This window comes from Python bivittatus, unplaced genomic scaffold (assembly GCF_059951505.1).
Source record: "Python bivittatus isolate LINGU-HERP-01145 unplaced genomic scaffold, Pbiv_v1 ctg000080_np1212, whole genome shotgun sequence".
In the NCBI taxonomy this organism is placed as follows: domain Eukaryota; kingdom Metazoa; phylum Chordata; class Lepidosauria; order Squamata; family Pythonidae; genus Python; species Python bivittatus.
The window spans coordinates 37,970,669-38,114,847 of NW_028277035.1; the positions used below are offsets into that span (position 1 = coordinate 37,970,669).

The 144,179-nt window shown below is 37.8% G+C and overlaps 1 protein-coding gene across 1 annotated transcript; it reads right to left on the reverse strand.

The window, feature by feature from the left end:
- Positions 1 to 16,611: 16,611 nt before the first annotated feature.
- GLRA1 (glycine receptor alpha 1) lies at positions 16,612 to 82,407 on the reverse strand. Its single transcript, XM_088134679.1, has 9 exons — positions 82,301 to 82,407; positions 56,760 to 56,890; positions 40,661 to 40,728; positions 29,497 to 29,720; positions 27,236 to 27,318; positions 26,438 to 26,575; positions 25,474 to 25,688; positions 23,382 to 23,528; positions 16,612 to 16,902 (listed from the first exon to the last, which is right to left on the reverse strand). Exons 1-9 carry the CDS (start codon positions 82,405 to 82,407, stop codon positions 16,612 to 16,614), a joined length of 1,404 nt encoding a protein of 467 aa, XP_087990805.1.
- Positions 82,408 to 144,179: the final 61,772 nt, after the last annotated feature.

Below are 144,179 nucleotides of genomic sequence, written 5' to 3' on the forward strand. Positions count from 1 at the left end.
TAAGGAAACAGTTGCTTTGCACTCTGAATCCGATATAGTAAAACACATCCTTAATGGAGCATTAAGGCCATACCAATGGACACATAAATACAAATTTCACATAGAAAAGACAGGGCAGTTCCTCACTCCTTAAAAAACAATGGGCAGAATCTCTTTCTCAAATACTGCATTTCACATTTTTGGAAGGTCTGTCAGCTGAGGAAATTCCTCCTAAAGTGCATGTCTTCAATATTCATACAATTGTAGCTTAAATGAAACTATTGGCATTTAAAAAAGAAAGCAAAACAAATCTTCCCCACTGGATGCGATTGATTGCTAATCCAACAGTAGTTATTATAAGAGACAAGGTTTCTAGTATCAACACGGCTGAGTCTCTGCTCAACTCTAACAAATTAAGCTTTTTTTTTTTTTAAGTTACTAAAGTCTGCTTTCCACACACCCAGTGCCACGGGAGCAGTCTGGGTGAGCATGTAAATATGGATAGATCAACTGCAGTATGGGTAGGCCAATTACATCATATACTTATGGATGGACCAATTACTCTGTCTAATAGTCATCTATGTAGAAAAGATCTACATAATGGTCTCAACCAATTCTGGACAGTTGTTGGTTTTGCAGTATGGCATCACTCATGGGGAAAGACTAGGTCCCATTTTACACGTGCAAGTGTGAAGGAGGCATATTGACAGTCAAACCAGACATTTGAAGATTGCCACAAGAGCAGTTGGCCTCCACTGGCTGCTTTCATGGTATCAGCCACAGCTTTTTTAGCCTCTATGACATAGGCACTAACAATGCAGAGCCATGTGCCACGAGTGTTTCTTCAGTAACACGTGCCCATTTTTAGCGATCAGTGCACTGGATTTGCTTTTTCATGGTTAAGATGAGTTATCTATGATCTAGACATTGGTGTTGTGAGTTGGTTAAATAAAATAAAATGTGGCATTTCAGCAACAATGTTGCCACTGAAAGATTTTTTCTATTATTTCCCACATTTAGCTAATTTTTACACGCAATGTTGTGTGACATATGCCTTGTCTTTTAATCTGAGTAGAAAAACAGCTTCTGGATGAATATTTATTCTCTTTCAAAGTACCCCCCCACCCCAATTTTCCCTCACTAAATACAGAAATAAAAATTGGCAAGAGCTACAACCAGGCTAAACATAGTAAAATAAACTCTTTCTGCAAGTCTGTTACACTGCTACACAGGACAGAGTAAATTAGATGGCTGAATTGAAAGTAATGGTGTTTGTTGTTCACCTGAAGAGGTTAAAACACAAGGTCAAACTCTATGGCTTCTTTGCAGGTGAGGAGAGGGTTTCCCAATCCCAGTGGATAATCTTAAAGTTGCCCTAAGACATTGTTCAACCAAGAGTGAGTTCCTTCAGTGTAGAAACTGAGAGCATCTTCTACCACCCTTAACTGCAACAGGCACACAAGATAGACCAGTGTTTTTCAAACTTAGGAACTTTAAGATGTGTAGTCTTCAATTCCCAGAATTCCCCAGCTAGCATGCTGGCTGGGCAATTCTGGGAGCTGAAGTCTACATACCTTAAAGTTCCAAGGTTTGAAAAACATTGAGATAGACAATATGGCACACACAATTCTGTTCTCCCCCTCTCCTCTTAGCATCTTCTACCTGAGCCAGCTCTGGAAGAAGGGTTTGATTTGCACAATAGTGGCATCAGGTTTCAATTATCTTTCCTGCTGCAGCTCTCTGCATGCCATGCTATGACAATCCCTAGGGCCTCTTAGTGTTCAGTGCCTTTAAAAATGACAAAGGGAGTTACAAGAAAGCCCCATTTTGCAATAACAGTTTCTTTTGGCTTTCAGCCTCCAACCTAGGATTAGCGGTCTTGTACAATGTCATTGAACTATGTTATTTAATGTGTTAGTGGTCTGTATTGCAGATTATATAATTTGGCATTTGTGGTACAGTTTCTGTGGATTTGAATTGAATCTAATTGAAGCCAGTGGAAATTCTATATCTTGCATAGTCAAATGCCATGGACTGCTGGGCTGTTTGGACCTTTCAGGGTTATACTATGTGCTCAACAATCCTTGAGTACTAAATTCTAACCTGCTGTATATTTTTGTTAGAATTCATTTATGCTTCATAATTTAATCTTTATCACGCCACAGTTTCTGGTGAATATTTTGGATATAGCTGCCAACAACAATTAAAATTTAGAGTAGAAAAAACAGACAAATCAGTTTCTCAAAATCTGGAAATGGGGGTCTAAAATTTTTGATCATCATATCCTTCATAAATTTCCTAGGAAACAATGAATCACTGAGGAAGTTTGTGTTTGCTACTATTCTAAATAAATGTCATTCACAGGTAGCCAGGATGATGCCAAAATAAGGAAAGATGTGTCATGAAAACATAACAGAAGTTCTACCCTTTCATACTGGCATGACGAAGTTGTATACAAATATGTAAGAGGCAGAGTTTGCATCACAATGTCACAACACACCTTCAATGTGGACAGCCCATGGAAGTGGGGTTTTAAAGCAGTGACTTGTTCTTCAAGCAATGGTTGTCTCAAACAAAGAACAACCCTGAAGATTTCTCCAGAAAGCTTTTCTGGGTCATAACTGAACAGAATAAGTATTGCATGCTGTTTCCTGACCTGAACGTACAGCAGAAAATATATATTTAAATCTAAATCAAACCATGAACCTCTTGACAGTGCAACTCTATGCTTATCTATTATGAGCTAAGTCTCACTAAATTCAGTGGTGGTTACTTCCAGACAAGTGAATAAAGGAATTCAATTGTAATTCCTTTTCATTTCAGGACAACTGGTAACTCAAATCAGATTGGATTGTCATTAGAAAATACACATAGAGGGCATCCATTCTGATGAGATTATACCCGCTTAGTGCCATCCATGTTCAATCTCCACAACATCCATGGGGCTTATTCAGGGTCTATTTTAATCTAATTGAGATGATCTGTAGCAGGCTAGAGTCTGATATATTGAAGGAATAAAAATTCAAGAAATTCTATAATGAAAACCAGAAATCAGCATCATGAAAATGTTGAATGTATGAACTAACAATTCAAAATAAAATTCCTTTGGCCCATTAGTAGCCACCCTGCTGAAAGAGAGAGCTGAATCTGAAGAAAGCCATTAAGCTCATGCTTTGATTCTTCATATAGCAAAAACAAGGCAGTTTTTGTAAGACACATTTCAGAGGTAAGTTTAAGCAGCAAGAAAATCCAATACCAACATATCTCATTGATGTCAGTATTATCAACTCTATGAAGCTACATAACAAAAAAATAAAAATTGGGAATAAAGTATTACTTGGATTGGAAAAGCAGGCATAACAGCTGGCACACCAGAAAGACGCATGTAGAAATGTATAACATCCTGTTGGATATAGAAGATCTAATAAAAGTTACGCATAAAAACAAATGGAGCAGCCTAGTACAGAATTTTGGAATTCATCAGTTCATCTTTAGTATATGATAGTGTTGAGGATCAAGAATTAATAAAAATGGACCAATGCTGTCATTATACTCAGCCAGGAGTAAATTTTATATGTGGTACTAATTCCTTTAAAAAATGGGAGAATATGAATGTACTGATAAATGCAGTATTGGGAGATATGCTTCTTATGGTTGTTCTAGTAATGCTGCAAGGGCATGTTAAAAATGAATACATTTAAAGCATCAGGAACAAGTATGTAACTTACTAACTACTGCATATAGCTAAAAGGTCCTTTAATTTAAATACGTGGCAGATTACACAGATGATTCAGCATATATTTAAATAAAGTAAAAGGGAGTTTTAATCTTCATGACTGCTGGACTCTATAACTGCATGGAGATGACATAGAATATCATCATTTATTAATTCATTTATTAAATAGCAAATAATGGAATAACATTAAAATAATTATAGAGAAGGGCTTTGCAGTTTTCTTTGGGTGTGTATAATAGGTAAAATGTATTTATTCAGTATCTATAAATAGCATTTTCTAACTGTTGACTCTTGGATTTACTTGTATATACTGAACACATATCGATTAACTAATTTATAAATGATCTTTATGTTACATTTAATTATGTTGTTATTTTGGTAATTCATGATATGGATAACAAAATAACAGATGGAGATGTTCAGTCGTACTAATACAGCGTTAATAATGAAGTCAGCATTAAAAAGAGAAAAAGCAGATGAAATTAAAACACCAAGCTGTATAATCATTTATAATAAAGAAATCATGAGTTTGGGAAAAAGAAGAAAAAATATTGGCCTCATAAACTTTCTTCATTCCTCTCAGTGACTATTTTTAGTTACACTCCAAGAAGGGCAAGTTTCCAGTTTAGATATTCAACACATACATCTAATAAATGTATTACTAAAATATACCAATCCTCGCCCCACATCCCTACCCTCAACATCCACACAATTTCCCTACTTATGTAATCAGATGCTGCTTTTGGTATGAGTATATCTGTCACCCCTTCAAGGTAGACCAAAGTCATGCAAGTTAATACTACTTTTATTATAAGGTTATAGTAATAGAACCTTGCAAGTCTGAACGTGCTTCCCCCCTCCCTCCCTCCCTTTATCTTTATGAGAACTAGGGACGGTCTTATCTGAGATGCTTACTCGGGTTACAGTTCTGGCCTCAGCCTCAGATTTCTTTTATCTGACAGTTGTCTTGGTTGTGGCTTGTCCTCCTGTTCCTCAAGGTTATTCCTTCTTCCCATTGCAATATCATCTTTTTGGTTAGACAAGTTAAATGTGACATGGAGAGATGAGACTCAGCTTCTTCTCCCCAGAAGAAACCAAAGAAAGAAGTTAATTTTAGTTTATGAATAATTCTGTTCTCTATGGCTTCTAGGTGCACGGTTGTCAGAGGGTGGGAAAAGGGACAGGAACTTTCCAGCTACACACACACAGTTGTTCTCTATTTACACTCTATTTAATATATACTGGGGCTTTAGCTTAACAAACCATACAGGCAATTTCAAATGGAGCTTTTTACAGTGTCTTAAAGTGTTTCACTCCCTCCCACAGCTTCTTGCTGTGCTTTTGCATCTTCTGGACTCTCTTCTCTCCTAGAGAGGAGAAGGGGAAGAGGGAGGAATAACTCTTTTCTGGGCTTCTTGGGTATCAGCACCTTCATCAAGCTGTCTTTGCTGACCTCTGGTCTGTTCTTCAAAAACTGTGGTCTTCTCCACCAGCTAGTTCACTCAGCAGGTCACTCTTTCAGGTCCTTCCTGCTCGTACTGGGTGACCATATTCTACACCATATTGCCAGTCCACATTGTACAAAAACAACTCCAGGAATGTCCAACAACCTCCTCTTCCATTACTTGAATGCTTCTCCCCTTTTATATGTATGCAGCTAGAAAGCAGGTGTTTTAATTAGGCATAAAGCTTCTCAGCAGCTATGGGACACCGAGCCTGATTTTGGCCCACAGAAAAAACCAAAACTTTTAATCTTGAGACCATTGCATCATCCCAGATCCATCAGGGCAACTCACCCTGTCACACACAGCCTTTTCTAAGATAAAGCTTGAGTGGTTGATTCAAGCTTTATATATGAATGCCCTCTGTTATTTACGTTGTCTTGTCTCTTTTGTGATTCTGGATTCTTCCTCACTCATTTCCAAAGTCAATTCCACAATTGAGCTGCAGACATTTTTTTTCCTGGGCTTCTTCCCTTGGACAAATGTCCAAGGAGAAGCAAATGTCAACCTGCTCCAAAAGTCCTTTTTCCCTTGGTATTGGGCTCTGCTTTTACACACGCTCCTTTTCTGCTGTATCTTAATTTCAGTTTACTATTTATGCCTAGGGAACTTTTCCCTTCCTCGCTCAGTCTCACTTGTTTGGATATATACCACTCCCCAAATCCCTTTCCTTTATTTTTGTAAATAAAACCTGCTATGTTTGCTTCTCTACTATCCCCTTTTGCTTGTTTGCTAATTGACATATTGGGAAATGCATGCCCACCTTCCTATCAAAAGGTAGATGAGATACACCTTGAAGTTGTGAGTTCAAATTCTTTCTTTTGCTGCACCAAATTACTTCTCTTTCTCATGCACTAAGAACCTAACGTGGGTCTGGATCCACTCCAAATCCCACCCCCCACTGCTACCGTATATTGAAGATGGGAAAAAGGAACAGGAATTTTCCAGACACGTGTATACAGTTCTTCTCTATTTTTACAGTATATTTAAAATATACAATGACCTTAGCTTAACAAACTGTACATATACAATTCTATATGGACAATTTCAAATGGAGCTTTCTACAATGTCTTATGTGTTTTGCTCCCTCCCTCCTTCACAAAGCTTCTTTCTGTGCTTTTACATCTTTTGTGCTCTCTTCTATCCTAGGGAGAGGAAGGGGAAGAGGGAGAAATAACTCTTTTCTAGGCCTCTTGGGTGTCAGCACCTTCATCAAGCTGTCTTTGCTGACCTCTGGTCTGTTTTTCAAAAACTGTGGTCTTCTCCACCAGCCGGTTCACTCAGCAGATCACTCTTTCAAGTCCTTCCTGCTTTTCACTGTCTGTGTGATGCTGAGCCTGATTTTCACACACACACACAGACACAACCTTTAACCTTGAGACCATTGTATCATTCCAAGTCCATTGGGGCAACTCGTCCTGTCCCAGTGACACCGGAGTCCTATCTTTGCATGTTAAGCTAAACTTTGCTAACCAAGCCATAGGGCAACTCATTGGTCTGTGAACAGTTACAATGTTTGAGTCTTGTGTGAAATACAAGCTGCAAGGAAGGTTCTGCAGGTTAGAACAAAATATGTTTCTCCTGAGAAAACTAACCTGGTTTTCTCCAAATGTTTGCTTATCCATGTATCAATTGTATGATCCTCTCGTGCTTAAAAAAAGAAGAAGAAGTAGTAGTGCAGACTGTTTAAGTCCCCAAGAAACACCATATGGAATCTTTTCTAAAAAAGACATTATTCTTGAGAAACATGACTGGCTTGAATATGGACTGAGTAAATTTCAGTCTTATCTCACCTTAAAGTGGAGATTTTTTTAGTATGAACAACCAAAAACCAAAGAGAATACAGTGCAGTATTCCATAGAGGAAGAGGTTTGTTCGTCATGTTTTGTTAAGACGTTTTTAGAAACAACAGCCATGTTCTCATCTATTTTGTTAACTACTTCTGTTCAGGCAGCAGCAGCCCTGGTGTCTTCTGATCAAATAAAGCACAGTTCTATTTCCATTCCTTTAAGGAAGCATATTAACAAGGCCTCCATAGAAAGCTAACAGAGCAACTTACTTTCTTGACAATTTCAAGGGCCATTATTGATGAAGTGATGACCAAATGTGGTATACAGTACAGTTTCACTGTTCCACCTAAATTCTTTTTGTTTGCTGTCAAAATGTTGGGTCTCCGTCTGTACTAAGGGTGCAAGCAATGAATTAGACACCTTTATTTAATGTGATTGGTTCTGGAAAATGTCAGTTTGATAGAAAGAAAGGTCCAAATAAATAAGACATTTAAATAGACTTAACTGAGTCTCAAATAGTTGTGTGAAGAATATTTAAGTGCATATTTGAGACATAAAATGTACCATCTTTGCTATTTTTCCTGTAGTTCTGTCCCTACATATAAGATGCTTTTAAACTGTAATTCTAGTAGCAAAATGTTCCAAAGCTTCCATGGAAATAGGAATGAAGCAAATCCAATGAGGGGGAATAAGAGTGACATGATAAGCCTTTCCGAGTATCCGTACTGATACTGATGCCCATGAAAGAGATGGAACCACTGCCCATTTATCCCCAAGTATTACATCACTTGTATCACTAAGCCATTGTTGAGGTGACATAAAGACTGCCCTTGTTACTATTATATTGGCATAACGATGGTTGGATGATTCCAGAAGATACCATAAATCATTTATGGGGATCCTGTTCGACTTCTCAAATTTGATGCCTTTGAAATGCTTTGGAATGTAAATCTTATCATTCCCAGCTTTGTAGTAAAAACAGATTTCAGTTTTCAAATTTTTTCCATTAACCTTGTCTGTCTTTCTAACAAGAAGGTCAAATTTGGCCTCCCTTTCCAATTCCTTAGGAAGTTGCTCAACATTCCTTAACAAAAAGGGCAGAAAAGACTCCAAAGGAGAACCAAAAAAAAAAAAAAAATCAATTGGCTAACAAAGAGTGATTGCATTCAAATGCTGAGTCTCTGTGCTCTGCCTTCTAAGTGTAGCTTGAGGGGGAAAATGCCTTGAGCAAACCTGATCAGGCTGGGATACAGACAATAATAGGCTAAGACAATCCAAAGAATTTATCTAAGCTAGGAGTGTTGGGCATCTCCAGTTATATAGCAGATTTATGTACTAAATGTGTGGTCTCATAAAAACAAGCTTCTTATGTTGTAATGATTGCTTGTACCTAACATGTGTTTCTGCCCTTTTTCATAAAAAAAAAAAAAAGTGCAAAAGAAAATTGGAGACTCTGATCTTCAAATCTGGATATTTGGAAGTGGAAATTAAATTGTAATGATTTGGTGATCTTCAATAAGGAATTGAAGTTACTCTAATGGATGAAGGTTTGCATGTAATTGCACATATGCATAATTTAAATATTTTATTTGTCCTGTTTGTCTTTCCCCCCCCCCTTCTCTTCTATTGAAATTAAAATTTGACCTCCTAGGGAAACCTTTGTCTTATGGTATGTAAAGTGCTATGTACATTCTAATTTATTTGGCTTTCCATCCTCACTGAAATATATCAGCTTGATTCCGTTTGCTTTCAAGTCTGAAATGGGGTTTACAACATGATCTTAACTTTAACAAAAATTGACAGAGAAACACAACACTTTATTCTGAGAGGTAATCTACTTTAAAAAATTACATTGGTACAATTACTAAATCCCTGGATTAAAAGGTCTTGGATATTATAAAGCATCCTGACATGCCAGTTTAAACAAAGGTAGAGAGGGAAATTCATGGGAAAGGAAAGTTTTCAAAAGAGCCAGAAGAATAATTATGAATGGTGGTTTGGATTAGGTTAAACAATCCTGTCTACACTTTGGATTAATCCCCACCAAACTCTAACTTTCTTGTGAGCGGACATGCTTGCCAATGAGTGTTACTGTTTTTAAGGGACATTGTTTAGACAATAATGTATATTGCTTCCCTTAGTTCAAACTGTGGCCTTGCTATTTTTGAAGGCTATCCTGTTCATTCTTGTGAAGTAGAACTCTGGATCTGTGCCAAAAAATTTGAAGGGACCACATGATAAAAATAGTAGAAGATGATAATAATATTGATGATGATGATGATGATGATGATGATGATGATGACGACAGGATCACCATCAGTCAATTGCAAAAGGCAGCTTTACTTGGAACAGGTTAGATTCTGCAACATTACCTTTAACACCATCCAACAACAACATCTGCCTATCCCAGGTCCTTGGGAAGGACTTGATAGGTGGATAAAAATGCCAAATCCAGTCTAAACATCTGACTGACTGTGCGATCAACAATAGTAATAATAATAATAATTTTTGTGGCCAGAAGACCCAAATATAGAAGACTATAGTATATAGTCCATCTTTCTGCACTGTGACTGGTACTTTATATGCCATAACCCTGCAGCAATCATATACGGTGTGTACACAAGATTCAGATCTAGTGATAGCCTAAATCCTTCCTAAATTATACAAATGTGGGGCAATCTGGACATCTGGACCACCACAGAAAAAGTCTACCTCTGAGCTCTTCCTTCTCAAATGTGCCAGAAGGAGCATCTCAGAGCATCATTTTTTGGACTGATCACCCAGGGCAGGCTGACTCTGGAGAAGATAATCCTGTTGGTAACCAAGCAGGGTTTATAGGTCAAACACAGTGGCAGCCAGTGTAGCAGTCACAGTCAGATTGTAACACTGCTGAAGCTGCATTCATTTGCTGGGGTGTGGACTGCTGCATTTCACACTAGTTGAAGCTTCTGGATAATCTTCCAAGAAAGCCCCAAGAACAGCATCTTGCAGTAATATAATCTCAAGGTAATGTGATCTGAGTTTACATTCAAATTATCTGGAGGGTACTAGACTGAGGAAGACTTATGTAAATCCTCCTGCTATTGGCACACCAATATTATTCGATGTATTCTTTTTTTTATTTTTAAAACCTACTTAGTATGGGGTGGGTAAGACTCCTTTCATTTTTAAGGCTAATTCACTTTAGCAGAGAGAAGTTCCTTCCTTCCTTCCTATCTTCCACTTGTACTGATGACTCCCTAATTGTTCCTTGAAATTTACAAATATAATAAAGCAGTTCAGTGAGGACAGGAAGGTCAATAAAAGAAAGGTCATGAAAAAAGAGTGAGCACACACAGAGAGACACACCATCTTTATGGGCTAGAGCCTTGTTATTAGTTATTCAGAACTGGTTCTGAAATGTGTACAAGAGGGTTTTATCAATTTTAAGCTCTTCAGAGTTTTTCCATGCAGGAACATAGGACAGAAATTCAGGCACTCCCTACTGACTTTGGAGTGAGTGCCTGATGTTAAGATGAAGAACCTATAAACAATCTGTGGCCTTGAGCAGTTTCCCATCTCTTTTCCTGATTCCCCAAATGATCACTGAACAGCTGGAGGGCAGAGAACAGATCTCTGATGCCCTGCTTTCAGCAGTGGAGAAATTGCAGCTCAGTAAAAATAGTTGGAGATAGGTATGTCCATGTGTGTGCATGTTAGAAATTTATATATCTGCACAGTAAATGAACATATATACATGTTGATGGCCAACTCACCAGACCAACCCAAGAGATTTCAAAAGATCACCTGCGCCCCAAACTCACGCCAGTTCCCAATGGCATAGGGAAGGGCTAATCCCAAGGAGTGATGCATGAAGAGCTGGCTCTAAGTGTCCTTCTACTCCATCATATCAGTTCAAGTTATTCAAATGACAGCTGGATCCAACTAGTCAGGCCTGGCAGAGTGCTTGACTTGAAAAACATTATAGAAGCAGTTCAGGGCAGTCTAAGTCCCCTGGGCCCTGGGAGGGGCTTGGCTCTGGCAGCTAGAGATACAAAAACACGCACCTTGAAAACTTATTTCCAAAAGAACTTGAACTGCTTCATTTGGAATATGATATGCCATAAACAGACAAATGTAAACACCACTAATAAGGGAGGGTGAAAGAACTTCCAGCCAAACAACAAATAATAATTAATAATAGCAGTATAATCATTTCTGTTCAGTACTGTTCTGATGGCTGGCAGATAAAAATAAATATTGCTATAATATTTCAAAATAATGATGTAGCTTCATAAATGAAGTGGGAATATGCTGATTCATTTCTGCGCTTTTTAATCCAGGTATTGTTTTAAATGCCCAAAGAATGTTTCTTTATACATTGCAGAGCATCTAATCCTGCTTCACAAAACAAAGAAGGATTATAGCTTTGGGACAGAAAAGGGAAAGTGTCCAAAAAAGCCATATCATATCAATAGTAAGCAAGCTGTAGCTTCCAATGAAATGAAAAAAAAAAAAAGTTCAATCACTAAACCAAGATCCCATGAAGATATTCCTCATTTTTGTTTGAAAAGATCACTGTATGATAGCCTAGTTATGTATACTATAAACTAAGAAATATTAAGGATGAACATTCACTCCCAGATCCTACACAATTCAGATAACAATTTGTTCCTAACAATTAAAACAATACTTGGGCTTAGTGCTTTTTATTAAAACCATGTGCCAGTTGTAACAGATGATTGATCTTGGAAGCAATGGCTTTGGTTAGCAGTCAAAAAACATTCCAGAAAGAATGTTCCATAACACTGTAACAGAACACTTAACAAATCACTTCTGTAATACTGTCAAGAAAACTGCATGATCACGTTCATGATGTCACCAGGGGTTTAGCTTGAATTGAAGGAAACTTCATTTACTTCAGGAACGTAGCTATTGTAGCAGAGCCTTCCCCACTGGCATTCTCCAGATGTTTGGGGACTTCAGATTCCAAAGGCTATACTGGCTGGGAATCCTAATTCTAGCACCTCTGGAAGGGATCCGAGGCTGGGGAAGGTTGCCTTTTGGAACATATCTTTTTCTCCCCATCTGCCAGTCCTGTGCAACAATCTTGCCTGTTACTGACCTGTTTTATTGAGACCAGTGGTGGCAAGTATCAGTGTTAACTGCTGCTGTCTTGGTGGAGGAATTAAGCTTAAACCCTGACTCTGATCCTTAGTTTCAGAGATTTCATATACATTTCTCTAGAGCACAGGATTTGGATGCAAACCTCAAAATGTTCATGAGATTGGAAAAAATGGTGCAATGATATAATCCTAATTAATGGGGAACAACCCTTGAGAGTCACAAAGAAAGTAGTAGACTTTAGATGGCTCTGCCTGATGAGTTTATCATAATCCAAGAACATTTGCCAAAGTGATGTTAAGAATGTCTTTTGATCTGTTATACATATGGAAAATTACATGCTGGTTTCATTAAAAAGGGCAATGGCTCATGGTAGATCATGGATCATAGATCCCTCTGGAAGCTATCATTTTGCAAAAAATGCAAAGCCAAAGAATAGCATTCAGCTATGTTGACACTAACTTAACTGCTTCTCTCCTCTAGATCCAGAAATCAACTTGGGGCGTGCAAACCTGTCCTAGCTAGTCTGAATTTAGAGCAGGCAAACAGCTGTGCAAGCCCTTATTTAATGGATCCTGGTCTGTAACATCTGTTCCAAAATTAATCCTGAGCCCATATAAGTAAAAAAAGAAAAAAAGCAGCAGCCAATGAACAGGGGTGGGGTGGGAGTAGAAGGGAAAGAGGAGAGATGATAGCTGTTCAGTCGCTCCTGTGCCACCCAGGGCAGGTAGGAGAATTCCTCCATCTGCTCTGTAACATCAAACAAGAACAAGATGCCGAGCGTGCTCCTGCTGAGCAGAGCATGCATTTGGCACAACAGTCCCCTTGGTGCTGCAGCAGGTTCAACAAGCAAGTTCAACCCAGTGGCAGCTGTGGGACTGAGACAAGGCACAGAATTATAGACTTTGGATTGGAACTGTGGTTCTGCTACAATGCTTTCAATTCCAAAGGGCTCATTGTGCATGTCTATCCATAGGCATGCTTTCTCTGGAAGCTTTACAACTGAAAAGGAAGGAAATCTCCCAGTGGAAGGACTTAGCACAAAAGACAAAGGTCTGCTAATGCGATTGCATTACTTTACAGTCTATCTCCATTGCCTTCTAAGGGCACATATATCACAGACATTTTAAAGCCATAATTCCCCACATCTTGGCCACCAACCCCCCAAAGTTTCAGCAATTTAAGCCTCAGCTGTTAATGATCTAAATTAGTTTTATCGTGCCAGTCCCACATTCCTGTGGCTTTGGGGTAAGAAGGTGCCAGTGGGTTTTTCTCAGCATATTTTGTGCCTTGTGCAAAAAAAAAAAAAGAAAAAAAAAAGGAAGTTAGCAAAAGTCTTTTAAGAATGTACAAAGTGCTTGCTAGTGCATAACTTCAACCAACCAACCAACCAACCTTAAAGAGGGAAAGGGGCTTTCATGATAAACACTGTAATTTCCAGACAACACATCTTATTTCCTAAATTTAGGAAAGTGACGCTTAAAGACTGCACTTAGGTTAGCAAGAATGGAAGACTGCAGCCGGTACATTTGTGTGTGCATGGATAGGTGGGTCGGTGTATTTACTAGCCAGACGCTGTTATGGGAAGTGACATTGAGCATTAGCAAGTGGAATTAGTGAATCCTTCCAACCAATTTCATTTTATGGCAAAGTTACTGGGATTTAAAACTGATATATCAAAACAGAAAGTGAGAGGTGTGATGGTTTAGGAAATAAGAATTTCCCCTTGACTGGAGTAGAAATTACATTTCTAGGTTGGGAACCTGAAATATAGGGGAGAAATACTTGGCTTTGTTTTTCTAATCTTATGGAACAGCATTCTATCTTATTCAACAATGCTGATCTTCCGACTATTATGCATGGGCCTCAGGCTACATGGGTAACTATGCTATACTGTGCTTGAGGGTTTATAAAGGAATCCTAAGTGTAAACAGTTTGGACCAAAAGGCATTGGTATAACTATTTGGAGCCTTAAGATTCTTGTCCCTGGAGATAAAGCTACAAGTGGAATTTGTTTAAACTTTCTGAATCTTCCTCCTGTCAATTTGTATCAGTCCTGACCAGAAAGTACCATTTTAGACAACAGCCTTTCTTTGTTAGAATTACAATTCTCAGTATTCCTAGTCAGCTTGGCTAATGCCTAGGAGTTCTAGAAATCAACAGATAAGATATCACCAGGTTAGGGAAGACTAATTAAATGGAGGTTATCAAAACTTTTATAAGTGTGCCTCCATAAGCCAGCTGGAAGTTCAGGTATATAATATATGGAAATACTTTTTTAATTAGAATAATTTCTTTAGAATCCTTGGTGCTGTCTGAGCTTGGTGCTCTCTGACCTAATAATTTCTTTCAAAACCCATAGATTGGCTGGGTTTTGCTGGCCGATAATTATGCAGTAGAAGGCGGGATTTATTTGCTTTATTACAGATGGCCACAATTCTGGAAATGCTTGGCACTGTAAATCGATTAAATCAAATGTTTTGTGAAAATCTTTACCCAAGATTTCTCTAAGACCTCCACAATTATGACAGCTGTGACAAACACTAGATTTAACTGAGGTTTTCTCTAGCAAACACAAAACATGGACACCGTTTATAATGTACATCTTAACTGAATCATATATAATTTATATTCCAGGCATATAAATCAGTGCTTAAAGGTGCAATATATAATTTATATTCCAAGCAAATAAATATGAGTTTAAAGGTGCATGTAAATCTAGAGATGTATAGACCCATCGGTATGTATCTATGGTGCCCTCACTTTATTTGCTATGGAAAAACAGTGGCGTAGCTTACAGAAGTTACACGTTGTTCAGCTGCCTTAACCTGGGAGACAGTAATGTGCTGATCTGGTCATGATGCTCTAGCATCTGAATACGGGCTGATTGTCTTTCTACTTGTTGACTCTCAATCTCCCTTTTTAAAAATAATTTTCTAAAGTGCAAATATTGGGAAATTACTTAGAGATATTCATATATATGCTACTTACACACACACACACACACACACACACACACACACTTCCTTCCTCTTTCTGCTCATCCATGCCCACCTGGAACATGAAGCATACTGCTACTATTAAGGGCTTCAATGACAGTTTCAACTTTTCCTGTGGAGCTGGTCAGTTCCCCAGTTCATGTAAACTTTGATGGCTGTTTCATCTCCTCTGCAATCAGATCAGTAGGGAGGAGAAAACACCCACAAATGCAAAAATGCAGAGGAGTTCAGAAAAATCTCATTTGTGTCTTCCTAGCCATGAAAGCTCATTGCAGCACCAAAGAGAATTACAAAAATATAGTTGGGCTAGCAGTCCCACTTGAATATTACTAATGCTATGAAATGTCAGAAAATAATGATTATCTTTTCTATCACTATATATATCATTCTGTCCCCTCCCCCTCCCCAGATTTTCTAATTAAAATTAATTTTCTGGTTTTTTTTCTATTTACATACACTCACATAATTTCTTCCTTTCACCTAATGTGCAGAAATAAATACCTTCCTTATGTGGGTTTAAGTTTAAAGCCTTAATTCTCATAGTAGCTACTTGTTTTTTGTTATTTCACTTGAAGAACTATGGCAAGATTCTTAAAAATTACTTATATTTTTGAAGTATTGTGTCATGATAGTGATCTTGGGAAATCCAACGTAAGTCAGTAGGAATGAGTTGTGATTAGCAATTTAACAGGTACAACCAACTTTTTACATTCTTCCCCATTTTTTGTCTTTTTAAAAAAAAGACTGTAGATCATAGTTTTAGATGTATGCCATGGAGTGATTTTAGCATTCTTATTTGCATCACTCTCCAAAGGAAGGGTTTTTTTAGTTGTAAAGTGACTGCTTTTCAATACGCAGCACTTCTCAGACTGTTCCCGTGGAGTATGATCTTTCTTTTAAAATCCCTCAAGACAACTCATTCCATCTTCAAACTATACATGAGCAGCATGAGGTCAGTTTACCATTATCTGCTTTCTTCTCTTTTTTGCTACTTTTCCTTTTCCTCTGGGGGCTTGCTTAGAATTGGTATGGCCTTATAGAGCAAGAGTTTGGTTTAAGCATAATCGCAATCCTCTTTTCACATGGAATCACGAATCATTCCATTGGCTTTAGAATCTAAGCTGTTAATAGGCTAAAAAAGGATTTCTTTTTTGTTTTTGCATTATAGTTAAGCATGAATATATATTTAATATATTACACTGCTTGGACTGCTGCCATAGCAATCCTAAACTTCCTTACACTGTAAAATAGCTTGCCTTTCTTACAATCTCCCCACCTCAAGGTTTTTGAAAGCTTTCTTCCCATTGCCCACCCACCCCCTAATATCCCTCAGTTCATATAATATTTTTAAAAGTCACCCACTTTTTAAAATAGATATTGCCACATTCTTAAATTCATGCATCACTGCATTGCTATTGCACATGGTGTGTATAGAGTAACCATTTATCTTGCCTTCGCAATCATCTCTCCAGCTGGACATCTGCATACGAACCCCCCCCCACTCATGGCTTGTGTACATCTTCCCTTCGGACAATCTTGTAGATGATCCAGTAGAAAATGTTGAAGATGAGGAAAGCCATGGGGAAGCCAATCCGTGAGATCTTGTCTATTTTCTTGGCTCGCTGGATGAAAAGCTTGCGCATCTCCTCAGGCGATTTGGAAGGGGGTGGTGCTGGGTTGGCTGTATTGTTGTTGTTGGCTCCTTTGACAGAGATGCCATCCTTGGCTTGCAGGCAGGCGGGTCCCATCCCATAGGCAGAAAAATTGAACCTGCCTTCTCCAGCGTCATCCTCCTGAAATATATTAAACATAGGGCTCTACTTAAAATAAGATATAGACAGTGCACCCTGGCTATAAGGCTCACTGCCAGGAACTGGGGACATACATCACCACAATGCCTTGTGCATAAGGGACAACCCTCCCTTGGAGAGATCAGCCTTATAGATGGGTGCAGTTGAACGCACAGATGCAAAGCAGGGGATTCATTTGTCACAAGAACCCTTCTATTTCCTTAACCAGATATCCCCTGTTTTGCTTCTGCCCCTCCTCCCCATCCAGACCTTCTTTATATTTGGCTTGCCCAGAAGGAGGGGGCTCCATGGAACTCTTCTAGTCAAAGTCATTCCATAAATACTGCTATAGAGTTGCATGGATTTTTAGCAGAAAGGCTCATTGTTTAAAAGATATCCATACCAGTGGTTAATTTAATGGTGAAACCATATTCCCTTCCCTTCAGGAGGTTCTTGGGGACTTCCTTTTCCATGTTGCTTTCCACAAGTCTAAAACTGGGTAAGGCAATTTTTGGGTGGCTAGTGAATGTGCTTAATTTTTTGAAGTTAAGGGGCAGAGGCCCCAGTGTTTGCAATAAAGAGATAAGATTGGCAGGGCCATATCATGCATGGAAGCAGGGCTGGGATTTGAACTTTTCCCCTGTTTTGGGGGGTCCATGGGTGTGCATTCCTTTTTTTCTTCTTCTCCAGAATGGTATTCAGAGTATTCTCTCTGGAGAAGTTTATAATGCCAGGAAAGTGGAAGGAAAGAGAGGAAGATGACTAGCAGCAAGGTGGATGGACTCAGTGACGGTGACAATTGGTGCACCATTGGAAGACCTGAAGGAAAAGGGTTGGGGAGAGATAGTTCTGGAGAAAATATATTTTTGTCATCAAGAGTTGACACTGTCTTGAGGACACCTAATCAATCAAAACTATTTTAGTTGCTACATCACCTTTTTTACTCATATTTTCTACCTCAAAACAGCAGGAAACTGTGACACCAGTTTTGAGCAATCTCACCAGCTGAAATTCAGAGGAACTCTGGGGGCCTCAGGCTGTCCTCCCCAGGTTTATAAGACTTAAGTTCATTGAATTGTATCAGAGGAGTTCTGTGAGGATGTGTGTGTGAGGGAAAGCAGCAATTCCTTACTAAATAGTGATTCAAGAAAAATCAACTAATAATAATTCCTAAAACTGTCAGGTAAACAATTATTACAGGAGAGTAAAGATGTAAATATAATTACCAGATGCTAGGAGTGAATAAGAGAGACTGCCCATATTACAAACCATAAGAACAATTCTGAACAGTTTCAAGATTTTGATGAAGTACAGATCATGAGAACACAGGAGGAGATACTCAACTGTACATAGACAATAGATTTAGTTCTCTTCCTCCTCCTCGTACTGATTTTTTTTTTAAAGTATTAAAATTATTCATGGATTTCTGCAATTTTTTCCAGATCCCAAAGGAGGCTCAAGAGTGAGGTATTATCTTTGTTTCACAGGTAGAGTTGCTGGGAAGGATCTATTTGCTAAATCCAAATAACATAGCCAAGTAAGCAGTGGGTTTGCGTTGGGCACTGGAAAGTATGCTTTATAAAGAATACTGAGCAACTCCAGCAGTTCCTACCTTAGATATAAGCCTCTATTTTCAAATAACAATAGCTACATGTTGGAATGTATACATATTAATATTCATGGATAAATATGATTTTTCCAAATTAAAGGTCTGAAGCAAGTCAGAATTAAAAGTGTTCTTATTTCTTAATGAACACGACCATCAGTTAACCCCTCCTGTAGACTTTACTTCTGAGCAATGTAGTCAGACTTTTATATATGGTTCTTTGAAGCTTTTCTTTGTAGAATATCTTTTAAGAATGGCCCTGCTTTTCATATTGCATAGTATGGATGAATTGTACAGCCACAAGTTTACAGCAAGGATGGATGGATGTTGTTGAGAGCACATTGGTAGCTTGAACAAATAATGCTGTATGAAGCTTTGAATAATCTAGCATCAGCTGCAAGGCATGGGGCTTACCTGAAAAACCCTGTCAGTTGTCTCAGAAGCAGATAGTTTGTGAACCCCTACCAGTATCCTGCTGGGCGCTTCCTGTTCCTCCTGGTGCTAGCACTCTCAAGAGCCAACAGCAAACTAATGAAACCTCTTTTTTATCTACCTGTTCTCTCCCTTTACACAGCTTCATGTCAACACAATGCAAGGGACTGTGGCTGATTTTTTCATACATTTGTTTCAACTGTCAAGTGTCTTAAAGATGGGATTCAAAGAGTTATTTGAGGCACATTCAAGTACTGGAACACAGACTGGTTTGGAAAGATCCCCAAATTTCAAAAAGTGATTTGTTATTCAGCAACAAAAGTTAAGACTCGGTAGTTACCCAGCATTGGTAGATACAAAAAGTTTTCTGAAATGTTCTCTTGGACATCTAATATTTTTGGTGCTTTTCAGGGTCCTATACTTGTTTCTGGTATATTTGAAGAAAATGTTATCAAAGTTATCATTCACATTTTCTACCATGTTTTGTACTCTCCCCAACCCTGTTGGCACTGAACATTCAAATACTAGGAAAGAAAATCACAATATTTAATATTTAAAGTATTCCCAGTTTCTAGGAACGGTTCCTTTGTTCTACCATTTCTCTTCTTAGGGAAATGGTGGAAAAGGAGAATTGATACTGAGAAACTGAGTAAAACATAAAAATTACAGCAGGAGACTTGTCGTCCTGAACTAATGTTCTACACTGTGTGACAGTTGTAGGAAACTTCTAGGTACTTTAATAGACCTGTGGAATATTTTTTCCTTTGAACTATTTCCATGCATGTATAATATGTATCCTCAATCAAAAGGAAGTCAGGAGTTCATGAAACTATTATTTCTTCAATTTTGTTATCAATCTAGAAAAAAATATTCCAATTTATTAAACGGGCACATTTAGATTATGGTGACTCAGGAAAATGTAGGTTATCAAATTATGAAGTGACTTTTGCTATTTTAATTTATGGAGAGATGAAGTGATGAAAATTGCCACTTCCTGAAAAGTGAAGTGGGGAGTTAAGAAAAGGGAGGGGAGGAGGCTTGGTGCTTTCCAAAAGGGGTTTTTCAAATGCATTGCCTGTCCTTCATATCATGTGAAATAAAACAAAATCCTTTGCTCTTGCCAGCAGGGGGCAGTAGCAGAAAACAAGAAATGTATATGGCATGGGATGGAAATCTGCATTATAACAGCATCAGAGCAAGACTTCCTAAACTTGTCACAGGCATAGTAGATGAACTCAGTGAAGCTCAAACCTTCTGGGTTGGGACTGTGGGGACAGTGTCACTGGGGACTATCAGTGCAACCCACTGTAACAATTAATTACCCCTCAATTTTCTAAGCTCCACTTGTGATGTTCTGCAAAGGAAAAATGATCTGGTAGTCCAGTTCAGTAGCTTCCTGCCCAGTCTTCCATTGCCAGCATTTATACTGGTTCAAGATGCAGGGCTTTTTCTGAGGAACAGCATGACCTGGCTCTGACAGCCTCAGCTAATCAGGGAGATACAGTATATGTGCTCTTGTAACAGCCTGCTGGTGAGCCTACACATTTCTCCAGGATTAGCCTGCCCAGAAAGTTCTCAGAAATGAAAAAGAAGAGGACCTCAAGAAGATATTGTCAAGTAACAGGGGTCTTCAGTGGAACCGTAAATTGTCCCCTGTAAAAGCCCTCCTTGGGAATTCCTGAATTCTTTCTGCTTGTCTTTTTTTTTTTTTTTTTTTTTGCTGTTCATAAACTTGTTTGGGGTGAGCTAATAGAGGTGTTGCCTTAGTATGAATTCTGGAAGTTGGGGTATTGAATTACATTGGATGGCAGCATTTCTCAAGAACGTGAGAGATGTTGCCTTATCAAAAATGGGTTGGACCCTTCATGGTTTCATTGAAGTTCCATGTTATTTTTTCAGCACCATCTTGAGGCATGCTGCTCCTTTTGCTTTTTGGCATTTGGTGTTCCTCTCTATTTTTTTATTCTGGGAAAAGGAAGAGATTGTATGAAAAAAGGAAAGGAGATGTTTCCAGCAAGGGTAAAAGAGAAAGCCATTTGCTTATTGGAATATTCGTTCTGGCTATTCTACATTTGTGTGCAGAATATGTGTGTGTTTGTGTATCCATCCTGAAACCATGGCTAAGGAGGCAATGAAGGCAAATAACAATTGGCAGTTCAAGATGGTGTTCAGACTGCTGAAGGTGCTGAAGCATTTGCTACAGAAGCCCAGTCTTCTTCACTGAAAGACAGTTGCCAATGGACTTTAGAAGAAGGAATGACTATAAAGCCAACTGTCTGGTAGATGACAATATCCCTCTGCCATGAAGATCACCTGAATCATTTCACAAAGCCTTCAGAGCAATTCACCTGGCCTCAATTTGGGCCAAGTACCCAACCCGTCCCTTTCCTTTATAACGTGTTCTCATCCTACTTGGTCATTGTTATTTATAGACTGGAGTCCCATGAACCTAGCTTGGCCTGAAGAAGACTTTAATACAGTATTCTCTTCCCTACAATTTTTAAATTTACATTTATGACTCACCTTTCCACAAACATATTCAATATGAATTACAGATTCAAAGGGCACACATTTTGTGTGTGCCTGTGTTATTCTCTAGTACCAGCATAATAGCCAAGTTACAAATGGAGAGCTGGATAACGCACTGTTGGTTGTAAATCTGTTTTGGAAGAGCTTTCTGCTGACATACTGGGGACTCCAATAAAGCAATGCTGCTTCTGCTCCATCCCACAGCTTATTATAGAATAGCTGATAAGCTGTAGGATGGCAACCTTAAATTTCTTCAGAAATGGTTTCTTCTGCTTATTCTGAAACTTATTTTCTATGCATGTTCAGTGAGAAATCACTTCTGAATAAACAGAATTTACTCCTATGCCAACATTACATTGCAGTTTCATTCTAATAATATTTTCCAGTAGAATACTAGAGGGCTGAAGTCTTTTTCCTGGGGCTAGCCAAAAATAAAGTATTAGTTTCTACATCTTCACAACCTTCCCTAGGGTTTCTTCAAGACTACATGACAGCTTTTTCCAAGCTTGGTGCCTTCCAGATTTGTGGTCTTCAACTCCTAAAATCTCTACCCTGTATGGTCATTGCTGAGAATTCTTGGTTTTGGAGCCCACACATCTGGATATACATCTGGGATGTGGAGGTATCACCTGATGATGAGAGAAGAAAGGAAGTGGCTGGTGACTTATGAAAGAAAAAAGAAAAGAAAAGAAATTAGCTCCTTTGGTCCCTAAAAACTTACAGGAATACTCTTGGGAGAAAAAGGATGTCTGCCATGACATTTAACTCCCCAAATTTTACTGAATAGAAACTTTCCTAGTCAGAAATCTTTTCTATCAACTAATGCTTGATCCTTTAAGCACAAGAGAGAAAGGCTTTAAGGAGAAAGAGTAAGAAGAAAAATATATCTTTCCCCCATTTCTCCTCTGAAACATTTTCTATTACCTCTCAAAAGCCCTGGTTAGACCAAACAAGACCACAACTGCCTATTCTATTCTGGCTGGAAAGGCAAGAAAGAGAAATGTTAGGACTAGGATTATGCTATAACATCTTGCTGCAGATCCCACCTAGTACATGTATCTCTTAAATATCATTTGCCATCATAAAGATTTTGGAATGGTCAGGTCCAGAAGTGGCACAGGGAGGAAAAGCTTTCCAGTGTCATCTTGCTCAGCTTCAAGTCAGTCACTGGCAAAATCCATTAATATAATGGGAAAAAAAATTAATGTAACAGGACATTTGATGTGTGAGATAGTAAGTTTCACCTACCTTTAGGATATATGAAACTGGCTCATCAGTGATGTGACTTGACAAGTGTCCTTGCTTCTCAACCAAGGAAAAAAGCAGCATGAACCATGAATGATGTCATAGTATATGGAGCAATGCATACACATGAATGAGACAACTTCCTTTTCAGAGATAGTTTCTTGAATTGGCAAAGTTAAGATATTTTGTTAAACTGGGAGAGCATGCTGAATGTCACAGGAGCAGCAGTTGAACTGGCCTCTTCTGAAACTTGCTTTTCCTCACCCAACTTCCTCTGTCCCCAGTACTGTATATTCTCAGCCATTAAGGGTGTTTATCTTTTATACAGTGAACAGTTTTAAAGAGTATCTGCTGACATCAGGGAGAAGTTTCATATTTGAAGAAGAGTGATGGATGTCTGTAAATATATGAGCATATTGACTGATTCTGTACTCAAGTGAATTATTTCACTGAGGCTTCCAAATACTTGCCAGCAGCAGCTTGTGAGAAGCAGATCTCTCTTCAAACATTATAGTATTCATCTTGAAGACTTATAGCTGACATGCTAAAATTATGTCTGCCAAATATAGTGGTCCCAGTATCCATTTTGATCAGGTGGCCTTGGGCTGCAACCCATCTATTTCAGCTGTGCTCCACATACAGTAGCTGGGTTGACTCGTATATTGCTTACCTTGTGGTGCCTCCTTTTTCTTCTGAACCTGAGTAGTTCTTTGTGCTGCCGGGACACAAAGTTAACAGCAGCATACTCCAGAAGGGCTGAGAACACAAACAGCAGGCACACAGCCATCCAGATGTCAATGGCTTTAACATAGGACACCTGAGGGAGGAAACCATATGCAGTTTCTTAGTAGTGTATAATTCAAATACTCTCTACCAAGATCAGCACAATACATCCCACATTCTCCAGCTGGTGTTTTTCAAAATGCACCACTCTGTCCTTGACAGAGTGACAAAGCATTGCCCTTTGATACAAACTCTCTACTGCCCTTTCCATATAATAACTAAACTTCAGTATGAGTCGTTGAAATAGTCATCTGTTGGCTGGATTTACACATATTGCTATGCCATAATATGGTGGTATATTTGCTGTTGGCTTTGTACGTTCAGAAACTCATCGTTAAAAATCCTGGTTTAGCATTATGTCTGAACACAGACATTGTATCTGTCATTTCACTGTCTCTGTTGAAACAACTAATAGCATATTCAAGACCAACAAATTCATGATTGCACAAGCTTTTGTGGTATACAGTCTGATTCATTACACAGTGATCCACATTTACACAATTCCTTCTTAACCATCATGACTAAATCCCGTTGGAGGAAAGTTCTGGATCACACCATATGATTACTGTTTGGAAGATTGTAAGCTCATTTTATATCCTCAGGTAGCAGCTCCTGGCTAACCCTATCTTGCTTTCAAAGCTAAGCAGGGTTGGGTTGGATGGGAGAGCTTCAGGACATACTAGGGCTGTAGGCTAGACTGGGAAGTAAAAAATCTTGGAAGAAGCGAATGGCAAACCATTTCATATTGTTGCCAAGAAAACTACATGGATATATCCATGAAGTTTCCAGGAGATGTGCTTGATTTAATTTGTTTGTAAACCACTTTGGGGAAGAGATCGGGGTGCTATTAGGTCAAAACATTTATAAATACATGACTGAACTGTAGGTTGACATCTAATGTAAAACTAAAAATGTTGATACTACAATAAGGCAGAGAGTTCTTATCAGAGTATTAAGATAATAGTCTCCTTAACAAAATGGTGGTTAAAAGTGAACATAAATCTGTCACTTTCCAGTGACAGTTCTGATTTTCCCCATCTGCTCCCTCATCTATGAAATAAATATTACACAATAATTGCATCCTGCCTCTCTGCCAAACAATAATATTTATGAGAACTTGCCAGTGAACTCAATTTAAGAAGAGAAAACTAGTACCATAACATGTTTGATGAATATCAATAAAATATTAATCCCTTCTAAACAACATGATTCATCAATGCAATTGTTCTAAAAGTGCAGTAAATAGATTGCATAATACAATTGAAATGGATATTCTAGTGTTTGAAAAAAATATTCCAATGTTCATAAAGCATAGTGATTGTATTTTCTAATTTCTCTTTTTCTGTATCTGTTTAAATTTTTTCCCCCTGTTTTTCCATCTGCTGTCACTCCCAAATAACCTGTACTTAGTACTAAAGGGAGCATGTCTTCAACTACAGGCATCTAAGGAGCACAAATGAAAATAAATAAACAAGCAACCAACAAATTGTGCTACATTTTTCTAATACTTACCTTTTTTTCTTTAGTTCTACCTCATACATAAATTACAGGTTTGAGGTGATGCAGAATGCTAGGACATTTCTGCTATTTTCCTACTGACATTTGTTCAAGTAAAGCTAAATGCCCATTATTAAGGGCCCTGAAATAAGTCTAGATGCAACTTCCAGTGAATTAAATATACATTTCAAAGCTTAAAAAGGAGAGAGATGCTCATAGGCTAGGTTTGGGCAGGGGATTGGGAACTTGATCACAAATGCCCTGAAAGCATTATCTAATGGTATTAGCAACATATGAAGTTTTAAAAAATCAGGTCAACTTGCCCATTAATATTTTCTACTTTAACTGGCAGTGGTTCTTCTAAGATTCCCAGTCTTTGCTATCATGTGCTCCCAAACCTTTGAATGGTTGATATCAATTTTCTGAACTACACCCCAACATAGAGGGTTCAACATTGGCTATTTATAAGGATAACTTGTTACCTTGGGCAAAGATGCTCGAGAACCAGAACTTTGTGTGGTCATTGTGAGCACGGTAGTGATACCCAGACCGACTCGGGCAGGTGCAGCATCCATGTTGATCCAGAAGGAGATCCAGGAAAGAATTACAATCAGCAGGCTGGGAATATACATCTGGATCAAGTAGTAACCCATCTGTCTCTCCAGATGGAAACGGGCTTCTATGCAGGTGAATTTCCCTAGGATTTACAGGAATCTTCATTAAAAAGTGAACCCTACGAGAGACCCACTATGGGCAAATTTCTTTCTTGGTAGAAGTCAATCCCCTTTGTGATTATCATGTTTTCGTAAGCCTGGGCACACATTCAGGTTTGTGTCACATATGACATTTCTGTGGGATCCATGATACCATGCATTAGTTCTGGGAAAGTTTGTTCTTTATTATTAAACAAGTTTAATTCTTTATTCTAAGTTCTTTTATTCTTTATAAAATAATATTTTTCCAGAAGGTACTTGGAATAATATGTATTTATATAACCGAGGTGAATAGATTGAGGGTGAGAAAACTGAACATTATAATCTAAGTATAATATAAGCCCAACAGAATGAAACAGAAAAATCTAAACTCCCATAGAATTCACATGGAAAAAAGGTAACCTGTTTAGAAGAAAAATTAGCTCTGTCATAACATATAACATAGTAACATATCAGCCTGCTGTGGCGATGCTGCAATAGAGCTATTGCTAGCTCTGTGGGAGATGGCTGGTTGAAAAGGCTGAATAAGAATCTTACTGTCTTGATGATTTCCATAGAGCAGTGTTGTCCAAACTTGGCCACTTTAAGATGAGTGGACTTCAACTCCCAGAATTCCCCAGCCAGCCATGCTGGCTGGGGAATTCTGGGAGTTGAAGTCCACTCATCTTAAAGTGGCCAAGTTTGGACAACACTGCCATAGAGAAATGCTTAATGTGGATCTGCCATTGCTAACCTGTGTTGTAATGTTTTGTGCAATAGCGCAAGTCCTTTTCTTCCTTCAGGATGAACTGAGGCAAGGTTAATCCGTCAGCAACCTGCACTGCTCCTTTCTCTTGCCACTCAAATATCAGATCATTCATTGTATAACCAACTGTGGAAGCCAAAAAACAGGAAAAAAAATCAGCGTGGATTGGAATGTATGGTCACTGCAGATCAATGGGTGACAAGATTAAGAGCAGAAGTACATACTAGTATAGAATGTTGTTTACTAAAATCATAAGCTACTGGTACTGTCTACTGTATTCATACGGCTGGACAGTCCACACTAAAATGGAAAAACTCAGCAACTCAGCAACTTGTTCTCTCCTGTACCTACCCAACATACAGAAGTGTATAACGTTTTCTAGGCCAAAGGACACACTTAGCTTTTCAGTAACATGCCAGAAGCCACAGTTCAAAGAATTGTGGATGAGGCCAAGATAAAACTAAAATTGATTTTGTTTAATGTTATAGTCATGCATTTAATAATTTCCTCCTTCTGTCATATTACAACTTGATAACGCCTTCTGGAAGTCTCAGAGGTTGTACTAAGGCTTTTGGGGAGAGGTCACATCTGGCCTTATCCCCCAGGGGTTGCACAGAAGACATAGTTGGTTCTGATACTTCTACTCTTTCTCTTTCCCTCCACTTTCTCTTTGGTAACTGAAGGATTTGGTTAGGAGCTGAAAATATGATGCAGCATGTGTGTGAGTATCCATACTTGCTCACATGTAGAGTGGCAACTTTTTAGAGGAGAAACTTCAAGACTCACAGCTCTCTAGTTGCATAATACATGTCTGGACATCCATAGGGAAGTTCTTTAGATCCATGGGGCAAGCCAGGGTCAGGGTGATTCTGTGAAGTGAAGAGAGAAGAGACTCAGTTCTAGACATTTCTAGCTGAGGAATAACAGGCCAGTGTTAGTGTTATGTTGAGATATGTAGGTCAATCTTAGGCCTAGTGAGAAAGGGAAATAAACTAATCTAGGTATACTAGTCTGATACTGAAAATATGGTTTGGTTCCATTTCATCTTCACTATTATCATTTCTTATGCTTCATGTTTATCTTCTCTTCCATAAATAAATATATACCAAAGTAGAATGGCCAGGAAGAATCTAAGCTAGAATAGCTGATCATGTATGACAGAAGGCTTTCAGCTACCAGATAATTAGAAAACAGTTACCATGGCTGAAAAGGGGAAAAGTCAATTTTCTATCACAACAGCACTATGCTCAATTCCTAGCTATGGCTTAACTTGTAAAAGGGTTGAAGTATCTCTACAAACTGGTTAACCCAGCTCTGTGTAAGATGCTATAGGTCCCCAATTCTTCTTCTTTCAAAAGGTGGGTGATATATGGCTGGGTTAACAGAAAATTTAGGGATAACTACTGACATGTTCTCTGCTAAATCTTTTAATTTGTCCACATTTCAACTAACACGAATCTCGCTTCACTGTATATTTTTCAGGTAGCATTAATATGAGAACACATACTGATGTGTTCCCTCTCACCTTTCTGAGTGAAACTATAAATAGAAGGTCACCTTAGGCAGCAGTAGCTTTAATAGCTATTTCTTGCTAGTTGGAAAACATTTCAAATGACTGTATAAATTAAAACTTTAAATTCCCAAAGCTCTGGGCTATGCGCTTTGGTGAATGCTATGCTGTTTGGTGTCTGATGTTTGAACCGAAGCTGACTCCTATTTTTTTTTCTTCTTAGAATTACAATATTGTTTATTTTGTTCCTTGGCCCCAGCAGGACACTTGCAACATGAGACAGTGGGAATGACCCCTTTGCATTGTGGGATTGTACCACCAGGCTTCAGCAAGTGGGAATTTGCAAACAGAACCCAAGTTCACAGTAAAGTGTTGGTGCGTTCTTCACTGCACTTAACAAGAAAAGTACATGTTCTTAATTGCATTCTTTCAGGAAAGGACAAAGTAAGGTTTGGAGGTGGCTAGAATGGATTATTTCTAAATTAAAATGAGTTCACTTACTGGAGTTCACATATTATAAATCTGAAATCCAATGACCCAGAAATTTCTATGTTGAGAAATGGTGGGGGGGAAAAGCCAGATCTATCTGGTTCTATTATGTGATTTGTCATTTCTTACTTAAAAAAAAATCTTCTCCTGAAAGCAAAGGAGAGTGAGCTTGAACATCTTTTAGACTGTAATATGCCAGGGAAGGAAGATCCATTTATGCATTCTCCAACTGTGCCAGAGAATTGTCAGAGAATTCTTTTTGTATGGGACAGAAATGGTGTTATGTCTGCCTTGCATGGCTGATTATTTCAGTAGTGCCATGTACTGAACTGTCAACTTATAAAGCAACAGGATATACCTGGAATTTTGTAATACTAAAGGCCTAATTAATCTGTACCTGATGAGTTTAAATATGGTTGCAAATCACTACATGGGGATATTTACATACAAGGGTAAATATCATTGAACCTAATAGTCCTTTTCTTTCTAAGTAGATATGCATGTGGCTGTGGGTTTTTTGTAAATATAAGAAGTATCTTGCAGGATCAGACCAATGCTGGTTCCATAGCTGATTTCTTTATAAAACTTCCAGCTGGTACAGGAAGGGGGGAGGGGTCATCAGTGTACAACTGTATCCAAGTCTGCCTAACTTTTAATACATATCCACAACTTTGTCCTATCGATTGCAGGGCACTTAATTAGACCAAACCACGACTGAGAAATAATTTGGAGCTGAGTGGTCTATTGGCTAAATGGGATTACTCTTTTATAAGGGAAGTAAAGAAGAATGCATTTTCGGTTTGCATATAAGCAGATACTCTAAGCTAGTCAAATCTTGATAACCTAATTATAATGAATTTTAGTTATCTGTATGTTACTCTATCCCTTTGCAATATATTTCAAAATAAATGTATTCAATCTTTTCTTCAGATATAAAAGTTGGCTAGTTTATGAAGGTTCATAAGGGACCATGAGCATCAAGCTTGATTCTACATCTTATTTTGGATAGGATAGACTGGACATTGTATTTAGAAAAGGAAACTGATACCTGATACTGTACAGGACGTTGCCATTTTTGGAGATCCGCAGAAGTTTATTATCTGTGGTGATCTCATGAAAGTGAGCCCCTTTCTCATTAGCAAAGAACAGATCTGGTTTCCAGATGGAATCCAACATGGATGGGTCCAAATCTAGGGCATCATCTGGATATTCATTGTATGCCAGCCTGGGATCATTCCATTGCTGCCTCAAGAAAATATTCACTCTGTAATCCTGCATTGAAGAAAGAAAAGCAAAAGGATTGGTGAATGCCCGAAGAAAGTTGTATGAAAAAGCTGTAATCCACAAAGCTCAGTGCAGCATGAAGGGTAGTGAAAGACTGCTTAGGGTGAATGAGCAACCCCCCACATATTAGGTCTTCAGGACCAATAGGCTCCTGCTCTTCTTCTGTGAGTTTCCCTGCTGGTGATATTTCACAGAGAACTATACTTATTTTTAACTCTGTAGCCAAGAGGTTTAGCCCAGGGGAAACTGCTGTATTCCACAACACCTGTGTCATGCAGAAGCGTTCAGGGGATTCTATGGCAAGCCAGTTCTGGGGTGCATCCAAGTGAAGAAAGCATTATTCAGGCTCATGTACTGATCACACTTCCTCTTTCAGGACTGTACTAATGAGAATGTGTTAAAGATGCATAATGGTGCTTGAAAGGACTATTTCATGCAATCCTTAAATATAATAAACCTTAAGTACAATCATTTCTAAAGATTTCTTTGAAGTGTGCAACTTTAAATTTCCTGTATAATTTTACATCTACACAACTTTATGAAATAGTTACCATTAATCCTACCTTTTCTATGGTCTAGACTTTCTACAATCAAGAAAAGGATAAGACACTGAAGAGGGAAATGACTGATTGCAGAACGAATTAGCTGCTCAAACAACTTTGAGAAAAGACTAGCATGGACAAGCACTGATCTGTCCCATGCTTTGAGAAAGCTAAATTCTTCTCCACCCAGCCAGGATTCCCTTTCTCACCACAGAAGTTCCTCTGCTTTGCCTGAAGTAAACAAAGCTTTCCCAGAGAACGTGAAGTTGAAAATTCTGACCTCCCTACAGCCTAATCAAAACTTAACTGGGCTTTTTGGGTGTTGACATTCGCCCTGGAGTTTTTCCAGTTCTACATCAGGCTGCTGATGATCCTGATGTTTTGACTGAATCCTCATTCTCTTTTCCACTTCTCCCTGTGAATTGCATCTGGTGCACAAATACAGGACAATCCAGTTCAGAGACACTGATTTGGCCAATACTATCCATGTATTTTGTTTAACTCACTGTTAATAATTATTTTAGACATGACTCCTGTTTGGAAGAAGACAAGTCCATGGCATTAACTTTTGGGAAACTGCCTCCTATGGATGAACTATTTACTCTGATTAACTATGGCTCTTTGTGTTTCAGATGAGGTCTTTTCCAGTTTTTAAAAATGAAAGGTAACAACAACAGCAAAAAGTAGAGGTATCAAAAACTCAGTGGAGGAAATTCTGCATATAAAACCTATGCTTTGTCCCTAAACCACTTCCCTTTCTGAAGATGTGTGAGCAGGAGCTTTAAGCTACATGGAACCTCCAAGTTCAGAGGTAGTATGTGACTGAATTTCAGTTGCCGGGAAGAAAATGGTGTGTGTGGGGTGTTTGGTTCTCAAAAGCATTATGTTGCATTTGATAGAAACATTTAGACACAGCCTGTCATCGCCTCTGTGGATCAGCTCCTGTCCAGTGTTAAAACAAAATGAGGACTCTGGTGATCAGAAGTTAGCTAGGAAGACCAGAGCCTTCCTGTGTGGTGTCTGGCAGTCGAATCTGATCCAGACGTGGAAGTACATGAGAACTTGTAAGGAAAGATCCGTTAGGAGCAGCAAGTCTAGTTAGGAGTCAGCTCTTGCCCCAGAATATTAGTTCCAAATTAACACTAGGGGCGTGTGGCTGGAGATTTTGATGGCGCAGGCAGAAAAGCTCACCTAGGTACAAATCTATGAACGTTTTGGTATATTACTGCTTGGAAATTGTTACTCAGTTCTTTGTCTTGACTTGATTTATGGCTGGCTCTCGGAAGACTATATTTTTTGTTTGTCGGCTGAGTTTAATCACCAGCAGCATAGCTTCCTGCACTGAAGCTTATTCATGCTGCTTTTTCTGGTTGTCAGATGAACAGCTACTATGGTCATCTACCTATGCCTCCTATCTGACTCTTCCTCTCTGTTTGCCAGTATAATCCAGATCTGAGCCTGATTTAGCCATGTAAAGTAGCAAATAGAGAGTTGTGGCACATTTGGATGACATAAGAATCATCCAACTTCTGCTTAGTCACAAAGATGCCTGATCACCCCATCTGGTCCTCCCCTTTGTTCCATGGCGTTGCTTCTCCAACGGCTGCTGTTGGCTTGTTTAAGATGCTACTAGAGAGCTCACTAGTTTATGGTGTTCTTCCATCCAGCAGCAAAACCAGACAGTGCTACAAATTTTATAGGCTTGTTCCATAATTTAATTGGAGCTTGTCTCACCAGCTCCACTGAGAATGATGTCTGCTTCATAATCTCATGTCTTTACAACTCCCTTGAGCATCTCCAAGCCAGGTGAAGCCATACCCTTTTTTCCTGGACAATGGGTGGCATCTTTGGCTTCCTTTGTCTGGCCAGGAACTCCCCTCTGCCATCTGTCCCTTTCCTCCTCAGCCTCAGAGGAGAAAAGAAGCAGGTGGCATTTAATAAACAAAAGAGGCAATAAAATCTCACAGTCCCTTCCTTCATTTGCATTTTTGATGGGCTTGAGGAATGCCAGGTCGTAAACCAATTTCACTGCCCTTGACCAAATTAATTGTTAGGATTAGGATTTATGTTTTTTATTTAGTGCGTCTCTTATTTGAGAGGACCTCAGACAGTGAATCAGAAGCTGATAACAAAGGAAAGGTGTGGACAGAAACAATGATATGTGTGCTCATTGCTAACTAATATAGAACCTGCTGATTCTTTTCTTTGTCTTCATGTAAGTCAATGGTCCTTGGAATTACTGCCTATTTGGGGAACATTTAACCTTAGTTTGTGGAGTACTAAATCAGATTGGGAAAGGGACCTTGAGACTGCTTAAGAAAAGAGTTCTCTAAGGCAGGCTTGGCAATGTTTCCCTACCCTGAAAAGAAGGAACAAGATGATAATGGGGTGGTAGGCATGAGAACTTGTTCCAGATATTTTCAGAATCTGTTTGCTTACCATTTGGCTGATATCAAGGCTTTAGCAATTGCAATAACAAGAGATGCGATACCGAACAAAGATGCTTCTAATCCAAACTAAGCTATGAACTTTTGCCTTCGGATTAACCGTAGAAGCGAAATAGCTGTACACATATACAATATAAAACCATCATGCTTTTTAAAAAGAACTCAGTCTTTTAAAGTAATGTCCACAGGGTGGATCTACATTAATATGGAAGGCAGATGCAAAGGTTCTTATTTCTGGGATGTATGCTTAAACTCAAGATGCAAATAATTTCATATTTAACATACATTTGGCATCTCTGATAGAAGTTCAGAGTCCTCATTTCACTCTGAACAATTTTGCAGTCCTAATGGCACTGCCTAACTTCTTCCTACTGATGGCTCCTCACCTCCTTTTGGACTTGAAAATACGGGCATGAACAAAATTGTACTCCTTGCTACTTATAAGGAGGGCCAAGCTCACCTTCCCATGTTCTTGTTAATTAACCATTTCTTCCTCCGGAAGCTATAATGTCTTTCAGAAAATGGTTCAGTTGCTCAAGGCAGCTAATAATGGGATCAGCCTTATGTACAACTGATCAGTCACACAAGTTAGAAGTCAGGAAAGAAAGATATGAGCAAAAAATTGGAAGGATTTGGAAAATAAAAGGGTCCTGAATCTCTGCAGACAACAGCTACCTGAACAAATCAAATAAATGGATCTCCACCATCCATGCCTTTTCTGTTTGTGAAAATCAGTGATGGCTGCAGTCAGTGAAGATCGATGTAATTGATCTAATGGCCTGAAAGCAAAATACTATTTTGCTTATTTAACTGCAAACGCTAAGATCTGGCAGGTGAGCCTTGTTTTTGTTCCGATTTCATGTGAGACATGAAATAAATGCATATAGGAAAAATGATGCCAGGGGAATCTGGACATAGGGCTCTTCTTTCTGGCCAAATTAAAGTGCTGTCCACCAGTTCTTGAGCCAGTAGAAAACTACCAGTACAAAATTTGCTGCTCCCACTGATAATCCCTATCCATTCTCAGACACAATGCTGACAAATGGTGCTGCCCTCATTTATAGTGTATAAGGCATACTAAAGACAAGGACTGGTGGATTCCTCTAGCTTTGTTTTCTTCTCTTCTTACCAAACCTCAACAGCTGGTGGGAAAAGATTCACCAATTACTTTTCTTAATGTGGGATGGGCTGGGAAGGTGATAGATGGCTAGACTGCTGTGTTTGGTTATTTGTTCAAATTTGCTGTGGAGAGTCCAAAGGGTTTTTGTCTCAGGGCAGCTGAGGCATGATCTGGTTCTGGAGGACATTGCAGTCATCTTGCACTGATGATGTTACCTAGTTGGGTAATGAAACATCTTCAAGCAAACAACCAAGAACTCCAGAGAAGTTGGAACTCAGAAAGCACCAAGAACTCCACAGTTCAATCATGAGTTACAGATATTCTCTTCTATTTGGATAGACAGAATGGTAGGTGAAGTGCATCAGCTTGTATCAATGGAAAAAGTTGTGTTGGGAAATGGGAGAAAAAGCTTCTTTCGGATCAAAATAGCTAAGGACAACTTAAGCTCCAATAGAAGAGAATATATGTAGCTCAGGGCTGCATTGTGGAGTCCCTGGGGTTCTCTGAGCTTGGTTGTTTTTTTTTGCAGACATTTTGTTAACTGGCTAGGAATATCTTCAGTGCTAGAAGGGAGTGGGGTTTGCTCTCTGTTTATATACAGTAGCTTGCCCTGTCAGTGTTGGTGGGGGTATTGTTTTCTCCTTGGTAGTTCCTCGATTCGGTTGTTGTTTACTGCTTGATTGTCCATCTGAGTTGGTAGTTCCTTGATTAGGGTATTATTTACTGCTTGATTGTTTGTCTGGTATTGATCATGGTGTTAATCCCTGCTTATCTGGGTGTTGATTGCTGGCGAGGAGGTATTCTGGTCTTCTTGTTTCCTTTTTATTGTCTCTTTTGAATAGTGTGTAAATGTTGTTTATCTCTATGTGCCTGTTGATGGCTGACTTGTCTGAATACCAAACTTCCAGGAATTCCCTTGTGTTTTTGGATTTAGCTTGATCTAAGATGACGACAGTTTTCCAGTTGAAACTATGGTTAAGTCTGTCCATGTGTTGTGAAATTAAGGAGTTTTCATTGTGTCTTCTGACTGCCAGCTGGTGTTCATGGATGCTCTCTGCAAGCCTTCTGCCTGTCTGTCCTACATAGTGTTTGTTGCAGTCCTTACACTGCATGTTGTAGATGTAGATGTGTTTTTTCTTCTTGGGCTACTAGGTCTTTTGGCTTACTTAAGATGCTTTGGAGGACTTTAGTTGGTTTGTGTGATGCCATGTGGTTGTAATAGTCTGTTGATTGTTTCTGCGATGTTTCTGATATATGGCAGTGTTATCCTTTTCATAGTTGGTGTTGGTTGTGTTGTAGTGGGTTGAGTGGTCAGGCACTTTTTGATAAATGAAACGTCTGCAAGAGAAGCCCAAGGACTCCACAACTTAGGGTCCTTCAGAAATGAGCTGTGGGTCAGATGACGGTAACATCATGATTGAAAAAAAATGCATTACTGCGCATGCTTGTACCAGAATTGGATGTAAATGAGGAATGGCTCATATTATTGTCTTGCATGCTGAAATAACACAAGAATGGGTTGGCTGCTCAGGCAACTCAGTCTAAATGGAAGTTTGAGTATATTGTTTAAGGCTGAAGAATTAAGGAATCCAGAAGAAATAATTTAATGGGACATAGCCAATAACAACATTTTTTCATGCAACTGTGAAATTGGGTTGTGCTTACATTTCTTTTAAGCATTAAGGGACTTTTAACAATAGTCATGGAAGGTATATGTAGAATGTAAAGGTATAAGGAAAGTTGCTTCCAAATGTAGGAACATGTAGTTTTCTTGGCAACAATATGGAAATAGTTTGCCATATTCTTCTTCTGGATTATTTTTTTCAATTTTCCAGTCTAGTCTACAGCCTTAGGACATCTAGGCAGTCAACCATCCAAGTATTGGTTTGTTCAGAATCAGTCAAGGCTGGCTATGTGCTACCATCTGCTGTGAGAAAGCCCAAATGGAATTTATAAGTGGTGATAGATTTATGATAGATAGATAGATAGATAGATAGATAGATAGATAGATAGATAGATGAAAGACTTAAGCCCTAGATACACTTAATTGCATTTTAAGGGGCAAATAAGCATATTTTTCTTTGGAGATGAGATCTAAACAATGTACACAGGCTGCAGGAATTCTATTTTAATATGCAGCCCTGATTGATTCCCAGATCGGCAGTAGATGGGGGTGAAATTGACTAGGGTTCTGTCTCCTCTCCTCTACTGTTCAGCAGAAGATCAGTAGGCCTGCAAGGTGCTAGGCTGCCTGGATATTTTTCAAGCGATTGGCTGAAAATGGAATGGCTCATAGGAGCCAGAAGAGAAAAGAGTTCTTACCAGTAGGTGGCTAGACCACCCATATACTCAAACATTGCAAACAAACAAACAAACAAACAAACTATGATACTGTTTCAAATAAACTGATGGAGAGACAGGCAAAAAGACGACTCAGCTCTTGAAATGATCTGATCAGCCAATTCCAGTGCCAGTTCTAAACTGGTCCAAAATCATAATCTGGCAGTGCCCAGAGGCTCAGTGTCCCTGCAATTCAGTTGAAAACTGTCAGTTTCACTTTAGACCCATCATGCAGCAGGAAAAAGTCAAGGATGGATGGGCACAGCTGAACTGAGTACTCCCTTCCCTTTTATATGCTTCAAACAACCAGTGAATACCCAAAGACTTACTGTATGTCTATGCTGAATATTACTGTGCCTTAGAGTGCAAAAGGTAGAGCATGGGTGGCAGAGAAATATTTTCCAAATCACTTCCTCACAAATTGGCTGTCTGTTTGTATTTTATATTTTATAAAAGTGATGCTGCAATGATTTGTGTTCTCCCACAAGCATAAGTTTAAAAAAATTACTCAGAGCAGGCTACAAAAAGCTGAGGCTTGGGATTTTGTAAGGTGGCAGGGTTTTAGCTTGCTGCTGCTTGTCTTTCAAGAGTTCCGTTGACTTTGGCCATCTGATGGGACCTGCCTGCATTGAACTCAACCTATGTATTTGCAGGTGTAGTAGAAAGTAACAATAATTTACCAGGCATTGCAAAGAAAATGTCAATAAGCCTTCAGGGTAAGGGTTTTGCCCCTAAACTTTCTTACTATTCTAGAAAGTTGGAATATTACATTTTTAACATCTCCTGTTTACCAAAACACTTTATTATTTGATTGTGAAATAATATGACTCCTAACCATTATTTTCAGTGAATTCACATCCAGACTCTGCTTTCCTGAGTTCTCTCCATTACCCTTTTTAGCAGCAGCAGTTGTATTGCAGTTGCCTAAAGAGTCATATTATGGATGACTTTAATTTATGTAAAGAAAAGTCATCCATAATGTATCTATAGATCACAAAGTCAACCATAATATCTATAGATCACATAAGGGCATTACAGAATGAGGATCTCAAATGTGAATGCATGGTCATTAAAAGTTACTTTCGGTCTTCTGACTCTGAATTGGTTAAAGGTCTTATTATTATTTCAGACTGGATATTACTAATTTTGTGTGTCCCCATCTTTTTACACATTGAATATATTAACATCTTTTTCATCTTGACTTTCTGCTGCTGAACTTTAGAATAACAAAGATTTGAAACAGCAGCAATAGTAAAGTAAAAAGTAAAGTAAAGTAAATAGTAAAGACACAGTAGGATCCCAATGGGTGAAAGTTTAGAACATTTTGGTAAGGTAAAAAACAATGATCACTCAAGTTGAGCTCAATGCCTAATGATTGCATGTTTGACATTGCCTTTTTCTGGGATTTTTTGTAGAACTTCCCAATCTATCCTACAGACCTGAGATTCCCCATGATCTCCTATCCAGGTACTATCCAAGTTCTACGTTGCTTGCCTTATTGCTACTTGCTGTGCTACTCATCAACAGGCAAGCACACAATCTTGACTTTATAGACCTCCTCTTTAGGCATTGTAGGGGGAGAGCCATGTTGGTGTTTGGTAGCTAAAAATCAGTAGGTGTCTAGTAGCACCTTTTCTGACTAGCAAATTTTATTGAAAGGTATAAGCTTTCATGAGCTTTTAATTTTATTAAAAAGCCTAAGCTTTACAAATTTTATTAAAAGGCCTAAGCTTTACGAAGCTTATGGCTTTTGTTAGCCAGAAAAGGTGCTACCAAACTCCTTCCCAAAACCTGGGTATTCCATCAAAAAGGCTGCTTTTGTGTTCTTGAGTACCACATTTCAGAATACTTCTCTATATAACATTTGATTAAATTGTAGGATTCACTTCCATCAGATGTGATGATGGTAACCAATTGAGATAGTTTTAAAAGGAGACTGACCAAATTCATGACAGAGCTGGCTATCAAAATTATCAGTCCGCATGGTTGTTCATGACTTACCATAGCATGTCTTAAATATAAACTGCTAGGAACAAGAGGACTATCATCTTACTGTCCATGCTTGTGAGCTTTCTGAAATGTGTATGATGCCAATGCTGGGCCAGCAGTCAACATGACTTTTTAAATGTTTTGATTGCATTCTGTCTGCTGTGTTTGATCTCAATTGGTGGTTTTACAAGCAGATTACTTCTTCATAGGAACTGACACTAAGTGTCTTCTTGCACAGATTTTATGGTATAGGACAAATTGGGCATTTATTACATGTGCACCACTGACTGATGAAGCTACTTGGCCTCACTTACAGTAGCAGCTAGTATCACTGGCAACCAGGCCCTCAGCAACCACACAGGATTGACTCCAGTTCTCTCTGCCTCCACCACAGTTATTAGTAAAGGTAAGAGTTCCCCTCCCTTTCAGTTGCCTTCAGCCTCCACTCAAACCACTTCTAGGTGGTGGTTAATTGCCTTTTACCAGTGACAAATATCTAAATTGATTAGCCAGGCATCCAAAAGACAGTAAAGCTACCCTTAATAATATGTGAAGGGTTTTTTCCACACTTGTCTGGCTTTGGTGCCATGCATTGAGTGGTAGTAGTAATAAATAAGAATAGTAATAAGAATTCCCATGATTCTTAAACTCATGGTTAGAACCCAAAAATATCAGAAAGTACACAATCTAAAAACTGTGATATTGGATGGATGATTTAGATAATAATAATAACGGGGGTGGAACGGGGGAGTGGCAGAATAGAATGGACAAGCACTTAGCTGCATCTTCCAAAGCACACCTATGGTTGACTTAGTAGCTGAGATTCACTGCATTGCAGTGGGTAAGGACCACCATTTGGGCTGTTACAGCAAACCACCTAGCAACAGACGAGCACCAAATATCTACATATTGGTCCCTAAGAAAATTTGATACACAGAATGGTAAATGCGTATTGACACAGTACTACATTAAGATCTTTAAGGTACCTTTGCCTTTGAAAATCCATTCCAAATAAATTCCCCTCCTTTAAAAACTAGATAGATGGATGGATAGATGGATAGATAGAATCCTACTCCTTTCTTTGTTGCTTCTTATTTTGTGAATTCCACCACTGGAACCCTTATCTTCAAAAGTTCTATGTATCTTCTGTGTAATTTGCTCTCTTATCCTCCCTAATGTTTGATCTGCTTGCCAGAATTCCTCTTCCTTCTGATCTTCTGATAATCTCTTTCTTATACTGATAGTCTTTGTGCTCTATCCAGCATTTATTATTCTCTTTTGTAATGGTGAACTCATTAGACCTTTACATGTTGATGTAATGATACCTACCACTTTGTGTGCTGCAAAAAGATGTTCTCTAGCATCTTTAAATGTCAACTTTAATGTTTTATGTGTGAACTAAAATTCTCAATTCAGACATTTTATTTATTTATTTATTTATTACATTTGTATGCTGCCCATCTCCCCCAGCGGGTGACTTTGGGCAGCATTTTAATAAACTTTCTAAATAAAAAAAGGAAATTATAATAACTATGTAAATTTCACCCCAAGAGGATCAGTATTTGTACAGTGATCTCAAAACTAAAGTAGAGTCATCAAACTCTTTTGGCTATATCTGCTCAAAAAGCCAGCTCTTCAGTTTTCTATGTGAAATTCCCAAATGACCTGATAACGCAATTTTCCACTTCAAAATAAGTCTTTCAGAATGCTAAAATATTTCAATATAGCTTCTTATTTCCATGGCTAAAACTGGCATCTTTTACGGAAAAGCTGTGTTTCAGTTAAAACGAATATTAAAGTGGGGAAAATGTCCTTCTAAAAATGATAACAACTTCAGCTTCATGGTCTGATGATAGAAATCCTTTTGGTTCCTGTCTTTGTCTTTATACTTTAAATAAGGGATAGTATGGAACTTTATGTGTTAGTGTGGGTACCATTTCCAAATTCATGTACAAGGCTAGTATATTGACCATATGAACAATTACAATCATGTCCCTCTGCCAAGCTTAAATCATGGCACAGAATGAAATTAACAGGCAGTATTTAATGGGTATAGTATATAGTGTAAAAGACATGGATTACCTGTGTTTGTATTAATTTGAATGCACCCTGAAAACACTGAATCTGTAGCACTCTTTGAAACTGGAGTTTTCCATTTTTGCCTGGTTAGTGAAATAGATTACAGGACATGACTATAAACCAGGAGATTTCTAATGCTGATCTGTGAAATAGCATAGTTCCTAAAACAACACAGAAATCAGTTTAATCTGCTGCTGAGTGGAGAAGTTGATTTCCTTCTGCTTCCAGTTAAAAACGTTGGCCTCATCCTCTCAGCAAAAATACAGCCAGCTTGGGACTCATTGGTGACCAAAAGGAAAAAGAGCAGATGGGAACAGAGAATGGTAACATATATTAAGCATATTATAAGTAAAATGTCTATGCTGTCTTGTGAAGATCCTTTGCATAGATAACATGTTTCACTCTACTTACCATTGTTGTTTCTGCAATAGACCCAAAGCTGTTGATGAAAATATTGCAGCTCACATTCACTGGTGGACCTGTAAAACAAGTAAAGGCTTATAGAATCCGTTGTGTGTCAACTCGTCAAAGTAGACTATTATAGTTGAATTAAAGTCTCTTCCTGAATCCATTGCCCTAGTAAGCTATAATGTTAAGAAATCTTTCATTTGGTAACATTCTTCTACTTCCTTATACTAGGTCAGTTTTGTGGTTTTATATAAGTAACCACTTGCAACCATTTGTGAAGACTTTTCCTACTGTCTTCCAACCAGTTTGTCAGAATGCATGGAAGATGAGGGTCATTGAGTGGCTGTTTGTACATAAAGTCTACACACTTTGCACACAATAATCTTTGCACACAAACCTAGTGTATGGGATTGGGTATAGGAACCACAGTGTAACTGTGTATCTCATTTGTACACTTAATTTATACAGTTGGAAGACGATATAATATAAAAAGAGGTTAGACTTAAAGCTTGTAGATGGTGAGGAAGGCAGATGTGATTTTAATGTGACAGAAAAGGGAATATATTAATTAGGTAGGAAGTAAATATATTAACTCTATTTCATAGATTCATAGAATTTTAGAGTTGGATAGTGTCTAGAGGTCATCTAATCCAGTGGAGGGCCTACTAAGGCATTTTGGATAGATAGACCTCTATTTGAAGACTTCCAGTGGAAGAGAACATACCACTTCATGACAGCCTATTCTACTGGTTGACGACTCCTACTGTCAAGAATTTTCTTCTAGTATTTGAACTTAATTAAAATTAAATGAAGTTGCTGTCTTTTTTCCCTCACCCAACTTGCTTAATAGCATTGTTCCCACCTAACATTTATTTATTTATTTATTAAAGCAATTTATGTGGCTGCTCAATTCACTCACAGTGATTCCAGGTGGCTTACCAAAATGCCCCTAGCATGCTGTTTAAAGACTAAGGGTGATCCTTAGGTAAAAGTAGGTGTGCACGGAAGGCTTGATATGACATACAGATTTATTTTTATTACATTGTAATCGTTGCCATTGTTTTCTTATAAATTTGGGGATCTCTACCTGATTAGGATTTGATCCACAAGATATAGGAAGCATGTTGCACTGAGCTGTATCTTCCTTCACATTTACTGATCTTTGTTTCTTTTTTCAGACTAACCTTCATTTGAGGACAGGAAGAATCAGTGAGCAAATTGGGGCCCAAAGTAACATTATCTAAATCCCTTCAGCTCCTTGACTTTCGATTACAAAGACCCCCTGGACAAAAGGATTCAGAAAACCCCACATGTCCTTTCCAATAAAAGACTAACAAAGGGCATCCAAGCTGAGAAGCAGCTGAAAAGGTCCCAAGAGAAATGACGATTCGAGTCAGAAGCTTGACTGTCTAGTAACTGAAATGATCAGAAATGTGCCATGCCGAGATTCGCTTGATTTCCTTTTTGTTTTAGTATCTGTTATTACTTGGCTGTCTACCTTGGAAAGATGACAGAATTAAACCAGCCAGCAAACCTAGCCCAAATATAAATAAATCTTTGCAAATAGCAGTGGCAGACTGCAACATTCAGTAAGGATAATGTATCAATCTATATTCAGGACCAGGATATGGCTGACTGAACATGAAGGGGAAAAGGGTGAGCACAGGTCTGTCTGGCTTCAAAGGGCTTGCCAGGAAACAGCTCCTGCTGATTGTCTAGACACACGGAGTTCCTTTAGGATTCCTTGATAGAACCAAAGGGCTGATTCACACTTGCATGCCAGTCAATGGATTTCTCTATACTTGATCGCTATGTATTTGAATTCCATAAGATCACATGGTTACTGAAGGAAAATGCTTATCTAATGCCAGGCCAGAAAAGGCTTTGACCAGGCCTGTTGTTTTAGGGCAATTCTAAGAGGTTGCTGTTTGGGAAGGGATCCCAGCAGTATCAAGTCTGACTTAGGTTCAAATCAAGAGTGCAAAGTCTACAGAATCAGACTCATTTTGATGTGGTTGAAAAAAAACTGGAGACTTGTGGTCTCTTTACAATAGCCAGAGGCATTTGCAAGGGTGTGTGTCTCTGTGTGTATGAAAAATGACAAGATGTGGGTTGCGATCATGCAGTTAAAGCCCCATCCCTTTTTACATGCATCATATGTGCTTGTAAAAAAGGAGCAGGGCCTTGATCACATGGTCTTGAGCACAGTCTTGACGTCTTTGACCTCCCTCCCTTGTAGACACCCCAGGCATGAATATCAACACTTTCTATGGTTTCAGCATTCAGTTGGCGGTTTGAGTTCCCTCTGATGAGGCTGGGTTTTTTTTAAGAACTACCCAAATTTAATTTGTTATCTTTCATTTGGCTCTCTTCTGTTTGAATTTCATGCAACTAGGGTATGTGCATAAGCAATAAGAAATTGAGTGGAGAATAGTTGTGGGGTGAGGGCAAATGATGGGGGCTGGATAAGCCAATCACTGGAGGAGCAGGGAGACCTTTCCCTCAAAGGATGTTGGATTGGGCTGTTGTGGTGCTGCTTCTGAGCAACCAATTTATTCATAGTATGATATCTTGTGTCAAGAATGTCTTTGTAGACGAAGGGGCAGACTATTGCGTACAAAAGAAACCTGTATGAAGCGAAGAGAGTCTTTTACAAAGTTGCTTACCCAGGTATATGGAGCAGCATCACCATTAATACAAGGCCAAGAAAAAGCAGAAGATGATGATGGAGAATGATCTGCTTGATGGTAAGCCACAGCTTTCAAATGTGTAAGAAATAATAGAAATGTAGAGGAGATGAGGGAAACTGCATGATAAAAGGTCTATCATTTTGAAAGTACACTTTAGTGTGATTCTCTGTAATAAAAGGCAAAGAAGGACAGAGTTTATCTTGCTAGAGGCTAGACGCTGGAAATATCATGCCAGCTAGAGGTACAAGGGGTGACTCTACCCAAGGCAGTTTTAATTGAATTAATGTTAAACAGACTCCTAGAGTATTTTGAAATTGTGAATACTCTAGAAACGAGGAGGATTCAAACTTACATTTTGTAACAATACATTTAGGAGCATTTAATAGATGCAAAGGTACTAGCAAGTTGTATTTAAAATCAAACAGAGAGATAAAGGATGTTAATTCTGCAGCAAATCTAAGCATATGTCAGTTGAGTACTCCCAAATAAAGGAATTGTGTGAAAACTAATTGCTTGTAAAGCTGTATTCAGGAAAGGACAACACCTCCAGGAACAACAGAAAAAACACAGGCAACAGAGTGATAAAGCAGGCAGACAGAAACATTATCTTGACACAGAGAAGATTGCCAGAACTAACAAAAAATCATTATGAAAGGATCTGCAACTAATCTGATGAAACCAGTAGTTTAATTAAGGAAGGGGAGAGATTCACTGAATTGGGCATGGACTGCAAAACTCCCATTTATCTAGCAGTTGGAAGACAAATCTTTTTTAAAGGCAGAAGGTCTCCAAGGCTACAGAGAAACTGGAAAGAGAGGAATTGGATAGTAGTTTATTTGAAGTGGTTTATGTGAATGAGAGGACTAAAACTGCAAAAACAGTACCCATATAAGAAGAATCAGAGTTTGTGGTATAGAAGATAGGTAATAGAAACTGGATTGTAGTAACTCAAACTGAGAATCCATGGGAACTGAGCAAGAGATCCTTGTGGAATAAATGTATACGCTATATGAAAAGGCAAAAGAAAACCAATTCCTTTTCTTCAGCATAAAGAAAGTCAATGCACTCCCTAGAGAGTACTATCTTCACAGTGATATCCAAGGATCCACGATGACTGCAACCCCAGAAGGAACAAATATCTATTGACCTTTATTACTGATTTCTGCAGATTAATATTCACTTACTTGATCCACCAATTTCTGCTTTACATAGTTGGCTATCCCATCAGGTCCCTTGTTTCACTATATTTACTCCTTTGCAGTCCTGCAGCATCTGTAGGGCACCCTTGTTTACTCAAGAAATGAGAAGTATCTTGCACAGCAAGCAAATTACATAAATTAAAGCATAGCAGCATGCTTATTTTGTGGCCCTGAAAGTTCTAAAGTGACCATTGCTCTGTCTACCAGCAGCCATTGGGCAGAACTTTTCTCTGAAGGCTTAGGAATGACAACATCTGGATCATAGGGATGCAAAATTAGAACACATGAAGGCCTTCTCTGGCAAGTTGCTTGGGCAATTTGAGGATAACATTAATTCTACTCAGTCTGACCTTGATGCCATTATTGATTTAGATTCCCCAGTAGCAACAGATGCATATAGTCAGAAAAAAGACAGCTCTAGCCAGCATTATATTTGAATCCAATAAATTTGGGCTGCTTTAAGAGCTAAGTGTTAGTCTAAGACTACACATATAAAATGAAATCATATGCATTCAACATAATTTCAGCTCATACAAATTTGATACAATTACATCCAAAATTCTCTGTTTTTCCTTTCTTTTTTCTCTTTCTGTTCTCTTAAAGAAAGTTTGACTAGCCTTTTTTATTGCCATGCATGCCTCCCACCCCACTGTCCTGTCCAATTAAACTACACTAATGAACTGATGTCACATTGTTCAAGAAAGCTTTGACAATAGTACAATGTTCATTTTAGCTACAGGCTAGACGGCCTTGAGATTTAGCATAACTAATTATTTTCTTTAAAAGTGTCTGAGATCCTGCAGATGTGAACAAGAACTACCTTTGTCTGGCAAGACATACACAGTAAATAAACTTCACCATGCTTCAGTGTTTTTACTAAGTGTGGCTATTTGAAAGTGATTGTCTCTCGACACAAAGAGCTGCATCAGTTATAATAAAGGAAGTGTTGTTCTTTACCTCAGTACTGATATAAATTCTACTGATTTTGAATAGCCAGTTGAACTGCCTCTACATGTTTCCCACTTTAGGATATATGTATGCTGTCATGTTAAATAACGAAAGAACTAGAATGTGATTCCGATCAGGAAGTCCTTCCTATTAAGCTCCCTTTACAGTTGACTAGGAGTTGTGAAGAATCAGAACTCTATGATCCCTGAACATACATCACAGGTCCAGACTGCTTTAATGTTTCCTCCCATCTTTGATTCTTGGAACTGTAGTTGCTATCAAATGAAATAGTAAATCTCAAAGCAGATTTAATCATTGAACAATTACTAAGGTTCTTTGGATGAATGAAGAAGCCATGATAGTTTAAACTGGTAACTGAAGTAACACAGTTTGGTTGGTCAGAAAAGCTCTGTAATATACACAACTATATATTTTATCAAAAAAAACAACTGCAGCTAAAAACATTCATAATATCAAGTTTATTTTCATTAGATTAATAAATCAGTATAAAAAAATTCAAGTGCATAGATAAAGGGTTCCCACATTGGTACTTAGGAATGCCAATATGCCTGTACACATCTCTTTCCCACCTGATTATTTTGCATTAAAAAAAATGAAATCAAATTTTAAAAATGAGAAGCAGACCAAACAGTAAAGCAAAGTTGTCAGTTTCTCTCTTGCATATGACAACATATTTATATACACTCCTATCTATCATGTCTTCTCTTAGACTTCTCTTTTGCAAGCTAAAACCATCACCAGCTCCTTTAAGCATCACTTGTAAGGCATGTTTTATAGACTCTCTACCATCTTGGTAGCTTCTCCATATTATCTCTTTTAAAGTGTGGTTCCAGAAATAGAGTACAATACTCCACATGAATGGAAGAATTTTTTGAATCCCACCACAAGTGCTTCTATGAAAAAGCAAGATCTGGGAAATTGAAGATACATAGTTTTCTAGCTGGAATTAAGTAAACAACATCTTATTCCATTTATTACCTTCTTCCTGGGACTGTTATCATGTGTTTAGGTACCATGGTAATCAGCTATCTGCTCTTTGCTCAAACCCTGAATCCCTTTGAAATTACTTGAAAACTAGTAATTGTTAATTGATGGAATTATGTAAATTGGGGTAGTATCTTGACCATTTTTACAGGTAATGTAAAAAGATATAAGATTTGCACAAAAATTTAATAGGCTAGTTGAAATATGGAACTTTCGAAATGATGTATTTAAGTATTACAGAAGGCAAAACTAGTCAATCCATTGTCTATTCAAGCCATCTAAATATATAAAATAAATTAATTATTTTGTTGTGTCCTTTCTATTGATCAAGGAAAAGACACTGGAGTCAGGAGTAGTTTTTTCTGATTCTTGCTTTACTGAAACCTCTGGACTAACTTAATTGAGTGCAAGACTTACAACATACACAGACAGGCCAAGATAATCAAGTAAGAATATAAGATTACAAGTATGCAAATCAATAATAACAATCATAACCCAATATACTACAAACTTTCTTCCAAGGAAATAATTCCAAGGCAGCAGTTCAGAGTTACAGTAAATTGGAGATGATTGTAAAACATACATACACACAGAGCATGGTCAATTTTCTCAGATCTTTCACTTCCTTTCTTAAAAAATGACAAATTAAGAAAGAGTTTGAAAACTTAATTCAAAAACAAACCATCTCCCCCAAATCAATTTCCCAATTTTCATCCAAATCCTGCTTCAAAATCTAACTGATTATCTTTCAGTTAACAACTCCATCAATACTCATTACCTCCATTACATTCAATTTAAAATAAAGTGATATAGTATTTCCAACAGAATGAGGTAAAAATCATTGGATGGGGGCAAGTTGTGGAAGAAGTAAGGCCTGGAGAGTCAGAGAAAAGAGGTAGGGAAAAAGAGTAAAAAAGAAGCATAGGAAAATGAGTAGAAGTGGAGGTAGGGAGAAAGGAAGAAAAAGAACAATGGAAGACAAAAGGGGGAGATTTGCAGACCGGAATCAGGGGTAAGACAAGGACCAAATGGAACAAGGATTGGAAGAGACAGGAAAGAGAAAGGGAAGGGTATGTAAAGGGTAAGGAGATGAAAGGATGGTTCTCTCCCTTTCTCAACTTCATAGTTTCTATGTAGTGTAAACTGTGTCTCCAATAGAAGAGAATATCTGTAGTTCACAGTTGAACTGTGGAGTCCTTGGTGCTCTCTGAGCTTGGTTGTTTGCTTGCAGACATTTCATTACCAAACGACCAAGCTCAGAGAGCACCAAGGACTCCAAACTGGATTTCCTTCTTCCTCCATCTCCTCATGTAAAACACAGCAACTTATAATATTTCTCATATAGCCAGTTAGAGACACATAGTGCAGGGGATACAGATCATGACCATAATTTTATTCACATTTATAGAAGGGATGCTGTAGAGGAGAATAGAAATAGTTTTGGGGACCAGCTTTTTATAGTCGCTAAGTTCCTTCTTTCTGGCAAGAAGAGAGGGGAGAAAAGATACCCAGGGTAAAAACAGCCCCGCTTAAGCTAACTCAATTAAAAAGGAGAGTTTGTGATGACAAAAGGAGGGTATCCCATTGGTAAGAGATCATGGGGTAACAGAGATAGAACTTTTCCGTGGTGGTCCTGCATCTTTGAAATGCTTTCCCTAAAAAATGTAGAGCCACATCAGTGTAAATTTTTAAAAGAACTCTGGAAATTTAAACAAAAATCAGTCTGCTGATGTGATGTGTCATAAGAATATTTTTAACCTTTTTATTAATTAAGATTGTTTGTAATGAAATTGTTTGTATGGTTAGAATGAAAATTGTATATTTCATTCTAATACTTTAATATTTAGTATTTTATTTGCAATCTGCTTTCTGACCACAATAATCTCTCTTATCCAAAGCTCTCTCTTATTCAAAGCTTATACTGGCAAGACAAAAAGGGAGAAAAAGCAGAATTCTTCCTTTTTTAATTCATATTTTTCTCTAATTTTCCCCAAAGACTTCCAGAATGTTTAGATTTTGTGCTGTGCAACATCAGTAATTACAGCACTGGAGGAACATTGGTCATGGAACATTTTGCAGCTTCTTGGAGGAAGCTTGTAAAATTGGGTATCCATCCATCCATCCATCCATCCATCCATCCATCCATCCATCCCTCCCTCCCTCTCTTTTTTGTCTTCTTCCTTCTCACTTTCTACATAATTCCACATGTCTGCATTCTGAAACTACATTGAAGAAATGTGTAGAGTAGTACACTATTGTTTTATTGTAGGTATGTTTTCATGTTAATGAGAGCTACCTTACACAAGTAGTATGGCTTGCTTAGATCATTTGAGAAAGAGCAGCCAATTCTAGAGAGGGTGCTATGCACCAGAGTCAATACAGTATAGTCTTTAAAAACTTACAATGGTTGCCTGTTTTAGGACAAAGCAACTCAAAGTGAACATCCTATGATGTATCTCCTCCTCCTTGCTTTTAATTTTTTAACTTCAGAAAGGAAGAAAGAAACTGACCAACCCACTGTAGTCATGATTTCATTTTCATTTGACTAACCATTAAACTGCCTCAGTGACTTATTGACCTATTCATTTGAATGATATGCTCAGAGGCATATAACTCCAAACTCTGCAAAGATTCTTCTATGACTTTCATATGAATTGGATACTGATTTATTTGTGACAGATGAAGTCAGTAAACTGCCCCCATGGGGAGTTCATTGAAATAAATCTGGAATTAAATTATCTTGAATAAAATTACAATGCAGCTGCTTTCAGCAGAAGGGTATTGTATATATTTCATTAAATATTAAAGTTTAATTTCTTTGGTGTATATGTGCAGATGTGGGAAAAGTTTTCTCTAGTTTATTGGGTTTTTTGGACCTGCATAGATTTTTCTCATAGGATTTGATACATTTTCTTTATAAGGCACCCAAATGCCTTTGTATCATAACTATGGATTTTCAAAGATAGGACAATACTGATCAAGCTGAACTTGGAAGACATGAATTTAAACTCCTGCAGAACTATTGATTGGCCTTGGGCTTATCTCTCAGTCTTTGCCCCTCATCTATAAAAGGTTTCAGCTCTCTCATGGGGGAGAAAATACTGTAATTGCTCTCATTAAAATCATTCCCTCTGATAGCAAACTCAGGTGGTGAGTGCTAACTCAGTAATACATGAGGATTTCCCTTGAGCCACATTGTACAAGGAGCATCCTTGAGTTGTAATTTCTAGACAAAGGTACAGTTCTGAAAGCTGTTATCCCTGGTTTCTATGATTCCTTGCATTTTATAAATGTGCATTTTGTGATTTTTTAAAAACCAAAAGAACATTTAAATGCAATTTTGCTATATTTCCTGCCTCCCACCAGCCCCCAGTTTGGACTGATAAGGAAAAGGACAGAAAGGCCTTGTGCATGAATATGTGAGAAACTGACATCAGAACAGGAAAATCCATCCTTTGGTAATGCCAGTAGGGAGGAGCCAATAAAATAAAATAGAAATGAAAAGCAGTCAGAAGCTTTGGGGGCTGTTGGGTACAAGTGGAATTGTATAAGCACATGGTGGGTGCTCTTACAAAATGGCAGTCATGGGGCAGTCACCATATATCTTTCAGTTACAATAATTGTTACAAACATAAATCTATGAAAATATATTAGTATAGATTCACTTGAATTATATCCTCCTGGTTCTTCTTTGTGGATGCATTGCTTTCTGGCTGAGAGAGTATGCACTTTCCAAGCACACAATTAAGCACAATCTGTCTTCCCATTTATTCACAGTAGATCAGATGAAATTAAAGGAGTAATGCTGAATTTGATCACATGCTTGGAAGCTATAAATTATTGTCCCTGCCTGTACCTGCAGAACTACATCTCGAAAATTCTGTTGTGTTTATGAATCTACTAGATAACTTTCCAGATTCAGTTTTATAGGAGCTATTAACTTTCTTGTGGTTTCCCCAGAGTGTTTGCAAAGCCCTAAGTATTTATAGCTGCTTATTTTGGTCAATAGAAACAGAGTTAAGCTGCCATGTTCTTGAGTTTTACTGAACTATTTGATTGGATTTCAGCTTAACTTTAATAACAAATTTTGTATTTATCCTTTGTTACCTGCTGTGAGATACTGACATGGGCTGATCTTTACATTTAATGAAATGTGCATGTTTGCAACTAGACTGCAGGAGTAATTGCGATGGTTAATAGCGCTTTGAAATTATGTGTTTAGCATACTTCATTTATTTGTTCCTCCCAGCACTGAGGAATGTGCATTATAAAATCAGACCATAAGAGTAAGCTGATCTATGTCTCACTATTTGCTCTCAGAAATACTTAAAAAAAAAGAATATAGTCAAGTTACAAAGGATTCAGAGGAAAAGCATCGTTTGGTCCACTTTCCTATCTTAACCTGGCCAGTTTGCAAAATGAATACCCCCTTCCCCCTTTCCCAAGTATGAGAAATGAGGCTGAGAAAGAAAAAGTCGTTATAGCAAACAATCAGCAGATGGGAGAGATCACTGCAGACTTATCAAAGTAATGGATTCTCAGTCCATCTTGTAAACAACCTGGAAAAAAGACATTAAAAAAGCTTGAAAGAGACCCTGTCTTAATGAGCTCACCAATAAAGAAGAGCTAGAGGGTTCTCATGTTAGTTATCAAGATTCAGTACTCTAACACCTAATTCTTGGTGTTAAAATTCATTCAAGAAAGTCCATGTGAATCTTGCTCCCTTGATTGTGCTCTGCAGTTAAGGGGCTTGTCACCAAAGAACAAATAGATAATACATAGGAATGAAATAAATCTTGACAGAATTATAAAGAGCACAAAATATTGCCCATAGACAAAATTAAAGGCAACATGCCCATGTGGTTGGCAGAGAACAATAGTGGGAGAATTTGCATGACCTAGCCTTTTCTCTGAGGTGCTGTAAGCTGCAATGTTCATGTGCCAGCCCTCTGAATGCTCACATAGTCAAAATAATTTGACAAGCAGGATGTGCCATTTCAGTATATCCATCCATTCATCTCTTGAAGATTATAGCTGTCTTTGGTTTGCTGAATCAGAGTTGAATTAACCACATTCCTTGCTCATCTTTAGCCATACTGTTTGGAAATTCTGGGAGTTGTTACACCTAAGAGCTTTGGAAAAGCTGCTTTAGAATATGTTGCTGTTGTTGTTATCATTTACATTTATATCCTGCCTGACTGCCAGTGACTCTGGGCAGTTTACAAATTGTTAAAAAAAAAAATTAAAACAAGAAAACAACACAAAACAAAAAAGAATACAGATGGTAGAGATAACAACCCAGATGCGCACAAGGAAAAAGAAGAAAAGGGGGCTTCAGTCACCCTCACTAAATGCCTATGTCTGAGTTATTACTCTTGCTACATTATTCTGTCCTTTGCTGTGATATTTCCCAAAGTTGGGACAATAATTTCTTGGAAATTTGAATTTCAGTATCTTTGAATGATTGCAGGGATTTAATTAACAGGATGCTTAAGGAAATATCTTAACTGTGTTTGGTAAGCATCATAAAGCTCTACAGCATTGTAAGCATTCAAGAAAAGGCAAAAGTGTTTGCCCAAAAGCAGGTTCCACCCAAGCATTTTCTAGGGACACAAATATTAACTTGATGTATTAAATTAGTGATAGAATGGTAGCTAGTGAAAGATATTGGCTGCTAAAAAGAATTAGACATGTTAAGAACAATGACTGAGCTAAAAGCAGGTGAGTGTATGATTGTCTTTTCTGATTGGCCACATGCCAGTCTTGTGGGGTGTAAAGAAATGAACATCTTCTGCTTTCCTCAAAAACTTCCAAGTGGCTTCAGGGAAGTCCAAATTCACTTCCATCTTGGGCACCCAAGGTTTCTGAGCTTTATGAGTCACTTCACTTCTGAGCTTCCAAAGGTCCCTCAAGACCAGGCCTGGGGACCTCAGGGTGACAGGTGAACTTGTGAGGTGGCTCCATTATTATTAACATCTCCCCATCTATTTTTTTTTTTTTTGTATTTGCTCTGTTTTTATAGCTTTAATGTTTTTTAATAATTAATAATGAGAATGGTTTTAGGTATTTACTAATTGTTTTAGTTCTGTTGTACGCCACCCAGAATCACTGGCTTTGTGAGATGGGTGGCTATATAAATTAGACAAACAAACAAGCAAACAAATAAATAAAATATACTTGACATTCAAAGCTTGGTGGCTCAAGGTGCATGGTTGCCAATCTACTACAAGTGGGTGGATTGAATTGTAGAAAGTATTATTAGTGTTCTAGGTCAGTGACAGTCTCAGGAAGCTTGTACTAATAATTCCACATAGGATTTCCCTGTGGTCCCTCTGGGTGGCCTGACTGATCTTGGCAATAAAAGGTGCATTAGTCAGTATAACATCAACTGGCCATCTTCCCCTATCAAACATGTTACTTATCAGATGAGATTTCACACTGTGTTGAAAAAGAGCTCACATTGAAAGCGGCTGTTTTGGCTGACCTTGCAGGAGAATTGTGCTGACAGAATGTAGACAGATTGTCCAAGTTTGATGGAACTGCTGTTGCGTGAATTTCAGAGGATAAACTTTTTCATAGGATAAGAGGTCATCCTGGATAAACACTGGGTTTGTTAGAGGGGCAGTTGAGATCTATGCCATCTGAAAATCATCTCTTCTTTGATCTCGTAGCTCTCACTCCCCACTACTAACTGGGAATGTCAAGGTTACACAATGGCTTATTTTTCAGGTGATGCATGAAGTGTGGAAGTATTATGTAAGTACATGGGTTTAAGCATTGGTTTATGCGCCGGTTGCAGGCACCCAAGAGTTTGAAAGGTACATGTACTGTCTATATGACTTCCACACTTAACACACTAGTTGTAGAAACCATCGCTATAACCCCAGCGCTTTCTGCAACAATTGTAATATAAAGTCTACTAGAATCTAATAAACTCATTCAAATCCCCCTTTGTCTCCTTGTGTGTGCATGCATGATAGTAATGCATATGAAAATGTAAGAGATGATCATTTGTTGATAGATGTACATGGATTCAGGTGACATAGTTTAAAATAAAATATAATTACAATAAAGAGCCTTTCCAGCTGATTTCTAGTGACAGCTCAACTAAATTGCATTTTTCCACATTATTGTAATCCTTATAGTACTAAAGACACAGGGAAGTTATTAAATCGACTGCAGTGGCTAGGGGAAGTAACTGAAATATATGCTTTGTTTTTATTTTGCAGAGAGAAAAAAAATGATTTTTTAAAAAAGAAAGAAAAAGAAAAAATAGAAAGAAAAATAGAAAAGAAAGAAAAAATAAGATTATGGTAAAGAAAAATAAAAGAAATATATGAAGAAATGACTTCCCCCTTCATCACAACAAGTATAAACAATTTTAATAACTTATCTCCTTCTCTTAAATGCAACAAATGATTTCTTCTTCCTATATACCATCTGTTATCTATAAACAAATCCTTAGACCTTTGTCATATCAGTCCTGATGTCAGCAAAAATCCATTAAGAGTTACCAGAGATAACAACTTATCTATTTTAACCTTGATCAAATAAACTGACTTTATATTCCTTCCTTCTACTTGTAACAATCTTGATCTTTAGTCCCTTCAAATAATGTCCTAGAACTAGATTTTTTTCATTTTTTCTTTGTCCTTTCTCACAAAATTCTTCAAAGCTTTAACAAACCTCTTTTGTAAATCCAGTATAAGAAAATTATCCAGGTCACCCTCTTGGTTTGTTATTTGTATATCCCTTTTAATTATTAAGATATCAGCTGGGGTTTTTTTGTATGTCCAATGTAATATCTTTTTCCATGTCATTCTTGTAGTCTGTCATTTGTAAATTCACTTTCAAATCAATCTCAGTCTTGCCAGGTAAAGCTCTTTCCTCTTTCATAACATATTTTAAACACAGTCTATCTATAGATGCAGACACTCTTAAAATTAACTTCTGGGTCCATTGTTGAAAAATATCCTTCAGTATGTCCAATGGTAAAATACTTTGCTTCATTCTGTATTTGTAAGTCAAGTCTGAGTGTCCTTCTCCTTTAATTGTAGTTTCTGCTAGTTCCCTCTAGTTTCCAGTATTTAAAGTCTTATCTTATGTTTTTTCTTAAATATTTCAAAACAAAAGCATTTTCCTATGGGAAGGATTCTTTATAATTATTTCCAAAATCTGATTGCAAATTTATCTGGATGCTTAGACTTTTGTGATTTTCAAAAATCAAAGCTTTAATCACCCTTTTGTTGTTTATGCCCTTCCCCCACCACACCATTTTTTTAACGTCCTTAAACTTGTACTTAAAACTTCTTTCGCTAACGATTGAAGGAAACTCACCCGGTGCTGTAAAACCTGTTTATCCAAAGGTTCCTAATAGCTGAAAAGCAGTTAAAAAGCAGTTTCTGAAAGGGATTAGAAAAGGAAGTATGCAAACCCAGTGTCCTTTTAAAGACACTGACTGTGGTTTGAGCAAGATGGCTATTTCTTCATCTCCCAGAGCTCTAAACCTGGCAGAGACTGCTGTCATGCAGTCTCCTTGCAAGAAGCAACTGTCTGGAGCACTTGTGGGTGATCTTAAGTCCTCTCCTTGTCTGGAGAGGAATTACAAAGAGCTGGTCTACTTTCTGGCTCTTCATCCCACCCCAGTCGTCCACCATTTTTTCCCCAGAAGAGAAAAAAAGTATTTGAAATATTTTATGTATTTAAAATGTAAGTACTATATATTTAAGGGGTGCCCAGTGAAATCAACATATGATAATGTGCAAATAGGGAAATGGTGTTCCCACCTTCAGTCTATCACATAGACATTTGTTCTATGGAAGTCTACAATTAAAAGTATCATTTTGTTTATGTTTTATGTATTTATATATATTTATTGTTTTAATGTTTTGTGTGAGCCGCCCAGAGTCCCCCATTGGGGGGAGATGGGAGGAGAGAAATTTAATAAATAAATAAATTGATAGTAGATTTGGCAAGTTTTATTCTTGGGCAAAGGGAATTTCTCATTGATTGGATTGGAGGTTCACTGCAGTCATGCTCACCTGTCCCTAAGGCCCTCTCCAATAACTGGGTAAGCTTCAGTTGTGTTGAACTACAGATCCTGTTATCTAAACTAGTCCATCTATCCTTAATATATTGAAATGTAAGGAATGAAGTTGACAGTAAAAGATAGAATGCTAATATTCTGAGTTATTAAGACTTTGGCAAACACTTTCAGAGCATCTTCTGTTGAAGACAGAATACAATACTGAATATTCTCATATGTTGTAATCTTGTCTGTGTTTTCCTGGGCATGACTCATTGAATATAATGTAATGGAACACACTTGCTAGAGGATTTCGTTCAATCTACATTTTAAAGCAAGCCCATCTAATGTACACTTTCCATAACAATTGGAATTCAACGGATTTGAATATATTTATCCTTGGGATGCTCACGTTGTATCTGGCAATTCACAGGCAGTAGGACAGTCCTGACTTATGACTCAAGAAACATTAAATAGATGGATCTGTCTATTCCAATTCAATGTTTTAATCATTTTCCAAATTACTTGATTTATATTCAGCTTTTCTGTTTGAATTTCTACAATTTCTGTGGTACGCTAGCTAGAATTCTCTGAGCTGTGGTCCAGTACTTTTGGAATATACCGTGTTGGGAAAGGCTGTCAGGAGGCGTTTGTTAAACAGATGATAACATGATAATTTATTTGAATAAAACATACTTCTTGGAAGCAACTGCTATTTTTTCCCCCCAGAAATAGATTTTTTCCCCTTTCTGGTTACAGCCTTTTCTGCCTGGACCTACAAATACAGCAACATTCAGAAATGGAGTGGTATTATGACAGCCTATGCCACAAGTGGAAAAAATCACATTTTAAATGCTGTTTCCCCCCCTCCTTGCCCCACCTTTCCTGGAAGCTCAGGTAAAATCTTCTTAAAATGCTGGTTGTCTACTTTTGCAAAGCAATTATCATGTTTTTATTGCAGACAATTATTTGGAATTTCTAGGCAGCATCCCCAGTTTAAACCATTTCAGTCTGTTTTATCGCCTGCTTCTGTCTTTCAGCTACTGCTGTAAATCTAGTTTGCATCATTCACTGCATGCACTGAAAGGAGGAATGAGAATAACATGAAATTGTTACTTGGCAGGGAATGGAGTGTAATTTTATACTCCTACACAAAGCCTTTAATATTAATAAGCTTCTAAATCACGCTCTTATCCAAATAAAATGGAATGGAATTGGGAGGAAAGGCTGCATACCTTTAAAATTGGGCCTGATTCTGGCATCGTATCCTGATGTCCTTCCCATCAATTTATCCAGGAAATCTGAAGGGGACATAAGTTTAGGAGCGGATCGAGCTGCTGCTCCAGTTTCTTTGGAAGCGGCGAGGCTGAGCCAAAAAGAAAAGAGCAAGCAGAGATTGAATTAGTAGCCCATCTACTCTTCTTGAAGTTGTATCTTTTGTCCCATGCTATAGGATTTGGGACTAGCATTCTTGGTAGCTCATGCACTGTTCCTATTACAAGTCCTGATGAATACCTCTGTAAACTGTTAATGAAGTTGTTCTCTAAATATTTGTTTGCTTGGTCCAAACATTCCTGAACGTAGACTTCTACATAAGATCGAGTGAGGAAACAGTTGAGGAAAAGCCCTTCACCAAATCAGAGGTGTGAATTTTGGACTCTTACTTTAGTGGGGAAACAGACTGCGAGACTGCCCGTGTTCTATTATGGAGTATCCATTATCCTGTAATTAAATAGCAAATACCAAAGGAGAACATAAATTATGGTGATGCTCTCTTTTTCCAGGCTCGGTCCACTTCCCTTTGCACAGCATGGTGAGATTTCAGGGAGTGAAGGTTTCTAGTATCTAAGTTGATTAATATTTGAGGAAGAAATGTGCTGGTTTCAAGGCACCTCAGATAATCCAAGGTCTCTGCCTCAAGTCCAAACTTATTAAAAACAACATAATGAAGACCTTTAGCTTTCCAATTGCTTTGCACATGAAAAATGCTTAAATTGCAGACTTAAAAAATATTCATGTCTAAATCCTGTAACAGTGAATTTAAAAAGCTTGCAATAGATAGGCTTGCTGACCTTCTTCTGTGCAGCGCTGCATGCTGTGGGCAGTTTGTGCCTACCCACACACAGGTCCCACTGATATTTGTTAACCAACAAGGCTGTTAATCAGGCTGGTAGAGAAAAGAACAGATGCCTGGCTAGAGGAGGAAGTCTGGAAGATGGAGACTTGCATTCCTTTAGGGATCATGGACCTGTGCTTTCTTTCCTTACTTGCCATAACCTTCTGTCTTTTCATCTCTAATTCTCTCAGCTGAATATGCTTAGATTTAGGGTTAAGTCAGGTTTGCTTTCAGATCTGGGGTTTGGGGTTGGAAGGTCAAGTTTGGAAATTACACTATCTTAGAAGTCAGAATGTCTGAAGAAGGAAGTAACCCAGGATGAATTAAGCTTCAAAATTTGAATGTTAACAGATTTCCCCATCTTTTACTCGCTGTTAAAAGCATGGAAGATGGAGCAATCTACTGAGGGTCATTTGTGAACTTTTGACAGCTTGGTGGTTTAACAGAGATGGCTGTCTCTCCCCCATCTTCCTTGCCACTGAAATTCAGGGATTGAAACTCATGGCGCTTATGTAAATTATTAACAGAAGGACCTACATATATTATTATGGAAATGGCAGGTATTTTCTCATCCGTGCAACAGATTATCCCTTCATCATCTATCTAGCAAATGATAGCATAAAAGAGTCAAAGTTAAAATGTTTTGTCATGGTACACTAGTATGAAAAATTATATCATCTTTGTTTAGCACAATGTGTTAGCTTAGTGAATAAGTTGCAGTAGTGCCCTAATTTCAGTAATTACCACTGAAATTAAGTGAGTAGATTCAGAGGTGAGGAGGAGGAAGGGGGGGGGGGAGAGGAGGAGGAGGAGGAGGAGAAGGAGGAGGAGGAGGAAGAACTGTCATCATCTAGTTACCTGTATGGACTTCTTGTTCTAGTTGAGTCACACAACACACTTACAGTCTGATTATCTGAGACTAATTTTCTAGGTCCCCAAAGCATTCTAAGCTAGCCAAAGATGACTCATGGGCTAGGTATGATCTGCAACATTCCCTTTTTATCCTCAGAGACTCCCCAGAATGATGGATCAGTTTTTGGCCTTGTTTAAAGAAGGGAGCTCTTTAAAACCTAGGGCAGTTTTCCCACTGGCGTTTAAGGGGCAAAATAAATTCAAGGATTAAAATACCCCCTTTGTTCCATATGTTTTCCCCAAACAGGTTGGAATTTTTGACCCTGCCCACTGTAATAACATCACAGTATCACAGGCCTTGCAACCATCAGAAGCCAGACAAATTGAAACTGTGTCACCTGACTACTAGAAAGGCCACTAAGCTAAAATGTGGTTGGTTAGTTTATAGCTGTGCAAACAGAGTCCTGGAAAGGGTAGGATGGAAGGCCACTGCAAGGAAGAGGAGGAAAGGCCAGATCAGACCAGGTGTGGGTCTTCTCCAGAGATATGAGCATCAGTAACTACTTGACAGTGCCAGATATTGTAATGAGTAAATGTGATTAAATAGGTCATACTGTCAGTCTTATTAAATATGAAATATTTAATATTATTAATATGATTCTTTTCTTAATGGCAATACTGAGAGACTGTACTAAATAACATTTTTGTGTTTTCTTAGTTGTGAGCATTTAAAAAATGTAGCAGTTTTATCTGAACGCCACTTGTAGTGTTAATGCCATCAGATGTTTATGAATCTGAATGGAAGGGTGTTTGGTTGGTTGGTAGGGAGAAACCTGGGGTGCATATGTGAGGGACCCCATTTTGTTCTTCCAGGAAAACAAATAATCCTGAAGCAAAATATCATCAGAAAGAAATTTTCCACCCCTCCCCACCTTCCCTAAACATCCAATTCTCAGGCTTAGAATAAAAGGTCTAAATCTGTGAAAACACTTCTGCTATTGAAAGCAAACACAATGTGCTTGCAGATTTTCAAATTTAAAAAAATGCATTAACTATATAATTTTGAACATTTTTATTCAGAGGTGAATCTCATTGAGTTTGATGGCATTCACTCAATATTTATATAGTTTTGCAGCCTAAAGAAATGGGACCTTCTTATTGGGGTGAAAAGATTGTCTATATATTCTGAGATCAAAGGTTATGAGTGATTTAAAGACACAATTGCTGTATGAAACAGACGAGCAAATCCTACCAAATTCAAGTAATAGAGGCCAAAGATAATAGTCATGAATGTTAAGGAACTTCATTGTGAAAGCTTTGCATTTGAGCCCCTTAACATTCATGAGCATTATCTTTGACCTCTAGGAAATAATTAATGGAATAATTTTCTGCAAATGATATTGAGTTATTCCTCATCTTCTCCTTTGAACTTATTTTTCTTTCATGCCACCAGTAAAGTTTCTGAAAGGTGGGATTCAGGACCAGAAATGATCTGGAATATTAAATCTGACTGTATCGCTCTTTCCTAGAGAGTGTCTCTCCCTCTGGAATGACTCCATTTATTCCTCATTTAAACTGATAGATACCTCTACGGTGCATTCCACCAAGCTTCATTTCTGTAGAGGAGTCATGCTTTCCATAACAATATCATAAAATAACAATAGCCTTTTATGGAGTCCATATTTAAGCTTAAGGTCCTTTGAGAAGGTAGGTATTCCCAGTTACACCTAGGTCTATCTTGCTGGCTAGAGTTTTCCCACATGTCAGTAACTCAGAAAATGCAGAACCTCTGTGTATACATGGGAATACATGTGAAAACACATTGCTTAGAAGAATGTATCTGAAATAAACTACATATATAATACACACATACTGTAACTGTATATGGGAATGACCTTGGGAGACAAGGGGAAGAGTCACAGCCAGGGCAACAGTTATGTAACCTTACAATAAAGTAGAACTAGTACTTCTGAGTGTGCTTCTTGTCTGGACTACCCTGCAAAGCTGACATCAATCTTGCAAGTCTGAAAGTACATTTCTCCCCCATCGTCTTTACAGCCCAAAAAACTAGGGAGTGTCCCTTCTGAGACATTTGCCACACCCCCATTCCTTCTGTGGGCTCAGCTGCCACTTATCTGACTGTTGCCCTGGCTGTGATTCTTCCCCTGTCTCCCAAAGTCATCCCCCTTCCCCCCATGAATTATAAATATCATACTGATTCAAGCATGGCATCTGTTGTAAATTGAGAATAGTTAAGATTAATTTTGAAAAAGAAAAAATAGGTGTGGGTATGGTGGAACATGCATGAAAAATCTACATTGTATATTTAAGTGCATTAAGAATGAAGGAAGTGTTTGTATTTTAAAAAAAGCAAATATCTTCTCTAGATCAGTCTGGAGGAATATACTGTGGTTAGTTTAAAAATTAGTATCTGGGCTTTACAAGCTCAGGAGTAAGTGGGGAGAAAGGAAATCAATAGTGGGCTATAAATCTGCATTCCAAAAAAGATTCTGCATGAAAATGAGCCGAGAGGAGAAAAAATTCAATTTAACAGCAAATGAGTTGGTGCCCAAAAAAATCCTGCCAGTTCAGCAATGAGATGCCAGAAAATGCAATATACTGATTTCTTCTCATTAACCATGGGCTATAGAAAGTCTATGGGGAATGAGGCAGTAAAATATAAAGAGTTTGTTTAAAAAAGAAGACAACCCAAAGATCTTACATGCGTGAGATGAAGCAAAGGGCAAGGCAAGAGCAGATATTTTTCTTCCTGTATGTACAGCATTGATTTTAGCATGCAAGGAAAGTCCACGGAAAGGCGATTCCCAACAGTATAGGAGCTCAAACTATTTCCTTATGCATAGTAAAGGCACTTACATGTGGCCACTTTTATCTGCAGCAAGCACAATGCTGTCTTGAGAAAAGAGTTCTGGGATAACCAAATGAATAATATATTCTGTGAACAATATGGAACTTATTTTTATGCCTACATTATGTAAAATATACAGGGATGCATAGATGCATGTAGAATTGGGGCATAGCAATGCAGGCAAAATGCTTGGATTATGAAGAAATTAAAATCAGCTGAGTTCAAGGCTCTCAGCTTTACTATTAATTAATAATGTGAATTCTGTGATGACAAATGGAAAATATGGCAGTAAAAAAAAATGTGGGAACTTCTTAAATTAATGCTATGTGGCTTATTCAATCCAGTCCTCATAGTGGATTATCATGCTTGCAATATTTACAGGCAAATACTGTTCTTTTCTTAAGGTCAGAGGGATGTAAGTCATGGTTTATAGGGGTAAAGCAGGAATGAATGCACAGTTTCCTTGGGTAAAAACCGAATATAGTATATGTATATACTGTTTATGTATGAATGATATAGAAGCCATTAAAACACCAGCCATATGGAAAAGTCCATCATCTCTATCTCTTTCCATACCATGAGGTGCATATACCCAAACTTAAGTATAATTTCTCACTGTGGCAGTTGCGAGATCAGTTTGCTAAGATGGTAGGAGCCAAAGGTTTGAGAAGTTGCACACCTTGTGTATCCACTGTATTACAATCTACAGCTAGGCAGGATGTTCCTCCCCAACATTTGCATCCCCTAGCAAAATATGGATCTGTATGTAAAGACAGTTTTGGAGGGTGGGAGGCAAATATCTAGAATATTGGTTTAGCTTTAAGTACAAGTTGGCCATAAGAAGAAAAACCTTAAGCTGCTTCAAGAAAAGACCTAGCTTATTTTCTGGAACAGGAGTTCTCTGAGAAGGATATTGTTCCCATGAAATGATAGTTATAGATGTAAGTATTACATCAATATTTACTTTGGGATATTATAAATATATTATCATGCTAGTCATTTCTCTCCTTCCCTGGCCTAACAATTCATTTCTGAGCCCAATTCAAATAGTTATTTTTTCCCCAAGTGACACTATACATGGCTTGGAGTTTGAATAACTAAAATCAGCTATGAAAGTCTGACTCAGGCTACTGAATACTTTTTCCTTCTGCATTCTTACCCAGCAAGAAGATAGATTAGCAATGACCATCCAGTGAATTGCACTGGAAGGGGAAAAATATATGTCAGGACCAATACTGGTATGATCCTGCCCCAACTCAGATTACATTGGAAGAAAAAATGATTCAGGTTGCTGTAGAACCCCAGTTTTCTGGCACTTCAACATTGCCAGGAAACCTTTGTCCCTTCCAACCTTGGACAAGCATTGGATTCATTCTGCTTTCTAGTCTCATGCCCTTGTCTGGGAGATTCAAAAATTACCCTGGTTATTAGGGTACTCTCTGAAAGACCCTAGCATTATAGGTTAGCACATTTTAATCGATCAGTCAGAATTAATCAGTAGGATAAAAACAGGCACAGGAAAGGTGAGCATATGTTTACCAAACGTTTGCCTAACAGTTATGATAAAAAAGAACTTTCAAAAACCAAGCTAAATGCAAGAAGCACCATATCTACTGAAAACAGTGAGCTGTACTACATTTTAGAAAGTACAAGTAGTAACATTACATGATTTAGTAGCCCAGGGACAAATTCAGTGCAGAAAACAAGTATTCCTTTCTTTTTTTCTATTACAAAAATAATGGAAGGAAACCCACTTATATTTTTCAGCTATCCATTTCAAGCTTGAATTCACATAACTTGATAGTATGATGGTTATTGTCAATAAATTTTATTTTCCATTAACAGGTATTGCTTGGGTTGATTGCCGAGAGGTATTTATGATAGGGAAGGCATAGAAGGTTTACCATCTGGTCAAATTTATAAATGACAACTATAACCTGGGACAAAATCATGTAAAAAAACTGGGACAAAATCAATCATTTTAAAGTTCCTTGATTTCATAAAAAGGATTTAAGCACGTGCTTCTGCTGTCCTCTAAAATCAGTGTAAGTCCAAGTACTTTACAGTGCTCTGATAAGTTCCTATAGGTCATTTCCCTGCTAGTGACTTATAAGTCAATTCTGCACTAGCAATTTACAGCATCTTCTAAAGTCACCCAACTATCATTTTTTCCAAAATAACAGTAATGCAGACAAGCTTTATTTCATACTAATGATGGCTGGGCTATGCCATGAAGATGCTGTAAGTTACTAGTATGGAAATAACCACGATGTCTTCTAGATTCATCCAACCATCACTCTTACAGAAATGAGGCAAGGCCATATATTGCTTCAGTGATAGCTGGGTGATGATATGAAAATACTATAAGTCCTTAACATTACTTTTCATATTTTAAAAGGCTTTAAGCCCCATTTTAAGGTGAATTGATTAACCAGATGCCTTAGTAATGGTTCCTTTTCTCTTGGTATAAAATCTAATAATCTTTCCAGCCAACCAATCTGTAAGGAGTAGACAATGGGGAACTGCTTCAGCTGATGAACTATTGGAATCCACGGTGTCATGATTTACCTTACTTGACAATGACAATGACAATAGAAATGGTGGAGTGTGACAGGAAGTAGAATATATGTCATAGTCTGATAAGTTGCTATGCAATGCCTGCTCACTACTAATTAATTTAAACATCATACGTATAAATTGTATGATTAATAAATAGAGATGTGGATCTCACTAGACAGACCCCAGAAAGCAGAGAACTTGTTCCAACAAGTGCTTTTTCTTCACTGAGCCCTTAAATATACCATGGTCTTTCAGAGAGTATCGTTAAGAAATGGAGTATCTTCATGGGGAAGTCCTCTGATGAGCAGCATTGTCATTCTGTCATCTTTCCTCCAAATTTCAAAGGGCTTGCTGCTTCCACCTGATGTTACCCAGCAAAATGACTGCCACTACTGGCTCAAAAATGGAACATTCTGATTTGGGTTCATGTTGGTTACTGGATTTGGTTTTATTATCAGGACTCCTGTTGTCTGCCCTGTGAGCCCTTTGGACTCAGTTGGATCTTCAGCATCCACTGTTGGTATTTCTGGCAAGTCAGGGCAAGATCACACATTTCTTAAGCCTCTAAGCACTTTTTTTTTCTTCTGTATGATGCTATTAATGCATCTTAAAATGTGAATGGCAATGCATTCTAATTAGTTCTCATTGGACTGATGCACCTGATATCATCAGGAAATTGTGGGTTTGAGCTCCATCCTTCTCCAAATTGTCACTACTCATTGGCTTCTACCCTAGCTGGGTCTCTGTGCTAGCAGGGTCTTGGTCTATGTGGAAAGAGGCACGTAAGCAGCTGTGCACGTAAAGTCCCACTTAATGCAGGCATTCTCATAGTATGCATGGATGTATCTGCTGATTCAATGTCATGGTATTACTTTGGAGAAGGGTGGTTAGATGAGTACTAACTCCTTTTTCTTCATGGGAGTTTTTCTTATTTTATTTACATTTGACTTTGGCAGTTGTGGGTAGAACCAATTCCTTCCCCCTCTCTTGATATAGTATCTTAGATACTATATACTCTTAGTATAATTTCAGATCATAGAATCATAGAATCAGAGGGTTGGAAGGGATCTTAGAGGCCTTCTAGTCCAATCCCCTGCCCAAGCAGGGGTCCTCATGCTATCTTGGACAAATGGTCGTCCAACCTTTCCTAGAAAACTGATCAATTTGACCTTCTGTTTGCAAATATAATTACTAAAGCAAGAATACGGTGACATGAATTTACCTCAACACTCAGTTACTTTGTGTAATTTTCAGTAAAAGTAAAAACTAAAGGGGATTTTTTTGGGTGCAAAATGTACACACAAATGTAGATGTGTTTTCTGATTACTGTATGTGGATTACCTACAATAAATCAATTATCCAGAATAGTCTTTCCAAGCCTAGTGGCCTCCAGAAGTGTTAAACTTTTTTCATACTGATTGGGAATTCCAGAACTTGAAGTCTGTCACACTGGGAACCTCAGAGACAGACAAGAAACTGGTTGAAGAATTTGACTGGATCTTACCAATAAATGTGTGTGACCATTAATGTATATTAGAAACATACAGAACAAAATATTTCAGGATGTCCAAATGCGTGTATTTGACGACTATTAAGAAGTTAATATTAGAACTGGTCAGAATAGGAACAATTTAAATGGATTATCTAACTGGATAAAAATACCAGTTGACAGTCTTTAGCGCAGATATCAAATTCCTGGACTAGAACAGATTAAAGATCTAAAGAAATCACTTTGCTTGTGGCATTCTGCAGTCTGTAAAAGTGATGACAATATTCAAAGTTAAAGGATTCAATCCACTCTGAACACTTTAGGTGTTTCCTGTTTTCTTCTAAAGACTTTTGAAAAAAAAAATTATGCTGAGATAAATGCCAATTACTTTAGCTGCTTTATAGCGTCCACATGCACATCGTATGCTGGTTTTATAAATGTATGCAGTGCTATCTTATTGGATGCCACTAGTGTTTTGGAGGGTCTGAGGTTTTTGATCCATAGGAATTGGTCTAACTATGAGGCTTAGATAATTTTTAGGTAGGGTTGAAGCTATTTTTTCTAGTAGAAGTTACAGGTGGCAGGACAGAAAAGCAACTATATGATGTAAAATAGTAAAAATAAAAGTGTCTTATTGCTAAAACACAGTTGTCCCTTGGCCTGCTGCCCGATTCATCCTATCTCAAGGTAATTTCCATAGATTCTGAACTGTTGAGACATCATATATCTTGATATCAATAACTAGTTGATTGTGGAGTGAGTGGCATTTAACAAAATGGACACATAACTGGCTAAGAAATCATACTTACAGAGTGCACATCAAACTAACATGAGGTATCAGATGGGTACCACAAGATTCAGATCTGAGTCTTGCACTCTTCAACATATGAAGAGATGGCTTATAAAATTTACAGATACCAAGTTGGATGGGATAGCTATATTCTGGAAGACAAAAATAAGATTCAAAATGACCTTGATAGGTTATAGAAATGGGCTAAAAATAATTGAATTAAATGATCTAAAGACAAATTCAAAATATTAGGAAATTAAAAAAATCAAGTGCACAGGCACAGACTTGGCTCTCCCCCCCCCCCCCTTTTGTGTGCCTTTGAGTCAGTGTTGACTCCTGGTGACTGCTTGGACAGGTCCCAATAGTTTTCTTGGCACCATTTCAAAAGTGGTTTGCCCTTGCTTTCTTCCTAGGGCTGAGAGAGAGGGACTGGCCCAAAGACACCCAGCTGGCTTCTTGACTAAGGAGGGACTAGAACTCATGGTCTCCTGGTTTCTAACCTGGTGCCTTAACCCCTACACCACTCTGGCTCTCAGCTTGGTTATCGTATCTGTAAAACAATCTTGGAACAGTAGTTTTATAAACTGAGTATGTGTCAGCAGTGTGGTATGACTGCAAAAAAAGGCAAATGCAATTTTAGACTGCATTATCAAAACTATAATTTCCAAATCATTGGAAGTAATATTTCTGTGTTAGTCAGGCCCTAGACTAAGTATCAGGTCCTAATCCAGGCATCACATTTAAAAAGGATTCAGAGAAAATGAACAGATTACAGAAAGACAATAAGGATGATCAAAGAAAGAGGAAATGAAGGAACTGGAGAGATGACTTGAGTGGGGATATGAATAACTTCAAATACTAGGACAGAAGAGGTTTGAGACTATTGTTTCACAATCCAGAACACAGAATAATGGATTTAAATGACAGAAGAGCAGATTCTAGTTGAAAGGGTCCTAACTGTAAGAGGAGTTCTGGGAAACTGGGGAAAACAGTTACCCTCAGAGGAAGTAGGCTTCTACTCTTCACTGGATGTGTTCAAGTGGAGGCTAGACAGCCAACTGTCTGGAATGGTATATGATAGATTCATCCACCAAGCAACTTGATGGCTGGGGAATTCTGGGAATTGAAGTCCACACCTCTTAAAGTTGCTGAGGTTGAGAACCACTGGTCTAAATGACCGTTCTGTAATACCTGGGAATTCTATGATTCTTTGTTAATCTAATGTATAAACATGGCTAGTTCTGTCAGCTTAGAATGGTTAGGACCCCCTCCCCCCTCAACGTTTTTAGGTAACTAACAGAATTTTGGACTTCCATTTGGTTGAACCCATGTTTTGTGACATAGTATTGGCCTAATGTAGTCTTTATGAAGAACCCCCCCCCCAAACTGTAATTTGCCAACACACTATTTTCCACCTTAAAAAAAAGGAAAAAGAAAACTTGTGAATATGCATATAAACTTTTCCAGGAAGCTCTACAAATATGTTGTATGGAAGTATGAAAAATATGCTTTGTGGATGTCAGGAAATGTATGTACAGAAGCTAACATTTCTCAGTTGGAAATAATCATTGCTATTATCTGAATGATTTTGGAATTGTACATCAAAATGTACTATTTTTATTAAAGGCTATGGATGAAGTTCTTTCACTAAGTGGGTAATATGAAGCTAAAAAATATATTTCATTTAAAAATTAAACAGTAAATGCCACTGAATTTGGCATATCATTGATCTGCCCTATACATGCCAGTGTATGTGCCAGAATCTGGACAGCAGTTTTTCTGAATATAGTAGGGGGTTTTTTGGACAGCTGAATACATCACAAATCGATCAGATAAATACATTATTCTTCTAGTAGAAGATTAATCAGGTACATAAAAAGCAAAAACTCAGGATCCCCTTTCTCTGGTACATTCATGTCTACAAATAGGTCTGGGCTACAGGAAATGAGATGAATGATGCAAAGACGTTTCATAGTCTCCACTGTCAGCAAATTTCTCTTTACCAAGAAAACGGAAGGTTATAATATTTCAAGTCTTGTCTTATCATTCCTTTTTCTCAGTCAGATCAATTCAGAAATAATCCAACAACAAACCAGGATGTCTACTGTTCTGATCTCAAGCATACTTATGGCCTGTTTGTCCTTGCAAGTTATTTTCACATGAAGACAGTGAGAACACAAAAGGGCACTGCAAAGCTGCTGGCCAGGAGGTGTCTGCTTGAAGAGGCTGCACATAACAGATGCTGCAGTTTATGTAATACTAGTGGTTTGTCTAGTCCAGTGTTGTCCAAACTTGGCCACTTTAAGATGAGTGGACTTAAACTCCCAGAATTCCCCAGCCAGCCATGCTGGCTGTGGAATTCTGGGAGTTTAAGTCCACTCATCTTAAAGTGGCCAAGTTTGGACAACACTGGTCTAGTCCAATAAAGCTTTTGCATGAATGTCACCTAAATATGAATACATACAAAGGAAGCTATGGAAGTTGGTAGTCTAGGGATCTTACTGCCTTGCCATTACTTCAGCTTTCTCTTTAACCTTGAGTAAATTATATGGTTCTTCTTTCAAAGGTATGGAAATTATTAAGAAAGTGAGTTATTTTAATCCTCTCTATTTCCAACAGAGACCTATGCTTGGAGACCCTAAATGCTAATCTCTCATGCAGAAGTACTATTTCCACAGGTTGGGAATGCAAAAGATGAAATCATAGATCACAGCCAACATAGCAAATTTCCCCCAACCTAGTTCCTTCCAGATGTAATTATATAGCATGGCTCAAAGCATTCCTGGGTAGCATGGCTATCTTGAGAGTGAAGTTCTGACTCATGGAAGTACCAGCTTAGAAGAAGCTGGTATAAAGAACTTTAGAATAATAAATGATGGATGCTCCAGACTCATGAGTTGCAAAATAAATTCAGAGATACATGTCCTATGTTTTGAGAAATAGCCAGAGGAAGAATCACACACTTACAAGGGAGATCATAATGCTCCAGGGAGAGATCTGTGTCACATTTGTTTGTAAAGTTGCCGTAAAATGATGTTAAAACACCAGCATCCTGATCATCTCTGGGGTAATTCCTCTGAAGAATGAAACCAGTTTAAAAAATATGGAGGGAGGCAGGCTGCATAAATATAACTGAATGGGCAACCTGCCTTATCTCTAGGTGGAAAGAAAGAGATCTCTGTCTCCCTCTTTGAAATAGAATAATCTCTGAGAAACGGTACTGACTATCTTGATCTCAAAATGTTTGCAACTGCTTTGGTTTTTGAGCTTCCTCTCCTCCCCTCCCCTCCCCTCTTCCTATCCAGCACATGTTTTTTTCTGATTTTTTCCCCAATTCCCTTATGCCTGTCACATTTTATTCTTCTTTCCCTTGTCTACCCTTTTTTCGTCTAGAAGCTTGAGCCCATCCTGCACATCCCTTTTGGGCATCTCCCATTCACTCACATCTCTCCCCATTGTTTGCATTTTAATTCAATATTTTCAGATAACTGACGGCTTTAATCTCTAGTGGCTTCTGCTTAAACCATTCTGCATACACCTTGAAGCAAGGACTGGTGTCCACTCAAACTTTCTCCAGGGTGTTGTTTCTACATTTTGTATTAGCATTTCTTCAGACCCAGTCTGGTTTCTGTGGCATAAATAATAATAGATTTTATTTTAAAATGCATAGTTTTTTAAATAAGAGATTAAATATTAAAATGGACAGTGTAGTCTATATTTGTATATAATTCAATTAAAAACAATCCAGGCCTATTTTTAAATGCTTTGGGGTGTGTTGTGTGCTGCCTTTGAATTGATAGCCTTCTGCAGATATAAAGGAGATTTTATTGCATCTGAGCTACTTTCCCTCTATTTATGTCCCCACAGCTTTAACACACACACAGACACACAGACACACCCGCCATGTACATGCCAAGAGAAAATTCTATATATGCTTTTGTGCCAAACAGGAAAAAGGTAACAGTATTTCACAAATGTAAATCCTGAAAGGAAGGTGGGCAAGGGATTTGGGAAGCTCTATTTGCTGACTCATATTTTAGGGGTTCATGGATGCCTGAGCCAATATATTTAGTCCTGAAGATAGAGTCCTCAAGGAGGCAAGATGCCGAATTCTATATGAAGCATAAAGAGATGATGTCAGTTTACAGATGGTGGGGACTGTTGATGATAAATGACCCGCAAGGAGGAAGGAAATGCACATAAATAATAATCTGCAGACCCAAAATGGAGCTGTATCCCTCTTAAAATCACAGATAGGATGCTTTTACAATGGATTAAGCTATTATGGGGCATTACTTCACATTTATGGTTTAGACAGCTTGTTTGCTGAATCTACACCCTGAGCAGCACGAGGGTGCACATACTGAAATGACTCAAGCTGTCTTCCTTTCCCGGCTTTAGCTGGCTGCAGCTGCTTGTCAGCCAAAACAGGCACCAGGCTAAGTCTTTGTGTGCTTGAAAAAAGGGCTCAGTTGAAAAAGCACTTGGGCCCCCCAGGAAGATGCTGTGCAGATGCCCCATCATGGCGAGACACCCTGGCCATGCACACCAAGGGCAGAGGGAGAGGGCACGCTCTCTCTGATGGCAGATGTCAAACTGCCCTTGTGTGGAACGGGAGCTGCTGCTGCTGCTGCTGCTGCTGCTGCAGGAAACCATGGCAAAACTGAAGCCCTGGAAGAGCAGAGCACGAAGCACGGTGCTTCCGACTGCAGCAAACTGCCTGTGCCCATGGAGCCTCCCATCCCCCGTGGCTCCTTCCTGCTAAAGCTTCTTGGAAACCCGTGAAAGAGCCCAGGCCCAACTAGGCTGATGAAACCTGCAGGCAGGAGCAGTGACGGAGGCCAGGTGACCCCAGGATGGCTTAGCATCCTGGGGCTGGAGGAAAGAGAGCCTTTCCATGGCAGCAAGCCTTTTGCTACAAGCGGCTACAAGCAGCCTATAGTGGAGAGTGGCTTTTCCACATCCCAGGCCCACAGTTAATGATGTCCTTTCTGCCCCATGTCACCTTCATGTGCTGCTGCCACCAGGCTATTTTCTCGTTTCTCTAACGAGCACGGCCATGCAGGGGGAGCACTGCTGTCATCCCCCTGATAGGATGCAAGTGGCCATGGCGTTAATTAGAAACGGGCTGCTCACTCTTTGCTGTATTGTATGTTCGTTTAGTGTAGAAATGTTGCTTTTTATACAGCTTCTATTTGAAGTCAGGCTGGCTTTCTTGCTTTTTCTTGCTTTTTAGTATGGAACCCATTTTGATTTTACACTTTGAAAATGACACATTAAAATACCTGTCTCCAATGATGAAAACCCTTGCTTGTTTTTTTTTCTTTTAATTATAAGGAAAAATGAACTTTATTAATCAAGCTTCCTATCAGTGGCTTTCTTGAGGACCGAGCCTGAAAATTATACAGGCAATTAGAAATGATCACTGCACTGTTACAGGATCCTCACATTACACTGAACCATACAATTGCTTTTTTTTTTTTTTTTGGGCTCAGGATGATGTGTGAACAGCACCAGAGAATAAACTTTAGTTTGTTTTAAACTAGACATTTGTAAATGTAAATGTAAAATGTTAACATTTGTTTGTTCAACCCAATTTGCTGTTGGCTTACTAACTACAGCAGTGGCTTAGCATAATGTGCGAACAGGGTTACATTCATGATTTCCTGGCTTATTTCTGATTTAGTTTTATGCTCCTCACAAGCCTCAGAGGTGCTAAAAAAGGAAAGAAGAGTAAACTGGGAATTGGCCCAACAAACAAAGATTGCTTTTCTGGTTTGTTTCTGGCATGTTTGACAGAATAGGTTTAAAAGAAACTATGCCAAGGAGGGTTATGTGTGTGAAGCATAATGTGCTTCTCTTTACTATCCAACAAGCATCAGATTTCCCCAGCGTAGGAGATGGACCACTTTTATAACCGAAAGTACGAAACAGGCACTATTAAGTGAAGTCCTGCTTTGCTATTACTTATATCATGTTTGGATAACCAAACATTTTCCTTATTGAAGATTTTCCTAAGCTGTGACCCTCCAGATATGTTGGCCATTTTTGGCTGGGGAATCATGGCAGCTGAAATCCGAAACATCTGCAGATAATAGTTTAGTATTGCGGTCTGCCATTCAGGAATTCTGGGAACTGCAGTCACTCAAATTAGTAGCAAGAATTTCATTTATGACATCCTGGTGTGAGTATGGCCCTTGATTTCCCCGTTACTTATCTGATATTATTATGACTGCGTTTCTTCATTTTAATAACATATCCACGTGAACGTGGCAGTTTGTAATGGATTTTTAAAACGAAAGCAGGGGAGTGTAATCATTTGTTAAAGTTGGATAAGAGCCGTACTTTTTCTAAGCTGAGGATTTTATCTGCCTCTTACTATATGTTTGTTGAACAGACACCGTCTCTAGCATACAGAATCTGCTGCTGCTTTTGATTTCTTGAAATCACATAGCAAATAATAACTGCCTGGATATCCAATTCATCCTGTCACATATCCTTGAAATAAGATATGTAGTGTTGATTTTATAGTAATATTATATGCTTATTTGATTGATGTCAGAATGTACAGAAGAGCTCACAGAATTATTCATAAGGGTTTAACTAAATGGCATCGTCCTGTCCTCAGCAACTGATGGGACAAAACGAACAAAAGAAAAAAAATTTTGAATGTGTGAATTCACTGGTTCTCGTCCCCAGCCCACTGAGAAATCTTGAAGAGGTGGATCTAGCCTCCCAAATTTCCTCCACTGTTCACAACAGAACATCCTTCTTGGGCTTCATTGGAAATTAAAATGGTTGCTCCTGGCAGCATTCTCTCTCTCTCTCTCTCTCTCTCTCTCTCTCTCACTCCCTGCTACCACTTGGGTCCTGTTCCAGCAATTAGATAACTCAATTTAGGTACATTGATGAGGGTTAGGGTCACCCTAACCCTAACCCTAACCCTAACCCTAACCCTAACCCTAACCCTAACCCTAACCCTAACCCTAACCCTAACCCTAACCCTAACCCTAACCCTAACCCTAACCCTAACCCTAACCCTAACCCTAACCCTCCAACCAGGCATACTGATGGACATGACTATTTTTAAAAAATGCCTTTTTTTTTTTTTAAAGACTTAGAAAGTTTTGTAACTTTAAATCCACCTGGAAATACTTAAAAGAAGCTTTTGGTTTTGTTACTGAATTTCTCCTTGATACTTCCATAGTTTGCTCAACCTCCTCCACCTCCAGTTGTAATATATGGAACACAAAAGGTTCTATTGTAAAAGGTATTGAAAGGCATCATTTTAAGATTTCAGAGATCTGACTTTTATGCTCACTTTGTTTGAACTTTTGGCAAAAATGGATGAAATTTGAACAGGGGAATGTTGTTGTTTTTTTGTTTGGCCTGAAAAGCCCATCAGCATAAGGTCTAGTCTGATATATTAAATGTATGTAAGATATTAAATATGCTGAAGTATCTTGAAATCAGGCTAAAGAGAACAATGTGATCCTAAAGTTTTCATCTAGAATACTTGACCTCAAATGTATTATCTCATCTTCCAAGATGGAATCAGTTTCCTCTTATGCAAATGTTTTCTTCTTACCTCGTTTTCCCTTTTGGGGCCTTGAATGAATAATGGTTTCAGTAACAACACTTACATTTTTCTTTCCAATGTCCCATAGAATGGGGCATTTATAAGAAAAACATAGAAGGACCAGCACTGGGCAGGACACAACAATCATGATTTCCCATTTGCTTGCTTGCTTGTTTATGACTTTTATAACCCATCTTTTCATTTGAGCACAGTGATAAACACAACTAACAATATCATTAAAAATGCACAAATGTAATACTATAAAACAAAAATAGCACAATTAAAGTGCAACTGAAATGTAGCCAAAAGGGCATCCAATTAGAATACATTCATAACCCTCTTGATTTCAAAAGGGGGTAGATTTGTGCATGTACTGTTAGAAGCTGTGTTATTAATACAAACAAATGTAGAGGTTATTTTGCCCAGGGAGAGATTAATTTGATTTCTGTGCATTTTGGGCTGCTGCCTCCAGCTTCCATCTGAAGGCACCAGGCAGTGATGAATGGCACTGCAAGAAACACTGTCCTTATATGTGATGATCTTCATATCAGCAAATGCTTACCATTTTTCTCCTCCCTTTTCTAAGAATGAGGTGGATGGCATGTCTGTTTGTCTGGAAAGACACACACACACACATTTCAGGTTTCTGAGGTTCTACAAATATAGAACCTTCATGCTGTAGAGATTTGCAAAGCATGGGAGATAGAAGCATTTGTTTTCAATCAAGATGTCTTTGCACTGAGACAGATTTACTTGCTGCCAAGATAACATATTTACATGTTGTAATGCTTTAGCATTAGGTGAGCAGCTTACCCAGTGCAAGATCTGAACAAGCAACTGTCTATACGTAACACATTTTGTTCTGTACTACTAAAGATCACTTTCCTTCCTTTTCAATTATGCTTTTCCAGAATATGTTAGGGCTGTAATTTTGGAGAAGAAAAGTCTGGCATGGTTTGAATATGTGGGCACAGTCTTTATTTTCATAATATTCAATAATAGTTTTAGGCAGCAGAATTTTTTGACTTATTTTCTGTAGTTATTAAGCTACTGTGTTTATTTCCTCATAAGACATTGCTTTTTTTGTGGGAGGGGGGTACACACAGGGCCTTGCTGGTGTTTGTTGGTGAGATAATAAAAACAATAGAAATATATGGGATAAAGTTTAGTGATCAAGCTTCAGGAGAGCAGGACACACTGAGGTCTAGGGTTCCATGAATGCCAAATATACAGTGATTAGTTTGCCAACAGAACACTCATTTTCCAAGACATGACTTCTCATAATTTCACCAATAATGTGTGTATATAGATGCAGGCAAAAATAGGTGTACACCAGTGTAGATCATTGGAAAATGGTGGTCTATAATTTTTCAGCAGAATAGCATGTTGATACAATTTTATGCAAATTTTCTATATGTCTGCTCTTCCAACAGGCAGTTATGAATGCCTGAGAGACCTATGAATATTATATGGAGAAAAAGAACGGTGAAAAACAAGTCAATGAAGTGTGCTCAGTGACAATAATCTTTACTATATTTTTTTTTTCCGGTGTTTGTCTTCTGTACAAACACTGGCTTCCCTTTGCAAATACATGTACAAATGTGTAGCAAATGTAGGCCTACATCTAACTGAATCTCAGAAAATAGAATAAAGAATAATTCTTTAGGTATCGTACCTAATGCAGACTCCTACCCCACATACATGGCCCATTTATACTTTTTTTTTTTTGGTGACTAATATTTTGGCATATTATAATGCTAATTTATCAAGGTTCCTTGAATCAAAGTTAATTTCCAAAGAAGCATACATAGAATTCTATTTGCAGCTTTAAAGTTCAACATGGAAAGGTAATATCTTAGGAAATAAAACCCTTTCAGTTATAATTACTGGTTTGCCATTAAGGCAAATGCAGCTAAGTAATAAAGTATATCATATCATTAAAAGCAGCTAAGCTTTCACTCCCAGCACACATCAAGGCCAATAAATCTAACTAGAGTTATTATCAATGAACTACACACATGACTAAAGGCTTAACTCTCTAACTACAAAAATCTAAAAATTGAAGCTTACTGGAACTTTTATTTAGTGTTATTTTGGATGGTAAAAGATTTGAACAAATACGTGACTTTATGCTGGTGCTTTGGAATTAGCATTTGGCTCCGTATCTAATATTTTAATTCTTGATGTACTGAGCAGCAGATTGGAGTAGAAATCCTTATATTTCTTTTATTTATAAATTGCCATTACCTTTTATAAAGGAGCTTTGGGCATTTGCTCTGAAATGACTAATATTTAACTAAGAACTGTTCCCCAAGAAAAACTATCACTCCTTAGTGCCAAAATTTGGATTGCAGTGCAGTGTCAGGCCTGTAAGTTTCTTAGAGACATTAGAATTATTGCTGCTTGGGGAAAAAAGAAAAGAATAGTAGATTCAGTGAACTTTTGCAGCAGTCTGGTTGGTAGTTTCTATGTCTTTCAGAAACTGAACAGGAATTGAAATAGAAATACATCATAGATATATGAAGTGTCCCATGATGCTTTGTGGTAAATTCATTCCCAAACATGGTTTGAAGAATTTCTTGGATTTCTTTTCTTGGATTGTTTGCAAAATGTCAAAGGGGCTCTAAAAAGTTTTGTTGGTGAATCCTGAGAGAAGAAGCCAATGCAAAGATGTAGCCTGTTACCAGTCAGAGTATGGTTAAAGCACTGCTGTTCTATATGTTATACAAATGGTTCTTAAAAATATTTTTTCTTTACTAGTGTAGTGCATATTATCCATAAGATTTTTTTTAAAAAGAAGACATTTATGCATCAGTGTAAAGGGGATTCTAGAGTGAAGGATGGGGCACTGGGGTGTCTGTGTCAAGATGGCAGTTACGCACATGTAAAAAAGGGGTGGGACTTTGATCATGTGGTCACGACAACCATCTTGACTTCATCCCTGATGAAGGGATATCACATTTTAGATCAGAAATGGCTACTCCTAGAAATGTCTAAAGCATTTAAAAGAACTTTAGGACAATGGTAGGGGTTTTAGAATGAAAGTACACCCTTTCACTACAGTGTTATCCAGCATTGCAGAGGGACAGAGAAAAGAACAGAAATTTGAAATGGAATCTCACTTTCAATTTTGTGACCCAATGTCACATTTCTGTGACTCTATTAAAATAATAATAATAATAATAATAATAATAATAATAATAATAATAATAATATTTTTATAGGGGATGAAAAAAACCGTACTCTAATTTGCTTGTCAAACAGTAGAGGAAAACTGAGTATTATATATTTCCTCCCATCCCCATTAGATTGTCTTTTCACAATAGAAACTGATAGGATATAGAAAAATATTAGCTTGTGATGAGTATATTGAGCAGGTTCATCAAGAAAGGCCTAATTTAAAAATTGACGGGCAACATGGCCTCAGACAGTGCTTTTTCTGTAGTCCTAGTTTTGTTAATTTACCTAGCTACCCAGCTAAGTTCAGGAAAGTTATACTTACTTTATTTCAGGCCAGAAAAGGAGGTTCGAACCAAATCCAATTAAATAGAAGAAAAAACCTCTCAGAAATGGTAATTATCTTCATATAGGCACATTCTAAATTATATCAAATAAACTAGTCCTGTGAAACTATGGCTTAGATATTAGTTTCTGATGATGTTTATGCTTTGCTATTATTTTTGGACACCTTGAGAATTCAGCAGATACGGAAAATGTTGCTAACTTTAAAACAATGGATATATCAATAAACTTGTGTTCATTCTTACCTATGCAACTTGTAGACTTGCTTCTTTAATGGAGAAACAGAATAGGAGTGGTTCTTTAGGAGATAGATATTTAAATGTGACTATATATATATATATATATATATATATATATTCACACACACATTTACACAGACACACATACATACACATATGTACCCACACATATAGTAATATATTTCTATATTATAATTATTGCATTCAACATACTACATTTAATGACAGAATAAAGCAAAGCTGTTGTGTATTAATAAATGCATAGGTTTTGCAGGGCTATACATATTCCATTGTTGGTGGACAAACCTAATGATTTGTCCAACCTAAATTAATTGGTTTATTCCTTTTCTTTTTTAAACTCAACAATTCATTCTAACTATATGTTGGAACTGCTTCAAGCTTTGAAGGCCAACAAAGATTAATATGTAAACTGGTAATACAATGTCTTATTTAAATAGCACTTGTGAATAAACTGCAAATTCTTTCAGAAGTGCTCCGAGTAAAACAGAAACAAATATTATATTGGTAATGTCATAATATTTGTAATCACACACCAGCTGTTATTTGTCCCTGTTAATTTAGTTAATTTAATGGCTTATCAGAAGACCTTATGTTTAACCAGAAGCTTAGTTTTCTTTTTTGTGTAATTTCTGGATACATTTCCCCATCCCTCTTTTATTTTTATTTTTTGCAGATTATGTGTTGAAGTGATACTGACATTTACTCCAATCTCAAATAACTTTGCTTTGAAAAATCATTCAGTGCTATTTGTTACACTACATATTTCTGTTCCATGATGGGCAATTGGATTACTGACTAATTGCATGCTTAGTATTAAACTCTTTCTCCACTTTTCATATTAATTTCAGAAATGTCCTTAATCCAGTATTCTAAAATCTCAAAAGTGATTTGTGAATAAACTATAAGTTCAGAATTTGGGTGGCAAACAAGCAACGTGATAAAAACTGGCAATGTCTTCTTTAGAGACATTATTGCTTCTGGAAATTTTTGCAGAATTTGCTTCAAATTTCTTATGCCAGGATGACTACTTGAAAGCACCAATACACGTAGAACTGAAAGGCCTTGTTTCTATGCAGCATAGCAATATTAAAGTCACTGCATGTGTATATATGTGTCTAGGTTAAATGTGGGGTACTGGAAAACGTAATGTCTGGTACCAAAAATTCTCAAGGAAGATAGCAGACATCTATTATCAGATGTTTTCCAAATGAGTCTTCTTTGCATATGTGTTCCATAGAAAAGACAGGCAATTTGTATGTCAATAAAATGAGGAGAGAAGAACTGTATACTTTTTCCTGCTTTTCTGTTGGTTGCCTAATTAACGGTAAGGTATTTGGCACATGATAAAGACCCTGTTAATACTTAGTTGACATAATTTAAAATTTCTTTTTAGAAATTTTAATAAAATTGAAACCTTATTAAGGTATCATTATATACCCTAAAGCTGCCCATAGGTTACCTGCATTCCAGTAATATCTGTTCATTATCCTATGTGGAGATCTGTATTGCTAGGATCAAAGAAGAGACTGGCAATTAAGATTTGGAGAATTGGGGCAAAAGCATAGGACATATTTGTTCTGAACTAAGATTGCATTCTATACACAAGGCACTTGAAACCTTCTTGAAGTAAATAGTACTTCAGCAGTGTAACTGAGTGCAGAATTTATGCTGCATCCATATGTTTTGATAATGTGGATTTTCTTTATAATGTGGCATCTTACATGACCAATATACTCCTGATTAGAGATCTAAAATATTTTATATTAGAAGATTGGGAAGGCTTCCAAGCACTGATCTTGACATTATTGGAACAAAATTAATTAATTTTGAAAAACTAAGGGGGAAGGAAGGAAGGAAGGAAGGAAGGAAGGAAGGAAGGAAGGACGGATGGACTGTTTTTGGAAATGTTGTTTTTGTATTTGTTTATGGGTAGTCCATCTGTCTACCTAGATATACAGTATACAGTGATTCAGCATTCTTTATCAAACCACCAGGTTTTGCACTTCTAAAACACATGGAAGATGAAATGTTCCAGTCATGCAGAACAAATGAAGTGTAAAATTGATGAAGCCTGCAGCTTATGAAATAAATATAGGTCCACAAATGCCAACTGATGACACATCTCATTTCCACAATATAAGATTATAATATTCATTCTCATACAGTAACTCTTTGCCTTCTCCCTGTGTCTTTAATAGGAACTTCTGAGAGAACCATGTGGCACTATTGCCAGTTTTATCATATACGGTCAACAGATTAATCAGAAACATACAGAAATTTCAATCTTATATGTATTTCTCTGAATGTACATGCTATGGAAATAAATGGTGCTTATTTCTGAGTAGACATATAGGGGATGCATAAGTTTCTGAAAAGTGAGGAATTTGATTGTAGTGAACCAGTACAACTTAGCTTCTGGAGCCCAAGTGGAGCAATTCTAACAATTCTCCCAACATAAAGCAATTGTTTCTAAAAGTGTCATTATAAATGGATGATTAAAGCATAATCCACACTTTTTAATTTGTAATCCCCCCCCCCCGCCTCCCACAACTCTGTGCTTTAAGTCAGAAAGAGAAAGATTTTGTTTTGTGGTAGATGCGTGCAACACTCGTTGCCATCACTAGTTGTCGCTTTCTTACCAGTCTGAGTACTTGATGTTTTCAGCACTGCGGTTACAGGCAGAGAATGCAGTGCTAATTACAACGAGTAACTCATAAAGCTGTCAAAACTCCTTCTATTCAAAACTGAACAATTAGAAACAAACAAACAAAAAATATAACTCCAACAAACAAACAGACAAGTTGAATGAAAGATATGAAGAGGGAATCCCAAAAGAGACTGGAAATGTTTTGGCAAACAGATCTCAACTGAAGCAAGCGTACCAAATCCAGCATAGCATCTCCAACACCCAGACACCCCTAGCTCAGTGGTTTAGGAAAAAGCCTACCTGAAGAATACTATGGTCTCCCAAAGGTAGACTCCAAATGCATTGAGGTTACACATTTTTTCAGATCGGATGAATTTGTAGTCCACAAGTCAGAACAATAAATTGGCACTTAGCAACAAAATAATAATAGTAATGATAAATAAATGCCAGACTGAATAAAATGGTGGAAATTTCCTCTTTGCTAATTTTCTATACAATCCTCGTAGTTAGAGACGCGTGGGCAAGAGGAAGAAGCTGAGCTCGGACCGATGAGGCGCTGGGAATTCAGGACCCTGGACAGCAAGCAGCCCCCCTCCCCCACGTTTTAGCACCTTGGAGAGAAAAAAATTGGCCTCTCAACTCCCGCGCTGCTCTCCGTGTTAAAACAGCCTCGCTCGGAGGGCCAGATTCCTGCAGAGAAGAGAAGAGAAGAGAAGAGAAGAGAAGAGCTCCCTTTCCTTCAGTGGAACCCCAGCGCTCCCACCGGGCGTCTGGACCATGCAGAATGCCACGAGAATAAACTGGCCATGTGGGGGGAAAGAAACCCAGGCTCTAGTCTCCGCGGTCCGTTAGGGTATCCCTCAGTTATATCCAAAGGAATTTGCGATCCTCCGCATTTTGCTGCATTGTTCCGGAAATGTTGTTTTCCCGCTGGCTGATGTTTTGGTGCCCTTGATTTCTGCCTCCAGGGATCTATCCCACACGAATAAGTTATTATTGCTGCAGGGACGGCGTCCCATTGCTCATGACTAAAGCGGGGAAGGAAGCTAAGGGTAAGTTTCATGGGCTTCGGTTCCCATTACGATCGGAAAGCAAGAGAAAGCGAAAAGTCTCTCAGTTGTCCCTTGACCAGGTCCATTTTCTGCCTCGTCCTATCTTCTCCTCGACAGAACTCGCGGGATCCTGAGACTTTCCTGCTGCATTAATTTATTAAACTAAGGAGGAGGAGGAGGAGGAGGAGGAGGAGGAGGAGGAGGAGGCGGCGGCGGCGGCGGCGGCGAAGGGGGCTACGAGGGAGGGGGAAAGGAAAAGGTTCTTTAAAAAAAAAAAAACCCGAAGAAAACCCCACCGTAAGCCGGCCCCTGGAGCATCCTGGCTCCGCCCCCTAGTTCCTCTCATTGGCCAGTGAGCTTGAAAAGCCACATTTTGTTGTGCTTGGATCAAATGCTCGTTACTCAGTGAAAGGAGTTAACCTTTAGAGTGCTGGTGCTTTTTGTCGTTTTTGGAAATCAGCGCCTTTTAAAGTGTCTTCCACTCTCTTTTTTCCGTAACCCGTCCCCTATCTAGGGCAGACAAGCGCTGAGCCGGCAGCGGCGGAGCCACGCGCGCGCGCTCCGAGCCTTTCTTGGGTTCTTTCCTCCCCTCGTTTCCCTTGCTGTCTTTCCCGCTGATTTTCACCCGAACGGAGTCGGGAAACTACACGCAGAGGGAGAGCGAGAGGTAAGGGAGAGCTTGTCAGTTTTACTTCACCGAACGCCTCGCGCTGAGCGTCACCATCTTTCATTTCTCAATATCACTCCCCTGGAAACACGCGGGTTCTCCAAATCCTAGAGACATTAAAAAAAAAAAAAAAAGGGGGGGGGGATAAAAATTCTTGTTTTTCTTTTAGAGCACCTGAGTCTGACAAGGACTTGAAAGTCAATCAAGTTTCCCTACGTTTACCTTTAGGGATTTAATGGATCTTTTAATGTTTTTTTAAGAAATAATTTTCGGATCAGGTGTTCACCCAGTGCCTCTGTTCCTTGAAACAATCTCCTCAACGTGAGGAAGGACAGAGATACTAAATCTGGATTTGGTTCAATTGCTATGCTTACTTTGTGGAAATTAGCTTCTCTTGCCTAGTAGTGCTTTCACACACTCTGTGCCTCAGATCCGTGTTTTTGTCTGCCTCTGAAACGCAGTCCTGGAACTTGATGTACATTTCCTCTGTGAAGCCACCTACACATCTGACCATTAAATATATGTCAAGATGTAACAAAGGCATAGTCCCTCCCTGAGATTTTTCATATCATTGATATAAATGTCAGTCTGTTGTACTTGCATGTTCAAAGAGAACCACAGCTGTACTGAATGTACTTAGCTTTATTAGTTGGTATCATGCTGCTTGTTCAGTCACTGATAATGAGTTATCCTCCATACAGTAACATTCATGCATGTAGCTTTCTTGACTTGTTTTTATGACTAAATTGAGGGGAAGCAGAGGAGCTTTTGGTGGTAAGCTATATTTTTTTCACAGCTGGATACCAACTCAGTGACAACAGCAGTAAAAAAAAATCCAGCCAAAGGGGAAGAATTAAATCAGTGGGAATTAAAAGATAAGAGAGGCCCTTTTCTATTGACTGCTTATATCAAATACATAAGTAATGTAATTCATTCCTTTCCTCCTTCCAATGCATGGAATTAAACCCCAGGGAGATTAAAAATAAAGGATTTTCTCCAAATGTACTTACAACTGTAGCCCACAGCTTTTTTCAGTCATGATCACATTTATGTGCTTTCAGTATTCTATTACAGGCATGAAACACTTTTGGTTTTCCTGAATCAAAAGAGGAAGAGATTTAAATGTTAATTGATCCACAGTTAAATGCTTAAGGTTGGCTGGATTGAGCAATTTAAAAGTTTTCATAGAAGGTGGGACATTTTTGTTTGTTTTATATTGAAGTACTTGGTGCTGTAAGCTGTCTCAGTTATAGGAAAAGTGGATGTCAAGAAAAGATGTCTACATGGGAAGGATCCTATTTAAACTATTAGCCTCCTGGTAATATAGCATATATTGTAATGCCTCCTTATCCTCCAGAACTGTTGATAAAAAATTCAAACCAGGAGTAAGAGAGGTAATGGATCCCTTGTTTCCCCCCCCCCCCTTTGCTTTATAAACATGCTTATCATGGACACTCTGCAGTATTTTTCATAGCAATCTGGTATAAAATATATAGCAGATAGGCAATGATATATGCAAATTCTATGTAATATCTATCAATCAATCATCTACCATCCATTCCTAACACAGGCATGTGGGTTTCAGAGAATATTTATCTACCTCTGTGGAAAATATGAGTGCTGAGTGAAGTAGGAAGAAAACCTTAGATGTGACATACTTGAAAGCTTAAAGCAAAAAGACTGTCTTATGACACCTTGTAATACTCAGGGGGCTAAGTGCAAGGAAGTTTTCCTTTTTGCTTTTTTCCTTAAAAAAAAAACCAACCTGATCACATAATTTTAGAATGTGTGCTCTCAGAAGTAGAAAGGTTAGTTATTTAATTTATTCACACATTCTGTCACTTAGTTTCAGTTCTTACATGTATTCTAACCATTTTTCTCCATAGTAATATATCCATCTTCATGAATAGTGATATGCAGTTTGTCTGCATATATGTTGATATGTGGGATAAGTCAGGAGGGGTAACTATTCTCATTTCATTGTATATTAAATTTCCCTTCTGGGAAACTTTCCTTCTCCCTAACCTACTCCTTCTGCCCAAAAAACTATAGTCACTAGAGTCTTGGTCTTAGATGTAATCCTGGGCATTAAGTATTATTGGTTATTCTGAAGAGAATATACTCCAGTTTTCAATTTCTTCCTAAGATAATAGAGTGGCTGCATATGATCAATGTCAATCTAGAAGGCATCAACTAATTAATCTTATATAACTAATTAATCTTTATTAAACAATCTTTAATCTTAATTTTTTAAAATTAAAAGTACAAACTAAAAATCCAGACTTAGTTCAGAGCTTGGATGGGAGACCACCAGGAAATTGTAGGGCTGTGGACTAGATTGGGAGTTTGAAGAAATATCCTGGAAGAACGCAATGACAAACCACTCCTGCAATGGGGCCAAGGAAATTACATAGATGAATTCATGAAGTCACAAGGAGTTGAGCTTGAATTGAAAGAGTTTTGACATTTACTTCTTCATCAAGAGAAGTACAACATTTGATGGCAGTGGAGTTATCACTGGAGGCAGGGGGAGGGGGAACAGAGCCCAAACCAATCCTCTATTCATTATTCCTGTGTACTTTTTTTGGTATCAAAATCTATGAGGCAGAACTTTGGTTGCAGATGTTCTAAGGCAGGGGTAGGCAAACATGTTGGCCACAAAGCTACTTGCAATTAGGGCTGTACAGTTAGGGCTGTACAGTAAGTTAGGGCTGTACAGATCTTGATGCTTATGCATGCAGAAGTAGATAATGAAATACACACAGCCCTACACACACTCTCCCCCTTCCATGTACAGCAAGAGGCCTCACTTTCCCATTTTCTCTGGAATATTATGGTCTTCCCCTGTAGTCTGACCAACAGTGGTCTCTTCAATTGTCAGGAACTCTTTAGCACTATATCACTAGGATGTAATACTATTTACTGCTAGAGCACACTAATGTATGAGGCTCTAGTCTAGAAGTATAATATAGGTAGGGGAGAAAAGAAAGTGTAAGGTGGTGGAAAGATGCAGAAGGACTGATGAAGTCATATCATCCTGCATATCCTGCAGAGAGATGTTAATTGCTGGTACTTGGAGGTGTTAGGCTTGTATAGTTATTTGTCAGCCACAATCTGTCTCCACTTGGATAACTCAGTGAATCCAGACTTGCTTTTTTTAAATTCATTAATTCATTTATTTATAACATTTATATGGCTGCTCAACTTAAAACCAAACTCTGGGTGGCTCACAGCCAAAGGATAAAACAATATGTACATAAAGTAAAAGCAATAAGACCCAAAACAGAAAAACCTGGTGCCACAACCAGACTTCCCTGATGCAGCCCACAGCATTCTCCTCCCATTCTGATCTCACCCCATCTCAACGCTTGGGAGAAAAGCCAGCACTCAGGTGCTTTCTGGAAGGCTAAAAGGGTTGAGGCCTGCTGGATCTCAAGGGGAAGGGTGTTCCATGTATGCCATAAGTAAAAGGGAAGCTACAGAACAATTACCCCAGTACAATTGATAAGACTAGAGGAGATTCAAACAAGCTACAGCTTATACAACTTATCACCTAATACTTAGTCTAAATCACTCAAAGCATAAGGGAAGAAGGTATAACATCTCTGGACACGGTCTCTCTGTAGCCAATCTGATCAGCTGGAACATTTATTTCGTGAACATGAGAATCTATTTAATAAGGTTCCTGGTACGATTATCAGCCATGCATCTTCTCACAACTCAGCCTCCTGCTGCCTTCCTCTTTGCTCTATCTCTTCCTCCTCCTCCTTTCACTTACCTGCTTTTTACAACTGCTGATCTCCTGCTGCTTCATTGTAAGTGCCCATTTCCTGCTTAATGGGCACAGCATTTGAACTGAAAATGGTATATCTGGAAGGTCATTTAGAGACTGTCTCAGACTGAAATCAGAGCATCTTGGCTGCCCTGTTATCCATGTATCCATGTCCGTAGGAGAATCTATCTATCTATCTATCTATCTATCTATCTATCTATCTATCTATCTATCTATCTAAAACTTTGATGGTGAAATCAATGAGATTGAAATTTTTTCTTTTGTTGTACCAGCTGAAACTTCTGGATGGTGTTCAAGGGCAGTTCCAGGTAGAACAATAATCTAGAACAATAATCTAGCCATGTGGTGACAAGGGCATGAATGACTATGAATAAAGCCTCCTGATCCAGTTGGAGGTGACCTGAACCAAGTACTCTGACATGTTCCTCTTGGAATAAGTCTGACAAAGAGGGCAAGGGTAAAATATACCACTGTAGGAATGACTTTCAGTTGGAAATTATAGTGACAGTTTATTATATTCAGGCACATATCTTTTGAGTGTTTTATAGTACCAGCTTTCTGAGTACTAGCTGGTTTGCTTTGTTTTCACTTCATGCATGGGTCTTGCAGTCCTACAGAAGCTTGTTTTACGAAACTGAATAAATGTAGTCAGGGATATAGTTTAGTGATGAACAGTATATAACTTAGATGAAGACCCTGTAGAATCTGTTGGGAAAGGCAAGTTGGAAAGTGGATGCCTTCAAAGACATAGCCACATCCTATATAAAAGAGTAAAACCATGGATTTTTTCAAAGTAAGTTGGTTCTTCCAACCTTATGCAATCTTAAAACTGCTAAGTATAATTTCACTTTATTTAATGTGAAAACTGCAGCTGAATTTGGAGTAAGGAGCTACATAGAAAGTTTGAGTCACACAAGTTGTGCATAGTTGTTCATCCATGCTGTTGTGGATGAAAACTATCTGTGATGTTCAGCTTCTATATTATTACTTTAATGGCTGCAGCCAAATTGTATCTATTTTTTTCTATTCTGATTGAGACGGCTATACGTGTAAGACAGCTTGATATATATCCAGATAGCTATATTAACATGAGCGGGTAATGAAGTTTCTGTGTTATTACTTGCAGATCCAAAAGCCGTAATATGACAGGTTTGCAAAAGATGGAATTGAATAGCAGGTGAGATATGGACTTTTTTCTTTTGCCATATAAGATTCTTAGACCTACCATGGTAAGTGCAAGGAAAGTTAATGAAAGAGAAAACAATCATGAGGCTTAAAAAAAAATAAAGTTGGGAGACTCATACCACTACATGGTAATTTTAACACTTTTTAAGACAGAATTTTGAATTTTCTTTCAAACATATGGCAATGACATGCTTTCTTGAAAGCAGTGCTCTGGTTTTGAATGAGCATCCAAGGAATTTGGAATGGCTTCTTAACAACTTCTGCACCACTAGATCAGATGCAGAAGTTTGATATGCTGGAGAGGGATGTCAGAGGAAGGCGGTGGTTAACAAACCACAAATTGACTTAAGAGGAAAGTTGAGGCTACTGCTAAAAGCATCATTTCATTTCTACAAACTGTTATTTCCTGAACAGCACAGGACTGTTTCTTATAAGAGGATACCAAAGAGCATAAAGACTAGAGGACCATTTATGTATACCTGGGAACATTTCCTCTTGCAATAATTCTAGCCTTGTGCAGATTTTCTCGCAAGGATGCATTCAGCGTAGACATTTTAACTGTGCCTTGCAACTTCAATAAAAATTCTAGCCACAGACTAAACTATATGCCTCATTAGTGTCATGTTTTCCCTACAAGCAAAAAGTCTTAATTGTGCCTAGTAGGCAAAGCTTTGAAGGTAGGATCACACTGATACCTTGTTCAAAGGAGAAACTGTGAAGGCATTGCTGTTAATGGACCTCCCCTCCCCAAGTACTAGGTAAGATGTCTCATCACCACATTTGAATGCTACAAATGGTAGCTCTTTCTCAATTCTGAAAAGAAAGTGGGGAAACAAAGTCCTGAGCAATTAGTTAATGACTGGCTCATGATCAAGGCGTTTCAATGCTGCATAGGCATTTGAATTCTCTTATTTGGACCAGGGAGCATGTTTAAATTGGTTTTACTTGCACATTTAAATTTCTTTTTACATTTTGAGGATAAGAGGTTGTATTGGTTTGGCATGTTTAATAATGAGAAGGAACTGCAGTGTGAAGAAGCACATGCCTCATATCCTCCTCAACAATTTCACTAAATTTCAGAAATTCTTCCTACTGCTTTCCCTCTGCCAGATATCAGTTGGCAGGGAACAAGGAAGAATAGCCTTTTTCATGGCCCTTGGATGAAAGAATTTATCCTTCGAGTTGTTCGAGCGGTCCTGTCACTGCCTGCATTTTAAATGGATATTGCTGTTGTTTCCTAAAACACTTTAACAAATTCCTTTGGTTGGTTTTTGTGCTCTTCTGTTTTTGATGCATTTATTGTTGTTTGATTGGGCTTGGTATTCTTTTGTTTTGATTTTTAATTTTAGTAATTGCCTTGTATTGGCTTGAGAATTTAGCATTAAAATAAAATGGATGGATGGATGGATGAATAGGAATAAAGGAGGCTCATGACATAGGATTAGTAAGTGAGCAAACTTTCTCCAGTGTTGTGCCTTGGCCTTTATGTATACTGGACTATAATCTCTATCACACCTAGCCATTCTTCAACTTTACAGGATCCAGATATATTAGACTACAATTCTCATAATCCCCATGCACGGTCAGTGAGTATGTTAGCAGGTTATGAGAACTGTTGAACATATTCTGAAAGGCACAGGATTGGGGAAGGTTGGTGAATAGGACTGTATCTTGGAGTCAACAATCTCTCTATTCCATCTCCATGATTTCCTGTCATTATAACTGCCAACTGAATCTGTGTTTATCTGTTAGATTTCTATCCTGCTTTCTTCTAGAACATCAAGGCATCATAGGATAATATTCTCTCTTCCAGTGTTATCATCACAAAAGCAATCTCATCAGTTAGCTTAGGTTGAGAGGTGGTGATCTAATCAGTTTATGAACTCTCGTGATGAGTATGAACCTCAACCTTTAACAACCTTCGCTGCTATAATCCAGCTCTGTAACCTTTAGACCGCTTGGGTTCCAATCAGCTCATCACACAAATCAAACCAAAATTCAAAAGTGCTTTCATGTATAAAAAGAACATAATCACCATTGACATTTGAACAATACTGATTTTGGAAATGATTCTTCCTTAAACCTCAGCATTCAGATATAAGGTGAATACTGCTTCTTTTCCTGTGTACTTGGTTCAAACAGCAAAATCCAAGTCTAAGCTTTTGTCAGATACCTGTTGGCCCAGCTAGGAAATTAACATTGAGGGGAATGAATTGCTAGTAAAAAGTAGCAAAGAGGGAAGCAGTTAAGTTTCCCTGAGTGCCATTTTTGCTTTCAATTCACTCCCTTCCAAGTGTTCCTTTTGTAGGAATGGGGGCTGGGCTTGCACTGTCATAAAACTTGTAGTCTGATATATTGCAGGAGGATGCGAAAATCTACCAATATGTGAAGGCGTTACCCCAATATTTGATACATATAGTTTTTCAAGGCAGGAGAGAATCATATATGTTCAGTAAGAACATGTTAGGGCCTAAAATAAAAGGTTGCAATGAGAATTTAGAAGCTGAGCCCACTGGTAATCTTTGCCATCATACTCCACTTCCTCCTACAGCCTTGTGGAATCAAAATGCGGGACCCAAATGCACAATAATCAAGGCTTCACTGCAGTGTTTATTAGACAGTACGTACTGGAGGGGGACCCCACCAAAGGATAGTGAGAGACACCCCCTGCAGACAAAAGAGATGCTCCGATATTTATACATTTCAGGAAAGGGGAAGGGAAAAGGATGCATACATACATATTCATATGATGATGCAGGCATACATAAGTAAGTAATAGATCTCAAGTTACTTTCTGCCCCTCTGTTATCTACTATCTACAAGGAAAACAATAGCCTTATTGAGAAGAAGAAACAAATCACTTCAGGGTGCCAAATGCCAGGAAGAATGCACCCTCCTTCAAGACAGATGCCTTGGTAGTTCTCAGCAGCTCCAAGGGTGCTGCACATTCTTTTATGTTTCAATTTTATTAAGGTGCTCCCATTCATCTAAAGCCTCTAGAAATTTATTTTCTTCACTGGAAAAAAATGTTTTCCCCACAGCCTTATTATTATTATTATTATTATTATTATTATTATTATTATTATTTTGACTATCTGCCAATAATGAATCAGCATTTCAGTCCTGCCGAATATCCTCAGTTTTGACTGGGCTGGTGTGCTTTCTTCCTCATTAGCATTTTTGTTCTCCATATAGATGGATATAGATTCTCCTCTTTTAGCGCTGCTTATGGTTACTGCTTTAACTACAGAAAATCCACGTTTGCCCCTCAAGTCTGAATACAGAACCCATGGTCCTGCATTTGTTGCTGAAACTTCTTTGTCTCTCCAGCCAGCATGGGCAGTAGCTGAAGGATGAAACTCAAAAACATTGTTTGGTATCCCTGATATAGAGTTAAGGGTTACTTTTAACTTCAGTGCCCTTAGCATTCTCCTTTCTCAGAAGCTGGGTGCAGGTTTTGAATTGCAATAGAGCCATTCTATAGCTGTTCCAGCCAAAAAAATGTATTTAGCACCTGGAAAGCAGGTTGAACAGGCACATAGATTGCCTGTTCAGTCTTTTCTACTATGATTATATGTGTGACAGTTCCATTTAGATTAATTCTAAATCTGCATCCATCTGTATGAATCAGTTCACGCAAAGGTTATGTACCTTTGTATCCTTTTGTATAGACTTGTTTTGTATAGACATTTCTTCTTTGTGATGATGAGAAAATGACCCCTAGAGGCAAAAAGAGACACACAAAACTTTCAACTCGTAGTTGCCATCTACTGATCATTTGAATGTGTCTAGTAGTGGTTCATAACTGAACAGTAAAGACATATCTGTTACAAGTGAAACATGCACACACACACGCCCCTCCCATTTACTGTATTTGTGAACTGGAACATTTTTTCAATATGCAGACAGAGAGATGGTTGGGAGGTTAGTAGGTGGATGGTGTGGGACAGGATTGACACATGACGGATCTGGTTTTCATATGGGGCAGATACAAAGTGATCTGAAGATGGAAGAGATTGTCATCAGTCTTTTGCTAGATCAGATCACTTTCTGGTTCATATGCACATCTCCAGTATGCCTGACCTCTGCAGGGTTATTAGGATGGTCCATCTCAGTAAGCTGAGAGATGGGCTGGGCTTTCTGAGGGCACTTGGGAAATCCCCCAGGGATCTTGCAGACAGCTCTGTCATGTAGCTTACCAACTTCTGGAATGTGGAGACAGCAAAACTGTTGGATGACATTACTGCCGAGCAGCCTTTGTTTCCCTGCAGTTCCCAGGGGATTCTTTGCTTTACTGTGGAGCTGTAGGAGGTGAAGCAAAGAAGAAATGTCTGGAAGAAAATAAAGAGTGAATGTAACCAAACACAATTACATACCAATGTTCAGAAATATACCATGGTAATAAGAATAGTGAAGCGTGCACACTTCTCTTCACTTGCTGCATTTGCAGACTTGCGTCCGGCAGTTTTGTTCAAGGTTACATGCTTTTGGGGAAAGCTGGGGGTGAAGATCCTTCTGCAGACTGTTGTAACTTGCCTGTGAGCTTGTTTGCAGGTAAAATTGCTCACATTCTCTCAAAGCTGGATTCCACAACAAGGTTTGAGTAATGTCTTGTTAGACTATCTGGGATTCTTTTGAAATTGTGGAGATAAAGGATATGCATAGGGATCTATGAGCTCTGCCGCCTATACACTGGGTCCATTGCTCATTTGTGCAGCTGGGTGCGGCATGTGTGGCTTGATGCAGGAGGTGATTAATGTGTCTTTGAGGGAGATGGTGTTATCACCTGCCTTGAAGGAGGAAGTTGTATCTCCCCTTCCGAAAAGGCAATCTATCGATACAGATATTTTGGACAACAACCAGTCCAGCAAATTTCCAATGTTCCATTTCTAGGGAATGTTTTAGAGAAGGTGATGGCACTTTAGCTACAGAGTGTCCTAGAGGAAACAGATTTTCAGGCATGTGGATGGGACAGAGATTGGTCGTTGTGGTGTATGTCCTTTATTGGAGTCTTTATGAAAGGAGGTCATCCCTCCTGGTCCTAGTAGATGTCTTGGCAGAGATTGGAGGCATTGTCCTGTAGTGCTTCTCTTTCTTCAGTGGGCAGTTCCAGTTAGTGCATACAGGAAGAAAAGTTTATGCTTTGCCCACCAGTTGCCCCAGTTGCAGGCCTATTTGAACAGGGATGCCCTGACAACTGTAACTGGTGCCCTCATTGCTTAGTGGTTAACTACTGCAATGCCTTTGATGATGACTACAACTGGTCCAGAATACAGTGGCTCATCTGTTAACTGGGGCAAGTGGATCTAGCAATGTGACACCAAATTTACAATTGCTGCATTGATTACTCATTTGCTTCCAGGTCCAATTTAAAGTGCTTGTTATCACCCATAAAGCCTTGTGAGGCTTGGTTTGCAGATTCTTAAAAGATGGTCTCTGTAAGAGTTGACCTATTAATGTGGAGGGAAGGTAGAGGGTTCTTACCCTGCATTAAATGCTGAAGGTCTCCAATTCAGGCTTTCTCTGTGACTTACCCTATACTTAGGACCATGTATTGAGGTACAGGGTGCCCCTAATTATTGGGTCTTTAGGAAGGCGCTTAAGATCTTGTTAGGTTTTGGGGTATTTGGGCCCTAATGGTGAACAGCTGTCATTAGTTTGGGTATTTTATTTGTATTTGCATTTTTATATTGTTTGCGTTACTGTAAATTGCCTTAAGTCCTAAGAAGTATATAAACTTTTGAACAAATTAATAAATGAAAGGAGTTTTAAATTGCTTCCCTCCTTTTTTCTTCTTGGTAAAAGGATTGATTAAATCATCCTGTTAATGTCCCCTATCTCAGGCAGTTTCAAGAATAAGTAAGTTCTGATGTCTCCCTTCCATTCATTCTTTAAGTAACTGAACAGTGCTAAAATGAATATTTTTGTCAGAAGAGATGTCTGAACATGTTACCTTCAAATACTTCTCCTGAGTTTTTAACTTACAGAGCACCAGTTCATTATGCAAAATATGAAGGTCTGAGTAGTTTCATAGCAAACCAGGAACAACTTGGCATTTTCTGAACATTTCTGTACTTTCCTGAATATGTCATTGCTTGATTTTTTCTTTCCTTCCTATTTGCATTTCTAGATACAATTACAGAGAGAAGGTATTTATTTTTATAGTTAATTCCAAAGTCTTATAGTAAAAGTCAATATTCCAAATTTAACTCGATCCTTAATCTGATTGTAACTTTCTTAGATCAAAATCTTATTTAGCTTTTTGCTAAATTTCAAATTCTTGCTAAACTTTCAAATTCTTTAAGTTCTTAAGCTTGTAATTAATTTTTCTTTTGTTCAGAGTTGAAGTCAAACTCACCTGGTGACTTTTCAAACTTGTTGTTCCAAAGGTCTCTAATAGTTGGTTAATAGGCAATTTCCAAAAGTGATTAGAAAGTGAAGCTTGTGAATTTAGTGTCATTTAAAAGGTTCCCCTGTGCTTGCAAGCAAGATGGATAATCCTGTCATCTCCCAGTGCTCAAACCCATGGAAGACCACTGTCCTGCAGTCACTTTGTGAGGAGCAGCTGTCTGGAGCACACATGGGGAATCTCCCATCTTCTCCTTATCCAGAAAGGTTCTGAAGAACTGGTCTGCTTACTAGTTCTTTAGTCTTTGCCATGCTCATTGGCTCTGCTTTCATGGAGATGTCTTCAGTTCACCACACCTCCCCTGGAAGTCACTATTTCTGCTTTTCCATTATATTTCTGTGTTGTCATTTTCCTTTGAGGGGCTATTTCATTTCCAGCACACATACAGCTTTTTGGAGGAAAAGTTTTAATGATCAATATTATAATTCACCATCATTTTCACAGGCCAATCAATGACTATTAGTACCTGAAGTCAAATCTAGATGCCTCATCTGGACAGACTGAATATTTCAAAAGCATGAAATCCAATCCAAGTTCATCCATACTTGAGACCAATCTAATAATGTACACTAAGTAAATGAACTACTTATTTTCAAAACCAATAATTCAAAAATCAATTGACAATCAGTTTATAGATAATTGAATTTCTGTTTTTTTTTCAAAAAATGTCTGAAAGATGTTTCAGATGTTCAGATCAAGTTTATCCATGTTTATTTGATCCAACTCATTTTCAGCAATTGGCTGATGCACAATCATTTTTATAATGTACAAAAAGCCACCAACTAAAGATAAAAGTTGGTTTTCAAAAGGAAGATATGGGGTTGATGGGGAATGGTAAGTTAAAGATCTTTGTGTTTCTTACACATCCTGAAAACTAGTTGGCTTTGGCCACATATGAAGATATCCTATAGACTTTTCAGTTTTACATTAAAATTCAGAGGCCCAAATACCTCTATTTAGTTTCTCTGTTGTGAAAACAAAATTATCTCCCCAACCTAATGTGTAGCATTTTCAAAAGACTAATGATTTCAAGTGGTAAGACTTTGTCCAGGTGTTCTGGGAATAATAAATCTATTATTGTCATCTTGTTGTTTAGCAAAGAACTAATGAAGAAATACTGCCCAGAGCACTCTGATTTGTTTCCTGAGGCAGAACATTTAAATTGTTACTGCAGCAATTGTCTCCTTCTCAATAATATATAAAATAAAGCAAGTTTTTCAAACTGCATTAAACTAGGAAGTGTCTAAAGTAGTGCTGGCTGGGGAATTCTGGGTGTTGAAGTCCACACATCCTCAAGTTGCCAAGGTTAAGAAACATTGGTCCAAAGACTTCAGCATAGTCCCATTAAGAGGATTTCTATCTGCAATAAAATATTGTAGGACCAGACAAATGTGGATTCTGCTAAATGAAATTCTCCAAGGTAATAAAATCACCTGAAATATGCATTCTTACCTCATGGATGTTGATGAAAGAGCTAAATTCATGTTTATGTAACACCAAATGCAATAAAGTTCTGAAGTTTACTTTCCAGACACGATTGCTTTAATGATTCTAGTAGATTATTTTGTGCAAACATCATCCAGAGTTTGCTTGCTTGCTGACTGTATTTGTGAGTCATCTCATAACTGAGGTTCTTTGGAAAACATACAATAAACAAAGGAGAATATATCTCAACATAAAATGAAATTGAACATTCAGATACAGCAGCTACAACACAGTGCTAGCATCCTGGTGTTAGAACTGTCAAAATCAAATGTCATAAAAACACTTCCAAGGCAAAACCCACCAATCTTCTTAATAGCAGCTGAAATGCTAATATTTATTAATTTAATATACTAATACCCATGTTTGTGCTAAAAAAAGAAAATCGAGCTAATTAAAAAACAGATAACAGGACTTGCAGAGATCAACCTCAGCAGGAGGAACAACTTAAATGCCGACAGCCTGACTGAGTCAAAATGAGTCTTACAGGATGATGGTAGGCTAGTAGAGAGGAAATATTTCTTGATCAGGCCAGGAGTTTCAAAGCTTTTGGCTCAGCCATCAAGAAGAGTCTCTCTTATATTCTCCCAAAATGATATTAATGCATATGCTTAAACTGATTTAAATTACATATAACTCAACTGGTCAACCCTTAGGAAAATAAGTACATCTTTGCCTAGATCTGGACAGACTTCAGCATGAGTGCCAAATCATTTCTCTCTCCATGATGGAATATAGGAGCCTTTTTTATTGTGGTTATGTAGGACACTCAAAACAGGATTTTCACAGATGATTTAGGACGTGGAGCCCTAAGTAATATGAATAAATACACATACAGATGTGTGTGTGCGCACACACACGCACACATTCAAAGAACAAGATTGCAATCACCCACAGATTCAGTCATATTTTGAATATTAATATCAGATTCATTTATATTTTCCTACCCTGAAGTTACACTTCTTGTAATGTGCTGTGACAGAATCTATCCATGACACTATGTACTTGTCACTGTTGTAATTAATACATTGATGGAAAGTTAACTAGCAAGCATATGGAAGAATTCAGATATTTCCATATTTCCTGTCAGGAAACAACCCACGTTTTCATATTCCAAGTTAAATATTTTCATAGCACAGTAGATCTGAAATGGTAATTAATTCATTACCCAATCCCTCAGAATAGAAGAGGGAATTCCAAGTTTAAACAATTTGATGCCTATTCCAAAATATCTGTCCCCCTGTTGTTCAGTTAAACACATGCAACATTCTGAGATGTCCAAGATACAATATAATGCTATATAACAGCATTACTTGACATTAAATGGAACCAGATTGAAAGAGATTTAATCTAAGACAAAACAAAACAAAACAGAAACCCCCAAACCCTCCCAAAAAACAAAAATAAAAACCATCCATCAGTTTATGACACAACATTTTAGTTTTCTTAGGCTTGTCCCTTACTATTTTAAAATTCTTGGGTTTCAAAAAAATATTAGTTTATTTAAGTCGTTTTTCTGGGTAGTTCCCTTATACTTTTGAAATTGTAAGCTAGCACTGAAGATGTTACCTAGCAGGGTAATGAAACGTCTGCAAGAAAACAACCAAGATCAGAGAATCCTAAGGACTCCACTTTTGAAATTGTTTAACTACATCTTCTTCAATCTACTGCCCTTGGATACTTACTGAGAATTCTGGGAGTTATAGTTCCAAAACACCTGGAAAACACCAAATTGGGAAAATATATTTAAGCCATCAGCACTGTAATCTGCTGAGATCTAATCCTGCAGAACAGAACAGCAGTGTGCAATTCATCCAGGGGAAACTAGGCCATTAGTTCATTTATCTCAGTTGTATCAAGGCTGACCCATGGTGTGTATCTGGTATGTGTCAGATATCCAGAAACAAAGACTAAGACTATCCCAAAACCAATGTCAACTTTTTGCTCAAGAATGATTCCAAATCAGTATGGGGAAATCTTACAACTTGCAGTCTAAGCCAATATGGTCAATGGTGAGGGATGCTGAGAAGGCTGGTTCAAGCAATTTCTGAAGGGCCCCCAGATTCCACACCCCTAAGTTTCAATTCACTCAATTCTTTCCACTGTATCATTGTACTACATGTATTCAGGTTTCAGAGGCACCTTATCTTTCTTCCACTACCAGTGAATGGATGCATCTTTACTAAGATCCTGTCCCTCTGCTACTGGATTTCAGGGGGCTGTCCCTCAAGCAAATTGCTTAACAGCTAAATGACCCTTCCAATTCTAACTGCCAAATATAACCAAGAAGTAAAATTTGATTTGACAGCTTGACAGAAAACAGCCAGGTATTACTGTGGCCTGAAGTAAGCAAAGTTGAAATTTCCTCTCCCTACAACAAACATTTTCAGGTGGTGAAATATCTCATATGCCCTAATTCACTCATAAAGCAAACTTGCATAATTTACTTTTTAGCATTAAAGGAGCAAAAATAGTGCTTATGTGGTTTTTGCAGAACTATGTGAGCAGCAGACAATGGATAAAAAATATGTAGATCTTTAGACTTCTGGATTTTCATCATCAAAACTTTGCTCACTTTAAGCCCACTTGAAAATCCCCCAAACTTCTGAAGGATTTCTGGAACACTTTTACATGAGAGTGGAATAGCTGGATTGCCCGTAGATGCAGAAACACCGTCCTTTTCAAAGTCTTCTCCAAATGGCACATAGCAGGGAGATAGAGAGCAGGAGAAGTTGAACTGAAGACCAACTAGATATTCCTGCACCTGAGACAGCACTTTCAGTGCCAGTTTTCCTTGCTAATAGTACCTAGTGCCAAGCAAAGTCTTTTTTTTTTTTAATCATCTCTGCATTTTAATTAGTTGCAAAGTTTTTATCATGACGACTTTCTGTATTGCTCTGTTATGATTATGCACCAGCTTGCAATCTGCATGGAATGAAAGAAGGTAGAAAAACAATTTAAATCAAATAAATGACTGAAATAAGTAGAGAATATAAAACATATGAAATGATCTAGTCCAGCTATTCTACCACCTTTGTTTATTTATCTATTTGCTACTTGTTTTTTATTATCTCAAGATGGTTCCCCAAAGTGATGAACCAGATACCGCTGAGTAACCAACGAAGAGATGAGAGAAACCATCATCTCTTGATATCGTGCCCCAACAACTGGGATTCCAAGATACATAGCCCCTGACCTTCAGAGTACCATGTAGATTCATAATTCCTACTAGACCCCTGAGAACCTCCAAAAGATGTCAGGCTTCTCCCATTCCATGTTATGGAAATGGAATATTTTTTTAACACTGGAGGTGGGACAGTGTCCTCTCTTGTCAGGGTTGTTTTGATCCATCACAATATAATCAGGGCAGGAGCAGATGCCATGCATTGCACAGTGCTGACTCAAAAATTTCTAAAGCTAATTGAGAGATTGTTAAAAGGTCAAGCTTGTACTGTATTTCTATGGCACAATTAACCAAGCAAGCAAGACATGGTCTCCAAGTTACAGTGAAACCTCAATCTAAAAGACCAACTGGGGGAATGGAGTATCTGTTATTCCTGCTTGTTAAATTGGGCTGTGTGTCATCCATGGCATGTTATTAGGCAAATGATGGAAATTACATCATTTGTGCAATGATGTCATCATGTAAATTACATAAAATAATAATGTAATAATAACGTAATATAATGTGAGCTACATCCATTAGATCCAAAGTCTGTGGTATCAAGATCCGCCAACCGAGGTTTCATTGTCTTGTGTAGTTCAACAGAAATTGTTCTTGAATTCCTAGCTATTTGTTTCCATATAAAGTTTTCTGTTTCAGCCAGGTTAGATACAGGGAAGAACTGAAGTTAGGCTAATTAGTACCTATTTATCCTGTATCCTTGTTCCATGCAAAAACCCGAAGTTTTAAAACCTGTTTTAGCTCTGCTCAAAGAAAAGCAGAAACAATGGATCTGAAAGAAACTTACACATGTTGCTGAGTTGATGGAGTTATGTAAGCTCTCTGCATTTTTCCCCAAAGCAGTCTGCCCCCTTCCTGTTTACATTAAAACTGTTTCTTTGTTCTAAACATAAACTTAGGATCCAGCTGTGAGAAAAGTGATTAGGAAATGATAATTGTGAGGGATAGGGGAACAAACAGGCAAGAATCTCATTATGTAGTCCCTTCTTCCTGCTGCTTCCCTCCAAGATCACTTTCCTTTTGACTCTACTTTCTAAAAGAGAAACATTAGCTGGGTTTTTGAGACATGTGGTGGAACATCATTCACCCTGAGCCTTCAACATCTGTGTTAGTTTCAGGGAGCATGCCAACTGACCAGTGATAGAATAGATGCTTTGCAATATACAGAAGGAATTGTCTGCTTAAATTGGCAGTGGATCTCCAGGGCCTTTGGCAGAGATCTTTCCAAAGGCCCTGGAGATCCACTGCCAATTTAAATAGACCATGTTAGGAGAAGTGCACAAGGAATTTGATCTGATGAAAAGCTATTTCCTATGTTACTATTTTCTTCTGAGATATTTTAGAACTTAAATATTTACACATACCATTTGCTTAAAAAATGTTTGTTCTGCTGTAGTTGAGACTTCCTCCTTCTACCTCTCCTCCTGTGAATTCAAAGCTTTTCCAAGTATTTCTGCAACAATACTATACGATCAAGTGTGCCAGGTCCACACTAGAAGAGCATACTAAGAGGTCTGCATTGCCACTGAAATCTAGCTATTGACTTGGCAGGAATAACATCTAAGAATGAGCTTAGTATGAGTATTTCAGGATCTCCATTGTCCTGGCAAAGATATACAACCAGAATTGACTTTTCTGGATATTGTTCAAACGTTTAAATTGAAAAAAGGCAGGGGAGTTCAGACTGTGAAATCCCATCTGACATTTTCTAGGGCAACATTTGCAAGAGGAATACTCTGAAATTATTGTTATATTAATGATTTTAAATTTTGAACTTTGAAAGCCTCTCCACAGTGAGATTTATGATTAAATCATGAGCAATGGAAACCCTGCAGCTTCTATTGCCACAAAAACTTTTGCAACTGAGATTAACATAATATAGCTTAATCTCTCATATTTGGGCAATCAGTTACAAAAATACCTTGGGGTAATCACATTAGCTATACTTGGAATATGTTGGTACCCTGTTTACCCAAAAGAATTCCATTGGCTATATTGCATTTGAACACAATTATCCTTACAGGCAGACCCTGCTAATGGTCTCTAGCTAGAGCAGACTTACTTTATTCATTTCAAATGAATAAATATTCATTTCAAATAATATTCATTTCAAAGGAATGACTTTTCTTTCCTAGCAGAGGATTTGAAGGGTGAAGAGTTGAGAATCAGATGCTTCCCACAACTTTAGTAGAAAAGCAATTTGTTTTATAATGCCCAGATGAAACATAAGGCAAGTTAGCATGAAAGGGGGTACAGATTAATTTTAGGGAGTAAAAAGTAATGCAAATAGACAAGCTATGAAGTTAATTTGGATAAGAAGAAAGTACGGGCTAAGAGCAATATCATAAATCTACCAGCTTGTGCAGTTCTTGAAGTGGAAGCATGCAGCGAAGATAGCCTACTTCTTACTCATCTTTCCATGAAATCTGTTGCAGGTGGGTCAGTGCAAACTATCATTACCTTAAAGATGAATATTCAAAAAATGAGGCAAGTCTTTCTGGTTCTCAGTAAAGCAAGAGGAAATAGCAGTGTTTAACTTCAGCAGCTGGGTCACCTTGAGCTGAATATCATTCCATCCAGTAAGCTACTCAGATCCAACTGGGGTCATAGATCCCACACTAGGTTATGAAACAGAAGGCCTGGCTGCTGAAGAAAATAGGATGCCATAGTTACCAGCACAGAAGTGGCCCTATTTCATTGACCCATTTTTGGCATTAGCTTAATTTCCTTTGAGTAACCTGCATGCTTTGTCTGTATAAACCAGGCAACTGATTAATTTTTAAATGAACCACTTGTGTGTTTGTGCATGTGTGTAAGGACATGTTCTTTTTCTTTTCTCATTAGCAACATTTTCAGAACCAAAGAGCTTAAAATCATTGGACCAAGGCCTAGGTACTAAAAGGGGCTCCTTAACTGATACATTTGTGGGAAAAAATTACTAGATTAAACCACTCGACTAAGGAGGCCCTAGGGTCTTGCTAATCTCTGAAAATGTGGCCCTGGTAACATTGGTTGTGATCAAAATAATGTTGGGCTGCAATATGTTGACTATATGTAAACCTGATGGAACTTGTAGTTGAAACTTCTAGACTTTCTCTGGAATTAAGCATTTAGCCTTTGGGAACATTGCTTTGTCATTTACAAGACAAATTTATTCTTGCTCTAGTTTTAATTCTGAGTGTTTTCATTGTGATCAGTTGACTTTACTGCAGGCTTAGAGATATTTCTAAAACTCTTCTGCCAGTGAAAGATTTATATCAGAGTATTCTCATAGTTTTTCCCACTAGGCAACCCACATATGCCTTAGCCACATTATATTTATAGAAAACTGCAAATCATAGCAGTATACTATGCAATAAGGAGAAGAAAGGTGAAGCTCTCAAGGAATGACATGATTTTATTGGAGGTGAGTTGGGAGAAGAACTGGGCAGCTTCTGAATAACAGGTCAAGTGTGTTTGCATGCTGGAGTGTCCAGTTTGCAGAAGAAAGAATCCATTTTGTGCAATCCCATGGTAATCGCGGTAAACTTTGAATCAATTATCTGAGAGAAGTGTTTCATTTTCCTAGGGGCAGAATATTATGGCATGCATGTGAGCATGGGGGCAATGCAATAACCTATTCCAGAAGTCGTAGGTATGAGGGAAGAACAAACAAAAATGTGAAGCGTGTTTGCTTTTTTAAACTGGTGAAGCATGACCAGAAATGTCCTTGCTACTTCATGGCTACCTATCCAACATTGCTGTGATATTGTCTTGTTTTTCTACCCATTTTTCCTCACTATCAACAACTCTGCAGAAAATGTCCCTTGTGTTTCTTTGCTCTCATTTTTTTTTTTTTTTTGCATGCCCAAGACAGAGCAGGAGAAATATTTTGTAGCTGATGGACAGGCACTTTTTAATTTTTCCTTCCCATCCATAGCAAGAGTTGGGATATGATAGAGATACAACAACCCTTTCCATGAGTTCAGTGGTAATGTATGTTGGGATAAATTAGTGGAGGTAAGCTTTACTCCCAATCTCCCAGTCCAAGTACATCTGCATTCTGTAGGGTCTTGTAGGAATGTTCATGAGAACATGCTTACCTTCTGTATCTTTGGAAACCAGATAAGGCAGAACTCCAGATGTTGTAAATATTTTTAACTGAATATGCTTTTTCCTTCCCTCCAAATGTCTACACAGTTGCTGGATATAGAGGATTTGGGAAAAAAGTCTTGCATCCATTCCCCAACATACTGTTTGCACTTATGTAAGTAGGCTGAAACCTAGCAAAGTGTTTCCTGACTATTCTCCTGAATTTATTCTCTTTTATGTTAATTTCTCAGATGTAGGTTTTTAAAACACACATATCCAGACATACACTCTTAAAAAAAAAGAAAGAAAAGAAAAGAAAAAAAATCATACATTCTTTTGTATGAAATTTTCAGGAAAAAATATTTCTGATTCATCTGTCATAAACAGCTTGTGGAGTGTAGAATTTTAAATAGATAATGATATACACTTATTCATTATGCAGCTTATTATTTAGTGCTCTCTCACTGCTGTTTTGGGGTCTGTTTTGCTGTATTTCACAGTTTTTATGACTGATAAATGTAGGGTACTTTCAATATTACAAGTCACAAGCCTCTTGTGGTACCGGAAGGGTCAGAGGAGGCTCCAGAAGACATGCCAAGTGCCTCAATGAGATGAACTGCACCATCCTTGTGCTTCAGCATTGCCTCTGTAGCACAACACACCTCCTCTTTGCATGGGCCTAAAAACTCATCATTTCTTTGAAATGCTGTGACTTGGTGGATTTTGTCAGCAGTCTGTTTCCCCATTCAGACATTCTTTTTTATAAATGTTATATAATTCATAAGAAATATGAAGAGAAAGAAAAAGAGGAAAGAAAAAAATATGTAAAACAAGAAAAAGAAAAAAGAAGGAAAAAAGAAAAAAGAAAAAAACCCCAGATAAGCAGCATCATAGAATTAGGTTAAAATTTTCAGTATTTCATTAATTAGTTTAATGTAACTGAATATATTATAATTACATTATAGTTGTTTTAAAATCAACTATATCACACCCCCACATAAAATCAACATATATCAAATAATATATGAATATCAGCAGCAATAGTTGGCACAGTATAAATAATAAAATGAGTTTAAAAATTACAGTAATTTATACCTGAGGAGCTAAAGATTTTATGTTAAAAGAAATCCAAATTTCAGATGTGGTTCAAGCCTGTATATAGAGTTGTAATCCAGAAATGGTTTCCAATTTGAATTAAATTCTGCGGCAAATTTATTTTTGACATACAAAATTATTTTGGATAGGTAAAACGTATCTTGTGGTATCAGAGTTTAATTAGCCATTTTTCTGCAGAAGGAACCATGAACACTTTCAAACAGCATATTTTGTGGGAATGTAAGATTTAGTAATACTTAACAGAAAACAAAGGCTGGAAAGGAAATTCAGCTTTTAAAATTTGTTTTATTTTATTATAAATCATTTACAGTACCACAATTGTTGAGCTTTACAACATTGCCATCAAATATGGAAAAATGATTCAACCTGATCATTGCATTTCCAACAATTTTTAGAAAATGAGTCTTCCATTTTAGCAATCTATACCAGAGTAACATGCCAGTTTTATATGCATTTTATACCAATATTCTCTAAGTATAATATTAGGTGTGACTTTAGTATTCCCATTGTTGCATATCAATTACTACAGGTATATCTAAATTCTGAATCCATTCAATCATACAGTCTTTAACCTGTTTGGCTTCGGAATCATATTTTACCAACAATTTATTAATAAGGCCCAGAAAACACTCAGAGTTTTGTATTATAAGATTTTCAAATTCAGTCAAGTCTTTAAGAGTTCCACCTTCTTCCTGCAGCTCCTTTAAAGTTATGCTGCTGATCTGAAGACATTGAAACTGGTTGGGTACTTATGGCCATTCCAAAGAGAAAATCTGAAATGATTTCGTCTTTGTCTTATTAATAACTAGGTATTTCACTCTATACAATTTGTTGTCTTTCCCCTGAGTGAATTTCTTTGACGTTTCCTCTTCATGAAAATAAATAATCAACAATGAGGCAAGAGGGGATAAGTCTGGACTCAATATTTTCCTGCATTTATCCCAGAGCTTCAGTATGCAGCTTATTATTGTGTTATCTCCTTGGTTTTAAGACATCCTGGTTTTTGAAAGGTTGTGAAGACCTAGCTGTTCCCCAGGCACTAGGCCAGGATGGGAGCTGGCCCTACAACATGTGCGTATTTGGTATGGGAGTGCTACAGCACATTGATTCTGTATGATGATTTTAATTATGTGGGGTTTTTCTTTTATTTTTCTATGCTATGGCTGATAGCCACCCAGGGTTATATTGTATAAGATGGGTGGCCATACAAATCTTTTAAATACATACATACATACATACATACATACATACATACATACATACTAACAGGTCTTTCAGGGGGAAACATATGGCTTTGCAGCTCCTCTTCAGAGGAACAATTCTGACTTTTTTAGGGGGGGGGGATGGTATGACCAAACAAATGAAGTGAGGATGTGGATAGTAGAGGTAGTAGTAAGGGAGTGCAAGCTATTTATTTTCTCTTGTTTTGCAGACTGGGAATAAGGGAATTTTTGTTTTCTTCAAAACCTATGGCAGTTTAGGATGGGGCAGTGATTCTTTGTCCCTTGATCTCAGCATTGGGAAAGTAGCAGAAGAACAGATCATGATGGATAGTTTGCAAACTGCTTTTGAGGGGTGGGTGTGGAAATGGGGGAGGGAGGGAAGTGCCTTGAGAAGGAGATGCTTTGAGGATTTTTTTGCAGAAATCAGCTTGATAGTGATATAACTAGGAAGCACTTCCATGCTGTCAAGATAGCTGAGTAAAACCTTAAAAGGGCAAGCTTTAAACACATTACAATAGTCACTTTTCTGTGCCACAGGTATTAAGCATTTATTGGTGATTATGGTAAATTCTCTTAAGTGTGCTTGCAAAAATGCTAATTGTTGCTTAGCTAATTTAAATTATATTTTCCATAACTTCCATTATGAATTCTAATACATTGATGGTTTGGGTTTGTTTTTTTTTTTTTGAGAGAAAATCTCACCTGAAACGTGCTTTAGCCAATAATTTCCATTCCCTAGTAGATAAAATATATTTGCAGAAGAAATTTTTCTTCCCCAGGTTGTCCCCAGACCTCATCAATGCTGGTACAGACCTCTGTGGGAAATACGCTGGAGAGCAAGGGAATCTCACTCCCTAAGTGACAGTCTGTTTGTATGTCATTGGACATAGCCCCAAATGTGAAAGAACTGAATCCATATCACTATTATTATCATCAATAACATGTATAATACACACATATGGATACAGACGCACACTTCTATGTGTGCGTGCAAAATGTATTCCTCAATTACAAAATCTGAAAAGATTTAAAATTCCAAAAGTTGAATACAAAGTCTGAAAAATTACAACAGAACAATGTTTTGTTTCAGATGTATTACTCACTTGACAAGTCTTCTCTACATCAGAAGAAGCAACAACATGGTAAAAATGTCTTCCAAGGAGACTACGTATCTCATGATGCCTCAATTTCTGCTGGCAACACAATGACAAAGAATGAGTTTCCTTCATGTCCTTTATGGAACACTTACAGAAAAAACTCGTATGACCACATGGTTTCATTTCAAGTTTGGCAATAGCTACTGTTTACTTTTCTCTCATGACTTTTCTTTCATATCATTCTGCCTTCTTAGCACTGTTGCATTTCATACTCTAAGTGGAAAATTCATCTCTGAAAGCCTTCCTCATGTAAAACAAAATGTCAGAAACAACATCTTAGATTAGCCTACACTGGGCATATGGGTCCTCAGAAAGAAAATATGGTGTTAATGATGATGTTAATTACATCTATTTTGAAATGTAATGCTTTGTACAGGGCTCTGGAATCATGGTGCTGCTTTGCATACAGGCATACTTTATATCAACGGCTCAGAAAGAAGTGTGACGAAGGCATTCTCTGGTGACCATCCGTCAACTGCTCATGACTCCCCTGTGGGTTGCAATTCACACATTGAGAAAGGCTGCCTTATGCTGCTTGAGACAGAAGGAATGGGGAGAAAACTTTGTTAGGGAAATCACAGGTCAAGAAAGGATTAAATGTTTCTTTCCAGTCCTTGGGTCATCACACTAATCACATATTTTGCATACTTTGCTAATTACATTTTTAAAAATGACATGGAGGTATAATGCTTTCAGATTTAATGCCACATTTAGTTTGGCACTCTTATCTCTAGGATGCTGTTACATCTCTCTCTCTCTCTCTCTCTCTCTCTCTCTCTCTCTCTCCCTCTCCCTCTCCCTCTCCCTCCCTCCCTCCGTCTCCTAGCCTTGCAAATCATCCTTGTTTCCACATCTCCATACAACATTCATACATTGCCTTTAGTTTTTTAAACTTCTCACCTCTCTCTGTTTGAGGATATCATCATGTCCATCTAATCACTCTGACTTTTCCCTTCCTCTTGACCATCCACTCTCCCTTCATACATTTGCTTTGTAATTAGATCTTCATTCATCCTCTCTATATGCCAACAAACCATCTCAAATACTTATTTCATACTGGCCAGTCACTTTTACATTCAGTCAACATTAATTCAGCATTCATTCATTCTTAACCTGATTTCTACTTGTTTTACCACACATACTTTTCCAGTTCCCTGTTCCCACTTAATTCAACTTTTTTTTTTTTTTTTTTTACATTTCTCCTTAGGTACTCAGCTCTCACGTCCAAACAACAAAGTAGGCAGAAGTATACTCTTATATATCACCAGCTTTGCTTCTTTCCACACACAACAAATCACATACTATTCACTACCTGTCTACCAGCATTTATGCATCCTAATTTTTTAAATCAGTTTTCTTATCTTTAGTAAATGTTCAGCCAAGTTATACAAATTCATCCTCTTGCTCTATTTTTTGCCATTCATATATAATGTGCAAATGTTCACCATGTGCTCCCTGTCATGCACAGCTACTTTTTTCTTTGATGCATTAATTTTCAGCATAGTACCTGCTATATCATACAAGCTAATATTCACAGCAGATTACATGGGTTCTCAGCTAATGGTACCACATCATCTGCATTCAAAAGTACACATAAATTCACATCCCCATCTAACACATTTGCAGTAACACCATAAGCACTCTTAAACAACAACAACCAAGAGGATATTATATAAACTTGTCACTTTCAGGCACAGCGCTGAACCATTTGCTACCTATTCCACTTACATGCTTTGCTTTATCATATGATGTTCTTATTGTATTTAGCATTCAAACTTCAATGCATATACATGCAAAAAATCCCACAATTCAAGCCTATTCACTTCATTATATGCTTTCTTCGAATCAACAAATGTGCAACAAACTTTCTTACATTTATACATCTATTAGTGACATGCTGAAGAGAGAGAGGGAAAAAACTAATCTGCATACCCAATCCCTGGCATTAGTATGTAAGTAAATAAGTTTATTGTTGTAACCACCAGTCATAACATATGGCGTGCCATAAAATACAATAAAAGAACAATAAGATAGTGAAATTATAAAATAAAATAATAAAAGAAGTATTGTGGAGTCCTTGGGGTTCTCTGAGCTTGGTTCTTTTCCTGCAAACATTTCATTACCTGGCTAGGTAACATCTTCAGTGCTGGAATGGGATGGAGTTGGTCTCTGTTTATATACTGTGGCATGCCCTGCCACTGTTGGTGGGGGTGGGGGTTCCTCTGGTAGTTCCTTGATTAGGGTATTGTTTGCTGCTTGCTTGTGAGCCCTGTGGTAACCTCTGCTTATCTTGGTGATAATTGCTGGTGTGGAGCCGTTCTGGTCTTTTGTCTCTTTTGAATAGTGTGTAGATGCTGTTTATCTCTATTTGTCTGTTAATTGCTGTCTTGTCTGAATACCAAGCTTCCAAGAATTCCCTTGAATTTTTGGATTTTGCTTGGTCTAAAATGCTGACAGTTTCCCAGTTAAAACTATGGTTGAGTCTGTCCATGTGCTGTGAGATTAAGGAATCTTCATCATGTCTTCTGACTGCTAGTTGGTGTTCGTGGATGTGCTCTGCAAGCCTTCTGCCTGTCTGTCCTACATAGTGTTTGTTGCAGTCCTTGCACTGTATATTGTAGATGACTCCTGTTTTTTCTTCTTGTGCTACTGGGTCTTTTGGTTTACTTAAGATATTTTGGAGGGCTTTTGTTGGTTTGTGTGCCACAGACATGCCATGCGGTTGTAATAGTCTGTTGGTGGTTTCTGAGACATCTCTGATGTATGGAAGTGTGATCCTTTTCATAGTTTGTGTTGTTTGTGTTGTAGTAGGTTGAGTGGCCAGGAACTTTTTGATATAGTTGCGTGGATATCCATTTTGTTGGAAGATGTTGTATAGGTGGTCTCTTTCCTTTTTCTGCTGTTCTGGGTTGCTGCAGTGTGTTTGTGCTCGCTTGAATAATGTTCTCACACAGCTCCTCTTGTGGGAGGTTGGATTGTTGCTTTGGTAATGGAGTACTTGATTAGTGTGGGTTGTCTTCCGATAAACTTGGGTTTCTAGTTTGCTGTTGTTTCCTCTGCTGATGAGGATATCTAGGAAGGGTAGTGCATTGTTGTTTTCTTCCTCTCTGGTGAATGTTATTCCTTTGAAGATGTTGTTGATGGTTTCATGTGTCTTCTCTAGTTGCTCCTTTTTTATTATAACAAAGGTGTCATCTACATATTGGATCCATACTTTAGGTTGTATTTGTGGAAGTGCTATAGCTTCTAGGCATTGCATTACAATCTCTGCTATGAGTCCTGACAGTGGTGATCCCATGGGTGTGCCTCTGATTTGTTGGTATATTTGTCCATCAAACTGAAAATAGGTGGTGAGGCAGAAGTTGATGAGGTCCATGATTCTGGGTATTTTGATCTGGGTGTATTTGGTTAAGTCCGGTGTGTTGTGTAGTATTGCTGACCTGGATTCTTTTGCTAGTTCTGGGTTTATGGGTGTAAAAAGAGCTATGACGTCAAATGAGACCATAATTTCATCTTCATCTGTGTGTACATCTTTGATTTTCTGGAGGCAGTGTAGTGAGGAGTTGATAGAATGTTCACTCTTCTCTGTGAGGTGTCCAAGCTTTTTTGTCAGTTCTTTTGTTATGTTGTATGTTGGGGTCCCTGGTAAAGATACAATTGGTTGGAGCGGTATGTCAGGCTTGTGTATTTTTGGTTGTCCATAGAAGCGTGGGAGGATGGGTCCACTGCTTTTGGTGGGTGAAAGCAGAGCAAAAGTAGCAACTTGATTGCTGACAGTTGGGAAGCATCTGCAAGAAGACAGTGCCTGGCATTAGGCAAGGCTGCATTTGCCCATCTCTGTCCCCTGAAAGGTTGAAGCAAGCAAGCAGCATTCTGCCAGACATCTTCCCAGGCTCACTCAACAAATGAATCCCCCTCTATTTTTTGCATTCGCTCTTGCTACTTTTCCTTTCGTATATGGGAACAGTATGGCATTCTTCAAATCACGAGGGACATATGCAGTCTTCCTTAGATGTCAGATAACTCACCCAGCCACTCCATAAGCCCATGATATCTCTATTTCAATATTTCTCCATGTCTATACCTGAAACCTTATGTTTTTTCAACAATTTCACTGCATGTATGACTTCCCTTTCATCTTTTTTTCCCCTGGGTGCTAACATTGATCATATTCATTTTAATTTCACTTTTCCATGGAATGCTATCATTCCATACAAATCTCTCAAATACCTTCCAGCATTTCTTTCATCCAAATCATTCCATCACTTGTAATTCCATTCACTCCTCTGGAGGTTCTGCTTTATGCCTCTTCACCCATTGCCAAAATTACTCTGCGTCTTCTCTGCCTCTTTGAATACATTGCTTTCTTTGATTGCATGCTTTGCAATTGTTTTTCTGTACACACACTCCACTGGCACTCTGTAATGTAAGTCTCTTCATTTGGTTCAAATGGGTTCCACCTCCTCTTTCCTTACATATCTTCTGCATTCATTCTGTTGGGAGAATAAGCTATCTTCTCTTGTTTTTTTTCAAGACTAATACTTTCTCTTCCTGCAGTTGGTTTACTTTCACTCTCATTTCATTGTTTACAGCAAGGATTTGAGCATTCCAGTTTTATTTTGACAATGCAGTCAATGGTAGAAAATTACTGTAGGTAATTTCCAGTTTGGTTTGCTTCCAGGACTCTGCCAGCTGATCAGAGCAAACAGACCTGCCACTCAGTATGGCTAGCAAAAATATACCTGGATGTTTATTTATTAATCAGCAAAGATCAAAAATAGTTCAACTGGTAAAATGGGACAAAAGGCAGACAAAAGCAGAGGGAGAGAGAGGTGAACAACAGGCAAGTGATAAAAGGGCAGAGAGCTCAGTATCAATAATTTACATTATCTATATCTCTATATCAAAAGGAGAGCCAGTTTGGTCCAGTGGTTAAGGCATCAGGCTAGAAACCAGGAGACTGTGAGTTCCAGTCCCACCTTTGACATGAAGCCAGATGAGTCATCTTGGGCCAGTCATGCTCTCTCAGCCCTAGGAAGCAGGCAATGGCAAACCACTTCTGAAAAACCTTACCAAGAAAACTGCAGGGACTTCTCCAGGCATTTGCCAGGAGTCAAGACTAACTCAAATAAATAAATAAATAAATAAATAAATAAATAAATAAATAAATATCAAACCCTGTGGGTAACTAGCATCAATTAATACTTCAACATTTAGCAGGAAAGGATTTTTTTTCTTCTTTCTGAGCTAACTGCAATTCAGAACTCCCTTCATATATATATTACGCATATATAATAGGAATTGCTGTACTTGTCTCTATACAGAATAATAAAAATACAGACACTAAAGAAGAAATACAGAGAAAGAAACATGAAGAAATGTCAGCTGTGCTGCATCTGTACTTCATCTTTATTATTCTATTTAAATATGATGTATTGTTAAATTACATCAAACAACACATCACTTTTCTGTATTGGACAGTTGTATATAGTGTATACTGGAGATCTCTTGAACTTTGTCAGCAAAATCTTCAGTTGTGCCAATAAAAAAAAAGAATCTCTTGGGTCAGCTGTACTGTATATTAGAAATCAATATCTATGCATTTTTCTCATGGCTGGGGGAAAACAAATTTTCTGCAATTGATAAATTTCACTCTGCCAACAAAGGATAGAGTAGTTGGAAGAGGAAACAGGATTGCTCCAATTCTGGAACTCTTCCCCCTTCTGGGAGGGCTCTCATTTGGATAATTCAGGCATTTATTTGTATCATCAGTAAATAGAATCATGATTGAACTAATCCATTTGCAGGCAGCCAAGCCTTATTCTACAGATGAGAGTCCTCAAGAAAATCAATTGCCATTTAATGGGCCCATTGAGTTGTCTTCATGCAGTTACAGTGATTGCCATGAACTGTCTGGGGCAGATCACATTTTAATATTGTCTCTGCTCATTGATTGGTGTTGTGAGGACCTGCCTACAATGCTTATTGTAAACATGCATATGATCCTGGAGGCAATTAGGCAAAGAGAAGAAGCAATGGAAGGGTGAAGATCTCTTTCAAATATCACCTCTGCCTTAGGCAAAGCACTCTCTCTCATCCTCAGCCCTTTTCTGCAATGTAATGTACTCTCCTAAGCACGGCTGGCATATTCTGTGTGACAGTTCAGGGCTGCACTTTATAAATTAAGGAATATTCTTTGTGCTGAAGTATAAGATCAATATCTGATATGTCAAAACACAATCAATAAAAATGATTCAGTCTTGTATGCTGTAAAGGGTTTACAGATCAGGGGCCTGCAGTGTTCTTTCTGGCCAACATTAGCTGGTGAGGGAAATATCTAGGCAGATATTCAAGATATGTAGCTTACCCAATCTCTTGACAGAAATGCCTGTGTTGAAACTATACCTAAAGCGCCTGCCGGACAGACCGGCAGAAGACTAGCAGAGTGCATCCATGAACACCAACTAGCAGTTAGAAGATATGATGAAAACTCCTTAATCTCACAACTCATGGATAGACTCAACCATAGTTTCAACAGGGAAACTGTGAGCATCCTAGACCAAGCAAAATCCAAAAATGCTAGGGAATTCCTGGAAGCCTGGCATTTAGACAAATCAGACATCAGTAGACACATAGAGATAAACCACATTTACACATCATTCAAAAGAGACCATAAAAAAGCTAAGAAGGAAACAAAAAGACCAGAACACATTCTCTCCAGCAACCTACACCTGATAAGCAGGGATTAACACCAGACAAACAATCAAGCAAAAACCAATACTCTAATCAATAAACTACCAAGGAGAAAACCACACCCCCACTAAAACTGGCAGGGCAAGCTACGGTATATAAACAGGGAGCAAACCCCACACTCACTCGCACTGATGATGTTACCTAGTTGGGTAATGAAATGTCTGCAAGCAAACAACCAAGCTCAGAGAGCACCAAGGACTCCATAGTTCAACCCTGAGCTACATATATTCTCTTCTATTGGAAACTTCTGCCTTTATATCCTATATATAGTTATAGGACAGAGACAGAGTGACTAATTGTAGGTAAAAGCTGAGTAAGGGATGAAGCATTGTATCGTCTTGCACTGTTATTCTCAACATCATTCACCTTTCCATTTCAAGCAGAAATGATCTCATGGATGGAATAAGATAAAATAATTACACAAGCATGTTTGAATCATACAGCCTCAACAAATCGAAGCGCTATCCAAATGAATAGCAACTTACTAAAGTCTATTTCAGTCTTGGCAATCCATGTTCAGAATGCAATAAGCATTTTTATTTTCTTCCCTTTCTGCTTTAACTATTTAATGACAACCTTATCAGCTAGAAATACACCAAGTCATTTGATATGGTGTCCTTCCTGTTACACATGCACAAAATCAGAATATAAAAGGTGGGTCCATGTAGAGTCTCATGGTCTCAATGTTCTCATAGGAATCATCTGGAACAACTGTTGGACTGACATGGATCATTCTCGGCAGACAAATGTTACCTTTGATTTGCTAGTGGTTTTATTTGGGTTCCATGCCAAAAAAAAAAAAAAAATGATGATGATGATGATGATGATGATGATGATGATGATGATGATGATATATGAAGATCTGTGCGTTAGATCCACATTTTAAGGCATGGAGGCAAAAAACATATTTCATCTGTGATTGTCATGGCTCATATTATGCAGATGCAGGTGACCTGTGATTTGACAGTAGTTTTATATGGCTCTCATGTAAAAATTACAAACATCCATAAGGATCATTCATTAAAATATGCTAGATTCATGATTATAGATTATTTTGCAAACAAATATGGGATCTGTAACCTAATGGTGGTTTGAGATGAATCCTGTAAAATTATGAGGATCATGGAGTATTTGTATAGATCTGGCTTTTACCAACACCTTAAAAAAAGAAATCCAATTATCACAAATATGTACAGAGTCATACACAGATGCTGCACACCCAACACACATCCACACACAAACAATTCATATATACATAGGTATACACAGATACATTACTAGAGCAATGGAATAGAAGGTCTTGCTGTTATATTCTGTGTTGGATTTTGAAGCAAAAGTGGAGTTTGGAATGGAATAGAAATGAAATAGACCTGTGAATGCATCCTTATTTGATCTGAAGTAGAGATTTGAAGAGGACATGTTTCATTCAAGCTGCTTCAAGATTCAATCGGAAAAAATCCTCCATCTGAATCACAAAATTAATATACAGAATGGAAGAGTGAATGGGTTGAGAGGAAAGGGAAAACTAAGAAAGTTCTGGTCAGATGGAGCTGATGAGATCTTCAGAAAGAATGAAGTAAGAAGTTTAGAGAACAAAAGGCAATATATGAAGTAGTGCATGGATATGGTGGAAACAAGGATGTTTTTTAAGGATACAAAGGCATATACAGGTAGTCCTCACTTACTGACCATAATTGGGACTGGCCACTCCATCACAAAGCGACATGGTTGTAAAGTGAAATGTCACGTGACTGCGTGGACTTATGATGTTAATTCTGTTGCAGTTATTAAACAAATGACCATGGGTCATTAAGCATGATGTCATGTGATGACTTGCGACTTCTTGCCAACTTCCCCATTGACTTTGCTTGTTGGAAGCCAGCTGTGAAGGTCACAAATGGTGATCACATGACTGCGGGACACTGCAACCATTGTAAATGGACACCAGTTGCCAAGCACCTGAAACACGATCACATGACTGTGGGGATGCTGCAATGGCCACAACTTTGAAGACTGGTGGTAAGTCTCCTTTCTCAGCACCATTGTAATTTTGAATGGTTGCTGAATGAGCGGTCAGTAAGTGAGGACTATCTATACTGGCATAGTGAATGGAGTTGGCGTAAACTAGATTTAACTATATTCTCTTTTTTCCCTTATCTCATGCCATTAGTTTCTTTGGTTCATTATTTTTATTATTTTTCTGCACTTTGCATAACACTGCTTAGAAAAAAAAAATAACATAGCACGATGGGTACATATGGAGATTCATCTATAAGATATAACGGACACATAAAAATACCTACAGGTGCTTCATTTTTTCACAGAATAGGATGAAAATCATATGGCTAATATGAACTTAATTGAATGATCCTGAATTTAATTAACATAGAAAAATTGCTACTTGGCAGTCCACCTAATGAGCTACACTGTTTCCTTCAATTGTTTTTTGTCTGTCAGTCCTGGGTCACATGTGGCTGGCAGGTGCCAAAGTCTTAGCCTCCAAATCATGTGTTTAACTGTCATTTTAATATGAGGCAAGGAGAAAGCTGTTACATTCATGGTAATTATATTAATATTAATCAAATCAAAACTGTAACCCTAACCCTGTTTTCAGCAAGTGAGTATGTCCTTGCCATCCTGAGAAATCCTGTTCTGGTTAGTCTTAATTAGACCCCAAAATAGAGAGTGCTCAACACCTGCTCAGCTTTGCTTGGATTTCATCAAGTTTTCAGCTAGAAAAGCACCTTGTTATTGTTGTTGTTCAGTCATTCAGACACTTCTGATTTTGGGGATCCAATGGAGGTCATTTCTCCAGGACTGTCTGTCCATAACTGCTTCTTTGAGTTCTTGTGACAGTATCTAGCCACCTTGTCTTCTGCCAGCCTCTTTTTTGATGGCCTTTGATTTTTCCAAGCATCAAGGTCTTCTCCAAAGGTTCTTGCCTTTGCATTTTGTGTCCAAAATATTTAAGCTTCAGCTTTACCATTAGTGATTCCAGTGAGTAGCCTGACTGTATTTCATCTGGTATTGAATGCTTTGTTCTTCTTGTGATCCAGGGTTATTGTTTTGTGCTAAAGTCTTATTTTCTTTATCTCAACTTATAGAGTTGGGTTCTTGAAATCAACATCCATGCACTTCTCAGGTTACATTCATAAAACCACAAATTTTAATTTAGAAGTTGTTCATGAACTCTGCTGTTTTGTACTTTGTCCTGTGAACTGTAGCATTCTGGGCTGACAGCACTAATTTGAGGCAGATCACTGTCATCTTCTGGTCTGTCTGGATCACTGTACTTTCTTTTTCACAAAGGAGTTTGTGATCTGAGCTACAGTCAGCCCCAAGCCTTATTTTTGCTGACTGAATAGAGATTCTCCAACTTTGCTTGCAGAGTACATAGTCAATTTGTTTTTTGTGTTCTCCATTTAGTGATGGTCATATGTAGAGTTGTTTTTTTGGTTGTTGTTACGTGGTATTAGGTACAAACATTGGATTTTCTTGGCTGAACTCTATTAATTCCTCTACTACTGAACATCAAAGCTAAATTTTCCATATTCCAATAGCTATTTTACTTCCAACTTTGGCATTCCAATTTCCTAGAATTAGTATGATTTTTTTTTTTTTTTTGGTGTTGTGTTAAGAAGATGTTGCAAGTTGCCTTAAGAACTGGTAAAAGCTTGCTTCTTCTGCATAGATTTGGATTACCACAATACTGATTTGCTTGCTTTGGACTTGAATTGAGATCATTTTTTTAGGATTGTATCCAAGTACTGCCTTTGATATTCATCTTAAAATTATGGCTACTCCATTTCTTCTATAATTTTCTTGTCTACAGTAAAAGAACTGATGCTCCGCTCATGTTTGTTGATCCCCAGGATGTCAATGTTTAATCGTGACATTTCTGCTGTGACACATCAAGTTTGACTTGGTTTAGGATTCCGACATTCCACACTGAAATGGAAGACATATCTTTGTAACATTAAACTTTCCTTTTGCCTCTGGATACATCAGCAGCTGGATGACATTTTGGCTTTAATCTTGACACAGTACAAACACCAGTACTACCTGAACTTCTCTTCTGCCCTTTACTTCCAACTTCGGCATTCCAATTTCCTAGAATTAGTATGATTTTTTTTTCTCAATAACTTGCTGGATATCTTCCAACTTGGGGGGGGGGGGGGTCATTTTCCAATATTATGTTGACATTGCTCTGCTTGAGAATGTCCATTTGGCTTTTTGACAGAATATAAAGGTGGGTTGCCATTTCCTTCTCCATTAGGTTGAATTTAGTTTGTCATGGGTCTTTGTGGGTTCACAGGATTTGATACAGGACACAGTGCAAATGTAGACAGTAGAGGGAATGGCCTTGAAGGACAGGAGGAAAAGCCACTACCAAGACAATGGTCAGCTAAAATGGGCCTAAGCCTTGGCCAAGTAAGTAACGTGAGAAAATAATTTGGCAAACCCTTCTGTAGTTCACCTGAAGATAAAGGGAGGGAGGGGGAAGCACATTCAGACTTGCAAGATTCAGCACTATAAGTAGGGCTGACTTACATGATATCAGTTTTTTAGTCTGGTCTACCTTGAAGGGCTGACAGCATCAGAAACCATTTGTGCATTTATTTACTATTTTATTAACGCAGCAGTCAATGTAGACCAATATAATTTCTGTTTTTGCTTTTAGCTAATGTTCCTATGCAGGAGTAATTTACAACCAGAGAAAGCCTTTTTTTTTTTTCTTTCACTGCCTGCCTGCCTGATTAGGAGCATAAGAAAATATACCATGGCTGATACATTTACAAATTGCTGGAAGGATAAATACTGATCCTAAGATTGAGGAAGGGAAATTAAAAAAAAAAATGACAGAATTTGAAACGCTTGTATAAAACCAATGCCATCTGTTGGGATGCATATACAAACTCCTACTCATGACACAGAGACAGAACAAATAAAAAAAATGCATGGGAACAATGGGACAACAACAACACAACAATGGGAAGAATTATGGACCAAATCTATAAAGTTCACTCCAAGTTACAACCTAAAAGAAAACTGGTATAAGATGTTTTATGGATGGTATACAACTCTTATCAATAATCTCCAAGATAGATAAATCATACATAACAAATGTTGGAAATGCCATGAAACAGAAGGAACATTTTACCACATATGGAGGACATGTAAAAAGAACCCTCAGAAGTATTGGAAAGATATACATAATATTATTCAGAAAATTTTAGAAATTAAATTTGAAATAAAATTACATTTTTACTAGGTTAATTCCAGAATATATCTACAAGAAATGTCATAATTTATCAAGAGACATCCTCACGACAGGTGAGAATAAATTTTGCCCAACATTGAAAGAAAGACATAATATTGATTACATCTGACTCGGAACTTAAATTTGGAGAATATGCAGCAACGGCAAAACTAACCACCTATATTCATAACAGAGATTTAATCAAATTCAAGCAAGAATGGCTCCCATATATGCAATATATCACGCAGCAAGGCAAATATAAACACATATGGTTTCTAAGGGGGTCTAAACGTTTATAAATGCTGCAAATTGGTCAGGGTATAAAGAAGGGGAAAGTTAGAAACAAAGCACCTATCTACTTTTTCAAACAGCTTCTTTTATTTTTTCCTTTATTCTTTCTGCTTTATTTTTCTTTTATAATATGTATAAACAACAACAAATAACCATACAGGGGAGACCTTAAGTATTAAGCTTAAGATATAAACCTTCATTATATTACAAAATAATTCAATGCATTTTATAATTGTCTATCAATGCTATACTCAGCTCTAAATGTACAATTTAAGCAACCTTACGTTCATTAATATAAACATTTTGGGAACCATAGTTAATATTGATATAAACTTTCCCCCCTTATCTTTAAAGGTTTAAGTTATCTAAATCATCATAGAGTTAACAATCTCTAGTCAATACTGTATAAATACCACTGTACGCAAATACTTCAATGTAATATTTGCATCTTATAATTAGAGAGCGAGAGCGAGAGAGTAATGAATCAGAAACCTGAGTTATTTTAATCTGGTAAAACATTCTACAATAAAGTGTTCTCTACTAAGCTTCCTGCTTTTTGAAAAGTCTACCTTTTATATGTATAGCCTAGCATAACAGCAAAATCTAAACAGTGCTACTTCTCAGTTCTATTCCTACTTTCTAATTAATTATACTGACTGGCATTCTCTCTCTCTCTCTCTCTCTCTCTCTCTCTCTCTCTCTCTCTCTCTCACACACACACACACACACACACACACACACACAGAATGGCATTGACTGAGTCTCTGACTGGCAGAATTTAGGCTTCCCCATCTGTCTTCAGCCTATGAGAAGCCATGTACAAAGGGCAGAAAAGGTCCCAAAGTGCTGCATCCTGTTTGGGTGTTTAGTGGCAAATCTCCAGATCTTCTGCAGCTCCGCTTTAGGAGAGACTTCAGAGTCCTCTTGAATAAACAATCCTTCAGCAGTGTAACACTGCCCTGTCCAGTTCAAGATCTCTAGACAGCATTCTTTCTCCTTAAAAACAGCAGTATTTCTACCACAGTTGGTGCTGTCTAAATCCATTTTTGGTTGCCAGCTATCACACCTGCATATCTCCTTCTCCAAAAGGTCCCCTCCAAGATCCCAATTCTGCCAACTCAGTAGCTACTTCTCCCTCCTCCAGTGAGACAAATCTTCCTATGGGAAATTAAACTATCCCCTACTCTCAGATTCTACTTATCAGCTAACCAGAACAGAGTGTTTAGGTTAGATTTATATAAACCTAATCTAAATATAGATTGCTGAGGGGCTACATGATAGGATACTAAAGAGCCATGAGCGACAACAGGTTTTCGTACTGATCTACTTCTATGACCTGTGATAAGTGACTCCTGGGGGTGGACACTCCCATCAATATAACTAATAGCCTCACTGGGATGCCAAGCCCCTTTATCAATACAAGGCAATGATCTATGTAAAGAAAGTGACTTATTCCAACATTAATAATAATAATAATAATAATAATAATAATAATAATAATAATAATAGCAACAAAATACCTGCCACATAACACCTCAGACTTAACAATTATTGATAAGAAAGACAAAAAAGTCTGGATAGTGGACATTGCAATACCTGGTGACAGCAGAATAGAAGAGAAAGAACAGGAGAAAATCACAAAATATAAATACCTGCAAATAGAAATAGAACAACTGTGGAAAAAGAAAGCAAAGATAGTACTAATAGTAATAGGCACCTTGAGTGCAGTGCCAAAACATCTGGAGTACCACTTGAAGACCATCGGCATTGACAAAATCACCATCAGTCAATTGCAAAAGGCAGCTTTACTTGGAACAGCTTCCATCCTGCAACGATACCTCTAACACCATCAAACAACAACATCTGCCTATCCCATGTCCTTGGGAAGGACTCGATAGGTGGATAAAAATGCCAAATCCAGTCTAAACATCTGGCTGACTGTGCAACCAACAATAGCAACAACAAACTCGCAAGAACTGTTTAAAAGTTGCATTTCAACTTGGCTTTCTAGAATCCCAGACTTAACATGATACTGAAAAATGATCCTTGAGACAAGACTCTGTAAATGTTTAGGTTGACCCCCTTTCATACATAGATGATACTGAAACCAGCCTTCCCCTTTGCAGAGTTGAAAAGCAAGGTTTGATTCAGAAGTGCATACTAATTGGACCTGAGAGGGCCTACTGGTGTAGTCAGCTTGGAGTTCACATTCAGAGGGTTGAATGCTAAGTTGAGCTTTCCACGTATGAAGGCCATAGCCTTGCTACCCAAAAGAGTTTGATAGGTACAGAATTTGAAGAGGTGATAAAACTCATAGGCTAGTACTCATGCCAACATCAGAATCTTGGGCACCATTCATTTCCCCCTCAGATTTCTCCAGATATGCAAGTGAAGTGGAGAGACTCTTGTTTTGGTCTGATTGATTTATTATTCTTATGATTGTTTTAGTCTGGGCTGCCTGTGAGGTTATATGTTTTTAACTGCTTTTATTGTTTTGTATTTGTATTTGTAATCCACCCAGAGTCTATGGGAGTGAGCAGCTATAATACATTTAAATTTAAAAATAATATAATAATAATAGTAAATAAAGATGCAACATGGTACATTGGAAACAGCAGAAACTTCACTGAATCTGTCATTGGCTTTGAAAGGCTACAAAGACTTTCAAAACCACCTGATCTGATTGCATGCTTCAAAGTAGGTCCAATCCAATGCATGAATCCATTTCAGTGGGGCAATTCAATTAAAGCTTCATTGAATTGAAGCACCCATTCAAAGCTTTATGCAGCCTGAACATTCTTATCTTAAAGCAAAGGTTTCTTGATGATTAAATCTGCATACAGTTCATACTGGGAATAATTTGTTAGTACAGGGTGAATTAAATTTTTCTATTCTCAGCATTTTTCTTTGCCTGAACATGTCTAAATTACTCAAAAGAGGAACCAACATTTTCTCATTAGTGAGGCAACTTTGCCAAACCCTGGCCCACACACATGGAGTTCAGTAACATTTATTTCTGTAAGACACTCTCCTCTCTCTCTCTCTCTCTCTCTCTCTCTCTCTCTCTCTCTCTCATGCACACAAAATGACTGTAAGCTCCATTTTGTCACAGTCCCCTCGTATAGATATACAGTATGGCAAGCTCTCTTACAGACATACAATATGTATGCATATACATTTATAGTAATTCATACTTTCTTAATATATAACTTCAGAATAAGGTACCTAAGAACATGCAGTTGAGACAGAGCTGTGGATGGCATGGTGAGGGTTTCAAAATCAAGGTATATAACATGGATAATGCTTCATTATGAAACACCCAGAGCTCCTATTTTTGAAAATATTCAGTTTGTGGAGAGATGTTCTCTAACATAAGCAAAATATGTGTAAAAATTGCATTACGTATCTTTATTGGCTCACCCATGCAAGAATGTCTGTCTCACATCTGAATCATATATTATCTGTATCTTTTTGCATGTCATTTCTTTCTTTCTGATTTTGTTGTTTAAAAATATTTAGAATCTCCCCCTCCCCCCGATTCTAACAGTCACACAAATACTCTTGCACTGTGTTATTTTCTTTGGGGATTAGCATAACAAGGTTGTAATAATAAAAGAAACCAAAAAGGAACCAATTAAATATTAGAAGATTTTGTGTACTGTTGCCCATGTTCTGATTTCCACACTGAAAATCAATTAAGTGTGTATTCCCTTATTGTCCCATACACATATGTCCACATATGCACCCTTACTGTATACTGATCACACCTTATCAAGCCCCTTCTTCGATTCAGAACTGGGTTCAGATTCAGCTGTGTGGTTCTATTCCTGTGCATGTCACAAGTTCATTCAGCATTTTCTCATTAGCTTGTAACTTTTGCAAAGACGTATCTTTATGGAACAGTCAAACTTTTTGACTCAAGAGCACATTCTGAAATTAGAGGAAGGATTACAGGGAACAGTACTGCATAATTTTTAAATTGTACTACCTATAATTTAATATCATTATCATTATTTTGTTATGTTGGGGTATTACATTTCATCAAATTAAAAAATAAATAAAAAGGATGCCAGTATTAAATGGTGGCTGTGGGAAACAGGCTACTTAGGGGGACATAGATGCTCACAAAATGGCTGCCACATTTAAAGGACCAGGAAAAAGACAGAGACACCAAGCCGAGTACTGTCATGATATGTTCTGCAGTGGAAGAAATTATTTTTGTTTTTCTCTGCACAAGGAACATTGGACAATGATATTGAGGTATGAATCACACGAAGCTTGAACAAAACTTATGTTTTAAGGATCAGGGCTGCTGGAAAATGGATTATGTCTGAATCTGAATGAAATTAAGCTTGTATCAGGCCAGTTCTTGACTAGTGGGATTGCCTGGAAGCATGGCGTGAATATTGCTTGAATGGACCTGAAATGTTTACTTTGAGGAATCAGGGGCCTGAAACAAAGTTTGCTTTGAACAAAGAATGTAAAGAATCTATACGGGGTGCCTCACTCTATTTAAAGATGCAAAACTGCAAGAATAAACATTGGCATGCCACTTAAATTAATGGAAAGCTTAATAGACAGTAAGTTGCAGAAATATTGTATCCTGTTAGAAGCTACTCCGAAGTCTGAAGGAGTGAAGATAACACACTTGCAGTTCTTTATAATTAAAACAAGTGTTTAAAATCACAACAATTTTATCAGTTTATAGCACCCCCATCTGACCATGGAGGAATACAGAATTAATCTGTTAGATGTTAAGAAAAATTTGGGTTGCTATCACTTAACTACATTTTAAGTAATTTCATGAAATGATTGTGAAACAGATGAACAATTTTATTTTAATAGAATGTAGAGACACATGTGTGATTTGATTTAGCTCTAGCAGCTTTGGATGCTAGCATCAGCCTTGATTAGCTTTGCAATGTCTCAGCAAAAATCTGTATATACAGACAATTATCCTCTATTTTGCTTTCTTTGGTAAACTGTTACATTATGAAATCATGTTTATGTTATTTCTAATTTTGTTTTCAGATAGGAGGTTTCTGAAAGCAGAGCCATACCCAAGCAACTGAAGGGGGTTGGAGCCTAGAAAAGAATATTTAGAGATGGCAATGATATGATTTGGTTACTGATAGGAGATGTAAAGAGATATATCCAAATGGGTGACAAGAATGGGATATGTGTCCTTCTATATGTCCAGAAAGCTGATTAAGAATGGAATGATTAACGAATTTCAATGAAATTAGTAATGTTTTGTTCTAACAATCCATCAATGTAGTGACAGTTTTATTCCATAGGCCCTAAGACATAATCAACAGCCAACAAGAACAGAAAGAAATAGTGAACAATGTACCTTATAGGTAGAAGCACAGTGGCCACTCAGATCATGAAATGATATGCCTCTATCACTAAGATATAGTTGTCTATAAAAATGCTGATTCAGACAAATGATAAATGGGGAGCATCTTCTTGATTGTTGAACTCCTCCTAGTTCCAGGCTTTTAGCTTCTCTTCCAAGAAGTAGATCATTTATTTATTATTTATCTATTATTTAATTTATTTGTGAATATGAACACATCTTCCTCTTCAGTACTTTCTTGTCATTCTTTTCCTAAATTTTCTTAGGAATATTTAGCAACAGTTTAGGTATTGCGATCCATACTTCAGACTATCTATGAGTTTTCATGATATCTACTGGAGGAGTAGATATCATTGTTTCCTTATGTTTAAACATTTAGAATTTGGAAATATGCTTACATTGGGAATAGGATAACAAGATCTGGAATTTGATATAATTTGGTGCCATCAAGTTGGGTTTGATTTCTGGGGACTGTATGAACAAAAGGTTGCATCTTGACTGGGTTTTAGTAATAATTTGTAGCACTTCTAAGAGCATTTCACTTATCTCTTTGATCCTTTCCATTTAGCTTTTCTGTTGACCTCCCCTTCCCCTACCAAGCCAATCATCTTCTTTTTCAAGTCAATCATCTGCTTGCATCACAAAGTTAGGTGGGCAAAAAAATCACAAATGTAAGATACGCATCTCTCTTCTCGAATGCCATATTTTAACAAAATCTAAAGTTTTGGTATGCTCCTAGAGGTTACCCCCTACTTCATGTATTTAAAAAAACATAAACATTATATATATTTGTGCTTTCATAATTCTCAATTCCATGAATTGGACTAAGAACTGGAAGAACTGGAATTCCATCATTCCATAGGCTGGGAATAGCTAATTAAACTGAATCTCAAGTTTGTGTTTGGAAAATACCTTCTGGAACCAAAGGGATTTTCCTTGCATGATAGAAGGCCATGTGTGGATAGAAGTGGATAATCACAGTTGATGTCAAGCATACCTTGGTGGTTTTGTGAAATATGCCTACCGTATAACATGCACCTGAAGGGATTAGGATTCCTTTGAGGAGAGCTCAAGCTTAGGTATGGTACAGTTGTTTTCTTGGAAGTAATATGGAAGTAGTTTTCCATTCTTCCTAGTCCAATCTGGGATTTTCTGTGGCCTCCAATCCAAGTATTAACTGGATTTGACCCCACTTAGCTTTTTTACAGAACAGTCAGGATTTACTAGGTGCTGTCATCTGTTGTAGCATGAAGTAGGTTATAATCTAGATAAACTTCTTTGTCATAAGAAGCAATAGATGCTCAAGGATAGGGATGGGAAGATCTGAATTGAACATACAACTGAAGATTTTTTAAAAATATGAATATTTCTATTTAGATGTCCACCCCCCTCCATCTAAATGGGGTACCTTACAGGCCTTACATACAGTATTTATAGGTACTAGTTTCCATATATTTTGACTTGAAGATCTGAAAAGGGCACTAAATAAGCTCCTCTGAATCTACCTACAGTGGAATCAGGAATCAGATTTTACACGAGTTCAGCCAAAGGCACATTTAAAAGGCCTTCCAGGTGGACTGTAAAAAGTAGCCTGGCATCAGGGAATTTGGAGCAGGACTTGCATGCATGCCTACAACCTTCCCATTTTGACCTTATTCCATGGCTATCTAATAAAACCTCCACCTTAGAAATTTAAAACATAAAATAGTATAATAGAATGAATAGAAATGATATCTCAAGGATTCTATCCCACTCTTTAATTCCTGAAAGCTAAAGATTTTCTGTGAATATAGCCATTAGTGTCCTGGGGACGGCCTTCTGACAAAGGGACCGTTGATAGCTGTGATTATGTTTCAATAGTTCAAGAAGGCAGCTGATGGCCATAACTTGAATGGCTGATGATGAGTAGAAATTACTCATTTTTCTCCCCCACCTCGTGGTGGGGAGTATGAAATGTATGCTGGATAAAGTCTGTGTATACTGGTGCTGGAGCTGGAAAGGCACAATGAGATGGCTTTGTACTCTATAAGAAATTCTATGGCAATATAGGTCTCCTAGGAATAGGTCTTCCTGAATAGGAACCAGGAAGCTCTTGGTACATGAAGGTTATGAGTATAATTCTCAATCATAGAGACCTCAAATTTAGGTCTATAAATAGACTTTGTTTTCCAGAAATACAGTTGGCTTCCCGCTATTTCCTTCCAAAGAAAGTGAACTCTCCTTCCACCCCCAATTCCTCATGTCTCAGGACTGCAATACATAACAATACTATATTAAAATAAGCAGAAAACCAGCAGAACATGGCACAGCAATAAAAGCACATAACTAGTAACAAGTTGCAAGACCTTGGTAAATAAAAGGACATTACATTTAGTACCATCAGTTTCTCCATAGGCTTTTCTTATAAAGGGCACTAAAACTGGTAAATCCCTCTGCTTTGGAAAGGAAAGGGTGGGGTGTGTGAGAATTAATCTTATTGGCAAATCCATTTTTCAAGTGTGCCACAAAAATAAGAATACAGACTAAAGATTCTGATATGCTCTTGTGTGTTCGGCTGGGGAGTTCATAGCTCTTCTGTGAAAGATCTCTCCCTTCAGCCCAGCTTTATGAAAAATCAAAAGGTAGTGTTCTGAATCTTCCAGTCCAAAGTCCAGGAACACAAAAATCTTAGAAGCACATCTGTGCAGCTGTGTGGTCTTGCACATGAGCAAGATTTGATAAGACATTCCCTTTTAAAACAATATAACCAGAACTCTAGCTGTTAAAAAGAGTTTATTTAAGGAAAGGGGAAAATAGGAAAAACAAAGAAATATTATAGTCACGTCAATTCCAAACTGAGCAAAACGTTCACTCATGGGAATGCTGAAGCAAAAATATCGAATGAAGCCTGCATCATACAAACCTACAAGGCAAAGCTGCTGATTGACAGTAGTCAATCTATGTCTTCCTGTTATATTAGACTTGAGCTCCCATAATTCCTGGCTATCATGGAATTCTGGGAATTGAAGGCCAACACTTCGAAAGGCATTAAATAAGAGAAGACTACAGTACTAATAGCCTTTAAACTTCTAAAGCCCTAACTGGCATTTTGCTATTACAGAGAACATTTCCACAGTGAATCTTAGCAGCAGCCAGCCTACAGTATACTGTTGATAATCTATACCCTGTTGACTTATTATATTGTTCTGGCTGTCTTTACTATCCTTTGCATTTTATGGATGACTAACAAAAAATATTGTCCACATAAGTGGGTGGTAAAACTTTTTGAGGGCACTGATTGGTTGATGGACAGTCAATGACACATCTCTCCCATCCTTATTTCTAAGATAAAAGGACCTCCCTCATGTTTAATATCACTTCAGCATGGGTATCTGCCAATGACACAGATGGACTGGCTACATTAACACATCTCCATAGAAAGAGACATGATTTTTTTAAAAATAATTTTATTGAACATTACAGTTGAAAAGAAAAAAGCTAATACAAACTAAAAAAATAAGAGTAAAAATAAAAAAATAAAAAATGCAGAAAAGAAAAGAAAGAATAGAAAGAAAAATAGAAAAGAAAGAAAAAATAAGAATATAATAAAGAAAAAGAACAGAAATATATAAAGAAGTGACTTCCCCCTTCGTCACAACAAGTATAAACAATTTTAGTAAATTATCACCTTCTCTTAAAATACAACAAATGATCTCTTCTTCCCATATCTTATCTCTTATCTATAAACAAATCCTTAAAGACTCGTCATTCAGTCCTGGTCAGCAAAAGTCCATTAAGGGTTACCAGAAATAGCAACATATCTATTTTAACCTTGATCAAGTAAACCAACTTTATAAGAATTAATTTTTATTTTTAACAGTCTTGGTCTTTAATCCCTTCAAATAATGTCCTAGAACTTGATTTCTTTTCATTTTTTCTTTGTCCCTTCTCACAAAATCCTTCATAACTTTAACAGGTCGGTTTTGTAAATCCAACATAGGAAAGTTATACAAGTCACTCTTCTGGTTGTTATTTGTATGTCCGTTTTAATTATTAAGACATCAGCCAGTTTCATTTGCATATCCAGTATATCATCTTTTTCCATATCATTCTTGTAGCCTGTCACTTTTAAATCCACATTTAAATAAATTTCAGTCTTGTATAGTAGAACTTGTTCCTCTTCCATAACATTGTTTACACACAGTCTATCTATAATGGCAGACATTCTTAACATTAACTTCTGGGTCCATTGTTCACAAATATCCTTCAGTACATCCAATGTTAAAGTATTTTGCTCCTATGTTAGCAAGTCGGGTGTTAAGTGTTCTTCTCCTTTAATGCAATCTTTACTTCCTTCTGGTTCCCTCTAGTGTCCAACCTTCAAAGTCCCATCCTATCATGTTTTTGTTTTTTTTAAAGAATTCAAAATAACAGCAGTTTCCCAAGGGAATGATTAGTATAATTACTTCCAAAATCTTATTTCAAATCCATCTGGACCCTTAGTCTGTTCATCACTTTCCAGAATCAACACTCTAGTCATCCTTTTGCTGTTTATTCAAAAACAATATTTTTTTTCTAAGTCCTTAAACTTGTATTTAAAAACTTTTTTTGCTATGGACTGAAGGAAACTCACCCAATGAATGGCATAAACCTTGCAGTTCTGAATGTTCTTAATATTTGAAAAGCAGTAAAAAAGCGATTAAGAAATCAGGCTTGGCTGAACTTTGTGTCCAGATAGGCTACATTACAACTGTGACTTTAGTTGAATCCTTTGACTCCCAGCCACTCAACTCACAAGCCGACTGCAAAAACCTCGGTTCCTGAGTCTGCTCACAAGGAGCAGATGTCCAGAGTATATGAGGGCAATCTCATGATCTCTCCTTTCTCCATAGAGATTTTGCCAGCCAGGATTCACCATCTGGCTGCCGATCTCACCATAATGCCATCCCTACTCCTTCAGGGATGTCTAGTTTGCCATGTCCTCACCAGAAGTCCCTGGAAAGAGACATCAATTTTAGGTGGCACAGAACTGTGGCAGGGCACAATGTGTCTTAGTAAGGGAAAACTGGGTATTGTACATGTAGGGATGTGCAGTGCTTTGGATCTGAAACAGAAAAGGGGCTTTGGCAGGGGAGTGGACATTCATACTGCACCTGCCAATGCCTTATCAATGGTGTTGCATCTTTTCCTGGGCTTGTACAGTATCAGTGATCCCCAGGAAAAATAAAGTAAATAGGGAGCCACTGACAAGGTGCTTTGGGATAGGTGTGGGCCCAGTGTTGGTGCCTCCTTAACTGAAATTTGTATTGTAAAGGAATCCCAGCAGGGAAAAGAAGGACTTCTTAAAGGAGCTGATGACTGGTGTGGCATGCATGGCCAAGTCCCATTCATAGCTCTTTTTCTGCTTTGGATCTAAAGTGCTCCACATCCCTAGCATTTAACCCTACCCAAAGAATAAGGCCAGTTTAAATGGTTAGTGAAGAATAAAATTCATGATGGAAATAATAGGGCTATGGAACTCTCACAAGGATGAGCATAGTACCTTCCTATTATTTATTAAAGCAACTCTACTTTTGGCAGCCTTCTGATAAATGTGAAAAAAAAAATTCAGCTGTTTAAGGGTCTCTTTAACTTTAATGAGTTAACTCCAGAAAGTAGCCATTTTTTCCCAGACTTACAGATTCTCCATTGTTGGTGAAGTGTATTGAAAACTGCTACTATTTAGTTATCATTAAACTGTTAAAATAGGCATATGAAAAAATACTTTTAAGAATTATTTATTTGTTTATTACAATTTTTTAAAACTGTCCAATAGCTGAAGCTTCCTGGACAGTTTACAATAAAAGCACTTGAAGACATTGAATGTTTTAGTGGCTGATTAAAAGAATCCTATAAAACAACAATTAGTGTGTATATGTATGTGTGTGTATACATATACATACATACACACATGCACACACACAATTCTCTAACAAAATTCCTTACTTTTAGCAAACTGCAAAAATGCCTAGCTTCTTCCTTTTTCTGATTCAACTTTTTAATATGTACATTTCTCTGTTCAAATCAGGTCATAGTTTAAAAACACATGCTTTGTTTTTCTATCTAGATTACACTACCTTACACTTAGTTAACAAGCAAACAGCACATTTTAAGAATAAGAGGACAAATGTATATCTTTCGAGGGAACTCTTTAATATACATGGCTGAAGGGGTCATTTTTCATTTTAGCAAATCCCTGGATGCAGGAGGAGAAGGAAAAAAAATGGGCAGCAGAATCCTCATGAATGTTGAGTAAGGAGTTAATTACCTGTTCAATTCACAGTATCCAGATCTTCAGAGGATCTGCTAATAATTGCCTACTTCTCCCTTTACTGTATCCCCTGGGAGCTGGGAGAGACACAGTCTTTTCTGATCACAGGAATGAAATAGCAAAACAGACTCCTGGTGGTGTCCCTTTAATTCATCACCAGAAGAGCAATTTGTGTTAATAGGACAACAAGCATCCTGTTTAATACTAATTGTATGATTTGGTATGGGGGGGGGGGAGAGAAACAGAAACAATGGGAGGTGAGAGTTGCTGAGGATCTTACTGTAACACTTTCTTTTGTCACAAGAAGAAATTATCAGCCAACAGGAAGGCAGTCTAACCAACTCTACAAGAGAGAGAATTGTGAACTAATAATGCAGGTTGATTTGTCTCTATGGCTATCTAAGCTTGGCTCCTATGCAAGTCTACTATAATGCTTACTATTAAGTGCTGTTGGGTAATTTTCCTCCTATTTTCAATATAGGACCCCAGTGAATGGTTCCATGGAGGCAAAATTCTGTTTATCCTATATGAAAAATGGAGAGTATTCTCTATTCCTGCTGCATCAAATAATCTTTGTTTATCAGTCCCAACAAACTTTGAAGATTTTTGTTCTTATAGTAAATGTTGAGTTAGTTTCTCCCTCTGCCTCTCAGAACTTCTTACAAACAAATGCATACTAAATTTCTGCAATGCGTTTGTTGTAGTAGTTCAGGAAAGAGGTATATCAGCAGTAGAACACACACTTTGTATGCTGAAGGTCCCATTCAGTCCCCAGGACCTTTTATATAAAACTCATGATCGGTAACAGAAGACCAGCTCCCTTAACCTGTTCCGTTCCAGATGTGGTGGACTTCAAACTAGCTGAGAAGTCTAGACACTGACTGTTCAGGCCACAAATAGCCAAAGATGCAAAGGATTTGCAAGCCCTAGTACTAAAAGTCAAAGAGCACAGTGAAAAAACGGGACTAAAATTAAACATAAGGAAGACCAAACTAATGACAACAGGTCTAACAACCAGGCTTAGAACTGGCAATGAAGATATCAAAGTAGTGGATAGCTTCTGCCTTTTAGGATCAACCTTCAACATATAGCAGTCAAGAAATAATGCCACAGACTAGCCCTTGGTAAAACAGCCATGAAGGCCTTGGAAAAGATATTCAGATACAAAGATCAGAATAATGCAAGAAATAGTATTCCCTATGACACTTTGTGGAAGCAAAAGTTGGACTTTGAAGAAGCAGAATAGGAAGAGTATTCACACTTTTGAACTTTGGTGTTGGAGAAGACTCCTGAGAATACTGTGGACAGCCAAGAAAACAAACCAATGGATCATCAAACACATCAACCCAGAGTTCTTACTCGAGGTACAAATTACCAGGATCAAATTATTCTACTTCAGACACATTATTCTGTGCCTAATTCTCTAGAGAAGGCTCTAATGCTGGGAAAGGTGGGAGAAAACAGAAGAAGACAACTACCAGGAAGGTGGATGGACTCAGTTACAATAGTGATGGGGGTTCAGTTGAAAGAGATAAAGGACCAGGTTAGGGACAGATCACCATGGAGAAGTTCTATCTATGTTGTTGCTAAGAGTTGACAACGACTTGATGGCATGTAATCAATGCTTTGACAATGTATCCAATATATTTAAAGTCACAAATCTACAGGATTAGGCCCAGTGAAAAACGTTCCACCCTGATGTAAGGATTATGGACTATTCAATACATAATATAAAAAAATATTGCCTTATCTGTTTGCTTCCTGGTGTTCCATGTTCAGAGGAATCAGACACTATTGTTCCTTTTATTTTTAACGGTATTCATTTCTGTGCTGGAGTAGCAGATAGTTCTATGCATCAAAAGACCCTAATTACATTGAGGCACAATTCACACACACACACATACACACACAAAGAGCCCAGTGTAGATTTAATTACTGCCATCTATTTGGCAAGGATTCTCTCAGATTATGCTCAACAGGTGATGCTCAATTTCTACTCATATTGAAAGGACAAAAATTCAGTTGGGTTTCAAATGAGAATATAAGCTTTTTTAAAAAAAATCCATTTTATGTGGGATAATATATAGTTTTGTAGCTATGGCAAAGCAAGGGATAATTTGGCCAGATATACACAAAGACTACTAGGTATGAGCTGCAAAAATCTGGATAACCACCAGATGGTAGCAAAATGTTAAACTTTTCTGTATGTCTTTGTTGCCATCTAGTGGTTGTCAGGATCTTTGCAATCTAGATACTGCTGCCCTAGTTTAGGGTGCATTTCAGAGTAAAGTAGGAGCTTGTTTACAACTGGAACATAATTAGGCATTGGTTCTGCCCTGAGCACCTGAGTAAAAAGGGCAGGATAGACATCTAATAAATAAACACATCGTTCATTTCTGAATCTGGAAAAGGATATTTCTAAATACATCTATTAGTTGTGCATGGAAAGAAAGGAAACATTATTATAAAATAATCTCCAAATGAATATAATGTGCTGAGGGAAGTTACTTACTTTGGTTCCAGTCTTCTATGTAAAGTCCTTCCCCAGAAGTGGAGAACCTTGGAGATTCCTTTCCAGTTCCCACAATAACCTCTGAGACTGGCATTTTGCCAATACCAGAATTCTGATGTGGAACCGAAAGTGGAAGGAACACATGCTGGTGAGGCAGATCTCTCCTCATCTGCAACATCATGATTACAGAATGCCAAGCTAGATTGTCTTCCATTCATCTAATTCTTCACCATTCTTCAGAAAATGAAGAAGAATTCTTCATTCTTCATAAAAGTTGAGTAATATAAGCTGCAGACATGGTTGCTGGGTAGAGACACAAGTCTTTTGCCAGTGTGCACTTTATTGGTGGATACTGTCTTCCAATGGAATGGATTTATAAGACAAAAGCTATCTATGGGAAGTGCCTGCATCTTTTTCTGCTTTCTGGCCAACCCAGTGGTGCCAAAGGGTTTACTGAGAGCACATTTTCCATTGCCAAAAGAGCAATTCAAATGTTCTTTCAATCTCTTGCAAGATTTCCAGAGCTCAGTGCAGTTCAATTGTGGAATACAATGATCCATTGATCACATGATGGCATAATCAGGGTTTCACAATTGTGAGCAATTCTGATATATTCCTGTGCTACTTGTATGCCAGGGCTTGAAGGGATGCTTGCCTCAGCCCATCTTGGGAAGCCAGAGTGCTGGCAGAATTAATAAAGAAGCCCAAATTGGTATATTGGCTGGTATGCCAATATTAGAAATTGGTGAGGCAGTGGAGGTATGCATCCTAGATGAAGGCAGGAACATGGAGAAAGGTTAGCCATTTATCCTCCTTTATGTTGAGAAGAAAGGGAAAGGACATTTAGGCATGGAGCTGAGGGAGTGGCACAAGACATTCAGTTACTAGCTGGCAACTGACCACTGATTGGCTGACAGTATTTTATGTTCAGCTGTTGGCCAAGAAGGGTTGATTGTGTTCTGTGAGCTCTAGATTCACAAAAAGAAGCCTATGCTTCTACTGTCCTGATTTCTGAAAATAAACAGAATGGTGCATTTTAAATAGGATCCAGAAGGCTTGAAGGTGGAGAGAGTCATCTGGAAGAGCCCCTCTGCAAAACAGGAAGGGAAGCAATTATACCAGAGGGAAAGGGAGAAGAAGTTATCTTCCAAAATGGTGATGGTGGACATCAGTTAGATAACAGGAGATGGGACCTTTGCAAGGTTTGTTGGGAAATGATTCAACAGTCTTCTTTTGTAGCTGCTGCCCTATTCCCTTTTCTTTTTTGCCTGGCAAATTGCTAGCCAGTCTTTTGTGGACATGCCAAGGTTTGGAGTGTTTTTAGAAGAGTATATAGCAGAAAACAGTGCTCAAAGTTTCTTCTGATTTACATTCAAACAGTGGTGATTTAAATGGCATGGATGTTTCTTTCTGCCGGAAGTATACCCTTTGCATGCATTTACAAAGTGGTGGGACTTTGATCACAAAGTTGCAACCACCAGGTAAACCCTTTTTTATTCTCCCCCCCCCCGCCCCCGCCCCAGAAACCCCTGTCAGTGTTAAGAAACTGCCAGATACAAGAACAAACTACATATGTCATTAAAAAAACCATTTTATTATTTTATTTATTAGTAAATTTTTATGCTGCCCATCTCCCCCATTTTACTACCTCTGCCTTTATTTCAAGGAACCTGGTGAGTCATTTTGCCCAGCTAGGTAGCAGCCCCAAGCCAGTGTTGGCTGATTTCAGAAAAAACTACACAGGGCTGCATCTGGTTAGTATTTAGATGGAGGACTAGCAGGAGATCCCAGAGTTGTAGGATAGACTGGGAAGTTCAAAAAAATTCCAGAAGAAGGGAGTAACAAGGCATAACCATAATATTGTCAAGAAAATGATATGAAAGCATCCATGTGGTCAGCAGGAGAAATCTGTTAGGAAGGCTAGTCCACTGTTTCTCAACCTTGACAACTTTAAGATGTGTGGACTTCAACTCCCAGAATTCCCGAGCCAGACAACTCTCATTTTAGTATGAAGCAAGGGGAAAGTTATTACATTCATGGTGAGTAATTATATTAATATTAATCAAAACCCTAACCCTAACCCTGTTTTCAGCAAGTGAGTATGCCTTCCCCCTCCTGAGAAATCCTGTCCTGATTAGTCTTAATTAGACCCTGAAATAAAGAGTGCTCAACACCTGCTCAGCTTTGCTTGGATTTCATCATGTTTTCAGCTAGAAAACACCTTGTTATTGTTGTTCAGTCATTCAGACATTCTGATTTTTTGGAACCCAATGGAGGTCATTTTGCCAGGACTGTCTGTCCATAACTGCTTCTTTGAGTTCTTGTGACAGTATCTAGCCACCTTGTCTTCTGCCAGCCTCTTTTTTGATGGCCTTTGATTTTTCCAAGCATCAAGGTCTTCTCCAAAGGTTCTTGCCTTTGCATTTTGTGTCCAAAATATTTAAGATGCAGCTTTTCTGAAGCTTGGTGTCCCTTTCTGTTAAATAATCTATAAAAAAGATGTTTGGGTTTAAATCTTGCTTCTATCCTTGATACTAAATTCAACTGAGTGGCCTCTGATTTGATCCATACTCTGACGGGGAATGAACTGACCTTTGTGACTATGTACTGCCTAGGTAAATTATTCCTATTTTAAGTGAGAAGATGGAGCTAAATAAGAGAGGAATATTTTTGTCATGGTAAGTTGTCTGTTATGGATTTATTCAATTAACTCTAACACTTACTTCAGCCTTTAATTTAATGACAAATTTGCCACAGAATGAAATCATTCTGGATAACGAATTGGAAAGTAATGAGAATGAAATTAAGGGAAATTGAGACTAGACCTTCCCTAGAAGAAAAGGGAAAAAAATTATTTCCTTAAGTAGGCTGAAAAGATTGATATTTATCACAAAATGTTTTAGAAATGGGTAGTTATCTCCCTTTCATAGAACTGAAAGGAAGCATAGATGATTTAGTTTATTCCCCTGTCCAAAAGAAGCAACAATAACTCCCACTAAGCCCTTTGCTGTTTGCATCCTCCTATTCCTATTGCTGCAGAATGTCACAAATAGCAGTCTGCAAAAAAATAGGTATTTCACATGTTGCAAAACTACCCCCCTCCAAAAAACAAAAACAAAAAACAAAAAACCCTATACTTTCTAGGGAAAGGCAAACGAAACCAAAACAATATTGTCTAGATCAGTGTTTCTTAATCTTGGCAACTTTAACATGCTGGCTGGGGAATTCTGGGAGCTGAAGTCCCACAGGTTGAAAAACATCTGGATAATGCAGTCTGGAGGGAAAATCATTCCTGATCTCAGATAATAAGAAGGATACAAACTAAATATGCTTTTTCAGTAAAATTTATTTATTTATTAAATTTATATTCTGCCCATCTCCCTCAGAGGGTGACTCCGGGTGGCTCACAATTAAAAGCAAACATTAAAAACAGTAAAAATATGGATATCCATATTAAATTAGCTAAAAATATTATACTTCAGTATATACTATATACAATACTATAAATTGGCCATATGTTTTATGCTGTTTGTGTATATGCATGCATGTGCTTGAGACAAATGGTTTGTATATGATTATGATAATAACAACATCAACATAAATAGTAGCAAAAGATCTCCTCTGAAATGAAAGTTAAAGCACGGAAATGACAAGCTAAGACACACACCTTAGTTTGTAATGCTACAATAAAAATGTACGCATGTTATCCTCACGGATCTTTGCTGCACCTTAGTCTTTTGATTCATCAGGAATGATGCATCTGGGCAAACTTTCTGCAAGAGCAGCATCCTCAATCACTTTTACAGTGGTAAAAAAGCAAAATAGAAGATACAAAGAGTGATTTATGAGGAATGGTTTTATACGGCCTCCTTTCTGTGAGATTTGTGACATTCGTACACCTGCATTATTCAAATTTAGGAATTTTGTTTCTAGGTCAGAACACAGGAACCTGCCTCATACTGACTCAGGGCGTTGGTCCATCTAGTCCTGCATTAACTATACTGACCTGCAGTAATTTTCTCTTTTAGCTTATCTGCAGATGGCAGGGACTGAACTTTACCCTTCAGTTTGCAAAGCATGTTCTTTCTCTGAGCACCAGCCACTCCAGATGAAGCTGCTAGACAAGGAGATAAAAAAAGAACCTTGCCCGAAGCTTTCCCCGCTACATTTTGTCATTTCTGAATGCTGAATACAACTTCTGTTGACTATATATGGGCATACAGAAAGACAACTAACATGGTGCATGGATTAGGAGTGGGGAGACCCAGATTCCAGTCCTCCCTTAGGCCGAGAAGCCAGCTGCTTGTCTTTGAGTTAATCACCCCCTCTAAACCCACATCAGCATGCGTCTCTGTGACAAACTGGCTGAAAAACAAGACTCTTTGTGGCATCATGCCCTGATAAACTTTGCTGTAAGAACTAGGTGAGCATAATGGAAAACAAGGAGACCTGCAAGTAGGCAGGACAGACGCGAAGAAGAACAGCATATGTATGCATGCAGAAAAGAAACAATATTCAGAAAGGATAGAAAAATATGGATGAATGGACTGCAGCCTAAGTCAATTCTGATTAACAGTAGTACATATCTTTATATAATACTCTGAAATTAGAGAAACTGCAGGTTTTTCAGCTAAGGTGTGTGTGTGTGTGTGTGTGTGTGTGTGTGTGTGTGTTACATTATGCTTGACCATCATACTATTCACTTTAAGAGTAAGCACTGATATACAAAATGTAGAAAAGGAGTGTACAACATCACCTACTTGTGCTAGTTTTTTTAACATTTATGTATAATATATAATTGTTTGTTGTAAAACACAATTATATTTGTTGTTGTTACATTACGCTTACAATTGTATTTCTTTTGGATCATACAATCTGACATGCATTGCAAATAATTTGCTTTCCCAGCCAACACAGCATTGTCTACATACAAAAGTACACATACATTCACACCCCAACCAACATGCTTCTAACAAAACCATACACATTATTTATACATTTATCCCCAAATTCATTAATCAGTCAGGGGAACATTACACATTCTTCTCTTACTCCTGCTCAGTGTTGACTCATTTATTCTCATGCCTGGTTTAGTTCCATAATATACTGGTTTTATCACATTCAGCAACCAACTTCATAATTGTGCAAATGTCCCATAATTCAAGCCTGTTCACTTCACCGTATGCTTTTTCTAAATAAAGAAATGTGCAATAAAGGTTCCTTTTCACATTCGTGACCTGCTGAAGAGCAGAATTGCCCCTCTCTGGTAATTTTAATGGGGGGAAATCCTAGTTCATTCAAAACAATATGAATTATCTCAAATGGGTAGGTATACTGATTCGTTGCTAAAATACTAACTCCTTGAATCAAATGGTATGTGTTCAATTTCAGGCAAATAATGTAGAACAGATAGCTGTTATCCTTGGTATCCAAACTATAGTGGCTTCTTTGAAATCCATGTGCCTTTGAAGAATAAGCACCTATTATTTTTGAAATCAGGATGGGGAACTTAAACCTCCCATCCGTAAATGGCCCTTCTGATCAGTGGGAGAACTCTTCGTGTCCGGAGTTCATTGTCAATGCATCTTCTGTCTCCAGGTATGCTGCCATATGATGCTACACTTTCCCTTGGCTGTATGTAATGGCTGAGTGCTTATGACATCTGCCACAATCTCAGCTTGATGATCAGTTCTTAGTGTGCTTTGCAGACTAGTCACTGAGCAATTATTAATCACAGCCGCTTTCTGGCTCAGCTGATAGGAAGGAAAGGTCGGGGAAGCGTTTTGCAGAAGATATGTTCCAGTCTCCTAAAGCAAGGGAAAGGCCATGGGTAAAGGGCAAAAAGAAAAAAAAAAGGGGGGGGGACTGGAATATGTGCTCCGAGGAGAGCAGAAAAGATCTGAAATGTTCATTAATCAGGAGAAGAGGGGGAAAGGGTGGTGGTGGCGGCAGCAGCATATGGGCAGGGGAACGCTCACCTTCATTAAGAAACAAATTCATGTGGAGGAAAGCAGAATAAAAACCCTCACATTTAGAATTAGGGAAAGTGGTCCTTTGCTAAGGGTGTATTGGATGAAGAGATAAAAGAAAAGTTGAATTAAATTTGCACGTGAGTTTAGCTCTGTAAAAAGCTCTCCTTGTTAGTTGGGGCCCCAATATTTCTAGGTAGGCCTTTTTCTCTTCCTTGGGGAGATTGTGAACATGAAAAACCCATTGCCTTGAGAAATCTTGGGTAAGCAGATTGTTAGAAGTGTTGTGTTCTTGGAGGGAACACCAGTACCACCTGATATGATTTTGAAAACAATTGTCCTTGATTTTTTGAAAAATATGGAATTCCTTGAACTGAGGTTGTAATTGCTATTATCACAGTTAAAGCCAGTTCCTCTCTCCCCAGTCCCAGGTGGAGCAATAGATTTCTCAAAGGGTTTAATTAACATAATGCATTTGCAAACTCTAACCAATAGAATATTTTAAAAATTTAATTCAGAGTTTGTTTTGTGAAAGATTCTTCCTCAAAACATACTATATCAAGATTCTCTGTTTCCTTTCTAGATTAGGTCCCCCTCCATTTAACTCCACTAATCACAATACATTTTTCTATTTTTTCTGGTAAGTTCTTAGAAATTGAAACAATAATTATTTCTAATAAATACAGGTAATCCTCGTTTAGTGACTGCCTCATTTACTGACTGTTCACAGTTATGATGAAAAAGTAACTTTGCAACCAGTCCTCACATTTATGATCTTTGCAGGTCTGTAAAGTGAAGGAAAGCTGAAGTAAGACTGTAAACACAGTTGTGGTTTCACTTAATGACTGCTTCGCTTAATGACCAAGTTGCCGGACCCAATTGTGGTTGCTACCTGAAATTTATTTTAAAATCCTTAACATCTTCAGAAGTTCTCCTGCCTAAGATCAGAGATAGCAAAGATATGACTTTGATAGGATCACATCACTATCATGGACTCAGTTATAAAGTCCTTCAGATATGTTGGTTTCCTCATTTGGACATCTCTAATTCTTGATCTTTTTTTAATGTTGATTAGAACCTTGGCTTTCTTCCATTCCTTGTGACTCAGCCTCAGGTGTTACATATGCTAGCAATTGCTGTGATCGGTATCTCTCCTTTCTGCCTGCAAGACAGCAGATGTCTGTGATTAAGTCAGTGAACACGCCTTCAGGAATACTCATCTCATAAGATCTGGAAGTTACTGCTTTTGTCACAATTCCAGTTGGACGTATATCTCTGTGTGAGTGTTTACCTACACCCTGGATCCACACAGAGAAACCTCCTCTAATGTGTTGACATCTCTGGCTGAACAATTGTAATACTCCATTTTTCTCCTGTAATAATGTACAATCTCTTGTCTAAGGCGGTGTTCTGCTCATCATTAGGGCTTGCACTGGTCTTGTTTGGCAATGTTGTGATGGGGCATTTTTATGTGCCAGGAGGGACAAACCAGGGTCAGACTCTGCCTTTGAGGATATGCTGGGGGATGTGGGGGTTAAGCTGAAGAATTTCCCACTGCTGTGAAAATACTTTGAATTAATAACGCTTGAACTAGTTTTATTGTCACTACAGACTGTATTAGGTTTCTCGCACTTATAAAAGTGTACCTTTTATTTTTGAGTCCCTTCTCTGATTTTTGTAGATTATTGATTTTGCAGAAACTGGAGTAGTAATCTATAGTTGTTTTCCTTTAAAAGTAAATAGATCTATGCCAGTCTTCTCTGCGCTCACATGGCAATAAGAGTTCATTCTATTGCAATCAACAGCAAGAATGGCAAGTCTCCAGCTTTTCCATATACACCTTCAACTATCTGCTCCTTTCAGGGTGATTCTGAGCCCTTCACAGGGAACTGTTAACTGGCTGGAAATCCAAATGTTGCCCACATTATAAAAACCAATTTTGAAAATATAATTTTGCTCCGAGAGATACCTAGCTTTTATGTGCAGGGCAGCCTCCAGGCATCATATGCTTCATCACTTAAAGGTGTGTACCCTGTTTTGTAGTCTCTATATATTCCTCTCTTATGATTGCAAGGCTAGACACCATGTTGACTCACTTGGTGTCCTGGCCTCTTACACCGGCGAGGCCCAGGGCATCTGCCAGTTCTAGAGTTTTCCCCAGGTGCTCTCTGATTTCTATTTGGTATTTCTGTGAGCATGAAGACAGGCATGTCAAGCATTTAGGTGTAATAAGGAGCAGTTTTGTCATAACTCTGGCTAAAGATTTGTGATCAGAAAGCTCTATCACTTGATGCCTAGAATAATACTGCCAAAAATACTCTGTTAGCTGTGTAATTCTTTTTTGTATCCATACATACCCTTCGTCAGGCTGCTGCTATGAAAGAGCTACATCTAGTTGCTTTTCAGATGCTTCACATTGTGAAGTCAGCTGCTCCCCAGATCGCAATATTTTAGGACAGGGGCATCAGTGATGAATCACTTTAATTTCTCAAATGATTTTATTATGGTCTTCCACAGTCTACTTTGTAATGGCTGTACTTCAGCTGCCAAATGTTGGCAGAATTTAGCCAGGAAGTTTATACTTCCCACAAAATGCTGCTTCCTGGTCTATCCTTTGCTGATGGCATGTTCTGGACAGCATCTAATTTGCCAGGATCAGGTTTCTGTCCTTCAGCTGATAGGACTTACTCTATGTACGCCCCTTATCTTTGCCTGAGTTTCATTTTCTTTGGGTTTAATTTGATGATGTTCTCTCTGAAGTGCTGAGAGAAAAACTGGACTTGCAATTATGGTCTTTTTCTGCTTCTGTATCATTTGCTCCTTTTCCAATAATCAAGCTGTCATCTGCAATTGTCTTCACACCAGGCAACCCTTTGAGTGTCTGGTTTAGTTTCCTTTACAATACACATTGGGAAGTATAGCCACCTGTAGAAGACAAAAGGTATAGAAAATATCTTGACTTTTAATTCAATTTCTCCTTCCAGAATTGATATAATAAACAGTGAAAATATTTGCACTGGAGAAATCAGGCAGGAAATCATCAGTTATAGGTATTAGATAGTGGCATTGTCTAAATGTCTATTTTAATGACTTATGGCCTATGCAGATCTGTATTTTGCTGGAGGGCTCCTTTACCATGAGCATGATGATTATCCAAGAAGTGTTAATTTTTTTCCTGCGTATATCTCCATGTTTTTCCTTGTTTTTTGTTCTATACACACTTTTTAAAAAAAATTTTAATAAAAGTTTTACAAAGCACGTAAAAACTAACACAAATTAATAAAGGGTAGAAACAGGAAAGAAGAAAGAGAAAAAGCAAAAGTGCAGGAAAAAAGAATAAAAAATAGAAGTATACAATTGCAAAATTATCTATGATTACAAAAAAGCTCACTTTTTTCTATTATCCATTTTTTCTAATATCGAAACCACAAATCATAAGTGGATTTTTTCCTTTTCATGCGAAAAGTCTATAAGAGGTTTCCAGTCAACCATAAATGTAGATATTATTTTTTCTCTGATCAAAGAGGTTAATTTAGCCATCTCTGCAAGTTCCATCATCTTCACCAATCAATCCTTCATTGTAGGTAGTGTTGAAGCTTTCCCCTTTTGAGCATATAATAGTCTCACTGCAGTTGTCATGTATAAAAACAAAGTTCCATGACTTTTTTCTAATTGCTTGTCCATTACTCCCAAAAGAAAAGTCTCTGGTTTCAGGTGTACTTTAACCTTTAAAATCTTCTGAATTAATGCATGTATTTGTATTCAATTTTTTTGGCTTTTTTACATGTCCATCAAACATGAAAAAATTTCCCTTCATGTTGTTCACATTTTAAGCAAACATTCGAAGTACCTTTATACATTCTAGACAATTTCTCTGGTGACAGATATGAATGATACATCCTTTTATAAAAATTCTCTTTAAATTTTTATATAAATGTAATGTAGAATATAATGTAAATTTCAGTCCTTTCAACCACATATTTCCCATTGGTCCATTTGCATATTATAGCCAAAATGTTTAGCCCATTTTATCATATATTGTTCTATATATACCTTGACAGTGTTTTGGTTTCCCATAATATTTATAGTGTTGGCCAAATGAAGAACACTTATTTTTCCGTTCATGCTGACTGCCACTACAAGTACAATTGACAATGGGTACAGGATTGATTCTCTTATTCCTGCTTTGATTTATTATATTTTTTCCAACTACATGTTCACTAAGTCAAGCATTGAACTAGCTAGCTCCATTTTGTCCCCACTCTCTGAGACTTTAAGTATTTCTAATAAGGTCATCAAAATCAAAGTAACTTTGGGATTAACTCCCTTGAATATTAGAAACCTGTAAAATTAAGACAAGCCTTGAACTGAAACTCTGTACACAACTCTTCATTTCTTCTCTTAAGTGATAAAATATATACTGGCTACTGTAGGAAAATATTGTTTGAAGAGAGGATGGGGATGTGTTTGGAAAGGCATGAAAAATCCTTCTGGACACACAAACCCATTAATTGGCAGAAGAGGTGGTAGTCAGGAATAGTAATGTAATGCATGCAAACTCAAATGGTAGAGATGAAATATTCAGCTAAAAGGTTAATACAACAGCAAGAACAAATGAAAGCTCAAGATGGAAGAGGAATATGTATCTATTGAGGGAAGTCTATGTTCAGGTGTAGCCAGTGAGGAAAAAAATGTTTGTGTAGTTTCTCATATTCAATATTTGAAAGCAAGGCTGTTTAGAGTAATGTACTGAAAATGTGTTCTGAAGTTTTTAACCATTTTCACTCAATTTGTTTTCACACCTACCTTTGTCCATAAGGGAGCCATGCAGGCACTACGGGAACTTATTTGGGCTTTCCCATACCCCTCCGAACACATCTATATCATCATCTAGAGTGATAAGTTTCATCATCTCTGCTGCATTTTTTACTTCCATCATTCACGTTTTTGACATGTTTTCAAAGGAAAAGAACATGTGGGTGAAATGCTTATGAGGGGACTGTGATAGTCACAAAATGTCAGAGATCTGTGTGTGAATATCCTATCTTTCTCTGTAAAGTAATTTTTCCAGCAGACTTCAGCCTTCTTGGTTTTATGTGCTTCACTTAAATACCAAGATAAGACATTATAAGGAAATAACATATTCAAAACAAGAAGTGATGGCTGATAGGAAGGCTGCAGAGTGATATGGGGCGCATTCCCCCAAACCCAACACTAGCACCTGCCAACTTCTTACAATGATAAAGGATGCCTAGAAGCACCATCAGGATAAATTCTCAAGTACTTGGAAATGACAGTGAGAAATTAAAACTTTTTTTGTGAGGACAGAAATTTTGTTCAAGAAAATGTGATACAGAATTTGACATTATTAATTCTGAGTATGTTTTTGCTTTTAGAAACCAGAGAGGTGTCAAACTGGAGAGGCATTGGTGGTCATCTAGAGAGGAATAAAACACTCTATGCTGAATATACAAGTAAGATAGCAGAAAAAGTGGAAAGAAGAGTAAATAAAATTGTGAGAAGTATAAACATCTGGTCAAAATATATTACAATATAATACAATACACAGAAACAGAAGGTAAAGATGAAGAGGTGAGAGACAAATATTCAGTATTATTGAGCAGGGTGATTCACTGAAAGAGAAGACGGGATAAGTAATAGTGAATACAGAATATGCAAAATAATACTGAGATAACAGTATGAATAATATGAATTCAGTAGGTGAATGAATAATTGACCATGTCCCAGGTCAAGCTTAAATGAATGAATATTACTGATGAATATTCGCAGACATATTGTAGAAGGGAAGGTATGCAAGTTGGAACTGTCAAGGTAATATACAAGAAGTTTGGGATTAGATAGGACCCTTTTATAAAAATCTGCCTGGTGCAACAGACTAGCAGGTGCTAGCCAGCATGAGAAAAGAGCTAGAGAAAGTGTCTGTCTGTCTGTCTTTCTATTACCTCTTTCCATCATGCTTTTTTCTTTCCTAAGATTGCCTGTATCTGCAAATCTTATCTGGTCAAGGTAACTCGTTGACTTACTGTGAGAGCATCATGTTCCAAAGAAACAATTACTGCAGGGACCTGAAAAGGGAAATACATGCTTGATCCTTCCTTCCTTGGAAACTGACAACAGTAAAATTAGGTGACTCTCTGCTAAGGTACCTTGTGGGGGACATTTTTCCAAGCCTTACAACT

Excerpts from the sequence above, each read along its gene's own strand:
- GLRA1 (XM_088134679.1), bottom strand. The coding sequence starts at position 82,407 with ATGTACATCAAGTTCCAGGACTGCGTTTCAGAGGCAGACAAAAACACG. Across the intron at positions 40,729-56,759 it reads AATCAGGCCCAATTTTAAAG|GTCCACCAGTGAATGTGAGC; the intron begins GTATGCAGCCTT and ends CTTGTTTTACAG. Across the intron at positions 29,721-40,660 it reads CTATTGCAGAAACAACAATG|GATTACAGAGTGAATATTTT; the intron begins GTAAGTAGAGTG and ends TCTTCAATGCAG.